The 122427-nt window shown below is 51.5% G+C and overlaps 3 protein-coding genes across 5 annotated transcripts; 2 read left to right on the top strand and 1 right to left on the bottom strand.

Moving 5' to 3' along the window:
- Positions 1-7180: 7180 nt before the first annotated feature.
- On the bottom strand, positions 7181-20538 carry KRT8 (keratin 8). Its single transcript, XM_077838648.1, has 9 exons — positions 20140-20538; positions 16492-16700; positions 15863-15923; positions 15676-15771; positions 14866-15030; positions 12736-12861; positions 11359-11579; positions 9957-10012; positions 7181-9059 (listed from the first exon to the last, which is right to left on the bottom strand). Exons 1-9 carry the CDS (start codon positions 20476-20478, stop codon positions 8869-8871), a joined length of 1464 nt encoding a protein of 487 aa, XP_077694774.1. The 5' UTR covers positions 20479-20538; the 3' UTR covers positions 7181-8868.
- A 39831-nt stretch (positions 20539-60369) lies between these two features.
- Positions 60370-66445, top strand: KRT18 (keratin 18). Its single transcript, XM_077838412.1, has 7 exons — positions 60370-60777; positions 63070-63152; positions 63749-63905; positions 64070-64234; positions 64555-64680; positions 65427-65650; positions 66316-66445. Exons 1-7 carry the CDS (start codon positions 60370-60372, stop codon positions 66443-66445), a joined length of 1293 nt encoding a protein of 430 aa, XP_077694538.1.
- A 20299-nt stretch (positions 66446-86744) lies between these two features.
- EIF4B (eukaryotic translation initiation factor 4B) lies at positions 86745-113225 on the top strand. 3 transcript variants are annotated; one of them, XM_077838829.1, is made up of 16 exons: positions 86745-86797; positions 88283-88364; positions 98419-98562; positions 99361-99569; positions 102106-102222; positions 102425-102479; positions 103066-103206; positions 104386-104508; positions 104979-105158; positions 105338-105575; positions 106284-106393; positions 106952-107168; positions 107551-107615; positions 109398-109497; positions 110567-110639; positions 111035-113225. In XM_077838829.1, the coding sequence occupies exons 2-16, from the start codon at positions 88313-88315 to the stop codon at positions 111113-111115; spliced, it is 1905 nt and encodes a 634-aa protein (XP_077694955.1). In that variant the 5' UTR covers positions 86745-86797; positions 88283-88312; the 3' UTR covers positions 111116-113225. The 3 variants fall into 3 exon arrangements, with proteins under 3 accessions (XP_077694955.1, XP_077694954.1, XP_077694957.1); XM_077838828.1 differs by having other exon boundaries at positions 107548-107615; XM_077838831.1 differs by lacking the exon at positions 88283-88364 and having other exon boundaries at positions 86755-86797; positions 107548-107615.
- Positions 113226-122427: the final 9202 nt, after the last annotated feature.

The raw sequence follows: 122427 nt of genomic DNA, 5'->3' as shown, positions 1-122427 counted from the left end.
ATGGTTTGGTACAATTTCTCTTTTTTCTTTTAATTAAGTAACAAATTTTGGTTCTTTATTTTTGAATAGCAATAATTTTTAGCCTAAACTGAAAACAGCTTTGGGTTTTCAACAAAAAAGGGAACATTTTTGAGAGAATTTTCTTTAAAAAATTAATTTATTTTCTAAATTTCCCATGAAAAATAATTAGCATTTTTCAAACAACTCTATGACAATATAATTTGCATAGTCAATGATATATATAGATATCACTATATCAAATTTTGTACTTAATTTTTATCTGCTGCCTCCCTAAGTGTCCTCTTTCCCAATTTTTTTCTCAGGGGTCACCTTGGTTGATAGAAGATCTGGGGTGGATGTAGCAAGAAGACAGCAGGAGTGAGGATATGGGGAACAGTGCTGAATTGTTTCATTGGTTGACAGTGATAGAAGATAACCAAGTGTCAATCCTGGTTTTGATAATACAATCCTGTTGGCTTCCTTTACCCGCAGATCTTGCAAGGAGCTTCTCTAAAGTGGCTTTGTTCTTATCTTTTGGACAGACACTGGAAGGGAATGTTGAGCATTCTACAGAAGGACACTCCAGTCCCATGTGATGTTCTGCCAGGTCCACTCTTCTCTTATTCAGCATGTGTTTGAAGCCATGAGGAGGGAGAGGGAGGAAGCATGGGGTGCAGAGTCTTGAGAACACTCAGTCATAAGTTTATAGCTCTCCAAACCAGATCACTCAGTCAGGTGTTTTTCCTGGATTCTGGTTTAGACTCTGACATGGATGAAGGCAAGCTGGTTGAGGCTCCACCAAGATAAAGCAGAGGTGATGCTGGCTAGATTGATAGGTTTGAAGGCCATAAGGGGCCATTAAATCATCTAGTCTGACCTCCTGCATTACACAGGCCTTAGAATTTCACCAAGTGATTCCTGAATCAAGTCTTTAAAGTGTAATTGACCCAAAACATGTCATTTAGAAAGACACCCAGGCTTGATTTAAAGACTTCAAATGATGAAGAATCCATCACCTTTCTAGGTTTCTTGTTCCAATGGCTAATTATCCTCCCTATTATATCTTTGCCCTTTGTTTCCAGTTGCTGGATCTTATTATGCTTTTGTCTGCTAAAATAAAGAGCCCTCTGCTATCAGAAATTTTCTCCCTATATGGTGCCTTAAAGACTTACCTGATGGAGAAAGCAATCTGTGTTAGGTTAAGGAGAGTAATCAGAATATATGGTGAAAATAATATCTGTCCCTTCCAGAGAATGTGAATCTCTGCTTCAAAGTTCCCTGTTTCAGAATCAGTTTTTAGTACCACTCCACACTGTCAGATGCCTTTTATACCACTAAGGAAATGCTGCAACAGATACATCCATGTAGTTGCTTTTATTAACACTGTTTTAAAAGCATTTTGTGGCATCTGCAATTGTATTTTAAAAAACTGATTGGGATGAACCAAGATACCACAGCGATTGGCACAGCACAGGAACCTGCATGGAGAAGAATAGCAGAATGAATCAACTCTCTAGGGGCTGATCCAAAGCCCAATGAATTCAACAGAAATAATCCATGGTTTTCTATAAACTTTGGATCAGATCCTAAAGGCATTGTCAGAATTTTCACCAGTATCTTACAATCATGTTTGATCAGCTGGGCTTTGTAGTTTGTGTCACATATAAAAGAAATCTTCTGAACTAACACTGAGTTCATGTTCTTCAGATCTGTTTACCTTTTAAGGAACTAATTCAGTGCTCAGTGGAAAATCTTTCATTGACTTCAAGGGCTTTTGATTAGCCCACAAATGTGCTTAAATAACAGCTAGTCAGGAAATGGGTTTTGTTCCCTTTAAAAATTTCAACAAAAATGAAAAAAATATATATTTCCATCAAAAAATTGGGGGAATGGTCAAAAAAAGTGTTGCCATTTATGGCCAAAATTTTCCAGCATTTTTATGGACATTCCTGCGGTTTAATCAAAACCAGACAATTCCATTTTGAGGGGAAAAAACATTCTTCATTGAAAAACATTGTGAACAAAAATAAGTTCAACCAGCACTAGTTTAAATGCAGTTCTTATCATCAGTCTTCTGGCAGAACCTTTGTAGAATCTAGATACTGGACCACAAAGAACTGCAAAAAAAAAAATAATAATCATATATGTAGTAGCACCTTATCTTTCTTATAGCACCTTATCTCACCTTTATTAAAGGACCCTCTACTTATCTTACTGTAGCTAAAAGACCTTTAGAAATCCAAAGACTTAATTTCATTGTGCAAGATTCTACCTCCCCACTTGCTTAGAACAAGCTTTATTTTTATGGCAGACCAGTAACATACAGTTCGCTTTCTCATTGTTATAATCACGGAGACGGTGGGCAAATCAGTTTTGTGCCAAAGCTGGGGAATTTTCATGGCCATTTTGCTGCAATGCGATGATTCTGTTGATGATATTCAGCTACCTTATCCTGCAGGTAATTTAGTTCCTATTTACTCTGGGTTAATCTTTGTCCTGAGAATGAGGTTAATCTCTTATTAATTCATCTCCCAGGAATGTAGTAGGATATGAATGAATAATGTTGACTGAGGGCTAGTTTATGACTATTACAGTGGTGGAAGGAGTGTTTCAGAGTCATAACCTTGCTCCAATGAAGAGTACTTTGCTACAAACCTTTATGGGACATTGCATACCCCTCGCCTCAGCTGATTGGGTGTTGGATCCCACATGATCTGTTTCTCTTTCCATCTTGCCCACTAGCAGCTCCTGCACTTCACCCCACATCAGGAGCAATGATCCAGGTTAGCCATGCAGTGTACTATCATTTCCTGTATTCTTAATAACCTGGGTGTATTGCTCAGTTATCTGCTTCTATTTGAATAGTGAACCTGATATCCAGTGGAGCCTTAAACAGCTACTGCAAGAACTGTGACACAACAAAGAGCCTTTGGTTTTCAACACACCTTTCTGCCAATTGAAAGAGCGGAGCCCAATCCTCCCCATACCCAGCCTGATTCACAGCAAATCCCCCATAACATATTCATGCCTGTTCTGTCCCCTGTGTTTCTTGCTCTCTGCTTGAAATAATTCTCAGGACTAGATTTAGCTCTGGAGTTCCCACACTCTTTTGTCCATGAGAGGTGGGTTAGAACCAAGGTCTTGCTTAAAGTTGGTTGAAAATTTTTGTTCAGAATATTTTCTGTTAAAACCTGCTTTTTCAACAAAACACAAAGTTCCATAGGTAATGTCCTATTTCAATTAAATTTGGGGGATTTTCTTGAAAAAAAATTTTTTTGTTTGTTTTAGGCCAGGATTTTTTTGGTTTGGGGTTACCAAAAAACATTTGACTTCTAGGTTTTCAGTTTTTCAACAAAGCCCAAGAAACGTTGCAGTGAAAAGTCTCATTTTCATCAAGTTTTAACAGGAAGAAAAATCTTTTCCAACCTGCTACAGTCTCAGTTTGTTATTTAGGCCTGGTCTACACTACGGCGTTAGATCGACATATGCCGCGTTAGGTCAAATTTATAATGTGCGAGTCTACACTACCAAGGCCTTTCCACTGACCTAAAGGGCATCTAAAATCAATGCCTGTACTCCACCTCAGTGAGAGGTGTAGTGCTAGAGTCGGCCTTCCCGGGTCGAATTAGGGGTAATGTAGACACAACGCTGTGTACTTTGACAGGATTGGCCTCCAGGAGGTGTCCCACAGTGCTCCAATGTGACCGCTCTGGACAGCACTTTCAACTCCACTGCACTTCAGCCAGGTGCACAGGAAAAGCTCCAGGAACTTTTGGATTTCATTTCCTGTTTGAGCAGCATGCAAAGCGCACCAGCACAGCTAACCATGCCTGCCCGGGGCTGCAAACGCGCTCCAGAAGACACTGGATCTGATTGCTGGGTGGGGAGAAGAGTCTATACAGGCAGAGCTCCGAACCAGCAGAAGAAACGCTGACATCGATGCCAAAATCGCAGAGGGCATGGGGGACAAAGGCTATACTAGGGAAACACAGCAGTGCCGCATGAAAATAAAGGGGCTCAGGCAAGTGTACCAGAAGACAAGGGAGGTGAACAGTCACTCTGGTTCTGAGCCACAGACATGCTGCTTCTATGAACGGCTGCATGCAATTCTAGGCGGGGACCCCACCAGAACCCCAACACTCTTTGTGGATACCTCCCAGGGGCCCCAGGCAGCCATGGGCAACAATGAGGAGGACATTGTTGAGGAGGAGGAGAATGCACAGCAGGCAAGGGAAGGATCCATTCTCCCCCCCAGCCAGGACCTTTTCCTAACTCTGGAGCCAATCCCCGCTCAGGGCCTATTGCTGTGGGACCATGACGGCGGGGAAGGCACCTCTGGTGAGTGCACCCTTATAATCACACTACAGGGGTTAAATGCAATTGTGTTTAATGCTTAATCTGAGGAAAACAATTGGGGTACGGTGGCTACCAGTCCAGCTACACAAAGGGTGCCCCCCAGAAAAGCCTGTTTATGTGCCAAGAGTTTCCTCACCAAAATCTCTCCCTGGGTGTGGCCTGACACTACCTATCCTTTCTTGAGTGCTTACCATGCCTGCCTGCAAACCGAAATCTGCTGCCCAGTGCTCTGCCATGCATTGTACCTTACTGATAGGCCCTCCTTTTAAAAGACAAAATGTGGTCGTGTACCTCAGGGAACGTATTTACTGTTGTAAAGTGTTTCGTTCATTGCAAGAGTTAACCTGTTTTCAACCATGTATGTTCTGTAAGGCTACCCTGGTGGGGTTTTTTTCCTTGCAGCTGCAACCTTGTCCGCGGGTGCTCCCTCCACACCAGCACAAAGGCTGTCCCAGATTAGAAGGTGAAAAAAGGGGACAAGGGAAAACATGTTCTGCAATTTGATGCGTTCCTCCAAGACTGACAGGGCCCAGCTGAATGCATGGAGGCTTACACTTCTCAACTGTCAGAACAGGTCCCATTTTGGTATTTCGTCACTTCAGGACTGGGGAAAGCAATTTGCAAAGTTCTATGAAAGTGGTCTTACGCATTTGAAAGTTATGCAGCCCCTGCTCCTCATCCCATACCTACATCACGATGCGGTCCCACCTGTCTGTGCTTGTTTCCCAGGCCCAGAAGCGGCGTTCCACCACGTCAACAAGCCCACCTGCCACCGCCTGCGTGTGCAAATTGCTCCATTCCATGGCTTCCTGCATGGCTATTTGCATGGCATCACATTGTTCCACGTGGCGGCTCCTGGCTAGGCTCTGCAAATACCACAGGCTGATGCGGGAAGTGCTTGCGATGCTCACAACAGTGTACAGCTGAGCGGGGTCCATGCTTGTAGTGGTATGGCGTCTGCACAGGTAACCCAAGCTTAGGCATGAAAATGATTGTTTGCTGTTGCTTTTGGAGATGGAGGAAAGAGGCAAGTGCATCATGGGAGGGTGACATGGACCCAAAACCACCCACAGAAATGTTTTTGTCCCATCAGGCATTGGGAGCCTAACCCAGAATTCCAGTCAGCAGCAGGAACTGTGGGATAGCTGCCCACAGTGAATCACTCCGTGAGGCCATGCTAGCCATAGTCCTGAGGACGCACTCCACCGGCGGAATGTGCAGAAGAGAAGAGTGAGGGGGGATTTGATAGCAGCCTTCAACTACCTGAAAGGGGGTTTCAAAGAGGATGGAGCTCGGCTGTTGTCAGTGCTAGCAGATGACAGAACAAGGAGCAATGGTCTCAACTTGCAGTGGGGGAGGTCTAGGTTGGATATTAGGAAACACTATTTCCTTAGGAGGGTGGTGAAGCACTGGAATGGGTTACCTAGGAAGGTGGTGGAATCTCCATCCTTAGAGGGACCGAATGGCTAGGCAGCAGTTCTGCAGAGAAGGACCTAGGGGTGACAGTGGACGAGAAGCTGGATATGAGTCAACAGTGTGCCCTTGTTGCCAAGAAGCCCAATGGCATTTTGGGGTGTATAAGTAGGGGCATTGCCAGCAGATCGAGGGACATGATCGTTCCCCTCTATTTGATATTGGTGAGGCCTCATCTGGAGTACTGTGTCCAGTTTTGGGCCCCACACTACAAGAAGAATGTGGAGAAATTGGAGAGAGTCCAGCGAAGGGCAACAAAAATGATTAGGGGACTGGAACACGAGTTATGAGGAGAGGTTGAGGGAACTGGGATTGTTTAGTCTACGGAAGAGAAGAATGAGGGAGGATTGGATAGCTGCTTTTAACTACCTGAAAGGTGGATCCAAAGAGGATGGATCTAAACTATTCTCAGTGATAGCGGATGATAGGACAAGGAGTAATGGTCTCAAGTTGCAGTGGGGGAGGTTTAGGTTGGATATTAGGAAAAACTTTTTCACTGCGAGGGTGGTGAAACACTTGAATGCGTTACCTAGGGAGGTGGTGGAATCCCCTTCCTTAGAAGTTTTTAAGGTCAGGCTTGACAAAGCTCTGGCTGGGATGATTTAGTTGGGGTTGGTCCTGCTTTGAGCAGGGGGTTGGACTAGATGACCTCCTGAGGTCCCTTCCAACCCTGATATTCTATAGTGGGGACACGCAGCATCAACTTTGTGAAATGGGAGGTTAAGTGTCAACTTAAATAAATTCAACCTAATTTTGTAGTCTAGATATACCTTTAGACTGTCAGCTTTTTGGCTCAAGGGACATCTCTTTATTTTGGGTTTGTACAGGGCCTAGCACAATGGGGAGAGCTGGAAACAGGTTTCCCTTTCATGAGATTTTCAATAGTTCAAAAAACATTTCCCCCATCCTGAATTGGGACAAAAAGTCAAAACCCTTGAAAATTTCAGATGACTGGATTATGAATAATGTTTAGTTCAGGTCAGCTGAAACATTTTGCTTTGATACTTTCCAAATGTTTTGATTGTGACCTTAAAAAAAACTAAAACTAAACTAAACGACTAAAATTTCAAATGGGAAAACCATTTCAAACCCCGCAATCGAAAGGTTTTGACATTCTTAAACATTTTTCAAAACTTTTTCCCATTTGTTTCTAAAAAAAAAGAAAAAAGGGCCATATTGATGCATTCGCCTGGCAAGCTTCAGTTTTGTGCCTCCTTTGGTCTTCCCGCAGTCAGGCAAGAGGAAGACAAGGGCTGATTCCATATCACCGGGAGAACAGAACGCAGACATCTCTCAGCAAAAGTTAGCACGGGACACAAGACAGACACCGCCATTATCAATAACAGCTTTATTGAGAAAATGGAGATGGTACGGCCCTCCATGAGAAAGGACACAACACACAGCTTCAGTCTCTAGCATCTGAACATTGTACTGCAGAAGGAGGAAAGAGAGAGATAATGTTGCTTAATGTCAACACCCCCTCCCCCCCGCACACAAGGCAGTTGAGGGGGTGGAAGAGAAAGGAAGAATCACACATTTCACAGAGTTGGCCTCAGTGCTTTAGTTCCACCATCAGTTGTGCTGAGCAAGCATTGAACGGGGGATGCCCAAGCTGGAGAGGAGCCTTGATTGCTGACCCACTGGGAACAGAACTGGCAACTTCCCCCAACCATTGCCTCCCCCAGATAGCTGCCGGGGGGGGGGGGGGTGGGAGGGAGGGGGGAACCACCCTTTTCCTCCCTCCCAGCCACCCAGAGAGAAGGAGATCTCATGTTATGGCAATGAAGAGAGCCACAAAGCAGTGGACTGACTGTTAAGGTCCTGGCATCATGTGGCCATAAGACGATGGTCCCCAAACTCGGACCCCACCTCCTTACTTGGTTCGCAGCCCCCCAGGAGCTGCATCCAGAAGTGAGCCTGCGGTCAGGGGCTGTGGCCGGGAGTGGGGCCACAGTTGGGGGCCGAGGCCAGAACTGCAGCTGGGGGCAGGGCTGGAATGGAGCTGGGGGCAGAACGGGGCTGGGGAGCACTCCCTCCCCACCCCTTCTCGGGGGGGGGTACACCTCACAGTTTGGGGACCACTGCCATGAGATTGAGGCCTTTTGTAATAATCAAGACCCCATTTTCCAACAACCTCAGAGCCTGGGGATGCTGGGGCCCAGACCAATGAGTAAGGCTGGTATCATGCCGCAGGGACGTTATGATGCCACGTTGTTGGCATTCTGGCCATAACCGCCGACTCTGTGGGTGCTCCAGGGCTGGAGCACCCAAGGGGAAAAATTAGTGGGTGCTGTGCACCCACTGGCAGCCAAGCTTCCCTCACCCCCCCGCCCCACCTCCTCCTCCCTTGAGTGCGCCACGTCCCCGCTCCTCTGCCTACCTCTCAGCGTTTCCTGCCCGGCCGCCGCCAAACAACTGTTTGGCAGCATTAGCACGCTCCAGGACGGGTGGGGAGGAGCGGGAACATGACGTACTCAGGGGAGGAGGCGGGGATTTGGGAAAGGAGTTGGAATATTGGCACGGTGGGGGCGGAGCCTCATGGAAGGGGTGGAGTGGGGGAAGGGGGGCGGGGGTCGCACACCCCCGGAAAAGAGAGGAAGTCTGTGCCCACACAGGGCTCGCACCACGGGGCGCATTTGTGACTCTCTGCATCTAACAGCTCTGGGAGACACCGATTAAAATGCTTGGTCCAGGCCTGAGCCAGTCTTCCAAGTGGAGACTGTGCTGGATGGAGCAGCAAGGGAAAGAGAAAGGAGCAAGGGATGGAAACCTGGCCATCTGGACTCTAATGGGTGGGTTCTCAGCTCCTCCTCCTCATGCGTGAAGGAGAGGGACAGGCAGGGGGAGCATCTGGGGCATCAGACAACTCATCGATTACCACAAGAGAATTTGCAAACGCTGCTGGGTTTGGGGGAGGGGGGGGGATCCTGGGCTCCAGCCCTTGTCCCAGTCTCCCCCAGAGTCCGAGTGGCCCAGCTGATCAGGAAAGGCTCATCTCTTAAGGTACTTTTAAGCTGTGGAGGCTCATCTGGTGGCTGCTCAGTTGGACAGGACGTTGGAGGTCTCGGACACCAGTCTCCCGTCCTTGGTCTCAATTTTCTTGATCACGATGGCCTTTGACCTGGCAAGAGTCGAGCTCTCCAGTGTGGGTGAATTCAGGGAGTAGCCGCTGCTCGAGTATGAGCTGCTGTATCCTCCCCCGTAACCACCGTATGCGCTGCCAAGCCCACCTGGACGGGAGGAGAGAGACAGAGGACCAGTAAGACCACACAGGATGTGCTGGTGACTCCCCAACCAACGGCAATGCTGACCGCATGGATGGCTCAACCCACATCCTGTGGGCCCAAGCACTGCGGACCCTGGAAGGCTACAATGCTTGATCTCTGCTACAAAACCTGGCCCAGATCTCTCCTACAGTTGAGTCAGCTGTGCAGCTCTGTACTTCAGAACCAAGCCGGGGAGGCGAAAGGCTAGATCCTAGGCTAGGTGCTGCCAGGACGGAGTGAAGGCAACCTATGGTCCTGAATCGTTAACTGGATTCCCCCAGGGCAGAGAGAGCATGGGCAGGATGAGTCAGCCTCTCGCAAACACCCCGTTATAAAAGCAGAAAGGGATGTCATTACAGCGCATCTAACCCTGCAATGATTCCTTCCCTCATCTTTAGGTCAGGAGCTCAGCCTTGGAAAAAGAAGCCCCTGGCACTAGAAACCATCCCACTGCTAGGGCTTAGGCATGTTCTGTCTGCCTCTTCCCTTCCCCCGCCCCCACATATCCCCACTGCTGCAGAGCAAGAATCACCCCCCCCCCAACGCATCTGGTTCGGTGCCGGTGAGGCTGAGCGACCATGGGGAAGGTGGACCAGGCCCAGCTCTGCTAGGTGCAGAGTGCCCTCAGCTCCCGCTGAAGTCAGTGAAAATTAGGACCCTCAGTGAGTTGCAAGGGGCCAGTTTCTCCTCCCCAAGCGCCGACCCTGGCTCTGTGGTTCTGCTCTCCCAACATGTGTCAAACTCCTGCCGAGTAGCAGAGCCCACCACCCATGGTGAGGGGGCCGGATTCTGCCCCAGCTCGGAGTGCTGCCCTGCTGCCCCACATTACCAACCCCCACCCCCAAAATGAAATGCATTTACCTGAATAGCCAGTCATCTTGGTCTGAATGCTCATGTTTTGCATCCCGGACTCCAGCCTGCCAAGCAGAAGAGAGGGACACGACTTATCAGTGCCCGGACGGTGTCGAATGGGGATGGGGCACAGAGAAGGACAAATGTAGGGCGGCGTGGAATGGATAAGCCACTGTCAATGTGGCATCAGAACAGCTCATCTGTGCGTCATAGACCCAATACAGCTAAACAGCAGAGATTCTCCTTTAGCTCTATTGATAAGGCCCTGTTACTTCTGAAGCAGAAGGATCCAGGTTCTATCCTGGCTGCCCCTGGGAATGTTTGAGCATCTGCAGCCTGCCAGAAGTTTACAAGAGCGAAGCCCTAAGCAGAGGGTTTGTTACTAATATCATTACCCTTGCTTTGCAGATTATCCACTGACCCAGCTAAGGCCACCCAGTGAGTCGGCACAGGCAGGACTAAAACCCAGGCGTTCCTGGCTCCTGACCATCTAGACAAGGGGGTCTCGAGCAGGGGGCTGCGCTGCAAACAGATGTCAGGGGGTCATGACCAGCCTGCTATTTCCGTATTGCGAAATGCGATGGGGGGAGGGGTATCCCGGTATGGGAAAATGGGTGAGTGCGTGGAAAGGGTTTGATCACTAGGCAACACTGCCCCCGCTGCATCTCAGAATTCACGGCCCTGGCTGCACTGTGCCGACTCGCTGCTGGGAGCCGAGTTACATCCCAGCCTCTCTGCCCCGAGCTCCCTCCCCCGGTCCTCACACAGCTGCCGACAGGGCCTTTGCCTGACACGCTGCAGCAGGGCTGACTCCGCATCCGTGTGCGGACACCATCATCGAGGAGGCACCAATGGATGCGCTAGACAGACGAACATGGGACTGCAGTAGCCCACTTAACGGGCCCGCCCCCCACATAACTAAGCTCCGTCTGCCTGTGACTCAATTACTTGGATTATTTGCGGGAGTCACCCTGAAAAACTGAGGTCTGATGGGAGGCTGTGGTGATGGTGGATGTACAAAGTAAGCCCCTTACAGGGCCAGCAACTGAGGGTGCTCTTTGGAAAGCGGGCACTAACAGGACATCCTGATTAGGGTGACCAGAGAGCAAGTGTGAAAAATTGGGACAGGATGGGGGTAATAGGTGCCCATATAAGACAAAGCCCCGAATATCAGGACTGTCCCTGTAAAATCACGACATCACCCGAATCCTGAAGCACTCAGAAGTCAGCAAGGCTCAGCACACAAGGGGTTCATCTACAGACCTTGCTCCGAGACAGACGTGCACCACATTGGAGCCAAGTTCCAGCCCCCGGGGAGGGTCTATTGCCTTAGTTCTCTCACTGGTCCTCCCTCCAGAGAGAGGGAGAAGCTGTCCAATCATGACACACGATGCCGGCCTCCCACACCCACCTGCTCTCCTCTCCTTCCAGCAACTTCCTGTAGGTGGCGATCTCGATATCCAGCGCCAGCTTGACGTTCATCAGCTCCTGGTACTCCCGCAGTTGGCGGGCCATGTCCTGTTTGGCTCTCTGCAGGGCAGCCTCCAGCTCAGCCAGCTTGGCGTTGGCATCTTTGATGGCCATCTCGCCACGCTCCTCGGCCTCAGTAATGGCTGCTTCCAAGCTGGCACGCTGGGGGGTGTAGGGGGGAGAAGAGGAGGAAAGATGGGGAGCATTAGATGGTTTCTCCCAGAACAGGGGCCTCTCCCAGTATCCTTATCAGAGGAGGAGGGTGAAGCTCCCAGGAGAAATCTGCTGGGGCATTATACATCCAACACACTAAGGGCTGGTCTAAATTTTTGCACCAATGCAAACTCCCAATGTAGATGCACTACACCCAGGCCAAGCAGGGGCTTGCAACTGGGCAGTTTACCCCCATTTCAAACCAGAGTAAGCTACGTGGGTCCATGCCCTGCTTTGCACCCATGGCAGATAGTCTGCACCACCGGATGGAAAATATAGACCAGCCCTGAGCTCTTGCATCCTATTCAGATTTTGCTTTCTCCCATCATACAGGCTTCTCCAAAGGAGACTGGGGAGCAGGGAAGTGAAAATCCCTCAGGAAGAAAGGGAAGCAGACTCCTGTCTACACCATGGCTGCAAGCATGTCACTGTCTCAACACATGCCCCCGATCCTGTTTTTAAGCACTGCCCCATTCTGCAGTGCAGGGTGACCTGTGGGATTGGTGAGGTGCTCAGCTGCTAAAGTCCCGAGAGCTGCAAAAGAAACTAGGGGGAGAGAGAAAGAGAGAGATTGATTGATTACAGCGACAAGAGTCAGTGAGATTAAAGAGAAAGAAAAGCCAGATCATCAGCTGAAGTAAATAGGCAGAGATAGGGTGACCAGATGTCCTGATTTTGGGCTCTTTCTAATATAGGCTCCTATGACCCCCCCACCCCCTGTTCTGATTTTTCACATTTGCTGTCTGGTCAAGACAGAGCTTGACTTCTGTGGTGCTGTATTGATTACACCAGCTGAAAAACTGGTCCAGAGACACAGATATTAACTATGCCTTCAAACCACAGTTGTGCTGCCCACAGGTTGAGGGGCACATGGGAAATTCCCCACCTACACTAGAGAATGGGGCTGTGTTGCCCCATAGCTGCAGTTGTAAACCAAGATCTACGAGGTGGATTGAAAGGGATCTGTAGACTGGCAAGCTAAGAATCGTAAGAGGGAATCCTTTCCCCAGGTCTCCGGGGCAGGTCCCGTGCCCCCAAATAACTGCAAAAGGAGAAACCAAGGGTCTGGTGCAATTCTGGAGAAGTCAGCGGTTGTTTCTCTGACCTGGCCTTTCAGAGAATCAATCTCCGACTGTAGCCGTTGGATCATCCTGCTGAGCTCATTGATCTCGGTCTTGGTGGTACGGAGGTCATCCCCGTGCTTCCCCGCCACCGCCTGGATCTCCTCGTACTGCGTGAGAAGGAGAGAGACAAAGAATTCAAAACAGAGCGCACAGTGTCATCAGCTGTCCCCCTTCCGTGAGTGCAGGATCCAGGCCAGGATTTAGGGAGATCCTGTGTGGGGAGAGATGGCAGCCCAGGCTGGGAGCTAGAGAGACACCCAGGGTTAGTCTGTGTCCAGCAGTCTCAATAAAGGAATCCCCTTATCATTACAGCTGAATCCTGGCTCTTCATCACCAGGGAAGCAGTATAAACCAGGGGTCCTGTCACAATTGTCCCAGCTCTGGAAGGCTCCATTTTTAACAGCTTTAATCAGCATTGCAAATTTGCCTGGAAAATTCACCAGGCCTGGTTCAGAGATTGCAAATGAAGAGACTGGTGGCATTTCACGTCCCCTTCAGTCAAATCCTCCTCCCAGGAGGAAATGGGATTTTGCAAGGCTGGATTAAATTCCATGGGTCAGGAAGGGAAGCCAGAAGGAAATCAGAATGAAAACCACGTAATAGTGCTGCTTAGAAAGCCCTGTGTATATGGCTATGCAAATTGCAGTCAGCTCTGCAGCTAAGGGTGTCATCCCAGCTTCCAGGGGCGGAGGAACCAGTGTGGAATCTCTCTGTGCAAAGACTCAGAGAGTGCACATTGCAAAACCACTGCAGGATTAGAGACAGCTGCTCCGGGGTGGAACAGCACCGGTCCTGCAGGTAGGGCGGATTGGGAGGTGCGAGAGGCTGCTCGGGACAGAACTAACAATGGGGTGCTTCTGGTCTGGATTGGAATGATGCATGAGCTGCATGGGAGCCCAAGGCTGGACTGCCAGGGGAAGGTGGCAAGCACCGACGGCGCGTCAGAAGCACTTGCCATTCCTTGGAAGTGAGGCTTCCACCTGGGACAATCAAAGGGAAGGGAAGTCTGGTCCAATGGGTAGGGCACTGACGAGAGACCTGGATCCAGTTCCTGGCTTGCCATTCAGCCCCTCTGTGCTTCAGTTTCCCATCTATGAAAGAGGGATGATAGCCCTGCCTTGCCTACCAGAGATGTGGTGAGGATAAATGTATTGAAACTTTGGAGGATCTTAGATAGACAAGGAAATTCAGGCCTGGGCTTTCATGTCTATGTGGACTGCATTCTAGCAACTGTCTGTGTAAGTCCCATCTTCTTGCCAGGACAGGTTTGTTCCTTATGCTAGAATATGGCTTGTATCATCCAGTCTGGTTTCAAATGTTCCCAAGTTATGGAGCTTCCCCCAGGAGACGATTCTACAGCCTCAGATTTCAGCGTTAGGTTGTTTGTGCCCCATTTTAGAGAAGGTAGGTCTATGAAGCCAAGGCTGTAGCAGGCTTCCTGTGGGGAAGGGCTACGGCCTAGGGTATGCAGGAAGGACAGACAGTGGTTCCTTGCGGCCTGAGACTCTCAGAACGTGTGACCCAGCTGTGGCAGATACGGTAATCCCCGTAATAGCCTTGAAAAGCTTTATTCAGCTGAGCTTAAGTCTCTTTGGAGTCCATTGTATTAAGTGCAAAGCTGATGTATTATTGGGGGATTGGCTGTAACTTCTTCTGGGAGGAGACATGGGAAAGTGTTCTGAGGGTAGGCAGGGCCCTGGGCAGCCTTGGATAACCCCAGTTAGGAGGGAGAGAGACGGGGTTCTCCGCCCAAAAGAGGGGACGGCTGAGGATCCGGGAGTTTAAGAGCGGGTGTCCTTGCTGGACCACAGAAGGGGAACACAGGTGCAGTTGCCCTGAACTGTGACTCCAGCCACTAGAGGGGGTCAATGAGTCCCACTGCATTTGAGTTACGCATGCATCTGCAATGCCTGCTAAGGAAGGCTTCTCCTGCCTGTACTGCAGGGGATACTTCATGTGCTCAGCTCACCAGCTGGAGGGAAGGAATGGGACAGCTGCCACCTAGCGGACGTTCCCATGGGCAGCGCCACACGCCCTAACCCGCCCGCGTCAGCTCAGAGACCAGGCTGGCTGCATCCCCAGCAGCTCTGTGGGACAGATGGGCAACTCACCTTGATCTTATACATGTTCTCAGCCTCCGCCCGGCTCCTGTTGGCCATCTCCTCGTACTGCGCTCTAACCTCCGCGATGATGCCATCCAGGTCCAGCTTGCGGTTGTTGTCGATGGTCAGGACCACAGAGGTGTCAGAGACCTGGGACTGCAGCTCACGCAGCTCCTGGGTGTGGGTAAGCATAAGGATCATCTGTCAGCATGGAGAACTCGGTGCACTCACCAGCATTCCCAATGCCTTGCAGTTGGCTCCTTTCCCAGACTAGGGTTACCATATTTCAAGTTCCCAAATAGAAGACATTGCTGAAGGGAGGGGAAGCTGGAGGAGGAACGGGAGAGGGGGTACAGCAGCTGCCACTGCTCTCCGGCTGCCCAGCTCTGAAGACAGCGCAGAACTAAGGGTGATCATACCAAATCACGGACATTCGTTCAGATTTCAAAAATCCGCCCGGATGGAGATTGGAGGACCAATGGTAACCCTAGCCCAGACTGACCCAGCCACTGAATCCACTGGGGCTGATGTTGCCAGCAGCTGGCTGAGATCCCCCTCCTTCCACTCACCAACCTCAAAGGGCCAGAGGGCAGCAGCAGATGCCTTGATGGCTTGGCTATCCGGGGAGGGGAGAAGAGGGGTGTCACCATGCACCCTATGTGCAAGCAGTCCCAGCCCTTTAAAAATCCCATGTCTCCTGCAAGAAGACACTTGTCTTTGCAGGAACTCAGTGTTATTCAATGGGATTCCCCCTGCAGGTCAGGAAGGAATTTATAAGGCCAGGGCTACAGCACTGAGCCAAAGGGAGACATCACAGACCTCGTCATACAGCTGCCTCAGGAAGTTGATCTCGTCAGTCAGGCTTTCCAGCCGGGACTCCAGCTCCACCTTATTCATGTAGGCCTCGTCCACATCCTGCAGGAACAGAGCACAGACCCCATTAGAGAGACCCCCAGCCCTCTTTGCCAGCAACGCGCAGCCGAGCCCAGGAGCACTGTGGACTCACCTTCTTCAGCAGGACAAATTCGTTCTCCTTCTCAGTGCGGTGGTTGATTTCATCCTCGTACCTGAGGGAGGGGGAAACTGTCAGGTCTGCAGCAGGGCTGGGAAGTCATTCTCTGATGGATGCTACGAAGGCATAGCTACCATCGTGGGGGCAGATAGACTCATCTAGGGGATGCCAGGAGGCAGGGAGACCCCTAGCCAGACACCCACCAATGACCTTCCAGACCTGGAAGGCGAAACAACAGGATGGGTTTGGGAAACGGTTGGGTGGGACAGGATTGTGCATTGGGGTTTATATGTGAAGTGAGGGACGAAAACCCCTAATGATGCCCATCCCACCCCCTCCCCACCAAGAGCAGCTGAGAACCATCCCCTCCCGGGAGAAGCTCTCTGTGCAGAGAAGCAAGGAGCACACAAGCCGGGCAGGTGTCGATAACCTGGCCAGATCCAGTGAATGCCCTGAAGGAAGCACCATGCTGATAATGAATGTAGCCTTGGAGAGCCTCCTTGTGTTAGAACATTGGGGTTCAATCCAAGACCTCGGTGTGCCTGGGATTTCTACTTCCATTTGAAGGGAATGGGAAGGTGTGTGTCCCCTCCCACCCCTGCTTTGGCCCCAGTTGGACTCACTTATTCTTGAAGTCCTCCACCAGGCCCTGCATGTTACCCAGCTCAGCCTCCAGCTTGAGCTTCTCCTGGCCCAGGCCGTCCAGCTGCCTGCGCAGGTTGTTGATGTAAGCCTCGAACATGCTGTTCATGTTGCTGCGGGTGGTCTTCTGGCCCTGCAGCAGGTTCCACTTGGTCTCCAGCATCTTGTTCTGCTGCTCCAGGAAGCGGACCTAGTGGGAGGTGAGGCAGAGAAGCAGAGCCTTGCTGATTACACCTGCAGAGCTCAGTGGCCATGGGAGGCAGGAATCTCCTGCTGGGAGAGTTACAACCTGTTGGGCATGGATAGCTTCTTCCCACTCATGCTCCTGAAATCACCTACCATCCCTCCCACTAGATCCTGATCGTTCTCTCACCCGTGTGAATCAGGAGTATCTCCATGGAAGTCAGTGGAGTTCCCCATGGAGTTCCCTGGTAGAATCAGGTGTAAGTGAGAAGACAACCAGGCCTACAGAACTCACCAAGCCGGATTCTGCTCCCACCTCCACTCATAAATCTAAAGTAGCTTCACAGCAATCAGAGTTCCCCTTGTGTAAGTGACTCTGTGCCATAGAGACTTATTCTGCCTTTGGACGTGTTCACCGTTTAATTCAATGAGAGATGAGTCTAGGTATCGGAAGGAGTGGTTTTTCCTGTTGAGCCCAACTCTGCTCTCAAAGTAAATCCAGAGTCACTCCATTAGTTTCAGTGGAGTGACTCTGGATTTACACCGGTATAACAGAGAGCGGAATCTGGGCTGCAATAAAGTGCGTCTGATTTATTTACACTAAGGCCCATTTTCCCCACTCTGGGGGTGTAAAGCAGCCTCAGTGTAAATGAGAAACAAGCCAGAGGAAGTAAGTGGAGTCATTGTGCGTTGACACTTATGTAACGGAGGGGAAGGATTTGGCCCTTGGTATTAATTTTCTTGAAAAGTGAAGGTAAACCAGTCTAAAAGGCTGGGATTTGTCTGCATCAAGACTGTTCCCTCAGTGCAAACTCCTAACGGAGACATCACAGGGTTTACACCAATGCCACCTGATCTAGTCAGTTACCGGAGCCCACCCCACCTTGCTTTTATACAGGGCCCGAGGGTCACAACTCCTCCTACCATATGCCACAGCAGAGAAGTCACAATCCCTATGCTGGGGGTGTGAAGAAGCCTTAGTGTAGACAAGAAACAGGCCCAGTCAGAGTAAGTGGATTGACACTGATGTAACTGCCCTTCACCACAAAGGGGGTTTCGCTTGAGCGGGTGTGACAGCTGCCATCTTAACAGACACATGAGGGATTGAACTGAGCTAAAAGGGCAAGCAGCCATGGCTTGAGCTAAATAGTCAAAGCTGCTTAAATGGGGCTGCCACAACACATACCCTCAGGGCACAGGGAGGGGGAGACCTGTAACATATGCCCCCCCACACACACACACCCCCAGTGGGTTACGTAGGTGCTGCAGGATTTAGCCCACAGGCCTACAAATGCCTTTAGCATTTATTTGCAGACTTAGAGCTGCTGAAGTAAGGGTCTCTCGCTGGCAAAGCTCCCCATGATTTAGCACATGGGGTTAGACTTACCAAAGCATTCGGCCCCCACTAAGAACCATGGACGCTGCTGGACCATGTGCAAAAAGCTGTCCAGTTTAGCGTGTGGCCGGGCTAAGGGCATGATGCAGCCCTCTGGCCACACTGGTGGAAACCAGGAGTAATGCCACTGAAGCTGATGGCATAACAATGGTGTCGAATTAGTAAGGGGTAGAAGAATCGGGCGCAGTGGAGTTACTCTGGATTGCCACCAGCGTCAGATGACCAGGTGGTCCACTGTACAGAGGAAGGGATGCCACCTGGCCTGGATGATCTGGGCTAGGGGGTACAAGAGGATTTGTAACAGGCCTTGAGCCAAAGGAGGGGCCAGGACCCTTGGACTCCTGGAGGGCAGGGGCAGGGCGAGGCAGCTGTTCCTACCAATGGCCCAGCCTTAGATAACAAGAGATGTAAACACAGGCCTCTGCTAACCGGCAATAAAACCTGTTTGTTTAAATCCAAACCCGACACAGTTGCCCTAGATGGGTGTGGTGGGAGAGGCTTTCAGGTTAGATTGTTACATTGCCTTTAGTTAAGCATTTCCTACAGCTGGCAGCCAGTGTGTGTTTTAAAAAAAAACACAAGCAAACAAGGACTCCGGTGGCACCTTAAAGGCTAACAGATTTATTTGGGCATAAGCTTTTGTGGGTAAAAAACCCAGATGCCCAAATAAATCTGGGTTTTTTACCCACAAAAGCTTATGCCCAAATAAATCTGTTAGTCTTTAAAGTGCCACCGGACTCCTCGTTGTTTTTGTGGATAGAGACTGTCACGGCTACCCCTCCGATATTTAAAAAAACAAAAAACACACAGCTTTTTAAGCCCAACGCTGGAAAAGGGCAGAAAGAATCCAGCTGCCCTTTTGCCAGGGCACTAGCCTCTGAAGCAAAAGCCCAGGTGAGGGTGGAACAGGAACAGATGCAGGCTGCCCGTGGGGCAAGCAGGGGGGAAGGGAAGTCAACACCTGTCCCCTGCAAGTGGGGACCACTGAGCTGCAGGGCCTTGGAAATACTGAAGGAGAGAAGAAGCCTTGATGCAGCCCCTCTCGGCCTTACCGCATGCAGGAGTTACATCTTTTTCCAGGCTGGTATCACGGGCGCATGAGGATGGGAAAGAGCCACTGCGTTCCCTCTGGCTCATCCCAGCTCCACTAGCTCTGGAGTTTCCCCGGCTGTAGGTATGTTCGGCCCAAGATTTTGGGTGGCTCCATTTTGGGGGCCTGATTTTCAGAGGTGCTGACCCCCCGCTGGTTTCAGCGGGAGCTGCCCGTGACTGGCACCCTCTGAAAACCAGGCACCAAGTTGGGCACCTGGAATCAGCCCCCACTTTTAGCTCGGGAGCCCCATTTTGACCTCAGCCCCCAGCAGCCCCCATTGAGAGCAATGGAGAACCCCCCAGCCACGCCCTGTAGCAGGAGTGCTTTGCAAGGTGGCACATTTTCCTCCCTGCCATGTGTGGGCAACTTCCCCATTAGCTCTAAAGCTGCTCTCCAGTGCCTATGCTTTTGACAGCCGCTCAGGGGCTGTATTGGCAGGCGTCCCAATGGGGAACCTCTGGGCCTCCTCTCCATTCTGCTCCCCCACCTCCGGGCGAGGGGCTTTTTCAACCCACCAGGTGGTGCAGTGACCGGAAATCTTTGTAACTAAGACAAGCAGAGGAAATTTTTCTCCATGTTCTCACGCACCTGTAGGAGGAGCCTTTGGCTCAGGAGTGGCTCAGAGGGATCTGATCTGGCTACAGAGCTGTTCAGATTCCCCTCCGATTGCAGGGATATTGGCCGGCAGATCACTGCTCCCCTTATATGCTACGTGGTGGAGAGACGTTACCCCGAGATGTTTACTGCACGCACCCCCGTACCCTACTCAAGTCACTGTGGGTGGCATGGGGCGTAACTGAGTCTGGAATCTGCTCTCTCTCCTTCCAGCCTACAGGTGTTACAGCAACAGGACAAGTCTGGTTGACTTCTGCCCATCCCCAAGGAACACACCCACTTCTCTCCCTGCCAACCCGGCTCTGCGGATGCCAGCTGCACCCGGACGGTGCCAGGACTCACCTTGTCAATGAAGGAGGCGAATTTGTCGTTGAGGGTCTTGATCTGCTCCTTCTCCTGCTTCCGCACGTGCTGGAGGGTGGGGTCGATCTCCAGGTTGAGGGGTGACAACAGGGTCTGATTGACGCTGACGGCGGCGATGCCACCCCCGGCACTGAGTCCGTAGCCCACCGATGGTCCCCGCAAGCTGCCTCCTCCATACCTGCTCCCACCATAGCTGGAGTAGGTCGAGCTTATCCTGGTGTTGCCCACGGGGCCAGCTGTGTAGGAACGGCTGCTGAAGGAGCGAGCAGGAACAGAGGTGGTGCTCCTGTAGGTATTTTTGGTTATTCTGACAGACATTTTGGAGAGGCTAGTGGAGGAAGACAGGAAACACTGGTTGAGCAAGCTCAGCAGCTGAAGGACAGGCTCTGGAGGCTGAGAGCTGAGTGGGGTGTGTGCAGACTTATATACCTCACCATCAGGGGGCGGGGATCCAATGTCTGGAGCACTGACTGGCTACAGGCCTCGGGAGGGGTGGGGCTACGACAGAGCCAGGCCAACACCTGCTCCCTCCACCCTGCCGCACCTAGTTAACTCTTTCAAAGCCAGAGAGGGGCAATCAAATGCACCGGCCCAGCTCCAAGAAGCATTGAGACCGGCCATTTGGAGAAGCACCTGGCAAAAATACCAGAGGGGGGCGGCAGCCTCATGAACTCACCCAGGATCCACCCAGAGAGAGCAAGAAATGCAACTATCAGGCCAGCTTCTGGTCTAAATTATACTGGGGTGAACCCAGAGCTGGCACTAGGCATAAGCAGATTAAGCAATCGCTTAGCAGCTCCAAGAGGCCCCCTATTGGCTTTTTATTATGTGTTGGGGGGGCAAAAAGAACTATTATTTCTCAGGGCCTCCAATGGGCCAGCACCACCACTGTGTGGCTTTGCTGGAGACATTCCGGGTTTGCACCACCAGAACCTTGTGCATCATTAGGGAAGCCACCAAAGATGCATGAGTTGAGGCTTGTTTTATCAGCGGGTGCCCAGAAAATAAAAGGAAAAGAAAAAAGCCGAGGAGAGATAGACAATAAGCTGTTTTGCAATGGCAGGTACCTGAGGTCCTAGGTCCTTTCTCACATGAGGTTCAGGGCTTCTGTGCAACAGGGAATTGATGCTACGCTGTCCTCACCACTATAACTTCACCAGCAAATGCAGTACCGGGAGCACTAGTGTAGACTATACGCTGTAGTGCGGATGCTGTTGGAAGCATCAGGTCACACAGACATGCTCTGAGGGGGTAAATGTCCCCCAGTGGTTGCAACAGTGGTGACCTGTCACAAGCGGCAAAAATATCCACGCATGGACACAGCATGCATAGCAGACAACACAGGATAGATGTTCACTTCCAGACTTGTGCAAGCTCGTATGCACGGCTGGCCTGGCAGAGGTGCTTTAGGCCAGCCTTGGGGGTTACTGGCAGATTTGCAGGGTCCTGGGCTGGACTAACACGGGGGCTGCAGGTCAGGACGAGAGCTGGTCGGGGGAAAGTTTTCATCAGAATTTATGAGATTTTTTTAAAAATTTCTCGTCGCAAATCCAGGAGAAAAAAAGTCAAAATACTGAGAATTTTTCATGAACCAAAAATCTGGAAAAAAATCATTGAGTTGGGTCAACTGAGCCTGTTCCAAATTCTCAAAGCTTTTCCATTCATCCAGACCACGTTTTTGGCTTGCAGACTTACTTGAGTTAGCTTACACTGCGAAACAACAAGTCATTCCAAATTGGAATTCTTGGTTTGGAAAATGCCAACCTTTGGTCTGACCCAGTATGGCCATTCTTGTGTTCTTATTCTTCCCGGCCTTCCCACACAACCCAGAGCCATTAGCCTGCATGGAGTGTAGCTTAGGATCAAAACTGGCCCATAGCACATGTTATAATCATTGGTCCGCCTGCCCGCCCACCCACCCGCAGAACCTAGCAAGGGATTTTACTAAGCCTGGGGCAGGGCCTCTGCACCTGTGGCTCCCCGCTCGTTAACGGGGATGACTGCACCCAGCAGGTTGGAACATTCTTGGCAGCTGGTGAGCACCAGGATTAGAGCCTAGACAGTGGAAGGATAATGAGGCAGGCTCCTCAGGGCTGAACTTGTCCCTCATTAAAGGAAACGACTGCACCAGGGTAGGAGAGTAAGGGTGAGGCACCCTCAGGCAGGGCTTTTCCCCTTTCCTTTAAGTGGCAGCAATTGAGGCATCTGCTTTTGATGGTCTGCCAGGAAATGATCTTCTCACAAATTACACATGGAAAGTCAATCTGGAGAAAACAGCTGGATTCTACTGGAGGAGACTCATCTGTCTACCTATCCCCATACACATCCATCCATCCGTCCATCCTCAGATACATCTATCCATCCCTCCCCATATACATCTATCTAATCTGTCTATCTACGTCCATGCACATCTATCCATCCATCCACATCCATATCTATCTATCCATTCCCATACAGATCCATCTATGGATCCCCATACAAATCTAATCTAATCTATCTATCCATCCATCCCTGCACACATAGGCGCTGACCCCCTGGGTGCTCCGAGGCTGGAGCACCCACGTGGGGAAATTAGTGGGTGCTCTGCACCCACCGACAACCAAGCTCCTCTCCCCGCCTCCCGCCTCACCTCACCTCGCCTCTGCCTTCTCCCCTGAGCGCGCCAGGTCCCCGCTCCTCTGCCTACCTCCCAGCACTTGCCGCCACAAAACAGCTGTTTTGCAGTATTACAAGCTCTGGGAGGGAGGTGGGGAGGAGCAGCAATGCAACACACTCAGGGGAGGGGGTGAAGAAGAGGTGGGGCTGGGCCAGGGTGGGGATTTGGGGAAAGAGTCAAATAGGGGCAGGGAAGGGGCGGAGTTGGGGCAAGGACTTTGGAGAAGGGGTTGGAATGGGGGCGGGGCAGGGCAGGGCAGGGGTGGGGAGGGTGGAGTCAGGGTGGGGCTGGGGGCAGAGGGGGGTTGAGCACCCACCGGCGCCAGCAGAAGTTGGCGCCTATGCCTGTACACATTTGCCAGAGGATGTTGTGAAGGCCAAGACTATAACAGGGTTCAAAAAAGAACCAGATAAATTCATAGAGGATAGGTCCATGAATGGCTTTTAACCAGGATGGGCAGGGGTGCAAAACAATGCTCTGAAGTTTCCCCAGACACTGTTTGCCAGTAGCTGGGAATGGGTGACAGGGGATGGATCCCTGTTCTGTTCATTCCCTCTGGGGCACCTGGCATTGGCCACTGTCAGAAGAGAGGATACTGGGCTAGATGGACCTTTGGTCTGACCCCGTATGGCCGTTCTTTTGTTCTTCCATCCTCAGATGCATCTATCCATCCATCCCCATATACATTTATCTGTGTACCCATCCATGCCTATCCAACCCCATATTCATCTATCTATCTTTGCCATGTAATAAAGGTCTCCGAAGGGAGATCTTTATGCCTCACACATTACAGGCTCAGTTCTCCCTCCCCTCCTCCCCTGCCCCCCAAAGCCACTGCTACATACAAGCAAAAGACACTGAAGTTCTGTTAGAATGAGGTTGCCTGGCTTTTATCCTCAGCTGGCCCAGCATTACCGGGGACATTTGCACCCCGAAAACAAACTTCAAGGGGCCCCCAAATTATTGTCAGAAAGCCCAAAATATGTACCACGTTATCAGATGTTAAGCAATGGAACAGCCACCAATTGGAGAATCTTCGTCTATTATATAAATGACAAATCACAGCAAAATAACGACCCAGTAGCCAAAGGTTACTTTTTTAAACTCTGCAAATCCCAGATTTTCCAGGGGCCTAACAAGCACCTGGGTTCCTGGAAGATTGATTGTTTTTTAAATAGTGAGATCCAGGGGGCCCCAAAATTACCCATTGGTCCCCAATATACCCCCCCAATAACGGGCCCCTAGAACAAGTCCTGATCCCCAGTCGGGCATGTGGCCACTCCCTGCTCGGCTTTCAGCGCACACAGGGTTAGGGGGAGTCTGCTGTTATCGCTGGAGAAATCCTTGGCTACAAACTAAGGAAGAATCTACGGGTACTGTCATCAAAAGCTTGCGGCGCCATGTCTCAGAGCCCAGCTCAACTGACTCGGGGTTCCAGGGCTCAGGCTGCCCAGCGAAAAACCGCAGCGTAGGCTGGGGCTGGAACCTGGGCTCTGAGACCCTCCCTCCTCGTGGGGTCTCAGATCCTGGGCTCCAGCCTGAGCCCGAACGGCTACCCTGCATATTTTAGCCCCACAGCCTGAGTCCCAGTCAGGTGAGTGGGCCAGCTGTGCTGCGAGTCTTTTACCGCAGTGTAGACACACCCTTTAAGGTCCAAGCCCTGTTTACACTCAGCATGCAAGGGAAGCCTGGCTCCCCAGCAATTGTGCCAGGCATTTCACAGCCATTGTTCAGCAGGGCGGTTGCCACACCCCAGGGCAAGGGGTTGAAATCACGGCTGCCTCCCACCTGTTGGCTGTTTAGAGCTGGCTGTTCATTCGCATGCGAGTCTCAGATCGGGGAGGGGGGTGTCTGTGGGCCTCTACTGATTAGTTTATCCAGGGTCTGCCTTGAACTGGGATTCTCCCTAGTAGCCTCAGTCTATGACAACATAACGCTAACACCATGGATCTGCACATCCATGTCTCCTCCAGCCCCAAAGCACCTCCCCTGCCCCTGAGCTTGAAAAACCAGGGACCTACATGAGCCTTGCTTGTATATTGCAGTGGATTTGGGCGGCCTGGGGGTCGGGGAGGGGACGGACCCTGTAGTAAGTGAGGGATAAAGACCTGTTTTAGGAGATTGTTATTGCAAGGCGGGGACGGAGGAATGGACAGACAGCCTGATAATAGACAGACTGAGAACAACTGGGGTGGGGGTACAGAGTCGGCGTGGGGATTTTCCATTGTTCTCAATGGCAGCTGCTGGGTGCAGGGCACTTTGGAGCACCGGGCCCCTCATGCATAGCCATGTACAGGTCTATCCCTACAGAACCTGCTGTAGGCCACAGGGTAGGAAAGCAGCAGCAGCAGGAGGAGAGTTACACAGCGCTGAGGATTTGGGAAGGGAGAGGCTCCAAGCATTGAAGATCTATAGGAAAGAGGTGCCTTTGCCAGTGGATGGGGGACCCCTCTGTCATGCACTGCAGCACCGGGGGCTGGGGGACCCCACTGTCATGAACTGCAGTGTCAATGGGGGACCCCTCTGTCATGCACTGCTGCGCCAGGGGACCCCTGTGTCATAGAATCATAGGACTGGAAGGGACCTTGAGAGGTCATCTAGTCCAGTCCCCTGCACTCATGCCCTGCAGCGTCGGGGACTGGAGGACCCCTCTGTCATGCCCTGCAGCGCCGGGGACTGGAGGACCCCTCTGTCATGCCCTGCAGCGCCGGGGACTGGAGGACCCCTCTGTCATGCCCTGCAGCGCACGGACAATGGCTCTAAAGAATCCCAGACCCCTCCCTTGCTGAGAAAGCTCTGCAGCCCGAAACCACAGCCCAGCCCAGGAAGAAGCCCTGCGGGCTTCCCTCCTCTCTCTCCCCTTCACATCTCATAAAAGGCAGGGGAAGAGGTTTGCTATGGGGATCCCCTCCCACCCCATCCCCTCCTTTCTTATCAGGAAAGAATTTGCCACTCCGACAATATTTCGCTCCTGCTGAGATACTGCAGAGGGAGTGGGGCCTTGGAGCCTGGCCAGGCACAGTGCACCTAGAACGGGGTGGGACTGGTCCGACAAGTACCCATTCCCTTTTATGGTGCTGTTCGGTTTGTCGGTAAAACAAAGAGCACAGGGGTTTGGAATTACAGACACAAAGGGGACTTATTGTAGGCTAGCTAGGCAGGTGTGTGCAGCCAGAGGAGATTGCAGGGCCCTGCAGAATCTCTTCTGGCCCCTCTCCATGGCTTCTAACGCTGAGCAAACAGCAGCATCAACCATGAGTGGAAGGATATGGCTGGCCTGACACCTCCCACCCTCACAGATCCCAAAGCACTTTATTAATAACCCCTAGCCTCTCTCATCCACAGAGCCCAAAGCCATGGCAGTGGGTATTGTTACCCCTAGATGGGGAAACTGAGGCATGGGGGGAAGGGACTCGCCCATGGAGCCCCCAGCAGAGCCAGGAATAGAACCCAAGTGTCCTAGTTCATGGCCTCGCCACACTATAGCTAACAGCACACGTTACCTACTGCATATTGGAATCACTTTGTCCAGCGTTGAAGTGCGGCCTCCTCTGGGGTTGACCTGTGGCCGCCCTTTAACAGTGCGCAGCAACAGTGTTGAGGGAATGTAATGAACTGCCAGAGCTGGCCAGACTCAGAGGAGCAACATCTCCCCAGCCAAAAGTGCCACGGGGTGGGGGGGCTAATGGGAAAGTGGCACTGCTCAGTTCTCAAGAGGTGGCCAAGTCAGTGCTCGGTCCCTGCTCGGAGGCGCCCTTAGACACACCAGGCTCCCCAGTGAGGAATAGATTGGGATGCCCTAGGGCTCTGGGTTATCGGAAATCTGGACCCAGAAATCAGGCCCGACTAGTTCTTATAACGAAAGAGCCGTGGCTAGAAAAGGTTCTGATCCCGTGAGACGCACTGACTCCCTCCACACAGATCCACCACTTGACCCAAGGAACCCGTTAAGGCAGTGGTCCCCAAACTTTTGAGGGTCGCGCCCTGCTTTCCCCTGTCCACGCCCTGCAGGACCAGGAGTGGGGCCGTGGCTCCGGGGAGGGGAAGCTGGACAGGTGCCAGGGGGCCGAGGCTGGGACCACAGCTGGGGCCGGGAGCGAGGCCAGGGCCGGAGCCGTGGTGGGGGCCGACAGCCAGGCCCCCAGTCGGGTACAGAACCATGCCAAGGCCGGGGACAGGGATGGAGCTGGGGTCACGGCTGGAGGCGGGGCAGGACTGGGTGGTGCTCCCTCCCCGCCCCCCATGGAGGATAGCCCAAGCCTGCCACGCCACCCCGAACATTCCTCCGTGCTGTGCCCCCCTAGAGGCGTGCGCCCCACAGTTTGGGGGCCTCGGCTTTAAGGGTTAATCAATATAACTAGGTCAAAACAACTCCTCCCTAGTCCCTTTTAAAAAGGCGTGCTGCCTTTGGCTGCAGATCTTAGGCCATTCCCCACATGACGGGCCAGCCACCACTGTCACTGGCAACTTCGCCACCAGCAAGGCCAGGATCAAATAGACCACAGAGGCCATGCTCCCCTGGGCGTAGAGAGAATAAGTGATTTGCCTAAAGTCACACAGCAAGTTCATGGCAGAGCCCAGCAATAGAACCCAGGTGTCCTGAAGTCTAGTGCACTGCGCTACCCACTAGGCCATGTTGCCACCCCCATTTCACAGGGGAATCCAGTGTCATAAAAGAGAAAGGATAAAAGGAACTCGCATTTCAGGGCCTTTGAATGGGACTCATGCTATGTTAAAGGGCTTTTCATCTGTCTATCCCCATTCACACCCATCTGTCTGTCTGTCTATCCCCACATATATCTATCCCCATTCATACCCATCCATCCTCACTCATCTTCTGTCTAGCCTTATTTATAATCAACTATCTAGCCCTTCCCACACATCTGCCTCTATCTACCTAATCCAGCTATCTAGGTAACTAAATACTTCTTAGTCTTGGCAGAACTCAAATTTTTGTAAATCTATAAAATTTAGACAGATAATATCTATGTTAATTTTGAAGGTTTTTTTAATGTTTGTCAATTTAATTAAAAAGAAAAGGAGGACTTGTGGCACCTTAGAGACTAACAAATTGATTTGAGCATCAGCTTTCGTGAGCTACAGCTCACTTCATAGGCATGCATGAGTCTCTAAGGTGCCACAACTCCTCCTTTTCTTTTTGCAGATACAGACTAACACGGCTGCTCCTCTGAAACCTGTCAATTTAATTGTTCACGGTTGCACAAAATTAAGCCTCCCTCTCCCCTGCTCCCATTTTTGTCAATTTAAATTTTCACAGTTGCCAGAAATTAGTTGCAGGGAGGCGGTCAGACAACAGAGGCAGGGTTCGACAATAATTATGTAATGGCAGTAGGTGTTAAGATTCGAAATGTCAACGCTTTCTAGCTGTTAAAACCAGCCCGTGCCAAAATAGGCAAAGTAAATAGCCTTAAAGCAAACAACTCATGAGTGCTCAGGTTGATTGCTCTTACTTGCCCAGCTGTGAATTTCAATCATTATCAATGGAACTAGATGTTTACTGACATTTCCCAATAAAAATCTAATCTTTCCAACCTTACATCTATATCTCTGTCTCACCTGCATGGCTAATGCTATTCTTCCTAGGCTGTGACTGGCAGGATGCCACTGTAGATGTATTTGGTGCAGGGAGTGGAGATTTGACAGAAGTGTCTCCAGCCAGTGCTTGCATCCTGTAACTACCAGCACCCTAGTAAAAGAACAAGCCATAAAAGCTCAGGTGAGCGAAGCCACTTCCTTTCCTTATCAGACACATCTGCGGCCCCACCCCGGTTGCTGGGACGACCGCTACTTAGCCCTGTGGGCCACTTCCCTGCAGGTGCGGCCGAGTCTAGGGGTGGCCCAGGGTTTATCTTTGGCTCCATTCAGCTGCTTCAGGGGTCTGGTTCAGTGGGTCTGGGCTCCATTATTCATGCCCTGGAGTTATTTCTAAAGAGAACCCAGAAAGGCGTGTGCCAGCCCCGGGCCCCTTTTTAAAGCCAACGGCAGGTTCTGCAAAGCAGTTAAAATGCTGGCAGCTTTCACTGAAGTCCTTTGGGACAGGCTTATATCTCCCAGCAGGGCCTTGTTTGCAATGGGTGGCAGTGTGCTTTACCACGGGAGGCCTGCAAAACCTGGCACCCTGCAGCCACGGTCCAGGAAGGGGGCTTGTCTTAGCGCAGACATCAATCACTTCAGTGCCGTTGATTGCAGTGGGGTTACACGTGGTCACACCAAGGGCAGAATCTTGCCCATTGACTCATCGCGGTGGGGGGGCTTGATCTTGGAAGACCCTGGCTCAAGCCAGGCAAACACTTAAACACACACTTAACGTTAACCTCTGTAAGACCACCCACCAGATGGTGCCTGGGAAGGGGCAATCTGAGGCTCTAAAGCGTTCAGGCCTGGATGCCTAGAGGTTCGTAAGTGCAGCTTAAGGACTCAGGGCAGCTGGGGCTGGTGCTCGCAAGCCCCGGGGCTGGGGGCTCTGGGGCCCAGTCCGCGCTGCCCGCCCAATGCTCCAGGGCTGGGGTTGGGGGCGCCCGGGAGGGCTGGGGCAGGGGGGCCAGCAGCCACAGTGAGGATGCACTGGGCTCTGGCGGGGGAGGGGGACGGAAGGGGAAAGGGAGGGGCGGGGCCTCGGGCAGAAGGGGAGGGGCCAGAGGCTAGCCTCCCCCAGTGGCCAGTTCACCCACCACCCATGCATGATAACCAGGAGGATGAGCTTGCAGTTAAAGAATAGGGGTAACTTGTGGCACCTTGAGACTAACCAATTTATTTGAGCGTAAGCTTTCGTGAGCTACAGCTCTGTAGCTCACGAAAGCTTATGCTCAAATAAATTGGTTAGTCTCAAGGTGCCACAAGTACCCCTATTCTTTTTGCAAATACAGACTAACACGGCTGTTACTCTGAAACCAGTTAAAGAATGAGACCCTGGAGATTTGCATACTATTCCAGGCTTCCTAGGTGGCCTTGGGCAAGTCAGCTAAGGAACAATAAATTTTTTAAGGCACGGTGGCGCGGAACGCAGAATTCTTTCATGTCTGCAAGGTGCTGTGGTGATATGGGTCATATAAGTGCTTAGGTAGAACATCAACCCTACCACCCTAAATTAAAATGGGGAGCAAGCCATGAGGCTGCTGGCTCAGCAACTCAAAGATCACCCACCCGGGGTCAGACACTCAAAGCCCTAAAATCCAGGGAGTTTGGGTGCAGATTCCAGGTCCCCCTCCTACTCTTCCAATTCAGCATGCCAGGTCCGAGACCTCGGCTGGCAGAAGCCGACAGATAAGCTGCATGAAAGTCATTCCACAAGTCTGACTCTCCACTGCCTTGGATGCACCCCTGCAAATTGATGCCGTTAGTCATGTTTTACGTTTCTCTTGCACAATCAGTGACGGCACAAGGGCCTGATTCTGATCTCACTTGACACTGGTTTTACCCCAGTGGATCTCTGTTAACTTCAGTTGAGTTGCTCCTGATTTGCTCCGGGGATAAACACCAGGAGAATCAGGCTGCCTGTGTCCTGGGGCAAGGTGATGCTGTTCTACAGTGACTTTCCGCACAGGTGTCTGTCTTTGGGATGATTAACAAAGTTTGAGGCTGCGCGGTTTTCTTCTTTATCACGGTTGCATGGGCAGGGCCCAAAATCATGTTCGAAAATGACGTGGCTGGCCCAAACACAGCTCTGTCCTAAGCCTTGCTGAGTCCAGGCCTCTGGCTCCGAGGCATTACGGTAACACACATAATACTTGTTCATTCTACCCCTGCAGCTGCAGGCTGGCCCCCCGGAGCTGGATACCCCGCTGCAAAAGAAAAGCCACAGCAGGGACAGAATGCAAACGATTCCCCCTTAGGAAGGGAGTGAAGCGAGAAAGTGCAGGGGATCTTCATGCCAAGCCATCAAAAGGTCAGGGTGGTTCATTGCATGAAAGGAAGCCAAAGACAAACACATGGAAAGGCTGCAATGTGGCCTTCGTGGGGCGCTGGTGGGAAAGACCGGTCAGATCTTTGGTCCAACAGACAGCATAGGAGATGGACATTAAACTGGGATGGTGCTTGACCTAGGCCAAATGGGCAATGTTATGTTACCCCCATACCGTCCAGCTGGTCTAGGCAATGGGTGTTTGGATGGAGCAGAGGTAACTGAGTAGGTCAGTGTATGATATTATCCTCCAGTCTCTTCTGCGGAGCTTTGTCCTCTTCCAACTCTAAACAGGGAGTGCTAGTCTGGGACTTTGGAGACCCAGGTTCAATCCCCCGCTCTGCTGTTGACCTCCTCTGTGACTTCGGGCAGATGACTTTGAGCCAGAGCCTCAAAAGTCTTGAGGCACCTAACTCCCCCGAGTTCAAGAGTAAGATCTGTGCCTCAGTTCCCCATCTGTGAAATGGGGATAATAGCAATGCCCTGCTTTTCAGGATGGCAAGAGGATAAATACCTTAAACTGCAAGGCATCCGGTTCCTGTGGTCACAGGGGCTGCATGCAGTGAGGTAGATTTAAGGGAACTCTAGATCCTTGGGCTAAACAAAGAGGCTCTTTGCCCTTTGCTGGGCTCTTTGTCAGTTTCCAAAGGAACTTGTGGTGGGTGGCAGATGAGTGACCAATTATTGACTTTCCAGTAAGTCTCAGAGTAGTGTCAGTCTGTATTCGCAAAAAGAAAAGGAGGACTTGGGGCACCTTAGCGACTAACAAATTTATTTGAGCATCAGCTTCCGCGAGCTACAGCTCACTTCATCGGATGCAGTCCATTGAATGCATCCGATGAAGTGAGCTGTAGCTCACGAAAGCTTATGCTCAAATAAATTTGTTAGTCGCTAAGGTGCCCCAAGTCCTCCTTTTCTTTTTCCAGTAAGTGAGAGAGTTCCTATGCCTTTCCAGAAATATTTCACGCTGCTCCCAAAGCAAAGGGAGCAGAGATGGGGGGAGGAGGAAGGGCGAAAGGTGAATTCCACCAGGGATGGTGCTGGCTAGCAGGCCAGCTGCCCTCATCACTCAGGAATGTACAGGGATGTTGAGATTAAGGGGGAATTATTGCCTAGAAAGTTTAACCCTTAGGGAGCCAGGCAGCTGAGGCTAAGTCATGGGAAACAGACATGTATAGGAGTTTGCAGGTGGTGGTGTTGCAAGGATCAAGGTGGGTTTCTAACCCGAGGGGATCCAGGCAGGTCAGGATTCCAGCCATTTCGCTCTCTCTGCTCTCAGAGCAGGATGGTCCGGAGGCTAAGACATTCAGGACACCTGGATTCCATGCCTCATTTTGCCACTGCCCAGATCCTCAAAGTTCTCTAGGCACCTAAACACCTTTGAGTATCTGAGTCCTCCTCTTTTTGTCCAATCATATTATAAATCCTTTGAGATGGGGAGCAGCTCTCACATGGGGCCTGGAGCCTGGTTGGGAACCCTGCAGTGATATTATAACATGAATAATAATAATCTACAGCTCTGTGGTACATCCAGTCACCTTCTCTGGGCACCAGTCTGTGACCTGAGGGAAAACCCACTTCCTCTCTGGGGATCAGAGTTGTGGGGAACCCAAGGGGGCAGGTTTGGGGAGTGAGTTCTGGGCTGGAGTGTTTCCTGGGAGGAGGAGGGTGGAGGCTGAGCTGATTTTGCCCAACACTGCAACAGAAAAGCCACGTTCTTCCTGGTGCCAGCTATGTGGCATATGTTACAGCTTTGCTCTGGATGCTGTCCTGGCTTCCTGGGTGTATCTGGATGGGGAACTGCATTGACTTTGGTGGGATCCAGCCCAGAATCTGGGTCCTGGATCATGCATCTCTACAGATGCTCATGCAAGCTGAACTCAGCCAAGTGCCTTGTGCAAATAGTGCCAGATGCTAGCAGTGGGATACAAGGGTGGATTGGAGCATTTACGGCAATGGGTCCTTTGCACCAAAGTTCATTCCCCTTATGAAATTCCTAAATCCTGAGTCTGATGGCCTTGCCTGAGAGCTTTGTACAAGACCCACAGGTATCGGTCTGCTCGGCAGAGCCAGTGCTAGGCCTAAGCAGACAAAGCAATTGCTTAGGGCCCTGAGCAGCTCAAGGGGGCCCCCTATTCGCTTTTTATTATGCTTTGGGGGCAAAAATATTCCTGCATAGGGCCCCCCCGGGCCAGCACTGCCTTGGTCTGTGGCTCGTGGAGGAGTTTAGCCACGGACTTTGGAAACCAGTGGAAAGGCTGGGTTTGTTCTCAGTTGCTCAATCACCATGAATCTGGGGGTCACCTCAGCAGCTGCTGGCTGATAACGATTCTAATCGGAGCCAGAGAGAAGCTGGCAGAGCTCGTCAGGATAAACTATGCCACAGATGCACAAGGCTCTTTTCTCCCTGTAATATACACTCATTTTTCCCCCAGTTATTTTTCAAAAGGACACAATCACCCCCAGAGCCTTGGGCCAGGCTGGCGGCCAGGTGTAATTCAGAGCAGCCTCGGGGCAGCTCTAAGGACACATCACCACACACAGAGTCTGCCCCAATTTAACTCAAGTTGATTTAAAAGCTAGTGCAAACCACTGCATGGACACTTGGCTACCAATTTAACACAGGCTAGCTTGGTTTAGCTTGCAAGTTGTACCAGCACATGCTAAACCAGTACACACCAGGTTTCAAACCGATTTAAGAGCATCCACACAACAAGCTGCACCCAGTTAACTAAACACACAGCACTGAGGTGAGGAGACCAGGCCTAAATTGCATTCTGCTAACGATCCTAAGTAGAGTCAGGGATTGTGGGATAAGGGCATCCTGGCCTTGCCCCCTGTGGTGGGATGGGGGTGCACGGGCTACACTGACCCTTTGAGCCATGCGGAGGGGAGGTGGGCTCCCATCTGGCTGTTTGCAGCCCTCCTTTGCATCGCCGGCGTGGGACCTTAATGGCTGCAAGCAGGCCCTCAGTTCAGGGTACATGAGCCCACTGCCAAAAAGCCAGGCCCTGCGTGTGTGGCTGCACAGCTGGGATAACAATAATATGGTCACCCTTTTATCAGGGCAATTCCCCTCTCTACTCCTTTGCTCACGCTTCCCCCGCATAAGCCACTTAGGAGCCCCGTTCACAAACCAGGACCCCACTGGGCCAGGTGCTGTACCGAGAGCTCCCTGCCCCAAAGAGCTTGCAGGCCAAGTATCTGTCCTGTCACGCCCCTGCCTTCTCCTCATTTGCCATCCTGTTTTTTTACTGCCTTGTTCCCCCTCCGCCCCCCCTTTGTTGACAGGCTTCCCCCACCAGAGCAGAAAGGGAAACCTGCAGGCATTCAAATCCTAGTCAAATCCTTCAAACCACCCGGGCTCCAAACTTGGCAAAACGAGGTAGCCCAGCCTCAATTTGAATGTGTGAAATTATGTAAATTCACCCAGTGGCTTAGACAAGAGGGGTACGGACAGAAGGAAGGAAAGAAATCCCTTTACCCTTCCTCCGCTGCGCCTATTCTACCTCACACTGAACAGCGTCACCTTTGTAACTCATGTTTATTGGTTTTATCCCCCGATAATGGTCATGGAGCAATAATGATATTACGGCTTAATCACTGCTTCCTCCGGCACTTAGTCACGCTGGGAGAGGTTTGCATTCCCAGCTCGGCCAGGCATGTTTGGAAGAGAGCCCACCGCCCGGACCCACCTGTGGGTGAACAGACTCCTAACCTCCTGGGAGCGCCCTGAGAGGGCAAATACACCAAGGGTGGGAGGCTGGGACAGGAGCAATGGAGAATAAAGGCAGGGGCCAGCTGGTGTCAGGCAGCTGGCCAGAATTCCTGCACGGAGCACGCTCATCCCCCGCTCTGTCTAGTGCACCTGGACAGCCTCTGCTGTCACCCTGCTCTTCTGGGGCGTGGGCTGCATGCATGAAACACCACAGGGCCTGAGGCACTCACACCCAGAGTGGGAGGCCCATTGTTTGTAGAGGGGACAGTGCAATATAATTCCCTCTCCGCCAGCCCTTTCCCACTGGCGAGCTCTCTGCACAGCCCCACCCTGGGCAGGCAGCCAGCAGGGGCTGTCACAGGTCAAAGTCTACCTGGCAGGCGCCTTTCCTTCAGCAGCTTGTTCAGGAATGTGCAATCCAGGAGCCAGGCACTTTGTAGCTACACCCAGAGGAGCCTTTCCTTGGGTTGCCCGAGAGGGGTGACATTTGAAGGGCTAGTGCTAATTACGGACCTGCTTGGGGTACCCCCATGCTATCTTTCATGCTGGAAAGCTCAATGGGCTTTGCAGACATTGAATTCATTCTCACCATCAGAAATGAGCCTCTCGGCGTTTTGGGTGGGGAAAATGAGGCAAGGAGCTGCTCCTTTTCAAGCAGGGTGGACAGAACCCAGGATTCCTGAATCTGACTCCCCAGCATTAACCAGGGGACCACGCTCCCCTCCTGCAGTCAGGTAGAGAACCCAGGTGTTCTGATTCCCAGTGCCCTGCACTAACCAGGTGACCTGGAGTCAGGTAGGGAACCCAGGAGTCCTGAGCCCCAGTCTCCTACCTTCCAGACACAAGATCACAACCTGGGGGCTTTGATTGGCAGCCCCCTCTTCTAACCATGACACCAGCTGAAGCCCTGGGAGTTGTGGATGCCCAGAAAGAAACCCCCAACAGTGGCTCAAATTGGACACCCAAGATCAGTGCCCCATTTCCAAAGATCCGGCCTTGGTGGCTCACCCCTATGATCTCATCAGAAGCTTGCGTCTGAGTGCCAGACACACCCTCTGAAGAGCAGCTTGGATGTTATGGTGACCCTGTGACCAGCCCTCTGGAGGCAGAAGGTAGCCGTGGCCATCAGCACACCATGAGCACCATGTTCAGATTGAGCTGCTATTTGCATTTATTCCAGTCACGGATCCCAAACACTCAGCCTGGGGGCGTGGCAGGGGGGAAGTTGGTTTGCTACCATTGTTCTCTGCAGAAGTTCGGCAGTTTATTAGGCTAGAACCACTCCCTCCCCAGTCCTGTAAAACTAGAGCACTGTGACCAGATGCTGCACTCAAGGGCTCATTTACAGGGTGTGAAGAAACAGTTCCTAGCACCCCCCAGCTCCCTGCTTTGGTGCTCAGCCAGTGGCAGAGATCATGGGGAGCAAAGAGCATATAACACCCCCCCAACACACATCCTTTAGATGTAGGTGTGGTGCTTTTCCAAGCATATTATGCAATTGACAAAAGGACAGGAATTCTGACACAGGGCTGGAGAGCGAGCCAGCCCCGCATTGACCTAGAAGCGGGGGCTTCTGTACCCCACAGACAGGCCTGGCTACCCACTCCGGGCGTTGCGACGCAGCACAGAGTCACATCGCGCTGTGACCCCATGCACGGCATCGAGACGCCATTCACTCTCCAGCCCACCATCATAACAGAGGGGTGGCCAGGCCAAATTTGAATGGGGCAGGTCACAGTTCAGGGCAAGTGCACCTACATTCCCCCTCCGGAGTCCAGCAAGAGCACCCACTGTTAGGGGTCTGGCTCCCAGCCGTCACCTCTCACGGGCGGGGTAGCTCACCTCTTTCTCCCTAGTCAGCTGCCCAGTTCCCAGCTCACCCTGTGTTATTCCCAGCTAACTGGGTGGCCTCAGCAGGCCTGTGTCTGCCCTTTGCCTTCTCTTATACAAAGCAGAATTGCCCACAGGTGTAAGTTACCACTCAGCTGCAAGCACGTTTATTTTTAAAGTGAAAGTGTTGCAGAGATAACATTAAAACAATAGAAGAGCCTACACGCAGGCAGAGCTCACCCCCTATCCCCAGCTCCAGTGAGGGTTCCGGTAGAGTCGGTCCTTCAAACCCCACCAAAGGGTTTTTTTAGGGTGACAAGTTCATAACAACCTTAGGTCAGGATTTGCACCCCCATGCATAGGTCAGTCTTTCCTGTGTACTGCTTGGGCCTTTGAGCTCCGGATTCCAGGAACAGGTGATCAGCAGGCAATGGTTGCCTCCTCAAGGCATAGCTTTAGAAGGCTGGGCTTTTGCCCGGGGGTGGGGATCTGCATTCACCTCCCACTAGATATTCCCTGGGCAAACCACTTGGGAAAAGTCCTTTTTTTGCCTTCCCCATTGTTCAAGATTGTCTTTTGAAGTTCATAACACTTCCCAGGGCTACGTCACCCTTGCATTTACTCCAATGGACTTCAAAGATACTTACACTTAATTCAGTAAGGTTTGTCAAGGATATCGTAGGGATTGTCATAGCTGCCTCACCGTGCCTCAGTTTCCCCTCCCACCCTGGGTCTATTTAGACTGAGACCTTCGGGGCAGGGACTGTCTCTCACTCTGTGTCTGTGCAGCGCCTGGTGTCATGAGGCCCTGGTCTCAGAGCCTCCAGGTGCCACTGGAATACAAGTAATTAATAATAATAAAAGGGCCCAGGAGATGCAGTGGGACAGTTCATTAGGCCTAAACACTCAGCTGTGGATGCTGGGTTCCCAGTTTGGGACACTAGTAACAACCCCCTAGCATCAGTAGATCTCAAAGCACAAATCAGTATCATTAACCCCATTTTACAGAATGGGACACTGAGGCATAGAGAGGGACTTTCAGGTCAGCAACAGAGCCAACACCAGAATCCCGGTCTCCTCAGTCCCAGTCCAGTGCACTACCCACTAGGCCACATAGCCCCTGGTCTCCTGATTGTCAGAGGTGCCCCTTGACTCTGCTGGAGCAGAGTTGCACGGCTCTGGATCATCTCCATCCCATGCCGTGCTTTTAACATGGACCCGCCCGAGGGCAGCAGATGGTCACTCCGTCATCCCATCCCCGTTTCCAAGCAGTTTGCTCCACACAGCGGGATTCGTGGAGCTGGGAGCTGGGCTCTGAACAGCTTGCCTGGCTGGGTGAGACCAGCCCTTTCCAAGCTTCAGCAGATAAGAATTTCCTTTAGCACCGAGGCTCTGGCGAGGGAGTGGCAATCACAATAAGAAGCAGGGGCTGAGAAGATTTCCCAGAAACCCCGGGGAGAAGAGGCGCTGCCAAGCCCAGAGAAACTGTCAACAGACAAAGGAGAGCAACGGTGCAGGCTAAGGAGAGGGAAAGAGACCAGGAAACGTGGTTTGCAAGGAACTGAGCTACCGTCGGCCTTCAGATCCCATGGTTAAAAGGCCACAGAGCGAAAGAAACATGGACACAGACAGATGGACACGCACAGTCCTGCACTTAGAATGGAAGAATCCCATGCACCGCTACAGACTAGGGACTGAATGGCCAGGCAGCAGTTCTGAGAAAAGGACCTAGGGGTTACAGTGGACAAGAAGCTCGATATGAGTCAACAGTGTGCCCTTGTAGCCAAGAAGGCCAATGGCATTTTGGGATGTATACGTAGGGGCATTGCCAGCAGATCGAGAGACGTGATCGTCCCCCTCTATTCGACATTGGTGAGGCCTCATCTGGAGTACTGTGTCCAGTTTTGGGCCCCACACTACAAGAAGGATGTGGATAAATTGGAGAGAGTCCAGCGGAGGGCAACAAAAATGATTAGGGGACTGGAACACATGACTTATGAGGAGAGGCTGAGGGAACTGGGCTTGTTTAGTCTGCAGAAGAGAAGAAGGAGGGGGGGATTTGATAGCTGCTTTTAACTACCTGAAAGGGGGTTCCAAAGAGGATGGATCTAGACTATTCTCAGTGGTAGCTGATGACAGAACAAGGAGTAATGGTCTCAAGTTGCAGTGGGGGAGGTTTAGGTTGGATATTAGGAAAAACTTTTTCACTGGGAGGGTGGTGAAACACTGGAATGCATTACCTAGGGAAGGTGGTCGAATCTCCTTCCTTAGATATTTTTAAGGTCAGGCTTAAATGATGATTTAGTTGGGGATTGGTCCTGCTTTGAGCAGGGGGTTGGACTAGATGACCTCCTGAGGTCCCTTCCAACCCTGATATTCTATGATTCTATGATTCTATGGATGGACAGGCAGACAAAGATGGATAAATCGGTGGATAGCAGGGGTGCTGAAAGCCAGCTAAGGAAACTGTAAAGCAGTGGTCCCCAAACTTTTTACCTCATGCCCCCCCTTGCCCCTCTCCATGCCCCTCCTAACCCCCAGAGCTGTGGTTCTGGGAGGGGGTGACATGGACAGGGGGTAAGGGGGCTGAGGCTGGGGCCACAGCTGGGGGCAGGCATGGGGCCAAAGCCGGGACCCAGGGTGCGGGGCCAGGAGCCAGGGCCAGGAGCAGAGCCTCAGCCACAGGCTGGGGGTGCTGCAGCACCCCCCAAACCCCTAATTCCCATGCCTATGGTGGATAGATAGACAAATAGGACCACTGAGAGAGGGACAGATGGGGCAATGAGAGAAGTATGTATGGGGCTAGACAGACAGACAGACAGGTGCAGTAAGAGAGAGAGAAGTATGCCATGGGGACAGACAGACTGGCACTAACCCACTCACCACATCCCCTCCCTGGGCTCCACCGTGCCACATGGTGATGTGAGCCTGAGCAAGTCTAGCTCTTCCCCGCTCCCCACCCTGGTATAATCCCATGAGCTCAGTCACAGAAAGAACCTGATCCCTGGCAGAGCAGGTGTCCCAGGCTTCCCCGCTGCGTGGGGTGTTTTACCGGGTGTAACTGGCAAGAACCCGTCTGAGCAGAGCTGCAAAAGTAGACCACCATCCTTATCCCCTGCGTCTCTCGCTCTGGCCTTGTGTTTGCTAGGAAAAAAGGGCCGGGCCGGCTAACACATGGTCAACACTTGGCATGGAAGCGTCCTGTGGCTCTGTGCAGTGACTAGCATCTACAGGCTGCTGCCAGTGCCAGGTGTATATGAACAGCTTCTCTGAAAGCACGGAGGCTACTCCCCTGCTTTGTCAGAGGCTTTTGTGGGGCTTGATTGCTTCAGATGAGCCATTAAAGGGACTGGAAGGCACATCTACAAACTAAGCCAAATAAGCCACTTTTGTTTGTCCATTGTGCCTGGCTGGATGTCATCAAAGACTGAGGCTGATAGGGGATATCCCAGCACAATGACCCTGCAGAACAATCTCATCTGCAAGACCTCGAGGGTCCTTTGATCTGGGAAACACATGCAAATAAGCTAACTGAAGCCAGATCCTCACCTGCCCTGTCAGCTTGCTGGATCTCAGAGATGGAAGCTGGGTGTGCAGCGGGAAGGGGCTTGAATACAAGAAAGATACCTGCATAGATGCCATGTCTTTCATCGGAGGAGCTCAGCACACATCCGGTGCTTATTGTCAGCCCTATTTTACGTGCCAGTTCAATCATTTGACCCCGATCGCTAAGGCCAGGGCTACCCTCGCACAGGCGAGCTTGGTATAGTGAGATTGGTACAACAACGCTGGCAAGCCCGCCTAGGGGGGACACAGAAAAAGTATAGCACCGACATAGTTTAGACAAGTTCCTGAGCAAAATAAGCTACCCCGGCCAAAGCACTTTTATGCCAGGATAACAGCATCGATGCAGATATGGATAGGTCATAAAAAGTCACATTACTTTGGACTTCGTTAGCAGCTGTTTTTGTGGCTACACCCCGTGGGCTTTATTCTGCCTTCCCATCCACAATGTAAATCAGGGTCGATGGAGATGTATCCATCAAAAACTGGGGTGAATAAAAGGAGAATCAGCCCCAATATTTCCACATATTATTGACTGCTCCAGCACCAAATCATTTTTAAAAATAAAAACAATCTGCACTTATTGTAGGTCTTACAGTAACAGAGCAGTGCCACTCATTGATTAAAACTTCCACACCCAGCTTCTTTTTATGTGTAGGGCCTACAATAAGTGCAGTAATGTGCTGCAACGGTTGTAATCTCTCATTTGCTCAACTCCCATCTGTTTGTAGAACCTCCACCACTCTGCTTTCTGTCCACTGAAGGCTTTCATCCCTCCTCACCCTTTTCTTTTTATTGCTGTTTAATCAGGAGCGGATCACACAAACACCTTCCTTACCTCCCCATCCACCCAATCCAAGAATCAATATTTATCCATGCAGGCAGAAGTCTAAACCCATTGTCATGAATGGTGACAGCCAACGGCCTGGTAAACTTACCCAGCCTCTCACTTCCTTCTGCCCCACACAGGCTGTGTTTGAACACATTGTATTTACACTGGCCAAGATTTGCTCAGGGACAGAAAAGCTCTTTCAAACGCCTCTGGCCAATGTACAACTTCACGCTTGTGCGGCAGGTATTTTTTAGCTCCTTCAGCTAGCTCTTCTTTAGAATCATAGAGTGGGAAGGGACTTCAAGAGGTCATCTAGTCCATCCCCCTACACTGAGGCAGGATGAAGTCCATCTAGACGAGCCCTGACAGGTGTTCATCTAACCTGTTCTTAAAAACCTACAGTGACGGAGATTCCACAACCTTGCCAGATCACATGTTCCAGTGTTTGACTCTCCTTTCCTACTATCCAACCAAATTAAGCCAATTCCTTCTTGTCCTACCTTATGTGGAGCAGGAGAACAGCTGGCCATCGTCTTCTTGCAACCATCCTTCATGCACATTAAGCAAAATACCGAATCATGGGCCAATATCATATTTCCTATGGGGCCGATCTTACAGTCCTAATTCCCGCTGCAGGCAAGGGGGACTTTGCCCCAGCAAAGACTGCATGGTTTAGACCTCATCACGCTGGACCATGACTGTCACTATAGCCCAGAACAGCTGGGTCTGTGTTTAAGGCATTAGGCAAGAAATCAGAAGATCTGATCACAAGAGCTGCAGTGATTACCAAGTGCATGACTTGACGAAAATGGAGGAGAAGGCTTACGTCCGGAATAGAGCGGGGGTATTCAGACCTGTCTGAGTTAGTGGCCAAAGAAAGATTAGTTTAAGAACATAAGAACGGCCATACTGGGTCACACCAATGGCCTAGTTAGCCCAGTGTCCTGTCTTCCAAGAGTGGCCAGATGCTTCAGAACGAATGAACAGAACAGGGCAAATATCAAGTGATCCATCCCCTGTCATCCACCCCCAGCTTTTGGCAGTCAGAGAACACCCAGAGCATGGGGTTTTCTCCCTGACCATCTTGGCTAACAGCCATTAATGGACCTCTCCTCCATGAATTTATCTCATTCTTTTTTTAACCCAGTTATACTTTTGGGCTTCACAACATCCCCTGGCAATGAGTTCCACAGGTTGACTGTGCGCTGTGTGAAGAAATACTGCTTTCTGTTAGTTTTAAATCTGCTGCCTGTTAATTCCATTAGGCGACCCCTGGTTCTTGCATTATGTGAAGAGGTGAATAACACTTCCCCAGTCCCTTTCTCCACACCATTCATGATTTTATAGATCTCTCTCATATCCCCCCCTTAGTCGTCTCTTTTCTAAGGTGAACAGTCCCAGTCTTTGTAATCTCTCCTCACACAGAAGCTGTTCTAAATCCTTAATCATGTTTGTTGCCCTTCTCTGCACCTTTTCCAGTTCTAATATACCTTATTTGAGATGGGGCAACCAGAACTGCACGCAGTATTCAAAGTGTGGCCGTACCATGGATTTATATAGTGGCATCACGTTATTTTATTGAGGTAGAGAGCAATTATATGAATCTGAAGAAATTTGGACCCTGTTTCTTGGTTCATTTGGAAAAAGTATGCTGTGATAGCTCAGATAATGTCAGACTTCCGCTCCATCTGACCTTATTGCTTTTTCCTGCCCTCTTCCCACCCCTTGGTCTCTCCTTCCCTCTTTTGCCTATTTGGGCATGTCTTCTTTTTTTTTTTACCCCCATCTTAACATGTTATGCTGGTGTAATATTGTTTGATTTTGTTTTGTCCGGTCTTGCAGCTTTGACAAGTTGTAAAGCTGCATAATTGCATAATTTGATTGGCTCTCCTGTGAAATGTGTGGCATTTGGTCACGTATACAAGCTGAAAGTCGCTTACATTTTTGTACTTTGTAGTGTTTCTCTCTTTATGAAAATTAATAAAAAATTAAGAAAAGAAAAAATCTGCATTCTATTGCTGGCTCTGAGCCTGGATAAGTCATTTATAACTATATTTTTCCAAGCACCCAAAGGTCCCACTGACGTGGAGTAGATGTACATGTGCCTCAGTTTCCCCATCTGTAAAATGGAGGTAAAGATCCTGACATCCTTGGTAAAGCTTTGAGATCTACTGATGAAAAGCGCTATATAAAAACTAGGGATTATTGTTATTCATAATGTGCTAAGTAGTATTGTTCCCACATAAAATAGTGCAAATGTGAGTTCACGCGCTTGTGCAAAAATGCATGTGCTCAGACCCAGCTGCACATTAGTGGGCTTTGATGCCCAGCATTGCATTGGTAGGATTTAGCTGGATCTGTTACCTTTTACGTAAATCTCTTATTTAAGACAGATCAAGATCTGCCATGCGGTAGCACAAGGTTTTTGTAATACAGACTCCGTGTGAAGGGATCCACTCGCTGCGAGGTCGCCTCCTCCTGGCTGCTCTGGGGATTAGCTCCTTCCGTGGGTCCAACGCCACTCATGCACATATCCTGCCACCTCTCTCTCTCTCTCTCTCTCTCTCTCTCTCTCTCTGCAATTCAGGGTGCTTTCTTCATGACTCAGCCCTTTAGCCAGGTCACTGTATAGCCCTCCCCTTCTGGGGTAATAAAGTCCCTCCGGACCAGCTGTCCAGTTGGCGTCTCCGTTGCTCCTATGCCACTCACTGGTAGGGAAACCCAGCACCATCCTCTACACTGGGTTCCAGCCAAGGACCCTGTAACAAGCAGCCAAGGTCTACAAAGTCCTACCCCTTGCTGCTGTTTCCCTGGACTTCTTCCTAAGTTTCCTTTCCCCCACAGCTCCTCTGGTATTGACCCTTCTTCCAGGGCTAGAACCCCAGGGCTTATTCTCCCTCTTGGGTTTTTCCATTTTTAATATAGGGGTGCTGAAAGCCAGCCCCCTTACCCCTATCCATCCCACCCCACCCCAGAGCTGAGGCCAGGACCCCAGGTGCACGGGTTCGGCAGGCTGGACCCCGGGCATGCGGGGCCAAAATCCAGGACCAGTGGAGCTGGAGCATTTTTAATATGGGGGTGCTAAAAGCCAGTCCCCTTAAAGAACTGAGGTCGGGACCCCAGGCACACAGGGCCGGTAGCTGGGACCCTGGATGCACGGGGCCGGCAGCCAGGACCCCAGGGACGGCGCTGGCAGCCGGGAGCTCAGGGGTGCTGCAGCACCCCCAGCACCCCTAGCTCCCACACCTATGGCTTTCCATTCCCCGTCTCTCTGCTCCCAGAGAGTGACTGCAGGCTCACTCCCGGCAGCCCTTTGCCTCTTCCTGCCCAGCTGGGCTTCTTGTTCAATCAGGCCCGTTTCTCCTTCCAGGTGCAGCCAGCTACCCAACTGGCCCCTCAGCCAATTAACCCCTTCAGGGCCAGTGTGGGGTACGCACCCCATCACACTCTGAAAACCAGATTTCATTAAGTATGTAGGTTTTTATCGCTGTTAGGGGAAAGGAACCGTGGTAGAAAAGGGTGTCAAAAGCAGCATCCCCCCCTCCCGGATGTTCAGCACATTCCTGATGCGGGGAAGATCAGCTGAGTCCATCCTATGTTGTAACAAAGTGGTTGGGGATTTTTCAGCAGCCCGTGTTTTTCAGTGGAAAATGCCGAGTTGTCAAACTGGAAACCGTTTGTGGGAAAAGGTCACTTTGGATGAATTTCTTGTTTTGAAAAAACCAAGAACAGGAGATGGGGGTGGGGAGTTTCGAATATGGCAACGTTCCGCAATGTTCAAGATTTTGACGTTTTATTCTGATTCCCTCTTCCCTGCAAAGCTGCAGTGTTACAACCTGGTCCTACCAGCAGAAGCTTCTCTGAGGTATCCTACGGACAGTGCCATGTTGATCTAAATTTCCAGGGAAGTGATTAAATAGTCCAGTGATGAAAGCAGTAGATCACTCTACCATGGGCCTCAGCGAATGTCAATCAGCGAAGCTCTATTAACTTTACAGCTGCACTGATTCGCACCAGCCAAGGATGTGGCCCGTAGTAACCAGCACCCTTTGCTACACTCAGTGGATCCCGTTTGCACCAGCAGGATAACTGTATTCAGCACCAGCTTAGGAAGAGCTCTGGTTGCCACTCTTCATTTTCCTAGCCCAGATCCAGTCTGAGACCTGATCCCCATCAAACCCCGCAAGGACCCACCCACGTGCTTCCAGAGAGGTCTGCTTTCAATGGTACTCAAATGATGCTCCATCCTCCTGGCGCATCAGCTCATAGAAAGCTGAGGCTCTCCGAGGGCAACGTGTTTATTTATTGAAACAAAGCGCATGCAAAGCAGGCAGGGAGCGTGAATGGATCAAACTGCACCTTGGACAGAGAATAGGTATCCATCAGCCTCCCCTAGCCCATGTTTAGCTTTGCTCTTACATTCTTGAAGCCAGATTTCAAAGGACGCCAGGGTTCAGAGACGACCCCTACCCACCAATAGCGGGGAGGCCAAGTGAGGGCAGAGGCTTCAGCAGATGTTACTGAGCATGCTCAGTACAAGCCAAGCAGCAAATCTGGCAGGGCGTGTGACCCCCCATGTTCCTCCCAGGCATCACCTCTGCCATGGTTTGTACCACAAACACTGTGCAGGAGGGTGAAAAAACCTTTACTAAGCACCGTCCCTTTAAGCCACTCTAATTCCCTCCGTTTCGTTTCCAACGCAATTTCGTTCAATTTTTTGTCAAAGACCCAGCTTCTGCTAGGAAATTAGGATGACCGGATAGCAAGTGTAAAAAATCGGGACGGAGGTGGGGGGTAATAGGTGCCTATATAAGTAAAAGCCCCCAAAATCGGGACTGTCCCTATAAAATCGGGACATCTGGTCACCCTATAGGAAATCCATTTTTGCTGATTCCTTAGCTTCTCGTGACATGACTCTTTTGTATTGTGGTAGGCATCAGGAGACAGAGAATGCCTGCAGAAGATCTCAAGAGTTTATTACATCAGAAATTCTAAGTAGAGAATTTCATGCAACTTAAAGCATCAAACATGACAAGAAGAAGATGATGGACACATTTAGGACCTGCTTGAAGGATAACATCAACACAACTTCCGCTTCAAGCGAGAACATGGACACCAGTTGGAAAAAGAGGGCAACCTAGAGAAACATTACGTAGAGCGCTAGAGAAAGAAGCAAAAGTCATGAGCATGGCATTCCGAAGCCTGAACAGGCCAGCACAAGCCTGAAATAAATGGTGGAAACTTATGGACACCTGAGGGCGTGGGAGGGACCCTGACCAGATGAGAGCCATGATTTTCAAACACCTGGGGTGGGTGCTATTGCTTCCATGGGCTTTGGATCCAGCTCTGTGTGATTGTCTCCACGAATACTCGGGGGGTGTCTTCACCATAGTCAGCCTGGGTGATCGGCACCCAGGACGGACCACCCAAGTTAACCTAGCCTGGGTGTGAGCAGCCACACTGCAAAGCCCTACCCCCGCGGGTGCTGCGCTCACCCGTCTGTGTCACTGAGACGCTTGGGGGCACATCCCATGAATCTTTGACTTGCAGTAAGCTGAGCTGCTCTACGATTCTTTCCCCGCGAATCGGGGGAGAGCTTGACTCTCCTCCTGGGCGGGCACTCCGTTGGGGGACCGTGGGAAGGCACTGGAGGACCAGCAGCCTTTGAGTGATTTAGCCTGTGTCCTCACTGCGTAGTGGATAGGTTCCCAGCCCAAGTGAAAGGGGAACCCGGGTTCCATTCCAGCCCCCAGCCGGGCCAGTTCGAAAGCACCACTCAAGTCTTTGTGTGTGGACAGGAGGGGGGCCAGAGGCTACCCCTGGGTAAGAACCAAGGTTAACTCTGCAGTGAACTTAGATCCTCAGCCACTTGTAAGCTTCCTTGTTCAAGAAGCTAAGTCCCACCCGAGAGAGGAACTTCGCAAACTGGAAAAGCCGGGGCTGGAATCTTTCTCTGTGCCGCACAAATTCTGACCAGGAAAAACCAGTCTTGGGGCAAGCACCGGATTCCTGCAGAACAAATGCTCTGCCTGACAACAGCCCCCAGCTGCCCCTGGCCTCCCCCACTCATTCCTGCCCCACCTCGCTCTGCAGCACTTTATCCTCTGCACAGAGCTCTCTGCCCTGCTCCTCTTGTACCTCGTGTCCCCGCCGACCCGATCTTGGTGGGGAACCGAAGGCCAAGGGACAGCCTGACAATCAACAGCCTCGCTCCGTGGCTGGCTGGGCTGGCCTGGCTGAAGGTGATCATCAGAGGCCAACCTGCCCTAATGGGTGGAAGTGGAGAGGAAAGGTCAGGCGTGAGCAGGGACCTATGTGGCACCAAGGGCTCAGGAACGCAAGCCCCGGCCAGGCTCTAGAGCCCAGGGCAGGCCATGCCGGCCTCTCGGCCTGCTCAGTAAAGATCTCTCTCCTCCAGCTCTGCCGACCAGCTTCATCGCTTCTTGCTAAGGGAACTCCTCATGAGCCAGCGGCACGCACCAAGGTGCAAGCCGTGCCCAACTTGTTTCCGTGGTGCCATAAGCAAAGCCCAGCTGGCACCCATACGGCCAGTCTACACACGTGCAAGCAGGCTAGTCTCTCCCGAGGCCTCCAGCTGGGGTCACAAAGCTACCAGGGGAGTTTCAGGCCGTGGGAGAGTTTCAAGCCCCTGGTAGGGGCTGGGGGATGTGGTAGGAAGTCAGTTAGGATTAGAGATGGCTCTAAGCTCCTTTGAAACACAGGGGGAGTTGGGGTCCTGCATTTCCTCCTATGGAACTGGGGAATGATTCCTCTCTGCAGCCTTGGAGCAATCTCCAGAGCTCCCCGGCTTGACTCTTCCCCTGATTTCCAGCCCAAGGCGACCTCAGATGGTGCGATGTGGAGGCATGATTGTGGGAGCGGGGGCTCTTCTCTGAAACCAACGCTGCCGTCCCACCCTTTTTCTGGGAACGCGGCAATGCCTCCCGATCGCACTGCACTTCCAGGGGAAAACGCCCTGTCAAAGAGGCCAGAGATAAAGCACAACGATGCCTGTGCCCCTTGGACCTCAGGGACTAAGGGTGGGTTCCCTCGCCTTAACGCAGGAGGCTCCAGCGCCCAGCTGCTGTGGTGGGTGAAGTCCCGGGGGAGTGTCTTCGCTTGATCTAGGTTCTTGGGAACGGAGACATGCCACTGAACAGTTGCTGAACAGCACGCCCCACCCACCCACGTCTGCTGCTGCTTTCCACCGCTGCGGGGCAAGGGAATCCATAAGGCAGGAGGAGAGCCACACAGGGGCAGTATCATTCCTTAGGCATTTTAACCGGCATGCACTCACACCACTGCCGGCAATGAAACAACTGAGACTCTGACCAGCTTTGGCAGCTGAAGGTGCCGTTTACACTACAGCCGCAACCGTCTCGAGGGAGCTGGTTGCAACGGCAGAGACTTTTGAAGCAGTGGAAAACAGATGCAAGCTGGGTGGGGCTGCTTTGAAACCCAGCCCGTCCGGGTTCCTTAAAACGCTGGTGGGTCCCGTCTACATTGCAAGGCGCAACTATGTTTTACCGGTATCATCAGGCAACTGCGTCGTACTGAGGTTCCCCGATGAGGTGGCATGTTTGCCTATCTCAGTGACTTGTTTCTAACATACTAGTCAGATTAGAGGGTCTGTCCACACCGCGCCACAAAAATAAATCAATCCACAACTGTGTCCCAGTCCAGATGTCAGCTGAAGTCTGGGCAAATCCAAACGTGAACGGAGTGGGCAGAATGCTACTGGATGATGGGGCCATGGAGCAGCTGTGGTGGCCTCGGCACCAAAGACCTGGTCACGCAGCCTTCTGCTCTCACCCAGTGAAACTGAAAAGCAGTGCCTTCAAAACTGGTTATTAGAGGCAATCCACCTCCTTCACATGTGGAAGCCATAGGAGCAATAGGCAATTTGACCAAGTGCACCGGGGCCTGGGTTGGGATCCAGGAGACCAAGGCTCTGTCCCCTACTCGGCCACCTGGCTGCGTGACCTCAGGAAGTCATTTCCCCTCTCTGTCCCTCAGTTGTTCCACCCATCCTCTGTGTCCTATCTGTTGGGAGGCAAATTCTGCCAGGCAGATATCGTAAAATGGTCAGGATAGGGTTAACTGGGTTACCCAGCATATTATGGGATGGCGCCATGCTGCACCCCTGCCTTACTTTGTGTTTAAGTCAGCGGGAGTTTCTGCCTCCCCGCCCATCCCCAGCCATGCAGAGGCAACGCATGGCGGGGCATGCAGGGTCATGTGCCCCCCCCAGATTTGCTACTTTGCTTGTACTGAGCATGCTCAGTAACACTGACCTCACGGTGCCCCCCCTCCCCCCACTATCGGCAGGCCCAGGTCAGTTCTGCTGCCATGCACTCTAGTGTGATGCCGTTAAATAAGGGAGACCCGTCCCAGCCCGCAGCCCTGTGAATACACGTGTTTGCATTGCTCAGAACAGTCCCTTTGCCGAAGCAGAAAGTGTCTCTATTTGTACAGCCCCTTGCACCACACAGTCCCAATGGTGACTGGTGGCTTTAGGTGCTACTGTAATACAAGGAACAATGCCAAGTTCATAGGGGGGTCTTATACCGTGCTCATCACCCTAATATCTGAGCTCCTTCCAGCTGTGCTTTAAGCAGAGTGGCGAACATCTGTCTCATGTTTGTGCCCTGGCAGGGTGGGGGGGGCAGGGTGAGTGGAAGCAGTGGAATGTCTTCTTGTGGAACACACACACATTGCTCTGCACTTGTGTTACAGAAGGCAAGTCAAAGGAACCTGCCTTCCACTTGGAGCAGAAGGTGGGGCGATTTGGGAAGGTCCTTACTTCCTGGGGGAGCTCATGCCACAGCCTGGGCTGGCCGCAGAGGAAGCTCTGTCTCCTATTTAGTAAAAAAACAAGGAGTACTTGTGGCACCCCAGAGACTAACAAATTTAGTTAACAAAATTCTCCTATTTACTGCAATTCAAAGTAGGGTCAGGCATTCACAGGGAAAATGCAAATGTCCTCCCATTGCAGTAGCTAAGCTAGATCAGCAAGGCAATGTGGTAAGGTAGCACTGGGTCGAGACTTGGGACATCTGGGGTCTAATCCTACCAGGGGCTCTTGTATGACCATAGACCAGTCACTTCCCCTCCCTGTGCCTCGGTTTCCCCTCCTGCCATTTGTCTGTTTAGCATGTGAGATCTTCAGGGCAAAGTCTGTCTCTCACTCTGTACCTGGGCCCGGCGGGATGGGGCCTTGATCTCAGTCAGGGCGGGTTGTTGTTACTGTCATTCTGACAGTAAACATTTATAAGGCTCATAAACATTCATGATCCGGGGCATGGTCCAAGGCCTGGGGCTAGGAACAGATTTCCCCTTGAGACAACTGACACTTGTTTTGCACCTTCCTCTGGCCACTCTGGGGGAAGGCGACTCCACTGGATTAGCCCCTGTTCTGAAGAGAGTTAGGGAAAAGCAAAAATGGGAGAGTGAGAAAGAACAGCATGATGAAGAAAAGCAATGTCAATCTATCTCTCCATCCCCATACACATCTATCTATATCTCTCTATCATCTGTCTATCCGTGTACCATAGGGTTTTATTCTGCTGCCCATCACCGTAGTACGTGGGTGCCTTAAAATCAATAGCAATAGTCAAGTGGATAGTCTGGCTCTTCTCCCTTTCGGGGGGGTCCAAACTCTGCTTGAAGAAGGGTTTTTTTCATTTATTTATTGGGGGGAAGCTTAGGGGGGGTTTAGGGGCAGAGGAGGGTGTGGTATTGTAAGTGTCATTCTTGGGGAGCGAAAGCTTTTTCGGAGGGTTCAATGCTTCCTATAGATTCTGGCCTTGCCTGATCTCTGGATTTCATTCCGTAGATGGATCCCCTCAACCAGGAATGTTTTGTTCCCAGCTCCCACCCACACAGACCAAAGATCAAAGGAAACTCAACAGAGATGCTTCTGAAGAAGCAGAAGTAGCTAAATCTTGGGCAGGGCAGAAGGAGGCACGCAAGAATGGAGAGCAGAAGGATCGGGGCTGATGCAATGAGCAGGCGCTATGTTCAAAGCATGGGGATGAAGCTGTATCTACAGACCACAGGCCCACACTCCCAGTGTCTATGCTGCAGAAATCCCTTGCTGCCTCTGGCTCGGGCCTTGAATACACCGGAGTAAATCTGTAGTTCCGCTGGGATCGCTCTGGATTTGCACCAGTGTAACGGAGATCGGGGGCCGGACTCTGCTTTGAGTTTTTGGGAGCAAAAGCGGCCAGCAGTGGTGTTTTCACTACACATCCACTGGAGGCTGGGTTTCTGGGAGAGAATAGAGCATCTTGGACCCATGCTATCCCCTGCTCGCTGCTTCTCACTTATTGCAACCTGTTTGGTAGCCTTGGGATGAGCTATTTAGCAGCTGGGTGGTAGCTGTTGAGGGTGGCTGCTCAGAGAGTGAGCTGTAGCTCACGAAAGCTCATGCTCAAATAAATTGGTTAGTCTCTAAGGTGCCACAAGTACTCCTTTTCTTTTTGCTCAGAGAGTGGGATTCATCTCTGGGCAATGTTAGAATGTCATCAAAATCCTTCAGTTACTTGGCATGTCACAACAAGTAAGTGATGAATTCTCACAGCCTACCCTGAGAGGGAGGGGACTGTTATCATGACAACTAGGTGGGAAATGGTTTTCCCATCCCATGTTAGTTTCTGAGATTTTTTTAAATGTTTCCCATCCCCAGTCAGGATGAAAAGTGGAAAATATCCGTAATTTTTGAGAACTGAAGATCAGAAGAAAAAAAATCCAGTTGAAAACAAATGAAATGTTTTCATAACTTTGAAACAATTCATTTGGATTTTGACCCTTTTTTTTATAATTACTATAATTAGCTTAAATTTTGAAGTGAGAAGTCATTTCAGACCGGAAAAGTGGGATTTTTATCATATTTTCACCATTTCAAAAGGGTTATTTCCCCCTAAAACATCTTTTGAGTTGAGAAGTTCACTGAAAAAGACTCATTCCTACAAAAGGAAAAGGAGTACTTGTGGCACCTTAGAGACTAACCAATTTATTTGAGCATGAGCTTTCGTGAGCTACAGCTCACTTCATCAGATACAAAAGGGTTCGGTTTCGATGAACCTGTATATTTCAACGAAAAAACATTTCATTGAAAAATTCCTGACCAGGTCTAATTATCATCCTCTTCGTCAGAGGGAGAAACAGATGCACCGAGAGGTTAAGTAACTTCCCAAGGCCCTGCTGCCTTCAGTTGCAGAGCCAGGAATAGAGCCCAAAAGTCCTGATTCCCACCGGCCTGTCTAACCACTAGACAATACTTTCTTTGGTAAAACTGGGATTCGAACCCAGGAGTGCTGACTTGCCGCTCCACCCCTGAGGCTCTACTCCCACAGCCAGGCATAGAGCCTGACTCTCAGCACCCCACCTTTTCTAGCCACTAGTCCCCAGACCAGGATCCTGATTCATCGCTCTATGGCTGGACCAAATAGGCTTTGCGTGCCCAGGAAATGAGCCAGGATCCGTTCAATCACTTCTATGAAATTGTAGCCATAAACAGGAGCTATCCTTGCACATTCACCGGGCCTCGACTGCAGATTAGACACAGCCCCGCCTGTGTGGCATAGTAAATTTGCATCCACATGCAAAATGCTTGTAGCTATATGTATTTGCACAAGTGCCCCAGAGGCTTTGCCATTTGAAAGCCATGTGGTAACAAGCCCTGGCCCGGAGCCTGCCAACTGAGGGGAGGCTACCATGTTGGACGGCGACCATACCCTGTCATACAGACTTCCACCTCCCCAGCCTTTCTCCGCACAAGCCAGGCAGGATGCAAACAGCCCCACCCTGGGTGGCCCCTGGACTTAGCCAGCACATCTGTCCCAGCTGCAATGCTAGGCAGGGTTAGTTTTCCATCACACCTTGTTCGGAGAGCACCAGAAGCCCACTCGACCCTCCGGCCTCGCTGCATTATGCTCAGCAGCAGCAAACTAGCCTGGGGAGATGAAATATACGTTAAAGTCAACAACTCCTCCCAGAATAAGGAGAATGGGGGGGAGAGGTGTCTCGTTCGGCTCACATGACAGCTGGCTGCCTGGAGCTGTAACCCAAGACGTCCCAGCGCCAGAGAGAGAGTGTGCTGTAAGCACCAGCCCTTATGCAGAAGCAAGCTCCTGCTTTCCATTCTAGAGGGGTCCCGGGTTCAGTCCCAGGTGTTAGCTGGCAGATAATCAGCTGGTTAAAGATTCAGGCTGTTAAAGGGACTGGCGGAGTTCAGGGGGTGGAACAGGAGAAGCACCAGAGAGGTCAGTTTAATACGACTGGCAATGGGAGCAGGTGGCATGGGGGCGAATGGGGTCAGCATAGGCTGTGGGGGGCCTAAAAGTGGGGGGCCACCGGCATGTGAACCATGGCCCTGCCCCTACTCCGCCTGTTCCCCTGAGGCCTCGCCCCTGCTCGCTCCTCTCCGCCAATCCGTCCCCCCCGGTCGCTCGCCCTTAAGGCAGGTAAAAAGTGAATGGGCCACGGCTCCCCGGGCTGTGGCTGCCATCCTGGGTAGGTTTGGAGCTTTTTCTGCTGCCAGAGAGTCTGGCACTGCCCTCAGACAAGCCTGAGGTGACAGCAGGCACCAGCTGGGCCTGAAATTAAGTTAATGAATTAGAGAGAGCAGGAGCCTGCAGGGAGAGGATGGGACGGGGCATGGTGCTCGGGTGCTGTGCTGATGGGCTGTGATAAAAACCTCCAGCCAGAGCACGTGGTTGGATGGACAGATGGTGGGCTGGGTGGGAGAGGGGCTGGTCACATGGTCAAGGCACTGGGCTGGACCTCTGGAGATCTAGGTCCAACTCCCACCTCTGCAACTGCCTCCCTGCATGAGCCTGGGCAAGTCACTGAATCTCTTGAGGTGGAATTTGCAACAAGACCAAAGTGATCGAGGAGCAGAGGTCCCTGTGATTGTGCTCCTAAATCACTTAGGAGCTTTTGAAACCCCCACCATTTCCACTTCAGTCCTGTAACCCGACGATAATTTCTCTTCCTTTCTCCCACCCTTTGTCTGTCTTGACTGTTTTGATCGTAAGCTCTTTGAAGCCAGGACTGTCTCTTCCTGACATGGACCAGGCCCCATTGTGCCAGGCGCTGTACATTTGGTAGGTGTTTTACAGTAGCACTTCGGAGCCCCAGTCATGGCCCATGACCTCGTTGTGCCAGGCACTGTACAAACACAGAACAAAAAGACAGTCCATGCCCCAAAAACCTTTCAATCCCATCCGGGCAGCACCCAGCACGATGGGGCTCCAAACTCAGGCCTTGCCGTGTCAGAAGAGCCAATCCTATTCTCCACGGACTAGGCCGATTCCGTCCCACGATTAGGCTCCTCACCCAGGACACGGCAATTCACAGCTGTGCTGCGTAGTCAGCAGCATGTTTCATGATTGTCTAGAAATGGCTGGAAAATGCATGTTGGGAAGGGGGCAGTTCTGTGCGAAATTTTCAGCGTAACTGGAAAAAAACCAAACCACCCCCCACATCGCTTTTCGGCAGAAAAATTCGGACTTGTCAAAAAGGAACGCCCGAAATTTCAGCGGAAAATGAACATTTTCACCCGAACATTGTTTTTTTTTCTGACAAAATCACTGACAATGTTCCCAGGAAAGCAGCCGCCTTCCACAAAAACTTTCGCTTTGTCGAAAACCCAGTTTTCCATTGAGAAGACGTTTCGATGGAAACTTTTCCATCTGCCTGGCGGCCGTCGGGAGACCCTGCGAGACAGGGGTAGGCAGCGCAGGTTGCGTGGACCAGAGAGGCTGCACAGATCGGCCTGGGAGCTAGAAATCCAAAGGCCACCCAAGGGTCTCTGTGTGCATCCGAGAGCCTCCCTGAAGAACCCCCTTTCTACTCATAACTTCCATGCCCTGTCTCTTCTCCGCCATGCAATGCAAACACTGCAGCCTGCGTCTGACTGTCCATCCCAATGAGAACTGCAGGAGCTGAGTCCTGGGGCTTCCAGGGCGGAGAATTTGCTCTCAGGGCAGATCCCCTCACTGATAAACCTCTGGAATGTGCCATTCCTTCAGGCCGCAATGAGAGAACGCAGAGCTTCAAAGCAGCTCATTCATCAGCCAGCGGCAGGCCAGCCAGTTGGGCAAGGCTGGGAGAGGCTGATGGGTTTCAGGCAGAGTCTCTCAGGCCATGGGGCACTGCTCGGTACAAAGGCAGGCGGGGTTTGCCTGTGTGCAATCAGACGATGCCCGTGCCAGGGACACACAGGTTGCTTCGAATGGCGGGCCTGTCAGAGCACACGGAGCCCTGATCGCCTAAGGACTGTCCTGGGTTGGACCGTAGCACCTGGAGCCCCCAGACCCTATGTGCCAGGCGCTGCACAGCTGTGGAGTGAGACAGTCTCTGCCCCACAGAGCTCACAGTCTCATAGCATAGATAATGGCGGGAGGGGAAGGGACTTACTGAAGGTTCCTCAACACATCAAAGGAAGAGTTAGGGTTACAAGCCAGCTCTTCTGAGTCGCCCGCCAGGGCCCTACTCACCAGTCAACACTACCATGTGAGTGTCCCGCGGCTGCTGCAGCTGGGAAATGCTCCAGTTATCCCTGCAAATCACAGAAATGCAGGGTGGGGTGGGACCTCGAGAAGTATTATCTGTATGGCAGAAGCACCCAGTGACTCCAGCCAACCACCAGCCGTGCCCCCTTGTGCCAGGCCCCCTTTTACAGCTGGCTCCTGGATGGTTGCCTTTAATTCTGAGCACTCCTGAGTGCAACGGCTTGGTGCAGAAGAGAGGGGCTGGACCCCATTCTGCGATGACCTTGCCCGGGAAATTCTGGGCAACTCGGTGCCAGGGGATATGGACAAACTGGAGGGGGCTCAAAGAGATGCAGTGAAGGAAAACTGCTAAGGGAGGATTCACGTCAAAGATCAAGAGCTAAATCTGTCTAGTTTGGCTAAGAGACTGGCCCCTAGGAGACAGAAGAGCAGGCTGCAAATATGTGAGGAGTGTAAACAGAGGATGGGTGTGGGATTAGCGATGTATCCAAGCCTGTTCCATACCTAACGAGTCTTTATTGCTCTGTTTCCCATGACTAGACACCGCACCAAATTGCAAAGCCCCTATAGCCCAGCGGGTCTCAACTTTTCCAGACTACTGCACCCCTTTCAGGAGTCTGATTTGTCTTGCAAGCCCCCAAGTTTCATCTCACTTAAAAACAACTTCTTACAAAATCAGACATAAAACTGCAAAAGTGTCCCAGCCCCACTAGTACTGACAAACGGCGTCCTTTCTCCTTTTTACCATCTAATTAGAAAATAAATCGACTGGAATGTAAATCTCGTACTTACATTTCAGCGTATAGTATATAGAGCAATACAAAAAAGTCGTTGTAATTGTAGGTTTCAGAGTAGAAGCCGTGTTAGTCTGTGTTTGCAAAAAGAAAAGGAGGACTTGTGGCACATTAGAGACTAACAAATTTATTTGAGCATAAGCTTTAGTGGGCTGCAGCTCACTTCATCGGATGGAGTGGAAAATACAGTGGGGAGATTTACATACACAGAGAACATGAAACAATGGGTGTTACCATATACACTGTAAGGAGAGTGAGCACTTAAGGTGAGCTATTACCAGCAAAGGGGTGGGGGGGGGAAGGACCTTTTGTAGTGATAATCAAGGTGGGCCATTTCCAGCAGCTGACAAGAATCTCTGAGGAACAGTGGGGTGTGGAGGGGGGGAAATAAAAATGGAGAAATAGTTTTACTTTGTGTAATGACCCATCCACTCCCAGTCTCTATTCAAACCTAAATTAATTGTATCCAGTTTGCAAATTAATTCCAATTCAGCAGTGTCTCCTTGGAGTCTGTTTTTGAAGTTTTTTTGTTGAAGAATTGCCATTTTTAGGTCTGTAATCAAGTGACCAGAGAGATTGAAGTGTTCTCCAACTGGTTTTTGAATGTTATAATTCTTGGGTTTCAGAGGAGCAGCCGTGTTAGTCTGTATTCACAAAAAGAAAAGGAGGACTTGTGGCACCTTAGAGACTAACCAATTTATTTGAGCATAAACTTTCATGAGCTCACTTCATCGGATGCATTCAGTGGAAAATACAGTGAGGAGATTTATATACACACAGACCATGGAAAAATGGTTGTTTATCATGCACACTGTAAGGAGAGTGATCACTTAAGATGAGTTATTACCAGCAGGAGACGGGGGCGGGGGGAAGAAAACCCTTTGCAGTGATTCTACTTCTTTGTAGTGTAGTAGACCCTTTCCCGCCCCCCCCCCCACACTCTCCTGCTGGTAATAGCTCATCTTAAGTGATCACTCTCCTTACAGTGTGCATGATAAACACCCATTGTTTCATGTTCTCTTTGTATATAAATCTCCCCACTGTATTTTCCACTCCATCCGATGAAGTGAGCTGCAGCTCACGAAAGCTTATGCTCAAATAAATTGGTTCGTCTCTAAGGTGCCACAAGTCCTCCTTTTCTTTTTGTTATAATTCTTGACGTCTGATTTGTGTCCATTTATTCTTTTGCGTAGAGACTGTCCGGTTTTCACCAATGGACATGGCAGAGGGGCATTGCTGGCACATGATGGCATAGATCACATTGGTAGATGCGCAGGTGAACGAGCCTCTGATAGTGTGGCTGATGCGATTCGGCCCTGTGATGGTGTCCCCTGAATAGATATGTGGACACAGTTGGCAACGGGCTTTGTTGCAGGGATAGGTTCCTGGGTTAGTGGTTCTGTGGTGTAGTGAGTGGTTGCTGGTGAGTATTTGCTTCAGGTTGGGATTGTAGTTTGTACTGACTTTGCAGTGCTTTTTGTGTCACCTGTTGTAAAACGAGGCAAATATCTAGAGGAGCTGTTGTACCCCCAGAAGACCACTGCATACCCTCGGGGATACCCTCGTTGAGAACCACTGGGGCACGGGAGGGGCTGGATCCTGGGTTTCGGGTCATCCCATCTACAGGGGCAAAAAATCGGTGACATTCAGAAGTGAGCCTGGGTTTAAATTTCCGAACCCCACCGCTCCGCAAATGGAGCCAGGGGTGGGCCAGCGGGCTTGGTTCAGTCTACGGCAGGTATTTCTGTGGGCAACAAGCAAGCTAGATGATGATGGTGTGGTTTGGAGAATAGGGGGACCGGCTGCGGCGGAGGAAGATGTGACAGGAGAGGAGATGTAAGGCTGCAGAGTGTGTCTGTGTGTTGCACAGGCGGGCCCACACCTCGCCCTAGCCCTGATAAGCCAGGAATGTGGCAGGGCTGAGAAGAGTAAAAGTTCTCCCTCTGCTCTTAGATGGCGATCTTTATTGCTTGATTTAGGCTGGCTGGATTGAAACTGTTGTGTGTGCACAAGTCTCCCGCTTTGCTTGCACCAGGCTACAGCTCTCAGGTCAGGCCCCATTGCCCCCGGCTCCGCCGCATTGGCCTGGTGTCGCAACAGCTGCACCCTTTGAATCCACAAGCTGAATCGCTGGCAGGCTCTGCTCAGCTACCCCTCTGCAAGGGCAGTGGAGTCTAGCAGTTAGAGCATGGGGGTGGTCCCAGGAGGGGAGGGTGGACTCCTGAGTTCTAGCCATGGCTCTGGCAGGGAGTGGGGTCTAGTGGTTAGAGGAGTGGCTGGGAGTCAGGATTCCTGGGTTCTATCTGCAGCTTGGGGGGGCGGGGGCGGGTCTCGTGGTTCAAGCAGGGGAAGTGGCAGTCAAGATTCCTGAATTCTATTCTCAGCTCTGGGAAGGAAGTGGTGTTTAGTGGTTAGAGCAGATTGCAGCTGGGAGTCGGGACTCCCTGGGGTCTATTCCCAGCTGGGAAGAGCAATTCCCTACAGTGGGTGGCTCTTTGAATCTTACTATCCAACTCGCTGCTCTTCCTGCCTGGACATAAGAGCAAGGACTTGGCCCAGGGTCCTCGGCCAGCATTTCCCGCAGCCTGTTGGTTTCCTTGTCTGTGTGAGCTCCTTGCTCCACCCCAGAGGAGGCTGCATTTCAGAGGCACAGTGGGGAGCACTTCCTGAATACACACACAAGCAAATCCTGGTTTGAGTTAAATCCATGTCAATCTGGAGTCACTCCACTGACATCCCAGAGCAGAATTTAACCCACAACCTGTCTCCTGAGAAATGAGCAGAGCTGGGCTTTGCTGTACTGGCTCTGTGCAGAGATTTTAATGGGTTTGCTCAGCTTTCATTCTATCTGTAGCATGCTGGGATTAGCAAGCAAGGAGATCGAAGACAGCACACTTGAAGCAGCGTGCACAAAGCACTGGGATAGCATGCACTGCAGACAGAAATATGGCTCCACTCTGGGATAATGAGTATACAAAGGTTTCAGAGTAACAGCCGTGTTAGTCTGTATTCGCAAAAAGAAAAGGAGGACTTGTGGCACCTTAGAGACTAACCAATTTATTTGAGCATCAGCTTTCGTGAGCTACAGCTCACTTCATCGGATACAAAATCCAGGAAAGTGTGTATAAAAATCAGGGCTTGCATGCCCAGAAATCTGGGTTTGCGTGCATAGAAATTGGGGTTTGTGGATTGTGAAATCCGGACTTGCATGCATGGAGAACCATGTGAAGCATGAACGACGGACTGGATTAGCAAGCGTAGAGAACCCTGTTTGCATGCAACGTTAGCACATATTTGCATGCCGGGTTAGCATGCAGAGAAGACCACATTTGCACACGGGATTAGCATGCAGAGAGAACCATGTTTGCATGCCGAGTTAGCATGCAGAGAGAACCATATTTGCATGCTGGGTTAGCATGCAGACAGGACCGCATTTGCACACCGGGTTAGCAAGCAGAGATCCCAGCTAAGCGAGCATGGAGATACTTGTTAGGGAGTGATTGCAGCCTGCTCTTTGCTGGCGCACCCCATCTACTTTGCCCCTATGCCCCACTCGGCTGGGGGCTGCTATGATCCCCCTGTCTCTGCACCTTCGGAATTTGGTGCAAGGGGACTCCGCTCAGCACCAGATCAGCCCCCCACCCAGGGGGTGCTGGGAAGCTAGAAGGAGGGGGCAAGCACTGTGGCAGCTAGAAGGAGGGGGCAAGCGCCGGATGCACTGATTGCAAAAGGCAAGCGAGGTTACCAAATGGCTCTCAACCCGCCCCGCCCCGGGAACTACGAGGGCAGGCTTCCCGGGCCGAGAGCCAGCGCAGGGAAGAAAGGCAGGTGGCTGCTGTGGCCAGCAATGGGCAACTCCATCCGTGCCACTTTCCCCTTTGCACTGACCAGACGCCTGGCCCCAGAATCACAGGCCCAAATCTCTTGCTCGACACCGCCCCCCCACCGCGCTGGCTTGAAGACAGGCTTCAGCCCAGAGAGAGCTGGGACGGAAAGGCCCCAGCTCCCCCATGGCTCGCCAGATCTCTCCGCTAACTCTGCCCAGAACTCCCCCGTCCAGCCTCCTCAGCCAGGCACAGCTCAGGAACAGGCGTGGGTGGCTCTGGGTGGTATCTGGTTCCATGGAGCAGGGGCTGGGCCCTTGGCAAGGGTTCAGGTGAGCCGGCTGTGCAAACAAAGGCCAGGACCAGGCCTTCGCCTAGCCCCACCTTCCTGGAGCAGAGGGAAGCTGGTAGAGGTGGGGGTGGCTAAGCCCTACCCGGCCCCTCCTCTGCTCCTGGCTATAAATTCCAGCCTGCATCCAGTCCAGCCCTGCACAGACTAAGACCTTACTAACTGCTGCAAACTCTTCTCTTTGTCTGTCCCCACCAGCACCATGAGTTTCTCCAGATCCACCTCCTACTCCAGCAGCCTGAGAAGTCCGAGCATCATGGGCAGGAGGTACGCCCCAAACACCAGCGCTGCCAGCGTCTACGCCGGGGCCGGGGGCTCTGGCTCGAGGATCTCCATGGCCAGGGCCACCAGCCTGGGCTCCAGCTTCCAGGGCAGCAGCTCTGGAGGCAGTTACGGCATCTCCCTGTCGGGCTCCGGGGTGGTGCAGAACGAGAAGGAAACCATGCAGGATCTGAACGATCGCCTGGCCTCCTACCTGGAGAGGGTGCGCAGCCTGGAAACCGACAACCGCAAGCTGGAGCTCCAGATCCGGGAGTTCATGGACAAGAAGGGCCCCAGGTCCCAGGACTGGAGCCGCTACTTCCAGATCATCGAGGACCTGAGGAACCAGGTGAGATGCTCCCTGCTCCTGCCTCCCCCGCCTAGCCTTGGTCACCTGGATCACGCTCAGATCTGCAGCCCCCAAACCCACTGTATCAGGGAGGAGGTGGCACATGCAGGACCCCCCCTGCCCAATTCTAGCACCACCTCTGCCTGGGACCAAGCAGGAACCCAATGAGAGAGGGGACGATCATGCACCTGTCGGCATCCCCATATCTGGGATCAGCCCTCTGTCCCCCCCGCCTCCCCCCCCCCGAGGGGCAGGGCACAGCGTGGGTTTTCTACCCTTGCAGGGGACCGTGCAGCAAAGGAAAGCCTAGGAACAAGGCTGCCCCCCTCTGGGGAGCGTTGCAGGGTTACTGACTTGCACCCATGTCCCAAGTGCAGCCCCATGCATTCACCCACCTGGGCTCCCCCCAAGCCTCCAGGAGGTCCCTCGGCCATCAGCTCGCTGTGGTGCTGCGTCTGGGCATGCCAGGTCCGGCTGGGCTGTAGGCCAAGGTGAGGGGCCCAACCCAGCCCCCTGTGCGGACTCAGCCAGGGTGAGGCCCAGAGAGGGCAGGCACTGTTGCTGCAGCCTGGGGCTCATGCCCCCCCCCCCCCCGAGTTACTCATTAACCTCCCCTGCACAGTGGCCTGACGTTCAGCCAAGGCGCAAAAGCAGGGAGTGGCAGGGCAAAATCCCTGCTTTCCCCTGCTGCTCCAGCTACAGCCCCTTGGGGCAGCAGGGGGTTTAATTCCCCCCCACTCGGGGGGGCGCTGAGGGGGTCTCGGCCCCTCCCTCAAAGCAGATGATTATTCTAGTAGCGGCCCCGTTGCACCAGGCGCTGCACACCCACTGGGGGGAAAGCAGCCCCTGCCCTGGCACGCGCTCCCCTTCTAAATAGGCAGAGGGGAAACTGAGGCACAGAGCAGCAAAGCAACTTGCCCGAGGTCAGTGGTAGAGCAAGGGCCTGACCCCAGGTCTCACGAGTCCTGGTTCAGTGCTCTAGCCACTAGGCCACACTGCCGCTGTTGGGGCTGGTTTACTTTCCTTAATGTTTGTTGCGTGCCTGTTTCCTGAACCAGCCCCCCAGGGCGATCTCAGGGCCATTTGCTTGTTTGCTCCGAGCATCCTGCCTTGACTGAAAATTCTCTCCCCGTGCAGGGTGGGATGGGTCAGGGTAAAACCGGCGCGGTGGGGTGTAGCTGGGGTGGGCGGGGAACAAAGTGGATGTTTGTTCTCTCTCTGGGCTGAGTCACCATTGCAAACGGAACAAAGACACAGTGAGACCGCTTGGAAAGCTGCGGTGGGAACAGGTGTGCAGGGCAACAGGAGAAAGCCCCATCTGGAAGTGGGCAGAGCACTGGACTGGAAATGTGGGCTCTATTCCCAGCTCGCCCACTGGCTGGTTGGGTGACCTTGGGCAAGTCACGTCACTGCCCCATGCCTCGGTTTCCCCATCTCTGAGACGGGGATCTCACAGATTTTCAAAGTGCTCTGCACACCCTGCGCCAGTGCTGGGTTTTCAGCAAGAGCTGAGTACTTGGGGAGCAGGCCTAGAAAACTGGCTGTTATTTAGGGGAGTAGCCGGAGCTGAGCTCACGGCGAAATCCAGCCACCGTGGCCTGCTTTTTGGAGGGGCTGAGCAAACATGGAGGCTTCTGTTGGCACTGTGGGTTGCTCTCAAACCAGTCTCCAGTCGGGCACCCCAAAAGTGGGGTACCCCAAATTTTAGGCCACTTTGGGCCTAACTGTTGCCCAAGGTCACCCAGCGACGGGACTGGGAATGGGAGCCAGGACGCCTGGGTTTTATTCACCGGTAGGATCGCCTGTAGGACCCAGGAGTCCTGGCTCTCCTGTGCTCGTCACCTGTAGTAATTCGGGGGGTTAGTCCCATTTTTAGGGCTCAGATCTCAGGGTGACGGGCCCCCGCGAATAGACCGGGCGGTGTCTCTTTAAGCGCCTTCGTCTCCCGTTGCTGTGGGAACCGCACCTGCCTTGCACCTGTGCTGAGCTAGACAAACAATGCCGTGGGCTGGCAGGAGCCCAGGAGATTCAGGTTCCCGGCGGAGGCTGGCACAGGAGAGCGATTCCTGGATCAGCGGCTGGGTGGGGCATCCTCTGGCTCTTGTGGGGCATCGCCGGGCCGCAGGGGCCACGCCGAGGGAGATGGGACCCTGCTGCCATCCCGGGGGCATGCACACCCCGCTGGGGGAGCTCAGAACTCAGCCCCTTGTCCGTGCCCCCCCTACCCAGCCAGCCCCGGCGCTGCTCTCTCCACCCACTGATCCGCCCGCCATGCATCTTCCCCCTGCCCAGATCTTCGAGAGCGCCGTGGGAAATGCCCGCATCGTCCTGCAGATTGACAACGCCCGCCTGGCCGCCGATGACTTCCGGGTCAAGTGAGCGTCCCACCGAGCAGTCACTTTCCTCTCGCCCTGACCCCCGTTGCCCTGGCCGGGTCGGAGATCCCCTGGTGGGGTGGGAAGCCAGGAGGGAGGGGCACGACCCAGAGGGGAAGCTCCCTCCCCCCAGGGTATATGGGAGGGGTGCAGCAGCTCTGCTGAGCTGGCTGCACCCCGGATGCTGAGGGGACTCTGGCACACGGAGGGTGGAGAGGTCTGGCACTCAGGCTGCTCCCCCCGCCCCCAAGCACACAGACTCATGGTGCAGGAGTCTCAACCCCCAAACATACACCCCCGCCCTACTCACACACGTGGTGGGGGAGCCGTGTCCCTCAAATGCACCCTCTGCAGCACCCCAACAAATGGGGGAGGGGCTGTTCCCTCCCAAATGCACTCCCCCAAATGGTGGAGGGGCTCTGCCCCGCAAATGCACACCCTGCAGCACCCCATACGTGGGGGAGGGGCTCTGCCCCCCCAAATGCCCCCTCCTCACCCCCACAGATGGCAGAGGGGCTCCAGCCCCCCTGCAGAGCTGGAGCTCCGTCCCCAAGCACTGAGCCTCTCCTGCTCCTCCTCCCCCCCACCCGGCGCAGGTTCGAGTCAGAGCTGGCCATCCGCCAGTCGGTGGAGAGCGACATCAACGGGCTGCGGAAGGTCCTCGATGACACCAACATGAGCCGGCTGCAGCTGGAGGGCGAAATTGAGTCCCTCAGGGAGGAGCTGATCTTCATGAAGAAGAACCACCAGGATGTAAGCTGGGGAGGGGGGACTGTGCCCACATGGGGCAGGACTATCCTGCGTGGCTCACCATTGGGGAGTAGGAGGTAGCCCCCAGAAGGGCTCAGGATGGGGTGGGGTGGGGGTTCCTTCTCCCAAAGAGTGGACATCTCATGGGTCTGGGATTGTCCCCGCAGGAGGTGGACAGCTTGCAGGCCCAGATCGCCAGCTCGGGGCTGACAGTGGAAGTGGATGCCGCTCAGCCTCAGGACCTGGGCAAGGTCATGGCGGAGATCCGGGCTCAGTATGACACGCTGGCGCAGAAGAACATGGCGGACCTGGACCAGCAATGGAACCAGATGGTGAGCCGGGGGGAGGGGTTACGGCCTGTCCCCGGGGGGGTCCCCCACTTCTTGCCACTCTCAAGAACTAGGCCACTTAAGTAGACTTCTTTGGGCACGTTCAGGACGAGTTCATGCCGCCAAGACCAGAATCAGGGGCGGTTCTGATCCGGGGCTCTGATTTGGCCCATGATGGAGACAGGGCTGCTGGAGCTCCATCCCCTGGGGTGTCGGGGTCTGGGAGGTGTGGACCAGGCTAGCTCTGGCTGGCAAGGAAGAGACTCCCTCCCACACCCTCAAGTAACTGGCCTGCCCCGTCCCTGCTCCCTGTCCCCCTCCAGATCACCCAGAGCACCGCGGAGATCACCGAGAACACAAAGGAGATCGAGGTGGCCCGCGGCAGTGTCTCCGAGCTGCGCCGCACCTACCAGACGCTGGAGATCGAGCTGGAGTCCCTGCGCAACCTGGTACGCTTCTCCTCCCGGGCCAGAGCTGGGGTCCCCCTGCTCCACTCCCGGCCCCACTGCAGCTGGGCTCCTCCTTCACTCCCCCGTCCCCAGCGCCGCTTTCCCCCTCCCCAGCACCAGGTCGGGTTCTCCCTGTCCCACTCCTCCCGCAGTACCACAGCTGGGCTCTCCCACATCATGTCCAGGGTCTCCTGCACCCTGTTGAGCCTCTCCCCAACCGTGCGCAGGGAGGGGGCTTTCTCCTTGTCCTCCCCCAGAGCCCTGATCCAGCCCCGGCGCTCAGGCTGGCAACCGCATTAGAGGTGGACAGCATCCCAGTGTGCCGGGGATACCCTCCGTGGGCGGCGGGGGAGCTAACGTTGGCCCTGCCAGGGATACCCTCCGTGGGTGGAGGGGGAGCTAACGTTGGCCCTGCCAGGGATACCCTCCGTGGGCAGCGGGGGAGCTAACGTTGGCCCTGCCGGGGATACCCTCCATGGGCAGCGGGGGAGCTAACATTGGCCCTGCTGGGGATACCCTCCGTGGGCAGTGGGGGAGCTAACGTTGGCCCTGCCGGGGATACCCTCCGTGGGCAGCGGGGGAGCTAATGTTGGCCTGTCACCCTCAGCCAGGCCACATCCTGGTTTCTCCTTGTCCAATGCTGCCCCCCAAAGGGGAGGAACTAGTGCCTCTGGGGCCTGGCATCCTCCCCAGAGGTATGGCTGGTGCCCACTGAGGCATGGCACTGACCTCTCCTCCCCTTGCAGAAAGCCAGCCTGGAAGCAAACCTGCGGGACGTGGAGCAGCACTACGTCGTGCAGATGGAGCATCTGAATGGGCAGCTCCTGCGGGCCGAGGCGGAGCTGGCTCAGGTACGCAACGACATCCAGCGCCAGTCTGAGGACTACCAGGCCCTGCTGAACATCAAGGACAAGCTGGAGGCAGAAATCACTACCTACAGGCAGCTGTTGGAGGGCGGAGAGGAGTTCAAGTGAGTGCCTCGGGTCGGGGCGTCGGCTCCTCCCACAGCCCTGCTTCTTTCCAGCTCCAGTAGGGAGGATTAAACCCTGGGGCCCCTGGACTTCGTCGTTGGTTCTGCTAGGGAAACCTGGCTCCAAGATAACCCATCTTGCCCCCCACTCCCTGTTATAGCAATTCCTAGCTGGGTTAGCTGAGGGTCCGGGAAGCTACTGTGATTTGACCCAGGCCAGAGAGGGTCAGTAATGCACCCAATAACCTTCCCAGTGTTTGGCCCCATTTGCTGGGCCACGGGGCCCCTGAGGTTCCCCCAGGGATGGGAAGGGGCAGTCAGGCCCAGATCCCCACCAGGAATGGGCTCTGTCCCTCTGAGGGGCAGTGCGGGACCAACTACACATATGGGGCTGTCCCCCAGAGGAGCCTCATCGCTAGAACCCCACGTTCCCTGGATTCATGGCCCTGGCAGGGAGCCGGTGGCGGGGCAAGTGGGTGCCCATTGAGTGGGGGAAGGGAGGAGCTAATGCTTACCAGGGCATAATGCCACCCCAGGCTACTGATCCCTGATGACCTCCCTCCCAAGGGGTGTGCGGCAGGTCTCCATCTCTGGTTGCATGCAGTGGACCAGGGCCTCTGGGAAAGCCCCTTGAGTGTTCACGCTCCCTCTCTCCCACTCTGCAGCCTGCGCGACGCTCTGGTGGACAGCAGCAGTGTCACGCAGACCACCCACCAGGTCGTCACCACGACCAAGAAGTTGGTGGACGGCAAAGTGGTGTCGGAGACCAGCGAGTCCCAAGTGATCAAGAACTGAGAAGATGCACCCCGTGGTCCCTGCTCCCTTCCCTTAGCATCTGGCGTCGCGGTGCCCTGAGAGGGCCGCAGGCAGCCTGCTTTGCCTCCCTCCGCCCACTTGCTTGGTCAGCGGAGCTCAATAAAATACGCAGTTGGCCTCAGAGCGGGCTGCTTCTCTTGGGCTTCGGGGGGGGGCCTTTGGGGGAGGGGTGGGGGATCCAGGCTGAGCCCTGAGTTCCCTGCTAATGCGGGTGTAAAGTGGCCCCCTGCCCAAGGTGCTCAGAGCGCTTCCCATGCTGCCGCATGGCACCCTGGTCATGTAGGGTCGTAGCCCTATGTCTCCGATATCCAGATGGGAAAACCGAGGCGTGTGGCAGATAAAACGACTTGCCCAAAGTCACAGAGCCAGTCACTGGCAGAGCTGGGATAGATGTCCAGTCCCTGGTCTAACCACTCCCCCAAACTTTCCCTAGCAAGGAGGAGGACCCAGGAGTCCTGAATCCCAGCCACTCCCCATCCCTGTTCTAATCATCAGTCTGCACTCCCCACCCAGAACCCAGGAGTCCTGATTCCCAGCCCCCACCCCCCCGCCCCGCCCACTCTAATCATTAGACAGCACTCCCTCCCAGGGCCAGGGAGAGAACCCAGGAGTCCTGACTCCACCCCTCTTCCCCCAACCATTAGACTGCACTTCCCTCCCAGAGTCAGGAATAGAACCCAGGAGTCCTGATTCCCAGCCTCACCCCGCCCTAACCATTAGACCACATTCCTTCCCAGAGCCAGAGATAGAATCCAGAAGTCCTGACTCCCACTCCCACCGCCCCACCCCCCTAATCACTAGCCTGCATTCCCCTTAGTCAGGAAAAGAACCCAGAAGTCCTGATTCCCAGCAACACCCTCCCCCCACTCTAACCATTAGACCGCATTCCCTCCCATAGTCAGGAATAGGACCTAGGGGGTCCTGATCCCCAATCTCGTGCTTTAACTAGCCTCCCCAATTCTAAGCTCTCACCCTTCCATTTCCCTCCTTCGGGGTTCCCGTCCTGCCTCCCTCCCCCGATCGCACAGACCCCGGCTGTGTCTCTCTGAATGGCCCATTGCCATGGTGGGGCTCGGTCTGCAGTGGGGCTCATGGATTTAATTCCTCTTCCGCTAGTCCTGGGATCATCCCAGGATGCCTTATTCCATGGAGGGGGGCTGCCCATGTCCAGCCCCCTAATGGCGCCGTGGCGCTAAACTCAATAACCCCACTTTCCAGGCCTGTTGCAACTGGAGCGAACAAGTCAGGGCCACAGGCATCCTACACTTCACCCTTAGCACTAGATTGGGGGGCGGAGCTGTTCTGCCCAGTGCAGTAGTCCATGGCTCTCCAAGGCTGGGCTGGCTAGTAAGTGGCCCCAGTAGCCTTCCATAAGGCAGAGCGCTGGTCGTATCCCTTCTGCTCTCTAAAGGCAGCTGGACCTAGAAAGACCCTCAGATTCCTGGCAGGAATCTGAGGGTCTTTCTAGGGCTTTCCCCTGACCTGTCTCCTCCAACTATCAGCCTCTTCCCCCGAAGGGGGTTGAATCGGTCACACCCATTTTGGCTCCTTAGATCCACGGTGGCATGGCCACAGATGAGTCCCTGGGTTGCAGGGCCCCTGGGTGCTATGGGGGCACAGTCACAGGGCAGTGGCAGAATGAAGGACCCCCCAGGCAGGCTGGCGGATGGGCGCCAGCCATGGAAGGAATCCCAAAATTTAGCACTTGGGGATGGAGAAGGGGTGGGGTATTCTTCCAAGCTCTGCCCACAACATAAGCTCTGCCCACAACATAAGCTCCGCCCATTCCTATCGCCTAGCATGAGACGCTGCTCTGATGATGTTCAGTCCTGGCCTCTCCCACCAGGGGGCGCTGTAGGGAGCAGGGCAGGAGCGCTGGCCCTAGAGGCGAGCTCCCAGCTACTCCAGCCCCAGCCTCCCCCAGTGTAAAGTAGGCACAACAAGTGTCAGCTACTCCCTTTCCTGCTCCTAATGAGCAGAGTTGGGCAGACCCCAGCCTCGGGAGCAGGGAGGAGCAGCTGATTACTGAGGACGATTCAGAGGGAAGGGAATTTGGCAGGTGCTGCTCCACTCCCTTCTGCTGGGGCCAAGCAACCCCGCTGCTCTCAGCCACATCCATGTAAACACCAAGGAACCCCGCTGATTTCGGTGCCGTTCCTCCCAATTTGCCCGGCTAAGGGTAACCGGTGGGAGCCGGCGCTCCAGGTAACCTTGGGGTAACCCTTGCAGCAGCTCCCGCCCCTGCAGGTTGGGGCCCAGGCTTCCCACTCGCAGGGAGAGGAGCCGGGTTCGCATCCAGCACCCGTCTGCACTGAAACCAGATCAACTGATTAGAGCAACCAGAACCCCACATCCTTAAACGCCCACTGATTTCAATGGGAGTCAGGCACCTCAGTACCTCTGAGGATCTGGGCCTTTGTCCTCTCTGGGCATGTGCTTCAAACCGGGGGCTTTGGAGTAACAGTGGCTTGGGGGGGTGTGTGTGTGTGCGGGGGTGTGCAGGCTCAGGGGGTGTGGGGGTGTATTTGTGTGTGTTCAGCCTCGGGGGGGGGTGGGGGTGTCCGTGGGTGAGTGTGCAGGCTAAGGGGTGTGCGTGTGTATTTCTGTGCGAGCACAGGCTGGGCTGGGCACTGCCTGTGTGTGTTCAGCCTCGGGGGGGGGGTGCGGGTGTGTACGCACACGCAGGTTTTTGTCGTCCCTTCTTGGGCCGTGAAATTGACGTTCACCAGCATTTACCGATCAAAATCAAATCCTTCCAAGCCACCGTAGGTAGGCGCATTGCTGTGGCCTTCTGATGCTACAGTGGAGGGAGGGCGGGGCAGGTCAGTACTAGACAGCTAGACATGGGGGGCATGGAGGTTGCAGACTCACATGTGGGGGTGGGGGTGCAACCGTTTGTGTTAGGGCACCTTATTTCTCTCCGCTACCCTTGCAGCCTCTTGTGCTGCCGGTCATCGCACGCCGTGCCCAGAGCTGCTCCATCCCAGCCAGATGCCCCATCTCTCATGCCAGCCGGACCTTGCCTGTTCCCCTAGCCCTCCATCACCCTGTTTCCCTCTGGCTCAGCTGGAGCAGCCAAGGTCTCTGGTGGAGCTCAGATAACGCACTGGCCCTGGGATGGCAGCTAGAATAGCTCTGGCTGGGCAGAGCTGATAGATGGGTACAACACCCTCAAAGACAAATATTTGTTTCTGGGGAGAGACGGCCTTTTCCTGTGGGAACTTGTGCTAAGAAGGGGCCCTGTGGGCTAATGATCTTGTGCCAACCAGGGCAAACAGGGAATTCTCACTGATACCGCCCCGCTGTGCTTGGGAACCAGGGTGTTTGCAGAGAGGAGACCTAGGCTTCCCCTCCTGCTAGGCACAGCAGGGCCAAGTCTCATGCTAGTTGGTGCTTCAAAGCCCCAGCTTCTGGAGTCCCGGCGTGCAGAGACATTGGAAACGGGACTCTCGCAGGCTCAAAACACAGATGGACAAGAAAAAGATCACAGGATGATTTTTTTAATGGCATGACTGTTGAGCCAATCATGATTTTGGGGGAGAGTTGACTCATGATTTGGAACCCCTCCAAGTGGGAGGCAGCATCTAGTGGTTAGAGCACAGGGTTGGGCACCAGGACACCAGGGTTCTGGTCCTGGCCCTGGACGAGGAGCAGGCAGGGGCACCTGCCTAGGGGAGAATTCCCTATTTAGCCAAGGAGCGGATGGTAGAGGCAGGAAGCTCTGATAGATCCTTCCGCCTGTGTGGGGTTCAGACCCTGGATCCCCCGCTCTGGGGTCAGAGAGTCCTGGACGAGTCAGTTATCCAGAACTCCCCACCATGCCCCACGGCTGCCTGAGTCATTCTCAAGGACACCCACTTCCCACGCTGCTCTGGCATGAGTCACCAGCAGGGACCCTGCTCCACCACTGAAACGGGGGACTTTGCTCACCCATTCTGTCAGGACAGGGTGAGGGGGGCTGCCTGCCCCGAACGGGGTGCCTAGCTACAGCAGGATATGCAGAGCCCTGGCAGACTCTCCCCAAACGCAGACTGTGAAAGGAGAGGCGCACCCGTGCAAACCCAGAGACCATGCAACTGGCTTGGCAGGGGAGAGCTCAGGAGCGGTGCAGGTGAGTGTGTGTTTGCGTGTGTTTGTGTGTGTGACGGCACAAGGGTGAGTCACTGCTGAGATGACCTTGATCAGTGACTCCGTTGCCTTGGGGAAAACATACAAACAAAAGCCCCTTGTGTTACCACCTTATCTCCAGACACTAAACCCTTTGATGCAGTTAGCCTGGGCCCTTGACATGAGGGTCAGACACCCCACACAGAAATAAGAGGAAGACAAGTGGAGAAATGCATTCACCCCAGCCAGGGAGCCCTGCGCAACCTCCTCTGGGCTTGTCTAGTGCAGACTGTGGGCTGCAAGGACCCCCAGCGTTGGGAGCTTCCCCACAGCAGTGCCCAGGTGGGACTCCAGTGCAGGAGCTTCCCCACAGCAACTCAGTTCTGGTGGCACTGCCCAGAAAGCGAAAGCTGGCACAAGCTCCCACCCCAAACATTCGTTCCCCTGCTAGCACGCGTTCAGGAGAATAATCCGCAGTTAAACTTTAAACAACTTCCTCTCTCATATCCGCAGCTCACTGAGACGCACTCTGGTGGCGTGACCTCCCCCACAGCAATGCGGCTGCGTGGTGGCATGGCCTCTCCGAGTTGCAAGCGTGGCAGGGGCTTTCACAGGCCCCTCTGCGCGTACCCCCCACCACCGTGTTAATGACAGCTCAGCCAGCAAAGCCTGAAGAGATTGAACCGGAGCCCTGGCGGGTGGGAACAAGGCTCACGGATGGATTGAAACTTCCAGGGTGCAGAGGGCCCCCGATTCCCAACAAACTTCAGCTGTTGCCTGGATATCCTAGGGGTCTCAAACTGGGTGCCCCAAAACGAGGCATCCAGAGTTAGGGGTTACTTTGGAAAATTTGGTTGCACGTGACTAGATAGATAGATAGATAGATAGATAGATAGATAGATGTTACTGGGTATTTATCTATCTGTTCAGGGCCCTGTACTCATTTAGCTTTGGTTGAGGTCTGTTGTGCCCATGGGAGGACTGTATATTGGCCGGGGGGTGTCTCTAGTGGCACCGGATTCCAGGGGAACCCTTTGCCCCCTTGCCAGGCCGGTCTGTGTTCCAGGAGGCGAGCAGTGCCCCATCACAGCCAGGCAGGCAGTGTGTTCTTGCTGGAGGGGTGAGCCTTTGCTGCGTGGCTGGAGTGGCCCCATCAGAGGAGTGGGGGGACGGGACGCCCCATACAGGCTCTGTCCGGGCAGAATCTCCTGCAGCCCTGGAATTTCTGCTCCAGACGGGAATGGGGCTGTCAGGCATTCTAGGGATTGTCAGAGCAGGCCGCAGCCCCTCCCCAAGGCTGGAAAGTCCCACTCTTAATGAGCATGATACCAACACAATGCCAGGCTCTGGGAGCAATTACAGGAACTAGCTCTAATCTCTCTTCTTGATGGCCTCCCACTGCTGCTCATTTCACCTGCCAGCCCTGCATGCTGAGAACAGCCTCTAGGCAGGGTAGAGCTCCTAATAACCTTGCCTGCAGGCAGGAGAATCCCCTAGGATTATCATCCTGCTCAGCCTGTAGTGATAACCTACAGCAGAGGGAGATCCTGCCTAGAGGGGTTGGGGGTGCATCAGTGTCAGCCTTTTGCCCCAGTGGAGAAGTACGAGATGGTGCTTTGCACCAGGACAGCTCACCCCATTGTGAAGTGCACCCAGACAGCCCCGTTGTGTCATGTCTCTACACCAATGTAATGGTTTTGCACCCGTGCAGTTGCGAATTTCACTGGTCTAGACCATCCCAGGGAAAGATGAGGAACCTGGGAGGAGATTAAGGTAGCAAGGGGAGCTGGGCATTCACACCTCCTCGGTGCCTTTGATCACTGCACCCCTAGGCTTCTAGGGGCTGAGCCTTCCTCCCACGGTCTGGTCACACAACACCCACCATCCCTTCTCTCTCCTTCAAAATCTATCCCGCTTGGACACCTCTATGTGCGATCCAGCCACACTGAGAGCCACGCTGGGGTAGTCTGGCCCCCCATAATCCTTCAACAGGGTCCCACGCCCAGTGCGGACACACCAGCATGGCAGAGATCAAAACGAGCCACGCCCACGAGAAGGGCCCTGGGCTCCAGGCTTGGGGGCTGTGATGAGCTGGAGTCCAGGCTCATCACAGCCCCCGAGCCTGGAGCCCAGGGCCCTTCCTCCCTCCTGGCCCGGCACAGAGGGAAGCCTGGGGCTTTCCAGGCCGCAGCTGGGAACACTCCACATCGCCGGCTACCTTGGTGTGCTGTTCCAGCCTGGCAGAGAAACCAGAGGGGCCTTCCTCCAGCCCCGGGGTGCAGCTACACGACAGAATTGCCTCTCCCCTCCTCATTGTCTTTCCACTGCCCTGTCACGCGCTAAGGAGAATCCAGGGCACCTGGCACAAGTGGACTGGGAGAGGCTCCAAATCCTCCATTTATCCCCACATCACCAGCAGCAGGGCAAGTGTCTGTGTCCACACCTTTTCCCTGACCCCCACATTCCCCTCCACACTGACTGGTGACTGCAGAAGGATCACCCGACCCGAGGCCATGATGCTACAGTGAAGAAGCTAGCTTCTATCCTCCCACAGGCCTCCCTAGCCAGAGCCTGCATGTTGTTCTCATAGGGAAGCGTCTGGGTATTTTGATTCCTCTGGAATTTCAGGGCTGGGCTGGGGTCAGTTGTTTTTGGTCCTTTCTCCTCATTGTTTCAACAGCTCACATTCAGCCAAGCAGGAATGTCTACCCAGCTGCCAGGAATGACAGGACTCCCAGCGGGTGTGGGGTCCACGCGTGTTTATTGTGCAAATGTCTCTGCCGGCCCACTGGGGTCCCTGGGCTCCAGCCCCTGGAGAGGCAGAGTTCAAGTTAAGCTCTCCCCGCTGCATGGCTCCGTGTTGTGCACTAATCAAGCAGAGGAGGCAGCTGCAGCGTGGAGTGAGTGCCAGGGACAGAGCTAGCATCCCAACAAAGCTAGCTTTGCAGAGAAACAAATTTAATAGTTTTATTAAGATAATGTTGAAGTAAAAAGGAAACGGTACAGAGTTTAAGCATAGAAGTTTCTGGTTATCAGGGAATAAGGTACAGATTATCAAGGGGTGTGAAATTAGGTTTAGGAACGGGTGGCGTAAGGAATACATAATCTGCAATCTCCCCGATTGGGGGTAAAAGTTTAACCGGTCAAAGTACAGACATTGAGATATGGGGGTATGTTGTCTATAATACACCCATATTAGGTTTCGCTTCTCTGCACCCAACCCAGGAAGCGTTCCCCGCTCCTGCAGCAAACACTCTGGGCTCTGTCTCACCTCCGCTGGGGTCTGTCCCCAGGCAGAGGATGGTAAAACCAGCATGCACAGGCCAGCATGCAAGAACAACCCTACCATAACAAATCGGCATGTGCAGCCAAGCACTCACAAGCAATCCTACAATAACAAACCCGTGTGTACTGCCCGGTCCTCACAAGCAACCCTACAATAACAAACCAGGCTGCACAGCCCAGAACTCAGGAGTGACTATATCAAAACAAATCATTGAATGCACACATTTCCCTTGTGGAGCTGCAGGCAGGATCTCAGCTTGCCACACAAGCTTTGCACTGATGGGGGGGGGGGGGATCTTACAGTAGAATTTGGTCCTAGAAGAACCCAGTCCAGCTAACCCAGTGGTTCTCAAACTTGTGTACAGGTGACCTCTTTCACATAGCAAGTCGCTGAGTGCAACCCCCCTTATAAATTAAAAACATTTTTAAATATATTTAACACCATTATAAATGCTGGAGGCAAAGCGGGGTTTGGGGTGGAGGCTGGCAGCTCGTGACCCCCCATGTAATAACCTCACGACCCCCTGAGGTTTCCCAACCCCCAATTTAAGAACCCCTGGGCTAACCCCTTTCATCCACATTCTGTGTGAAATGGGCAAGCAGGGACGGGAAGTTAGGAAACTGACCAAAAGTGGCTCATTGCTTCCTTTTGGGTCAGGCGAGGCATGCTCTGCCCCACAGTCTGCTGACATATCCATGTCAGGCAATCTAGGGATGAGCCCAGCACTCGATCTGTTCACACTCCAATTCACACTCTGGACTCTGCTTTGGCATGAATCCATGTCCACGTGGGAGCTGGGATCACTCAGCATCCCTGGAAAACACGGTGCCATGCAAAGGTGATGGCGTCGCGCAGCTCACGCTTCAGGGGGCAGACTCCGCACCAGGGCAGGGGCAGAGGGGATGCATCTTGCCTTCCTCCTATCCAGGGGCTGTGGAGGCTGGTGCAGCACCCCAGCTCAGGCTGGTGCAGCCCTGAGCACCACAGTGGCCCCTTGTGGGCGCTCAGAATGGCTGGGGCACACATCTGCACCGGCCCAAACTCCTCGGGGCCCCTTCCCACCAGGGCCGCTGCAGAGGCAGTCCGCAGCTCTATTCACCAGCTCTGGGCATGGTGTAGGGGATCTCTGTGCCACTCCCCAGGGGAGCATTATACCCGCCCTAAGGCCCCTTTTTGCAGCCATAGTACCAGGCTGAACCTGGCTGCAGGTCCTGGGGGCATTAAAGTCAATGGGAGTTTCTTACATCCCACAAGGTAGGACTATAGGCCCCTGGCTGGAAAAGGGTGGAGTCCATGCGTGGGTATGCAGGTATTTGGGGAGAGGTTCCTAGCCTGGTCCATGCTGGCCCTGTAGCTGTGGATGCTAGAAATACCCTGTCTGGTCTGGGTGAAAGGAGATACCAGGGGGTGAGTCACCCGGGAGCAGGGGCCAGCAGGAGGCCTATGCAGCACTGAAAACTCACTCAGGCTTTGTGCTATGACTCTGCACCAGGCTGCATTTCAACTGGGGGGGGTTAACAGGGAAGCCCTCTTTCCTGTTACTGAGGTTGCAGCGCCATCATGTGGCCGTTCTGTTTTACTCCTTGAGAACACCCAAAAATTTTGTTTGCTGCGTTGGTGCAGCCATGCTGGCCCCAGGCTATGAGAGAGACAAGGTGGGTGAGGTCATCGCGTTATTTGGAGCAGCTTCTGTTGGAGAAAGAGACAAGAGGAGCTCTGTGGAGCTCGGAAGCATGTCTCTTTCCCAACAGAAGTCGGTCCAATAAAAGATATGACCTCACCCACCTTGTCTCTCCCCACTCCATTGATAAAACTGGGTTTATAGCCCGCTCTGTTTATTTGCCATCTTGCTGAGCTCTGCTTTGATTGGTCAGGGCCTATGAGCAACCCTCCAGTAACAATCCAGTGTGGGGAGCCCCAGCCTTCAGGGAGGGGGCGAGGGCGCCTCTGATAACAAACCAGCATGTGCAAATTAGCCTTCATAAGCAACCCTGCACAAACAAAGGAGTTCGCACAGTCACTCCAGCACTCAGGAGCAACCCTGCGATAACAAACTAGTGTGTTTAACCCAGCACTCAGGAGAAACCCCACAATACTAGCCTACATAGCCCCACACTCAGGAGTGACCCTACAATAATAAACCAGTATGCATAGTCCCTCACTCAGGAACAACCCTACAATAACAAACTGGTGTGCACCTCCCTGCAACTCACATGTTGAAAACCCTGCCAGTGCCATCTCACAGAAATCCCAGAGCCCTTTGGCAGAGTAGTAGCCACATGAATAATGTTAAGGACCATTTCACACCAGCCAGGGAAACTGTGTTACCACCCTTCTAGCAAGAACCAGCTCACTAGGGACTTGCTAGGCCATTGTAAAGGCATCAGCTATGTCTCTGGGTAAGCGATGGAGCTGGTGAGTCCACAGCAGCTTCACACGATGGATCGGGGCAGCAGATTAAAGGAAGGAGCCATTAGCCCTCCTGTAGGTCCATGGATTCTCTTGACTCTGCACTAAAGGGTTTGGATCTGCCCTGTGGTTCTCCCTTCCACAACCTTGCCTCATCTCATGTGCAGAGTACACAGCAGAGCCCTCCAGTGTGGACAGGGGAGGAGAGATCCGCAAATGTTAAACAGGAGGGGAGAATGGGGAACACGAAGACAAACATTCCAAGCAATAGAATCAAATTCCTTCCAGACAAGGCGGCAGGTCAGTGACTGAGAGTTGATGAATCATGGGTTTGTAGCAGCTGGTTTGTAAAAGATATTAGTATATCATACACATATATACACCTGATGTGATCAGTAAGAAAGAAAGAAAGAAAGATATGTATCAATAGATAGATATGTATCAATAAAGAAAGATATTATGGAGAGAGAGCTATGTATGCAGATAGATCAAATTCAGAGTAGCTGTCAGCTTTACAGATTCATGCCCAACTTTGATCTGAATCTTCTGAACTCCATATGCCAATAGCATTCTCTAGCAGTGGCTGGGCAGGACATATATGCTGTCATCCGCTACTGGCTGGAACACAGAGGAGGTAACGGACCTATTACTGCTCACCATTAGAGGATGTCTGTGTTAGCTCAAGTGGCTGAGGTCTGTGGTCTTGGAGCTAAAGGAGCAGGGCCCTAGACTAGGGTCATCAGCTCTGGGGTTCTGGGGTTTGGTTGCAAGAAGCTCCAGGTGTGATTCTCCTTGTACACACCTAAAGTCGGTATGAAATCATCACAGATCAGAACCACCGCGGTTGACACCCCCTACACAGGGGGTGAATGGTGACACATGGTGAAACGGGGGTGAATGGTGACACAAAGGTGTGAGAATCAGGGCCCCATAGCCAAAGCAGTGATGTAAGCCCTGCTCTACACTAGGACTTTAGGTCGAATTTAGCAGCGTTAAATCGATGTAAACCTGCACCCTTCCACACGATGAAGCCCTTCATTTCAACTGAAAGGGCTCTTAAAATCGATTTCCTTACTCCACCCTGACAAGTGGATTAGTGCTTAAATTGGTCTTGCCAGGTCAAATTTGGGGTACTGTGGACACAATTTGACGGTATTGGCCTCCGGGAGCTATCCCAGAGTGCTCCATTGTGACCGCTCTGGACAGCACTCTCAACTCAGATGCACTGGCCAAGTAGACAGGAAAAGAACCGCGAACTTTTGAATCTCATTTCCTGTTTGGCCAGCGTGGCAAGCTGCAGGTGACCATGCAGAGCTCATCAGCAGAGGTGACCATGATGGAGTCCCAGAACGCAAAAGAGCTCCAGCATGGACCGAACGGGAGGTACGGGATCTGATCGCTGTATGGGGAGAGGAATCCGTGCTATCAGAACTGCATTCCAGTTTTCGAAATGCCAAAACCTTTGTCAAAATTTCCCAGGGCATGAAGGACAGAGGCCATAACAGGGACCCGAAGCAGTGCCGCGTGAAACTTAAGGAGCTGAGGCAAGCCTACCAGAAAACCAGAGAGGCAAACAGCCGCTCCGGGTCAGAGCCCCAAACATGCCGCTTCTATGATGAGCTGCATGCCATTTTAGGGGGTTCAGCCACCACTACCCCAGCCGTGTTGTTTGACTCCTTTAATGGAGATGGAGGCAACACGGAAGCAGGTTTTGGGGACGAAGAAGAAGATGATGATGATGAGGTTGTAGCTAGCTCACAGCAAGCAAGCGGAGAAACCGGTTTTCCTGATAGCCAGGAACTGTTTCTCACCCTGGACCTGGAGCCAGTACCCCCCAAACCCACCCAAGGCTGCCTCCTGGACCCAGCAGGCGGAGAAGGGACCTCCAGTGAGTGTACCTTTTAAAATACTATACATGGTTTAAAAGCAAGCATGTGAAAGGATTAATTTGCCCTGGCATTCGCGGCTCTCCTGGATGTACTCCCAAAGCCTTTGCAAAAGGTTTCTGGGGAGGGCAGCCTTATTGCGTCCTCCATGGTAGGACACTTTACCACTCCAGGCCAGTAACACGTACTTGGGAATCATTGTACAACAAAGCATTGCAGTGTATGTTTGCTGGCGTTCAAACAACATCCGTTCTTTATCTCTCTGTGTTATCCTCAGGAGAGTGATATCATTCATGGTCACCTGGTTGAAATAGGGTGCTTTTCTTCAGGGGACACTCAGAGGTGCCCGTTCCTGCTGGGCTGTTTGCCTGTGGCTGAACAGAAATGTTCCCCGCTGTTAGCCACGGGGAGGGGGAAGGGTTCAGGGGGTAGCCACGCGGTGGGGGGAGGCAAAATGTGACCTTGTAACGAAAGCACATGTGCTATGTATGTAATGTTAACAGCAAGGTTTACCCTGAAAGAGTGTAGCCACTGTTTTATAAAATGTGTCTTTTTAAATACCGCTGTCCCTTTTTTTTTCTCCACCAGCTGCATGTGTTTCAATGATCACAGGATCTTCTCCTTCCCAGAGGCTAGTGAAGATTAGAAAGAAAAAAAAACGCACTCGTGATGAAATGTTCTCTGAGCTCATGCTGTCCTCCCACACTGACAGAGCACAGACGAATGCGTGGAGGCAAATAACGTCAGAGTGCAGGAAAGCACAAAATGACCGGGAGGAGAGGTGGCAGGCTGAAGAGAGTAAGTGGTGGGCTGAAGAGAGTAAGTGGCGGGCTGAAGACAGGGCTGAAGCTCAAATGTGGCGACAGCGTGATGAGAGGAGGCAGGATTCAATGCTGAGGCTGCTGGAGGATCAAACCAGTATGCTCCAGTGTATGGTTGAGCTGCAGCAAAGGCAGCTGGAGCACAAACTGCCACTACAGCCCCTGTGTAACTAACCGCCCTCCTCCCCAAGTTCCATAGCCTCCCCACCCAGACGCCCAAGAACGCGGTGGGGGGGGCCTCCGGCCAACCAGCCACTCCACCAGAGAGGATTGCCCAAAAAACAGAAGCCTGGCATTCAATAAATTTTAAAGTTGTAAACTTTTAAAGTGCTGTGTGGCATTTTCCTTCCCTCCTCCACCACCCCTCCTGGGCTACCTTGGTAGTCATCCCCCTATTTGTGTGATGAATGAATAAAGAATGCATAAATGTGAAGCAACAATGACTTTATTGCCTCTGCAAGCGGTGATCAACGGGAGGAGGGGAGGGTGGTTAGCTTACAGGGAAGTAGAGTGAACCAAGGGGCGGGGGGTTTCATCAAGGAGAAACAAACAGAACTTTCACACCGTAGCCTGGCCAGTCATGAAACTGGTTTTCAAAGCTTCTCTGATGCGTACCGCGCCCTCCTGTGCTCTTCTAACCGCCCTGGTGTCTGGCTGTGCGTAACCAGCAGCCAGGTGATTTGCCTCAACGTCCCACCCCGCCATAAACGTCTCCCCCTTACTCTCACAGATATTGTGGAGCGCACAGCAAGCAGTAATAACGGTGGGAATATTGGTTTCGCTGAGGTCTAAGCGAGTCAGTAAACTGCGCCAGCGCACCTTTAAACGTCCAAATGCACATTCTACCACCATTCTGCACTTGCTCAGCCGGTAGTTGAACAGCTTCTGACTACTGTCCAGGCTGCCTGTGTACAGCTTCATGAGCCATGGCATTAAGGGGTGGGCTGGGTCCCCAAGGATAACTATAGGCATTTCAACATCCCCAACAGTTATTTTCTGGTCTGGGAATAAAGTCCCTTCCTGCAGCTTTTGAAACAGACCAGAGTTCCTGAAGATGCAAGCGTCATGTACCTTTCCCGGCCATCCCACGCTGATGTTGGTGAAACGTCCCTTGTGATCCACCAGAGCTTGCAGCACTATTGAAAAGTACCCCTTGCGGTTTATGTACTCGACTGCTTGGTGCTCTGGTGCCAAGATAGGGATATGGGTTCCGTCTATGGCCCCACCACAGTTAGGGAATCCCATTGCAGCAAAGCCATCCACTATGACCTGCACATTTCCCAGGGTCACTACCCTTGATATCAGCAGATCTTTGATTGCGTGGGCTATTTGCATCCCAGCAGCCCCCACAGTAGATTTGCCCACTCCAAATTGATTCCCAACTGACCGGTAGCTGTCTGGCGTTGCAAACTTCCACAGGGCTATCGCCACTCACTTCTCAACTGTGAGGGCTGATCTCATCTTGGTATTCAAGCACTTCAGGGCAGGGGAAAGCAAGTCACAAAGTTCCATGAAAGTGCCCTTACGCATGCAACAGTTTCGCAGCCACTGGGAATCGTCCCAGACCTGCAACACTATGCGGTCCCGCTAGTCTGTGCTTGTTTCCCGAGCCCAGAATCGGCATTCCATAGCATGAACCTGCCCCATTAGCACCATGATGCATGCATTGGCAGGGCCCATGCTTTCAGAGAAATCTGTGTCCATGTCCTGATCACTCACGTGACCGCGCTGACGTCGCCTCCTCGCCCGGTATCGCTCTGCCAGGTTCTGGTGCTGCATATACTGCTGGATAATGCATGTGGTGTTTAATGTGCTCCTAATTGCCAAAGTGAGCAGAGCGGCCTCCATGCTTGCCTTGGTATGGCGTCCGCACAGAAAAAAGGCGCGGAACGATTGTCTGCCGTTGCTCTGACGGAGGGAGGGGCGACTGACGACATGGCTTACAGGGTTGGCTTACAGGGAATTAAAATCAACAAAGGGGGTGGCTTTACATCAATGAGTATTTCAGGCAGGACTTCACAGAGGGTTCCAATTAGAAATGGTGCACCTAAGTAATTGTTCTTATTGGAACAAGCAGGTTGGTCTGGCCTCTGATTGATACATGGCTAGATTTACCTCGCTGCACCTTCTCTGAGAGTGACTGCAGTGTGACCTAGAGGAATGAGTTCCCTAGACGGGGGAGGGGGGGAAGCAAATGAGTACAAAACAAATCTGGTCTATTTCTTGTTTTGATCCACTCCATCTATATTTTACATCTTTGGCTGGCAGCAGACGGTGCAGAAGGACTGCAAGCCATGCACATCTCATGGCTGCTCGGCAGAAGATGGTACAATAGGACTGCTAGCCATCCTCATCTCTTGCCTGCCTGGCAGAAGATGGTACAATAGGACTGCTAGCAATCCGTATCGCCTGGCTGCTCACCATAAGAAGGTTCAATAGGACTGATTGCAGGACTAAAGAGAATGACCTGGTCAAGTCACTTCTAATGTAGTCCCTGTACCCATGTCTGCCCAGGCGCTCCTGACCAATGTGGCCAGGAGCACCTCGGACATGATAATGACGGCTACCAGTCCTATTGTACCATCTGCTGCCACAAGGCAATGGGTTGCTGCTACTGTGTAGCAATGCAGTACCACGTCTGCCAGCACCCAGGAAACATACGGTGACGGTTACCTGAGCGGGCTCCATGCTTGCCGTGGTATGGCGTCTGCACAGGTAACTGAAGAAAAAAGGCGCGAAATGATTGTCTGCTGCTGCTTTCACGGAGGGAGGGAGGGAACGGGGGCCTGATGATATGTACCAGAACCACCCGCGACAATGTTTTAGCCCCATCAGGATCTCAACCCAGAATTCCAATGGGCAGCGGAGACTGCGGGAACTGTGGGATAGCTACCCACAGTGCAGCACTCCGGAAGTCGACGCTTGCCTCGGTACCGTGGAAGCACTCCGCCGAGTGAATGCACTTAATGCACTTAGAGCATTTTTTGTGGGGGGACACACACTCAAATATATAAAACTGATTTCCAAAAAAACGACTTCTATAAATTCGACCTAATTTCGTAGTGTAGACATAACCTAAGAGACACATCCCATGCAAAGGACTCAGGAAGTTGCAGTGGGGCTGGGATCAGACTCTATTACCAGGGTTTTTCAGCTGTAAAGGTTGTTTGTATTCAAGTGGCACTTTATTCTGTGAGTAGCCCAGGGCCTAGCAGAGGCATTGTTGCCCAAGAGATCCCTGCAATGGGTCTGCAACTGGCTCACAAAGCTGCCCCTGATTCCAATAGGCCATGGTTGTGCTGCCTGTCCACAGCAAGGAGCAGTCCTGTATATGCCTCCCTTGCAGCCATTGGAGGTGGGAAGAGACATGCAACCACCTACTCCCTGCTGAAAAGCACCTGGGGGTGCAGTCATTATGTCTAGCTCAGGTGCTTCCCTGCCCCCATTACTCACCTGAGCACCTCACTCTTTAATGGATTCATCCTCCCATCCTTTCCATGCAGCAAGGCCATGCTGTTTCCCTGTTCCCCCACTCTAGCTCCAGGTGGCTGCTTTATCCATCATTTCCCATATCCATAGGAAGGAGCATCGATGATCTTGTCTGAGTTGTGGAGCGTTCAGGGTGTGATTGAGCTGTGCAAGCTTCCTCTGGTGACACTTTGCTCCATTGAGTAGGGCATCCTTGGGCATGGTGCCCCCCTCTGCTGCTGATCCTGCTCTGGATGTACGTCTTGCAGAGGCAGTATGGGAGATTCTTCCAGAATGCACTGAGACAAACCCAGTCAGGCAGCATGATCAGAGCTTCTTGTTATTATTCATCTTCTAACAGCAGGGTATCATGGTGCCAGGTGCTTTACGAACACAGTGAGAGACAGCTCCTGCCCTGAAGAGTTTGCCCTCTAGACAACACAAACAATTATTTGGGAGGGAAACTGAGGCATGAAGCAGGGAAGTGACTTACTCAAGGCCATGGAACAGAGTCAGGAATAGAACCCAGGTCTCCTGACACCCACTTCAGTACCCTAACCATTGTCTTAATAACACTGCAGCTCGGCAGTGTGCTTAGGCAGTGTGACCTAGTGGATAATGGACTGGACTGGGATTTAAGAGACCTGAACCCTGCCACCTGGCCTGCTGGGTGACCTTGGGCAAGTCACTTCCCTGCTCCATGCCTCAGTTTCCCTATATATACAATAGGGTAATGATACTGACTTCCTTTGTAAAGCATTTTGAGACCTACTGATGACCAGCACTCAGTCAGACCTAGGAATTTGTTATTTAATGAATATTTTCTGTCAGATCTCACTGGGATGGGTCTTGTTTTGTAAATGCCTTTTCTGGGCAATTTCCCCCCTTCCTCACCCCCAGCTTTTGACCCTGCCTGAAGTGAAATACAGTGAAGTACCCTGGTTAATGCAGCCACAATGGGCAATCATCTGCGTAGTGAATAATATTCTTACTTTCCCTACTGACGATGGGGGTTGGGACACAAAGCAACATTCCTTTATTAATAGTTTACATGTACCTAACTCCTTTCATCTGAGGATTTCAAAGCACCTTACGTGTGTGAATTAAACCAGTGTATTTATTATAATCATTAGTTATTATGATGATTATTAACTTCCCTCTCAGGTAGGCCAGCATTATTAACCCCGGCATTTTACAGGGCTGTGCAGTGAGTTGACCACGGGCACACAAGGAGTTACTAACAGGATTAGGAAGAGAACCAAGGAGCCCTATGTCCCAGTCCCCTACTTTGACCAATATGCCACATTGTCACTATTGTATCACAATCTTTCCTGGAGCCAGACTGGATAAAACTACAGTCCAGGAATGGATTACAGTCTTTTAAAGTGATGGCCCCTTTAAGAGAGACAGAGAGAACTTTGAGCATACCAAGTTCTGAGTCGGTTGGGCAGAGAAGTGGAGGAACAAGCTGCAACATGGGGATTTCTCTTAGCAAGACTCAAAAGGCTTCCATAAATCGGGGACCCGACCAGAAACTGGGGACCAGAGAACCAACGATCCTGTGGTTTTCCCATCACCTTCGCAAAGGTATGGGGATTTAGGTATAGGGGCTAATTTGAACAAGGGGCATGATTCGGGGTGGTTGCTTCACTTGTGGACTCCTGGGTTCTAACCCCAGCCCTGGCAACTACCTTGCTGTGCGGACTCAAGCAAGTCACTATGCTGCTCTGTGACTCAGTTTCCCCATCTACAATACTCACCTATGCCACAGGAGTGTGTGGAGGAATCATCAGCTCATGTTTCCAGCAGCATTAATAATGCAGAGAGTTGGTTTGAGAGAGAGAAATGGGAATTTAGAGATTATTTTTGTTTCCTTTTTTCAAACAATAAATTGGAGGATTTTGTGGGGTGAAAGAAAGGTGTTGCACTGGCAGTCTGGGGACCTTAGGCCTGTCTAAGGAGTTGGGACCAATCATCTCTGGGAGTGAAAGGGCCTTCAGTCTCTCTGTTAGCCGGGATTATGAGCCTACCACAGATCATAGGCTAAGCAGAGGTGTCCCGGGTCAGTACTAGGGTACTGCAGTAAGTGGTACTAAGGACGCACTAAGGGGTGCTCTTTCTTCCAAGTCTGCAGGGATACCCCAGTATTGCCCTTGTGGGTGTGGCGCTGCAGGGAGTGGTGTGGCTCTCCCCTCAAGTCAGTACAGACTCCAGCATGCTGAAGGGAGGAAGGAATTATGCTGCAGCAGTAGCCGTATTTCAGATGAGCTGCAAAAACCAAGATGTTGACCATTTGGGCTCCCTTCAAACCCTATGGCAGGGTGCCAATAGCTGGGGTGAACCCCTTTCATCACTGTAGTAGGCATCTGCCCTGCAGCTGTGCTACTGTAGCATTTCTAGTGTAGATATATCCTCAAAATGTGTATCGGCATAGCTACCTAGGTCCGGGGCATGAAAAAACCAGACACTTGAGCTATGTAGCTATGCTGTCATGACCCCCAGTGTAGACGCAGCTATATTGATGGAAGAGGGCTTCCATGGATGTAACTTCGTGGTGTTCCTACAGTGACAGAAAAAACCCTTCTGTTGGACAGGCTGCGGCAACACCGTGGGGCTATGCCGGCACCAACTCCATAGCCTAGTTGTCTCTTATCCTGATGTAAGTGTGGCTTTCTTTGGTTTAGCTTAAATCCTATCCCAAGTGACATAAGTTAAACCGAAAAGGCCATTCATACCAGAATAAGAGTGTCCACATAGGAGGAGGTGGTGCCAGAGCGGTATGATAACACCGGGATAAGGGGTAAAACTTTCCTGTGTAGACAAAAGCCCGCGGGGCTGCGGGTTGGTTACACAGCACTGGTGTACAGCTGGAAATAAACCTGTTCCTTGCTGCTCATGGTCAGCCCGGACCACACTGCCTCCATAAACTGCCATGACCCCAGAGGTGGCTGCCTTGCAGTGTCAGGGAGATGTTGATTATCATCCTGCTGTGGTCTTTCGAGTGGGCCCAACACCCTGAACAAAGTGCCCCTCACAGACATGCTCTCGCCTCCGCCAGCTGCCCCTCACACCCCACTAACCGCCCCGAGACATTCCCAACCCCACCAACTGTCCCTCTGAACTACCCCAACCCCACCAACTGTCCCCTGAGACATTTCCAACCCCACTAATTGCCCCTGAACTATCCCAACCCCACCAACTGCCCCCTGAGACATTCCCAACCCCACTAACTGCCCCCTGAGACATTCCCAACCCCACCAACTGTCCCTCTGAACTACCCCAACCCCACCAACTGTCCCCTGAGACATTTCCAACCCCACTAATTGCCCCTGAACTATCCCAACCCCACCAACTGCCCCCTGAGACATTCCCAACCCCACTAACCGCCCCGAGACATTCCCAACCCCACCAACTGTCCCTCTGAACTACCCCAACCCCACCAACTGTCCCCTGAGACATTTCCAACCCCACTAATTGCCCCTGAACTATCCCAACCCCACCAACTGCCCCCTGAGACATTCCCAACCCCACTAACCGCCCCGAGACATTCCCAACCCCACCAACTGTCCCTCTGAACTACCCCAACCCCACCAACTGTCCCCTGAGACATTTCCAACCCCACTAATTGCCCCTGAACTATCCCAACCCCACCAACTGCCCCCTGAGACATTCCCAACCCCACTAACTGCCCCCTGAGACATTCCCAACCTCACCAACTGCCCCTCTGAACTACCCCAACCCCACCAACTGTCCCTCTGAACTACCCCAACACCACCAACTGCCCTGAGACATTCCCAACCCCACTAATTGCCCCCTGAACTATCCCAAACCCACCAACTGCCCCCTGAGACATTCCCAACCCCACTAACTGCCCCCTGAGACATTCCCAACCTCACCAACTGCCCCTCTGAACTGCCCCAACCCCACCAACTGCCCCCCAAAACATTCCCAGCCCCCTCACGGCCTCCCACAGCCAACCAGAGACATCCCCAACGGGAGGGAGGGACCCCCCGCGGGAGCTGCCCTGGGGGTCTGCGGCTGGCCCTGACAGCCCCACAACTGTGGCAATTCCAGCTCCACATCTGGCGTCAGAAAATCGAGAGCGTGCGGCGATGCTAAACGAAGAATCCCTTTCTCCCTCCCACCCTCGTTATTTTCGTGCCTTCGCCCGCCCGCTGCGCTACTCTTGGATTTTATCTGCATCGCCCGGAACCGCAGAATCAACCGCGCTCCCTCCCCCTTCCCTCTGGAGCCCCGCCCCTTCGGGAGGAGGGCTTTTGCCTCGCTATAGTCACGTGACGGCGCCATCCGGGTCCTTTGCCTTCTCTCCCTCTGCCCAACATGGCGGCTTCAGGTGAGTGGTGCTCGGCGGCCTCCGGGCCCTTGAGACCTGAGCCAGGCCCGGGTCCCTTCTCCGGGCCGAGGACTCTACCCGCTTCCTCACCCCGGCCCGACCCTCGCCCTCCCCGGCCCGAGCGAGGCGAATCGTGTCTGTCTTCTCCTCCACGCAGGGATCGCCCGCGCGCGCGCACCTCCCCTCCCCTCAGGCCTCGCCGGCGTGCGCGCGCACCGTCCCCTTCCCCAGGCAGCCGGGGCGCGCGCGCCGCGGCTCGGAACGTTCCATCCTCGAACGTTCCGAGTCGCGGCGCGCGCCATCCTACCGTGAGGGGGGGCAGCTGGGGGAGGGGCGGCTCGCGCCGCCGGTGATTGACGGGGGAGCGGGGGAGCCAGATGGAACCTTCGGTCGCGTGATTGCGCAAGCGCAGGGATTGGCTGGCTGGGGGGCGGGAGCGGACACGGAGAGAGAGGAAGAAGGAGACTGGGCGGCACCCACGTGGGTGCGCTGGTGACCGGGGGGGGGCGTGGTGGAACAGCCGCTGGCTGCGGGCGGTGCCCAGCCCGGGTGCGTGCGCGGGCCCATCTCTCCTGGGAGAGGGCGGGGTGCAGGGCCCTGTCCGCGTGCATCCGCTGCCTCGCCCCCCCCCCCCCCCACCTCCGACAGACCAGGAGTTTCCCCAGCACCACGTGGGGCGCCCCCTAGTTCCCACAGTGCTGCATCATCTCCCCCAGAACGGGGGGGGCAGGGTGCCCCGATTCTTCCCCCCACGCCAAAGCTAAGGGGTGTGGCCTGACCGCTCCACATAGAACCCCGTAGGGGGGTCTGCGGCCTGCCCCCAGGGCTGGGTATCACTCCTGCCAGCCCGCCCCCCTGCCCTGAGGGGGGTGTGAAGCTCCCGACGCACCCCAGGACCAGAGGGTGCAGTGTTCCCACGTGGTCTCTCTCTCAGGGGAGGAAGGGACAGCCCAGCCTGCACACTCACCACTGATCAGATCATCGCTAGTTTGCGTCTTTTATCTCTGTCCTCGGGAGCTGGGTAGGCCCCTCTTCTGCGAGGTTGAGGCCCCCCCCCACTCCAACACATCTTTGCCCCATGCCATTTTGCCTGGGCCTGCTACAACACCCTTCCTCTTGCTCTGTAGAGTTCTCCCTCCCACAAGTAGGATCTGCTGCTGTCCCAGCCCTCTTGCCTACCCTGTATCCTGGGTGGCAGGGATGCAGTGCCCCTTCTACTGAAGGAAATGGGGTTTGTGCCCTGCTCTGTACAGCCCCTCTGTCCCTTCCAGGACTTGCTGTCTGCCTTGTATTTCTAATATGGTGTATAGGGCCAGGATGGAATCCAGGAGGGGTGGGAAATGGTACTGCAGCAGTTTCCTTCCCTTCAGAATAAAAAGTGAAAGATTTGGCTGTCCTAAACGGAAAGGAAAGGACTTTCTCTGCTGTTGAGATTCATTTACTTCTCTGGATGATGTTGAACTTGAATTTCTATTACTGTCTTAGTCTGAAGAGTGACTTTTATATGCCTTTGAAATGCACCAGACTGCACCATTATCTGCAGGTATTATCCAAAATAAGCCGGAAGGTACGTACCCTTGAATCTCCTAGCAGGGCTCTTCTTCTTTCTAACCCCCTGAACCCAAGACCCCATGCTGAAGAGTTTAATCACACACCCCTTATTGCAAGTTATCCCTTTGGAACATTCCTTCAACATTTGCTGTTAATTTAGAAAAGCTCTGTGGAGTTAAGGTCTGTTTGTTTTGGGGTGGGGGAAGCTCCATTATTTAAATATAGTCTTACCATGTCTGGAGCAATGGGTCTCCCATTAATTTATGTGAAAGAGTGGCTTTGCTCTGAACTCTTCCTGGCACCCAGCCAGTATTGCTCGATTAAGAACTGAGGGGTCTGTAGCTATTGAGTCAGGTTAACTTTGTTTTAGGGTTATACTGAGGTTCTGCAGTTAACTAGGCTGACTTCTGTCTCTTATCTCACTGGTTACACTTCTGATTACAGTAACCACAAAAGCCCTAGCTGTATGAGAGTCTACTGGTACTAATTCAGTCGGCTGTGTCCCATTCTGTTCCCTAGAGAAAAGGCAGCAGAATTTGTGTGTTTTGTTTTTTTTTTTTTCCATAAGATGGTAAGTGCAGTGTTTGACATCTGCACTTACCATCTTAGGAAATGTCAAGGCATCAGTATAACTGTTCAAACAGCTTTCTTCACTTAACTCACTTTTGCTCTAGAATGAGTAATATTTCATCTTTCTGAGTTAAGTACAAAACCAACTCCTTCCCACCCCCAATGAACAGCAATAACATGGCTCTCGATGTATGACTGAAATGTCAGGGGGCATGGATCAGGACAGTTAAGCAAAACTGCAGCACTCTGAATTTGCAGATGCCATTTGGAGTTTCACCAGCAGAACTGTAAGGTCCCATATTTCATAGCAAGCCATTTGAGGCAGAAATACCTGCCTGCCTTTTCCCTAGGTGTTTGCACAAACATGTCTGTAGCTGACTAGAACCTGAGCCCATGATGTGCTTATGCATTTGTGCAGCCCAAAAAGCAAAATATTGCTTTGAGCTTAGGGATAAGGGAAAATGATGAAACACACAAAATCGCTTAAGTCACTCATTTAGAGCAACATTAAATATAATACTTACAATATACTGCTTCTGCCTTGCATTTTTATTTTCACAATTCCCTGGGGTAACATTTTTAATGGGGTAAGTTAAATAAATAAATCACTAGCATGTTCAACATTGTATCAAAGGGTAAGCAAATAGGCTTTGTGCCTAGGCTGATCAGATTTCCCAACAGTTTTACAAAGCTGCATTAATAAAACATAGATCTCTGTACAAGTGCCTGTACATCTCTTAATAATGGTAATGTTTCAATAAGCTAAGTTTGAGTGGAGCAGTAGCGTATGCTTTTTGTTTGTATATAGCAGCTGGGAATTGGAATCGGAATTTACCAACAAGAAAAGGAGGACTTGTGGCACCTTAGAGACTAACCAGTTTATTTGAGCATAAGCTTTCGTGAGCTACAGCTCACTTCATCGGATGCATAAAGTGGAAAATACAGTGAGGAGATTTATATACACACAGACCATAAAAAAATACACATTGTAAGGAGAGTGATCACTTAAGATGAGCTATTACCAGCAGGAGAGTGGGATGGGGGGAGAGAAAACCTATTGAAGTGATAATCAAGGTGGGCCATTTCCAGGAGTTAACAAGAACGTCTGAGGAACAGTTGTGGAGGGGGAATAAACAAGGGGAAATAGTTTTACTTAATATAATGACTCAACCACTCCCGGTCTCTATTAAAGACTAAGTTAATTGTATCCAATTTGCAAATTAATTCCAATTCAGCAGTCTCTCGTTGGAGTCTGTTTTCAAAGTTTTTTTTTTTTTTGAAGGATAGTCACTTTGAGATCAGAAATCGAGTGACCAGAGAGATTGAAGTGTTCTCCGACTGGTAATAGCTCATCTTAAGTGATCATTCTCCTTACAATGTGTATTTTTTCATGGTCTGTGTGTATATAAATCTCCTCACTGTATTTTCCACTCCATGCATCCGATGAAGTGAGCTGTAGCTCACGAAAGCTCATGCTCAAATAAATTGGTTAGTCTCTAAGGTGCCACAAGTCCTCCTTTTCTTTTTGCGAATACAGACTAACATGGCTGCTACTCTGAAACCAAATTTACCAACAGTAGATGTTAAGAAAACTCTTGAAGGGCTTGGTGCTCCCAGGTATAACTGGTGCCTAGTTTGGAGATAGCTTCTGCTCATATCAGGGAGGAAGCTGATACTGGCCTTATTGGAAATCCACAACTGGCAAGAAAGGGCTTCTTTTGTCCAGGGGGCTTTCCCTGTATTGTTCTTCCTGAGCCATGTGAGGTTTTGATGGGTTCGGTGATGCATAAGTAGCACTGCATTCAGCAACAGGAGTTGCTTCATACTGTTCGCTCCTGCCTGTGACTTGTCAGCCATTTGATGCAAATTGAGTAAACAGCCAGCCTGCAGGTTTTATGAATGCAGCGGCTGTTCTCCTTAGCAGTGCCTTTGCTGTCATTTAGCAACCAATCATTGACACCCAAGTAGACGTCCTTGTGGGTGGGAACCTACATGAAGCACCTTCAGCTACTTTCTTTCTGAGCAACACTTGCCTACAGCAGGAGGGCACTTACGCCTCATTTTCTGCAGTATGTTGCTGCTGCTGAGCTGCCAGTTCTTTTATCCTTGGCTGATGTCATAATTCCGTGAGTTTACCCCCGCAAATTGAACTTTAACCATCCTAGAAGACTAACCCAGTTTTAATTCTCGGTCCTTGTAGACTCCAGTACTTTAACAATTGATAGTTCTTAAAGATTAGCTAGATTCCCCTATCATCCCCATTTGCAAGAGCTCTTGCAACCCCTGCTTTCCATGCTTAGCAATAGCATTCCCAGTGTATACAATAAAAACATCAGACTAGAGCATTTTGCAGGAACCGGGGGAGGCACTTCGGAGTCTTTTCAATTTTTTCTGCTGCATCAAGAGGGTCACCTTAAACGTCATGGGCCCTTTACCCTGGGGGTTTTCTGGAAAACTCCAAAGCTGCACAGGTAGCAGCATGTGGGTTTTGTGTGACCACCTTTAAAATAACTACGTTTTGTAAACTGAGCGGCTGATACAGTGGCTATGAGTTTCTAAAGCTCACCCCAGGGTAGACATTTCTCATTTAGATCTAATTATCTATAGTGCTGTTTTAGTCGCTGATGAGGCCATGTTCTGCATAGTGTATGGAAGTCTGGTCGCTGAATTAGGTGTGTGACAGGAATTGAGAAGGTAGAGCAGAAGGCAACCTGAAAGAAAAGAGATGTTTGCAGTGAAGTAGGGGGATGCTGGTGATATCACTTGAGTGATGGGGGAGGGAAGAAGCAATAAACCTGTGCCTCTGTACTCAAATAATTCCAGTAAATTATACGGACTCTCCTTTAATCACTTACTTCTGACAGATTTTGGGTATAGGGCATTATTCCTGAAACTGCTGCTCTAGGTAGAGTGCAAAGTGTGCTGGCCCTGTGGGCAAATATTAATCATTGCTGCTTTGTAAGAGGCCTAGCTTCAAGTCCTGTTCTCTTACTTTCATAGTCAGCATGGGCTCTGTGTAGATGCCTCTGACTCCTCTGGGTGACTCTAGGGTACATCTACACTGGAAATGCTACAGCAGTGAGGCTGCAATGCTGTAAAGCAGACCCTTAAATACAGCAGTGGAAAAACCCTATCCATTGCAGTAGTAAATCCTCCTCTCCGAGAGGAAGAATTCCTCCATCAACCTAGCGGTATCTACACTGCGACTGAGGCTGGCTTAATTACATTGCACAAGGAACGAAACTTTTCACAGCCATGAGCAGTGTAGTTAAGCCAACCTAAATTTGTCGTGTAGACCAGCCCTGAGTGCTGTTGAGGGGCTCTGGAAAAGGCAGTATGGTTTAGTGGATAGCGCACTGGACTGGGATTTTGGGCCCGAGTTTCGTTGCTGGCTGTGGCCTTGGGTAAGTAGCTTCCTCTCGCTCTGCCTCAGTTTCCTCACCTGTAAAATTTGGATAACGATACTGACTTCCTTTGTAAAGTGCTTTGAAATCTACTGATAAGAAAGCACGGGGTAAGATCTCTGCTAGGACAATAGTAACTGCAGGGCAGGCATCATGGGTGATGGAATAAAATAGGAACTAGCAAAATGGGATAGGAGACTCTACCATATATGTTTATTGCCCTGGCACCTCGAAATTCCTCCTGGCCATAGGAACTGAGTGTCTTAACTGGAGCTCACTGTTACTCCTTGGAACTCAACCTGCAAGGCTGGAGGATTTTTAAGGCTCCAAGCTGTTACTTTCCATTCCCATCTTGCTTGAGGTCAAACCTGCCTGTGCTTCAGGGTTTTTTCCCCTCCTCCTCTCAGCCTAGCCATGAAGTCACAATGCTGAATCTGTGATTTCACAGTTGCTTCCATGGCAACAAAATGAGGTGGCTTAATAAAAAAAGGACCATGTGGCTTTGCTACAAGATTTAGACTCCAGGGTGGGCTGTGGGGGAGGAAAGTGAGAAGGACGAGCAGTTCAAGCAAATGCCATGTATCTTTGTTCAGGATCTGTCCAGTTACCATGCAGGCAGCAGAGGAAAGTAAGTAAACTTAATTGAAGTTGCTGCTTCTGAACCAATTTATTTCATATACTGAGCTGCCCGGTAGGGCATGGGAAGTGCCCTGTAGTCAAACTTACTTCCAGAGATTATATGCTGCTGTAAGCAATGTAGTCTTTTAATGTTGGGGGCAACCATGAGCAAGCCCCTGCTTGAGGAAGGGAAGAAACGTTGGGTGGTGCTGGACTCCCTCGGTATGCTGGTAGCGAAAGCTGGGCAGGTTGCAGAGAAATAGATTTCTTGGGAGCCGCTGGAGGAGAAATAGTCATGCAAAGGCCCCTTCCCAATAGAAAATATCAAGCAGTCTCCAACGCGGGGCAGAACAGAGGCTGGAGGAGGTAGGGAGGTGGGAGCAGAAAGAAGGGGAAGGAATAGAAACACAGCAAGTACCCCTAAAGGTGTCCTTTGTGTAATGCTAAATGCAATAGTCTGCCCTTGATTTTCTGCAGAAGTCCCATTGATATCCCTGGGACCAGATGGCTCTAGCTTAGTGGGCTCATTTCCCCTCTCACCAATTTTATACCATTCTGGCTTCAATGGCGTTCCTTCCTATCATTTGTGTGGAGGAATAATCTGGCCCAGCTAATGAAAATACTTTGATGTGAGCCTGCCTGTGAAGACGGGCAGAGTGGAATCCTCGGGGCCCAGGCTCCACAAGGCATGCAGAGGGGGCAGTAAAGGCTGAAGATCAAAGCCAGAACATCCTCAAGGAGCTAGTGGAAGCCAAAAGAGAGAGCAGACCTGCATCCCACAGTCCCAATACGTGTTCTGTATCATTCCATATTGCTAAGCTTATTAATGCTGAACACGTCCTCTGCCTAGTGTGTAGGTTTAAACCAACCTGTGATACGGAAACTCCATTTTAAAGACACTGAACACTGGTGATGGGTAAGCTTGCTCATATGACTTCTTTACCACCCCCATGAAAACCATTGGTGATTTGGAAAGCTTTGCATTAGTGTAGGAAGTGCTACAAGTAATACCTGCTCTGACCAACCTAAGGGGAATTCTAAAGAGCCTCCTAGGATGTGGCTAACCTTATCAAACAGTATTTCACTGGGTGATTCATTGACTGGGTGAATGAGAGAAGCCTGATGGTCTGGGCCCTGGAGTGCCCTGTTATGTGGCAGTAATCTTTGGAACCTGCCCATGTTCCGAGTCTGCATTCTTGTGCACAGTTGGCAGCATGGTGGATGGGAGACTGTGAAATTGGTTGCTGCCAGGTTATTGGCCTGTAGGAGCTAAAATATTGATATCTCTCTACTTATGATGATAGCATTTCACTGCAGACTGGCAGGCTTTCCAAGCTTGTCTTTTTTTGTTTGTTTGTTTTCCTCAGGTGGTTAAAGAGAAGCAGCTGATAAGTCTCATTTGGAGGCCTGTGGTTACGTTGCTCTTGACAGCCCATAGCAGAAAGTCTTCCAGGTTGTTTGCTGAAGCTTAAAATAAAGGGAAGGTTTCCAGGAACGTCAAAGTAGGTTCGGAGCAAACAACAAAACTGCTGAGCAAAAAGAGTTGGCCTGTTCTGTGCCCCTCCCTGGGCGCTGATAGACGACATGGCTTAACATTTCTGTGGCAGTTCTGGGCAGTGACTTTTCTGTAGATATTAGAATCATAAAATCACAGAGTTGGAAGGGACCTCTGGAGGCCATCTAGTCCAACCCCCTGCCCAGAGCAGGACCAATCCCAACTAAATCATCCCAGCCAGGGCTTTGTCAAGCCTGACCTTAAAAACTTCTAAGGAAGGGGATTCCACCACCTCCCTAGGTAACGCGTTCCAGTGTTTCACCACCCTCCTAGTGAAAAAGTTTTTCCTAATATCCAACCTAAACCTCCCCCACTGCAACTTGAGACCATTACTCCTTGTCCTGTCATCTGCTATCACTGAGAATAGTCTAGATCCATCCTCTTTGGATTCACCTTTCAGGTAGTTAAAAGCAGCTATCAAATCCCCCCTCATTTCTTCTCTTCCGTAGACTAAACAGTCCCAGTTCCCTCAGCCTCTCCTCATAAGTCATGTGTTCCAGTCCCCTAATCATTTTTGTTGCCCTTCGCTGGACTCGCTCCAATTTCTCCACGTCCTTCTTGTAGTGTGGGGCCCAAAACTGGACACAGTACTCCAGATGAGGCCTCACAAATGTCGTATAGAGGGGAACGATCACGTCCCTCGATCTGCTGGCAGTGCCCCTACTTATACATCCCAAAATGCCATTGGCCTTCTTCGCTACAAGGGCACACTGTTGACTCATATCCAGCTTCTCGTCCACTGTCACCCGTAGGTCCTTCTCTGCAGAACTGCTGCCTAGCCATTCAGTCCCTAGTCTGTAGCGGTGCATTGGATTCTTCCGTCCTAAGTGCAGGACTCTGCACTTGTCCTTGTTGAACCTCATCAGATTTCTTTTGGCCCAATCCTCGAATTTGTCTAGGTCCCTCTATATCCTATCCCTACCCTCCAGCGTATCTACCACTCCTCCCAGTTTAGTGTCATCCGCAAACTTGCTGAGGGTGCAATCCACACCATCCTCCAGATCATTAATGAAGATATTGAACAAAACCGGCCCAAGGACCGACCCTTGGGGCACTCCGCTAGATACCGGCTGCCAACTAGACATGGAGCTATTGATCACTACCCATTGAGCCCCACAATCTAGCCAACTTTCTACCCACCTTGTAGTGCATCATTCCAGCCCATACCACTTTAACTTGCTGACAAGAATACTGTGGGAGACCATGTCAAAAGCTTTGCTAAAGTCGAGGAATAACACGTCCACTGCTTTCCCTTCATCCACAGAACTAGGTATCTCATCATAGAAGGCAATTAGATTAGTCAGGCATTATTCTTGGATGCCCAGAGAGTTTATGTTCTGTAAGGCACAGTGTCCCAAGTGTTGCAGCAGAGGGCTAAAATAGCAGGGGTGAGACTTCTTGATATGCTACAATCTGGATTGAGACCAAAGGGGAATATGGGGATACAAAGTAAATCGGGTGTGCTGAAAGGTGGGGAATAGGGTTGGGTGACAGGGAAGGTATTATCGGATATTCAATGTACAGCCAGAGTCGATGTTACTCTTAGTGCCGGGGGCTATACAGCTACATGCTTGTAGCCAATTTGCAATCATAATACTGATCCTTATCCACCTGAAGAAGAAACATTTTATGTGCTGTTAGCAGTTCCCTGCTTGTACTGAAGAGAATGGTAGACAAGGGCTGGTTTACTGTCAGTTGCGGAACATATTTGAAAGCTAGTAAGATCTATTTTTCATAAAATGCATTTATTGAAAGGTACTAATTGTGACAATACAGAGATCAGTTCTTCATTCCCCTGCCAGAAAGTTGGTAAGAGATCTGTATGAAATGCTGCAAAGCTTCTACTGTAGTTTACTGTAGCAACCACTAAAGATAAGGGCATAAATTTATCAGTGGCTTTGGATGCTCAATTTGAGATATTTTGGAAGGGCCTGACTCTCAGAAGTGTCGAGCCATCTGTCCACTGAAAATTGAGCACCTGTAAAATGTCTCATTCGTTTCTGAAAACTCAAGCCAAGTTTACTAGAATTCCATCAGCTTTCCTGTTTTAAAATGTCCAGTTTCCATTAACTCTCTTCTGTGCTTGTTTTTGGCCTTATGGTGGCATTTTCAAAGTTTAAGGAAATTGCTTCCTAGTTTTGAATTATAGGAAGATGAAAGTCTTTTGTTTTGGTGTTTTGCCACCACAGAAAACCATATTGAGTTGTCTTGTACATACATAATTCACATGCTGCAGTTGAAAAGCTGCATCTTTCAAGGTGGGTTATTTTGTGAGTGTGTGTTTAGGGGACCAGTAAGGAATTATGCTCTTGCTTTGCACATGCATAGCACAAATATCCACTAAATGTGTGATGCTGTGCTGGTTACAGAATAACACAAACGTGATCTCAGTGTTACCACGGGGTGGGTTTGTGCTGTCATTTCATTATGCATGTGCAAGTACCTGGTTAGTGTGTTAGTCTTTTTTGTTAATCTAAACAAAATAGAAGTTGCCCAGGTGTACAATTAAAGTTTTAAAACACAAGAAGTGTAGCTGTCAGGCTTTCGGAATAGCTAATCTCCCTTGTTGCATGTATAGAATACCAGACTTATTGCATATTTGAGTGCACTTAAACCTGTCTAAGGAACTTTTCTTGCCATCGTCACTATAGTATCTGAGCATCTCAGTCTTAACTGCATTTCTCCTCACAACCCCTGTGCGAGGCAGAGCATTGCTGTTATCCTGTTTTACAGATGGCCTGAATCTCTGTGCTTCGGGTCCCATGTTGGCACTGCAAGCTATGCCACTGTAGCACAGACATGTTCTACATCAACGGAGAGGGTTTTTCTGTCGATGTACTATTGCCTCTTGGAAAAATTGTTTAGCAAGGTCAATGGAAGAATTCTCCAGTTGACCTAGCCATATTTACACTGACATTTTTCACAGCCCTGAGTGATGTAGCTAGGTTGATCTAATTTTTAAGTGTAGATCAGACCTCAGTAACTTGTCACGTGAAGCCTGTAGCAGATCAGGGAATTGGTTAGTGCTGACCACTGGACCATCCTTCCTCTGTAAAATAGACCATGAAAGGGTTCAAATGGGATACAGTCCAGTCGCTCTCATAGTTCAGGTGACCTGCATGCTTCTGTCACAGTAGCGTTTCAGCCACCTTGTTGGCAATAGTATATTCTTCACTTAGAAGCCAGGAACTTCCAGCACAAGTAGAATGAGTGGGGCTGTAGGCTTTTCATGGGAGGGTCCCAGAGGCTTTCGAATAATTGTCCATTGTAAGTAGAGGTGGTGGGTGCTTTGCCCAATGGGCCATGATCCTTGTGGGGCAGCTGTGGGTGGCGCTGTAATTCAGGTAGCTAAGGGATGCTCTGCGACAAAGGAATGGAAATAGAGAGGTCCATCTGAACTAACAAGGGCTAGGAAAAAAGTGGGGAAGGTTCAAAGTGAGATTTTTAATTTAAATCCAGTCCATCAGAAGGGCCCTGAAGAAAACAGCAAAACAAGTCTGCCCCATTCCCACTGACTATAGGCCTGAATCCTTAGGCCACAAGCCACAGCCAGAGATTCTAAGTGCTAGTGAGAATTCCTCTGGTGTGGGTTCATAGAGATGCCAATTAAAATAGCAGGAGTCAAATGCACAACAAAAGTTATGGTGGAGACCCATGAATAAAAAGTCTTTCAACTCCATAGACTACCCTGGCAGTCTGATGCTATATAACAAATGGATGGCTTTTGTTCTCCCAGTCTGTGGGAATGGTGGGGTGTGGTTTTGTGCTGGTGAGATTTGGCCTAGAGGTGATATGTATCGTCCTGAGCACGTAGGGTACTTGCCTCCATAGGCATTGTGATGGGCAGTAACTCCTCCATTCCCTGTCGACTTTAATGGAATTAATTGTGCCCAGATGTTACTCATGTCTGTCCCCTTTAACAGCTAAGAAGAAGAACAAGAAGGGGAAAACCCTTACTCTGACGGACTTTCTGGCAGAGGATGGTGGCAGCGGTGGTGGCGGTGGAACCACCTTTATTCCAAAACCAGTCAGCTGGGCCGATGAGACAGACGACCTGGAAGGAGATGGTACGTTCGTTCCCAAGTTTCCATACTATTAGCATTCTGTCTCTAGGTACTGTCCCTGAATAGCTTGTGTGTCAGTGAAACCTACTGATGTTAAGACATCTTGAAGCTAAAAGATTACAGGAAAAGTGCCTTTATTTTTTTTAGCTTGTTCATGATGCACTTGAAAGCACTTTGGTCAATTTCACGGTCATGTTCTGTATATAGTTTCCCTGCATTTGTGAGAGTCTTATACATCAACGGGGAAAGAACGAACATTTTCAGTACTTGTAACACCTAACTCCTTTGAGAGACCAACTGAGTTCTCTGCTTTATCTGAGGCTTGGTCTGGGGTTCGCAGCAGAGATGTCCTGATTCAGGGATTCCGTCCAAGTTGCTCATTCCCTGACTCTGCCCCTTAGTGGCTGTACTCGGAGCTCACTGAAAACTTTTCTGTCTGCTGTATTTGACCATTTTGTCTCCATTATATCACCGGCTTGGTCTCTTGGGTTTTTTTTGTTCGTCCAATTTTGTTCATTCCCTGGATCTCATGTTTTTGTGCGGCGCTTGTGCTATGATCTGTTGGGGGGGGGGATGTGCCCTAAAGTACAGGGCACAGCTGAATCTAATTGTGGGATTGTTTATAATATTGCTGAACATTTTTCTTGACCATCTTTAATGCCTTTATTTTACAGCTGAAGGGGCTGCAAGTAAATTCAAACATTAATCTCAATGAGGAGGGGATCTGAGAGGCATCAACTTCTGTAAAGGCTAGGGGACTTGCTCAGTGTGTCTTGACCATGTGCAAAATTTCTCTTCTAGTTTCCACCACTTGGCATAGTAATGATGATGATATGTACCGAGCCGCACCAATTGACCGGTCCATCCTGCCCACTGCACCTCGGGCTGCTCGGGAACCCAATATAGACAGAAGCCGTCTCCCAAAGTCGCCCCCGTACACTGCCTTTCTGGGAAACTTGCCCTATGATGTGTCAGAAGAGTCCATCAAGGACTTCTTCAGAGGACTCAACGTGAGTATCTGTTATGCATAATTTTAAGTTTGTTGTGACACATATAGCAGGGAATGTGAAATATTTCTTGATGTGCCATTGGGTGTTGAACTGAACGTTGCCCATGTGGTGATGAGCTCCGCTGCTCACAGCAGATTATGATCAAAATGACATTGCTTGCATTTCTTGTCCATTTCAACTTGCATCTAGAACTCATTTGTTCTGCCTACTGAGGCAGCATCCCCTCCTTCTTGGAAGTAATAGCTTGCCTATAACAGTACAACAGGGGATCCATCACAGTGTCCTAGCCATTGTAATAGACTTCATAGCACTTGCTGCATATAGCAGCCTAGGGCTGTGCCAAAGACAGAGAATACTTAGCATGCAGTGAAGAAGCCATTTCTCATCTCATATGCTCTTAAGTTCCACATATCTGAAAAATGGGAAGAATAAGTGAGAGATGAGGTCTAGTAAGTTGCTAAGAGTGGATGGAGGCTTAATCTGTGGCAAAGCTGGGAGTAGAACCCAGGAGTTCCAGGCCCAGTTCTGCCTCTGTCTTCCTGGGCAGTCTTTGCTGAGCTCCAGTGTCACCATCTAGAGAGGCCGCGCTGGCTTTTGGTGGATGGCAATGGTGAATGTCCCTCTGAGAGGTGACTGATGTACTGTATTGGGCTTTGTCTACTCTACCACTTTTGTCGGTGAAACGTGCCGGTTGACATAAGTTTAATTGGCAAAAGTGATGATGTGGACAGCTCTGTGTCAGGAGAGGCTCTCCTGCCAACATAGCCAGTGCCGCTTGTTGGGGGTGGGTTGTTTATGCCAGCAGGAGAGCTCTCTCCTGCCGGCAAAGAGTGTCTACACGGAAGACCATACAGCGGGACAGCTATAGTGGTACAGGTGTGCCTCTGTAAGGTCCGTAGTATAGACATAGCCTTACGTAACCAGTTGGTGAACTCATTGGTATCTTCAGAGTGAGGGACTGCCTTGTTAATTTCCTGCCAACCAGTCTCCATGGCATTCTGTTGCTTATAATCATCCAATACTTGCCCCATCCTCTACTTACACTGTAGGTGCATTAGGAAGTGACTAGGTACTTTTGGAGGTGGTGGTCCGTGCTTCCGAAAGACAACACTGAGCTGCCCTGGCTGGCTAGCTGATGTTTTGCTTCTAGCAGCAAAAACCTCTTGTTCAGGTGGAGTCAAACTGAGCAAATTTGATAAGGAAATATTAATTGGGGGGGTAGGGGGGTGCGCGTAATAAATATGGGATGTCAGTTTAATGACCATCACTAGAATTTTCCCTTCCTCACTTGCTGAGCTGCAGCTTTGCCCATATCATTCACTCTTAACCACTGTCCAGCTGCTTCTGTAATTCTTTATCAAGCCAATAGCTTGTCACATGTGGCTTATCTGAACACAATTTGAGCTCCTTGTTTGAGTATAACCTCCAGAAACCACTGTGGTGATATGCTGTGGCTTTGAGCTGTGTGCTGCCCTTCTCTAAGCAGGAAGCGCAACTGGGAGCAAGTGTGCTTATGAAGTGGTTAATCAAGTGGAAATCATTAATGTGATAGAATTTTTAGTTTAGCCTTTGAAGTGACATTTAATACTTTAAGCAAACTATACTGTAAGAGTGATATTAGTTTTAAGTTCTGCATCCCAAACCTAATCGTAAGCATTGTGTTAGCTGCCCTTCCTGGCAGTGGGGTGTTGTCTGTAGTTGTGCAGCTGGGAATAAAACTGCTGTTCCTGTTTTCCATAATCTAGCTTGAAGGGTCTTTCCATTGAAGCAGGTCAGAAATTGGCCTTACATGAGGAGTTTATCGAGTAATATTAAGTAAGCTGTGGAAATGGGTGGGGTTCATAGGGCGCTTTCATTGCAGGGTGGGGAGAGTGCATATATCATGTGCAAAGATCCTTTTGCAAACTGTGTAAGTGTGAAGCGTTCTGACCTGTACTGCCAGTTCCAGTTCCAGTCCAGTCCTGACCAGTGCCCTCTAACAGCTCCTCTTTGACCTATGCGAAACGGGGAGGAAGGGGCAGCAGTTGGCTCTGCTGTTGGTAGTTGTCAGCAGAGGTTAAAGAGTGAGAGACTCACAGACCTTGTTTTTACCAGGAATATACGAAGGAAGCTTGCTCTGCCAGTGCCTGTGTTTTCCCTGTTCTGTGGATAAAGACCTTCAGTCTCCAGGGCTGAAAGTCGATCACTGTTTACCAGTGCCAAATTCTTCATTCCAAACTACTATCTGGGTTCTCAGACAATAGCACTTTAAACAGGAACCAGGTCCATGGGTTTCTGATATACTAATCCTCTTATTTGCCTGCAAGCGAACTATGCTGTCTGGCTTGCTTAATTCAAATAAATCTTATTTGAGTCACATGACTTTGGGAAACTCAACATCTCCTGTTTGGAGACCACATGCCTTCTCCAATGGATTTGATCTGCCAGATGAATGCGTAGTTAAACCCAGTCCTATTGAGTCTTCCTCTGCATTGCTTATCAAGGGATCCTGACCCTTCTAATGAGAATCTTCCTTTCTGTTCCCAATTGACTGCAGATAAGTGCTGTGCGTTTGCCCCGGGAACCTACTAACCCAGAAAGGTTGAAAGGTTTTGGTTATGCCGAGTTTGAAGACCTGGACTCCTTGCTCCGGGCTCTGAGCCTAAATGAAGAGGTGAGTTGAAACCTGCAAAGAAATAGGGTCAAAGCAATTCCCAAAACTCTTGCTTCCAGACCCCAGGTGGCTTCACGGGGTGTTCTGGGGCCCAGTTAACAGACACTGTGCCTCAGTGTTCTAAGATCTCCCTAGAACAAACTGTCTAGAATCCCCACATCCTCAGGCTGAAAGGCTAATGAATTTGGTGTTGTGTGTTCAGTCTCTAGGGAACAGAAGGATACGAGTGGATGTTGCTGATCAAGCTCAGGATAAAGGTGAGAACTGCCTGAAATAGATAGCAATTTTCTTCTCTGATCAGATAAACTGAATGCTGACAAATTAGGTACCACACTGCAAGGCAACTGTCCTCATGACTGAATCTGCCTTAGCACTGGAGCTCCTGAAGAGCTGGTGACTGGCTGGCAGCCTTCTCTCCCTCTGACCTAAATAGTTCAAAGGCAGCGTATAAGTCCTCCTTGTCTATGCGTTCTGTTCTCACTTGCTGCAGGGCCAAGGTTTCTGCACATCTGCATGCCTTGCCAAAGGGGTAGCTGGAATGTTCAGTGGCTGTTGGGTACCCATCAGCAACACTAGGGCAGCCCTCTGCCCCACCGCCCATGTACTGTCCTTGAATCTGGCTAGGCCCGTCATCCTTCTAAAGCATCAGTCAGAGGTTCTTGTTTCCATTGATGTATTAACTGCAAGACAACATGCCGAACTGCAGAGATGCTGTATCCGTCTCAGTACATTTCAAATCCATGGATTTCCCCTTCAGTGCTCAGCCCTTGGGCATTTGCACCAGCCCTTAAAGACTTGACCTTCCAAGCCTGACTCTGCTGTCTGGTTCCCTCCCTCCTGCAGACAGGGACGATCGTTCCTTCGGCAGAGATCGTGATCGCAACCGGGACTCGGAGAGATTCGAGACTGACTGGAGGGCTCGTCCTGCTACTGATAGCTTTGATGATTACCCTCCACGCAGGAGCGAGGATAGCTTTGGAGACCGTGAGTTGGCTGAGAGCCCTCCCTCTATGCCCATCATAGTATCTAGTCATTAAACATTACCTGTGAAATGTTAGTTCCACTCCTCCTCTTGGGTTTCTTCTGGGATCTACTGGGGTGGATCTGCAGATCCCCAAATTTGAGGAGCCAGATCCTGCGTATCCCTCATACTCCAGCAATATCCTTCCTTTTTGGATGGTGTCTCCTGGGAAACGACATCACCGTGGTATCCTAGCATGCTTATTTTCAGCTCTGCACATGGCGACCAGTTGAGTTACTGGGTGGAGAGTCTGTAGCCTCAGGTATTTGACTGGGACCAGGAGATCTGAGGTCTGCTCCCCGCTCTCTGCAACAGGTTCGTGTTATGACCTCAGGCAAGTTCATCTTGGTGCCTCGGTTTCCCATCTGCAGAACGAGTAATAATGCTTTGCTGCCATACAGGGGTGTTGAGGGTAACGTACGTGACGTTTCAGTACCGTAGTGACAAGTGCCATCAACAGTCTGATGAAATATGTAATTCAACAAGTGATCAAAGGTGGGAGGAATTAACTGAATCATGTAGAGTCTTTGCCAACTGAACTCCTTGGGACAGTGTGTCAATTTAGTGCGTCTGCACTACAAAATTAAGTCAACATACAGCCACCGCAGTAGTTCAGTTTGATTTTTAGTGTCTGCACTATGCTCCTTCCGTCAGCAGTGCACGTTCTCACCAGGCGCACTTTCACTGATTTAACTGACGTTGTGGGGCACTGACAGCTGGAGCCCTGCCCCTCTGAGGCTGACAGCTGGAGCCCTGCTGCACCTTCTCCACATCCCCTTACCAGGAGGCGACCACAGCTCAAGCTCTCCTCTCCCCAACCCTCTCAATTCCTCATCAGCTGTCAGCCCTGGGCTTGGACTCCGGCTGTCAGCCCCGTGAGGCAACAGATGATGTAAGCCTCACATTATCTACATGGACACCTCACTGACCCAACTGCATTGGCTTAAGCGTTACACCACTCGCAGACGTGGAATTAAATTGGTGTGGTGGGCGACTTACATCGGCAGGAGCCTGATTATGTCAATGTAAACTGCCTTTCATCAACCTAACTCTGTAGTGTAGACTAAGCCACAGTGTTTTGGGAATAGTGCATAGTCACCCAATACTGCCTGCCTTGTACTGTAACCTTTCTTTCTCTTTAGGGTATCGGGACCGCGATCGTTACAACGATTCGGACCGGTATCGCGATGGCCCTCGCAGGGATATGGATCGCTTTGGGGGCAGAGATCGTTATGATGACCGTAGTAGAGACTACGATAGAGGAGGTAGTATGGCTTCAGAGGCTTTCGTATGATCTGATGGATCAGGGTATCAAACTGCACGTCAATTGGAGTCTTTCTGTCCAGAGCTTGCACTAACCATTGACAAACCACTTCAATTGTGCAGCCCCCAGGTCTATTGTTGTTCCCCATTCTAGAAGTGGGGGATGGAAGGCAGACCACTCATTGTATGCCTTTGAGTTGCAGTCCACTTACTCCTGTGTGTGGCAGATGGTGTGTATAGACCTGCCCTGGTACTTACATTTCATAGTGCCTCCTGATTGAGCAGATCAAGCTGCAGCCAACCCAACCTCTCTGGAACAGGTCACCGTTGCCCCTTTCTTGCCTTCCTGTATAAGGAATGTTGCCTAAACCCAGAGGGGCCTCCCTCTCCTGCACTTAGTCAGCCATCCTCTGGTGTAATGCTCCATTGCTCAGGAGTAACCTGTGCTGCTTTCCCTCTCCTCCTCCTGTAGGCTACGATTCCAGGGTGGGCAGTGGCCGGAGAGCCTTTGGCACTGGGTACCGTCGGGACGATGACTTCAGAGGGGGAGGTGACCGTTACGAAGATCGATATGAAAGGAGGGACGACAGGGTGGACAGGTGGAGCTCCCGGGATGACTACGCCCGGGATGACATTCGTCGCGATGATAGAGGTAAAGGCTCTGCTCGTTCTCAGGGGGTGGGCTCAACAGCTAGAAGGAAGCTGAGCTTGGAGGGTTGGTAGCCAGTGCAACCAGTGCTCCTCCTCTCCTCCCTGCGTGTTCCTGGGGTCCTGTTCTGAGAGATCACATGACGTTTGCCCTCAAGTTGCTGTCCACTTCATCCAATGTAGGTCCCACTCAGAGGCCAAAACTGAACCTGAAACCGCGCAGCGCCCCGAAGGAGGAAGACTCCTCGGTGGCCCCTGCCACTCAGTCCAGCCGCGCAGCCTCGATCTTCGGGGGTGCCAAGCCTGTGGACACGGCCGCAAGGGAGCGTGAAGTGGAAGAGCGGCTACAGAAGGAGCAGGAGAAGCTGCAGCGTCAACTGGAGGATGATAAACCAAGGCTAGAAAGGCGGCCCCGAGAGAGGTAGGTGGCGGGAGGGGGCTGGAACGCCCTTGGGAGCAGCTCTCTACATGAGCTGCCTGACTGCAAGTGGTGGTTCTGTGGTGTGCACGCTGGTGTCCCCGCTCCCCACATCCTTCTTCTAAATTGTGCATACAAGGGTGCTGAGGCTTAGCACGCCTGCAAAGCTGTGCACCCCTCTCATGAAGGGTGCTGGAGATGTGACCGCTACCCTCTGTAATATTGCACTGTCTGATTGTTTGCATCCTTTGGAATAATGTTGTCAAAGGCTGAACGTTCGTTAGAATTCCAGGCAGCTCCGTAAACCTAAAAGAAGTGGCTGGCCTTAGTATGGGCTCCTGGTAGGTCCTATTCACCAGGGCAGCTGTACATTCCTGACTTACATTGTCAGAAGACGCTGGGCTTGATTCTCTCCTGGATGATTTCTGAAGAGAGGCAGCCTTGTCCAGTGGGTAGGGCCTGGGCCTGGGAGTTGAGATGCGAGTTCTCGTGTCACCTTGGGCAAATCTTTTAATCTCTGTGCTTCATGTTGCCCATCTGTCAAAGCAGCAGGGTAGTGGTGATAGCCCTCCTTTGCTGTCCCTTTTGAGATCAGCAGATGGGAAGCACCAAGCACTTGTACTGCTTTGCCCACTCTCTCCTCCAGCCCCGCACCCAGTTCTTACTGGATATTACGGTTTGATCAGACTTTCTTCCCCCTTTCTATTATAGGCACCCCAGCTGGCGTAGTGAAGAGAACCAGGAGCGATCACGGACAGGGAGCGAGTCCTCACAGACTGGGAGCACAGGCCCGTCCGTGGGAACTGGCCCAACAGGAAGAAGTAAGTCGGGGACGAGATCAGTCGGCCTGGACCAAGCCTGCCATTGTCCACTCTTGTTTCCCAAGTTGGCTGCTTAGCCCTGCTTCTGTTGAAAGCCCCGTCACGTGTGTAGGCTGCGTGTGGGGAAGGATCTCTAGTACGACTCAGTGGATGGTTGCATGGGACCAAGAACGTCAGTGATGCTCAAACGCTTGTTCACCAGACTCCTTTGGTGCAGCCTCCACCATCAACGTACCCTCATCCTGTCCCACAACAGAACAGGTGCTATGTGAGGCCTAGCTTCCTGGCTGCTGTAGCGATCAGGTTTTAGTGGTCACTTGCTACATGAGAGCCACTCGTCAGGTTACTGGTGGGCAATGTTAGGTCAAACCTGCTGGCCTCAGGCAGGCAAGAGCCCTAAAGTGATAGTTAAGGGGCCATCAAGGTCGATGGCCCAGGCTACTCAGATTGGAATAATTGGGGACCTGTCCAGACCTCCTCCCTTGGGCTAGATACATTTTGGGGGAAGTCTTGCCTTCCCACGTCCCTTGTGTTCACTGCCATCTCCTGTCCTTACAGCCACCCGAAGGAGGGAGAGTGAGAAGTCCTTGGAAAATGAAACCTTCAGCAAAGAGGATGATGCTCCATCTCCAACCTCCAAGACCCCCAAGGAAGAGAAGCTCCCTCTGAAAGTGATGCCAGCACCACCGCCGAAGGAGAACGCTTGGGTTAAACGCAGCAGCAACCCCCCTGCCCGCTCCCTGAGCTCTGACACGGAGCAGCACTCTCCCACAAGGTGAGCGTCTGTACCGAGCACCTGCTCAGGGTCTGATCTGTCATCCCTAGATACATGAAAGGAGCTTCGGTTACAGAAGGAAGGCTAAAACTCTAGTGGAGATGAGCGGCTGCTCTGTTCTCCACTGAAACAATGGTGAATGCAGCATGCACCTTGTAGAGCTTAGCTTCAGGCAGTGGCCTCAGGTTTGAGTCTGGTTTGGGGGCTTCTGGTTGGTTCTTGTATGACCCACATGTGGCTGCTGAAATCTTAGACCCAAGGCTGAGCTTCATCAAGAAGCAAATAGCTCTCAAAGTCAGCAGTATCCCAAGCACCTGTCAGAGGATGCAGCGTCCCTGATGTTCACATGTTTTCGTTTTGTTTTTTTTTTTCTTCCTAGCAGCAGCCAGGCAGCACCAGCCCAGCTGTCGGAGGATAGAGCACCACCTAAGAGTGCTTCCAGGAAAGGTACGGTCAGGGTTTGTTTCCACTTGTAGGGCAAGAAGGGTCGAGAATCACTCTGCCTTGTGCAGGTGGACTAATCCTGCTGCTCCCTGGTTTGATGCCCTGAGTTACATGGCATTAGCACTGTGGAGTTAAGGGGTGGTTCCAGGTTTGGGAATTGTTGTTGTTCGTATGGCTTATTAATCTCAGCAGGCCCAAGGGGTAAACAACTCTATTCAAGTTCTGGTGACCTTAAGTTGTTCCTCTGCTGGACAGTAGAGGGCAGCAGTCTCCTCTCTGTATTGATGGGAGCAGAAATGGACAGTTCCTTCAGACTAAATTCAAACACTCATCTTTGTCCGCATAGATGTCTGACCAGCCGCAAAGGGAAAACTACCTCCCTCCCGGATAGACTGCCATGGAGCTGCAAGTGTAACCCCTCATAAGTCTGCATTTCTGTTGGAGTTTCTGTGATTGGGGAAACCTCACTTCCCGTGCAGTTGTCACTGCAAAGCCTCCTTCCTCAATGCTGGCTTAACTGGTTTTGGGGGTGGATTAACCTGAAGAGTGCTGAATTAACAACCCAGAAGAAGGGAGATTCAAGTCCTCTGCCTGCCATAGAGACAGTAATAGTGCCGTTGGCCATGGTCTGTTGAGGAGACTTGTTGGAAAACGGCACGTTTTGGAGCAAGCATAAGGAGGCCTTAGTCTGAAGGAGCATGTGGGAGATGGTTCAGGAAGCATCTCCCAAGTAATGTAATTGACCTCAGATCCTCTTGGGTAGGGCCCTACCAAATTCACAGCCACGGAAAACATGTCCCAGACCGTGAAATCTGGTCTTGTATGCTTTTACCCTGTACTCTACAGATTTTGTGGGAGAGACCAATGTTTCTCAAATTATGGTCCAGACCCTAAAGGGAGATGTAGGGGGGAGTCACAAGGTTATTTTAGGAGGGTCATGGTATTGCCACCCTTCTGTGCTGCCTTCAGAGCTGGGCAGCCAGAGAGTGGCCGTTGTTGGCCAGGCGCTCTGCTCTGAAGGCAGCACCACCAGCAGCCGTGCAGAAGGAAGGGTGGCAATCCCATACCACACCATCCTTCCTTCTGCGCTGCTGCTGCTGGCGGCGGCTCTGCCTTCAGAGCTGGGCTCCCAGCCATCAGCATCATGAAATTTGCGATTTTTAAAATCCTGTGACACTGAAATCGACTAAAATGGACCATGAATTTGATATTGCCAGTTGATATCGGGGAAGGGGTACTCAAAGCTGCCTTTGGGATCCCTAAGTTCTAGAAAGAGGATTTCATAAAAGGGAGAAGCAAGTCATGGATGAACCCACAACATGGAGACTGCTTAAGTAACAGAGAGTCACAGAAGACAGGCTAAACAAAAGGGGAAGCAGGAAGGCAAGGAAAAACTAGAAGAGTGAAATGCCAAAGGGGCCAGTTGAGCTGAATAGGTATCCCTCAGAACATGGACATCCAGCCCTTGTGGAGCCAATAGGGAGGAGCCCGTAACAGGCAAGCTGGAACTTAGGAAGGCCCAGATGGATTTTGGGCCTTGACTGTACGCTGTTTGGGGTAGTGTTTGTGCCATGTGTATCACAGGCTGTCTAAGGGCTTACTGAAAATGCACGACAGAACTTTTGAGTGTGCAGGAGTAGGGTCCACCTGATATCTCGTGCACGGCAGGCTAGTACGCCCTAGCTTGCTGTACTAGAACTGTTCAGATACACAGGCCTTAAGTGGTTGGTTGAGATTTTGCTATGTTAGTGAGAGGGAACGTTTCATCAGCCCTTTTTTCTTCAGGAGATGAGAACAAACCAGATGAGGGGAAGGAGAGTGTTCCAAAAGCTCGAGGTGGCCCAGGAGACGGAGGCAGCAGAGATCATTGGCAAGATTCAGATAGGTGCGTCTGTCTGTCTTGGGATGTCTCATCTTCCCCTTCTCCTCCCACCAGGCCTATTTCAACGACCGTTTCAGATTTGAGAAACATTCCAGTGTCATGCATCAGCCCCTTCTGACCTAACCAGCAACAGGTGTGGAGTGTCTGACCTTCTGCAGCGATGGGGCAGGTCTTAAATAGCCGCAGACTTCTATGTACTGAGCTGTTACTGCCTCGTTGGTAATGCTGATGCTTCCATGCTAGGAGCCGGCTTTGCCTGGTTCAGTATCCACTGCCAACCGAAGCACAAAGCACTCGTTGGTGTAATGGTCTCATGACTCCTCATTCTCCAGTTGGGTATCAGAACAACTAGGCATGAGGCAGGGATGGTCTGTTACAATAGACTGTGACAGGTATTTTAAAAACAATGCACCACCTGAGCTGACCTCGGTTTTAGTTCTCACTAACTTCAGGATGCTCATTTTGGGCCTTTACTAAGATCCAGGCCTTCAGGTCTCCCCCTGCATTCCCTAGACACCTTGCCAAGGTCTCCCCCATTGCCCTGCCCCTAATGATGCTGCTACCACCAAGGCCAGTTACCCCTCTCTTCTTATTTAAGTCCCTAGGTTTTTGCTAGAGCTTTTATGCAGGTGGCTTTTATGTGTAAGGTCTGACGTCAGAGAGCTGAGCAGGTTACTAGCCATGCCCTTGGGGACGAGCCAGGACTCCCTCCTTCGTCCACCTACCGAGCTCCTAAATCTAGCAGTAGTCAGTAAAATAGCTACATAGCCTCCCTCGCCACCAGAAGTAGGCATGTGCAGACTTAATTAAAGGATCTATAAAGCCAGTGTCCCTCCTTAACTGGAGGATGCATGTTGTGTCCAGTCAGCGCTGGTCTGAGAACCAGGCTGTGTAAAACACCAACGGCTAGCCTGCACGTTCGATGTGAAATTGGCCATTTTCTCTTCTCCTTGATTAGCACCCCTTTCAAATCCAGTGGGCACAGCTGTAGCCTGGTAGCAGCACACTGACTCCATTGGCAGCTCCTCCAGCTGAATGAATTTTTGTTCAACTGAAACTCTGACTCTTGCAGGAAAGAAAGCAAGAACGATCATGACTCGCAATCTGCATCTGAGCCAAAGAAACCCGAAGAGAATACAGCCTCTGTAAGCATTTAATCTACTAGCTGCTGCTTGAAGCACAGCGGCGTGTGGGGAGAGGAGGGCTGGACTGAGACTTCAGAAACCTCAGTTCAATTCCGAGCTGTTCTGTGGACTTCCTGAGTGCCATCTACTTCTCCTGTTCTCTGTTTCCCCCTATACTTCTCATCTGGGAAGATAAAATTCATTGTTTGGGAAGTACTCAGATACTATGGTGAGGGGTGTGGGGAAAAAATACCTTGATTAAAAACCACAGTGAAAACCCTTTGGTAGGTAGTGGGAGCTGCGTGTGATTCTCCTATGAAATGCTGTATCCAGGCTCTTGAACTCTCGATCACAGAAGCTGCAGAGTCACTGACCCGGTGTTTCATTCCCCGATTAACCTGCTGTATTTCTTGCAGAAGTTCAGCTATGTTAGCAAGTACGCTGCTCTGTCAGTGGATGGTGAAGATGAAGTGGAGGAAGACAATTACACTGATTAAAGTCTCCAGACCCTGTGCTGTCTCCTAGCCGATCACCACCCAGGAACATAGGAAAAGCAAACCAAACCAGATGAGACAGAAATAAAATGTAAAACTCAACATCTCCTGGAGACCTTTCTTAAACTTTTTTTAAAAACAAAAGGAAACCATTTCTCTTGCATGCTGCTGCAGCCTTTAAAGTATTGAACTAACTGGAGAATCTCTGCAAAGTGTAGCGAGAGAGAGAAGTGCACGTTTTAAAAGGAAAAGGGCGACTCAGCATGGTTTCCAGTGTGACTTGAGCATAGGCCCCGTCACTTAGAGTGGACGTTTAACATGTTAGCCAGCCAGGTGTCTTGGAGAAGCTGGAGCAGATTGGGCAGTAGGACAGTTAATTAAGGAAGAACTGGCTTTTCTCCCTCATCTTGCTAGCCTAAATGGATGAATTCTGCGATGTTACCTTAATAAATGATCACTTTGAAGGTTAGGGTATCTAGTCCATGAGGTTATTCTAGCTTTCTTCCTTAAGCGGCCAGCTCTTCCTTTCCAAAATCCAGTGCAATACAAAGCATTACCCATTGCACTAGGGAAGGAGAAAACGGTCTTGCTGTCCCAACGGTGGAGAATGGGATGAGACTTTGAGGTAGAGAGGGGGTGTTGAACTGTGCCAGTCTCTAAAATGCGCTTCGAATCTGGACTCTCATCTCTGAAAGTGACGCACCAGGTCAGGCCAATTGATCCAGGAAAGAGCAGGCAGGCTGTCCAGTGAACAGCCCCCTGGGGAGTGGAGAGCCTCAGACAGCAGTCAGTTGGGAAAGTGCTAAGCATGCTAACAAGGTAGTGAAAGTCCTCCCTTTTGGAGGCACAAACGCTCAACTCCCCTCCTCCGAGCCCTGCTGGGATGGACAAACCTTTCAGGATCTGACATCTTCCCATGGGTTGGTATCTGTCTCTTGGAATCTCTTCTCCTTAGCCACCTTCTACCCACTTCTTTAATCACCTGGTGTCACCCCCTTCGCGCACATTTTAAATAGCACCCCCCCTCCTTGAGTGAGAGCTCCCTCTTCCGGCTGGACATTTACAGCTATCGAGATGCACAGGAGGGCAGACTAGATGTCCTCAAGGCTGTCTCTGGGTGCAGGGAGCAGGCTGCACGTCTGTGCCTCTAGAACATGTTCCTGTCCCCTCTGCATCTGCTTGTCCAACTCACTCCCTCCACTTGGACAAGCAGGCAGACAGCATTGGTGGCATAGGCCCTTGTACAGGGAATACCTGCCTCAGTCTTCCACTGAGGAGAGATTCTCCAGTCCCTAAATATTCACTGGCCTAAAACTGGCAAGGTATTAAAAGTAAAATTCTAAATTTTTAGCTGTTTTAATTCACCCTCACTAGGTTTCCTAAGCTGACAGCAGAGTTGTGGTAATCTCATGGCATAGTCAAGCCAGCATGAGGGTTTCACTGCCTTCTAAAGAATAGGGTTCTCAGAAAGAACCCGTTAATGGTGTAGCATATCTGGATTGCAAGACTACAGGCAATACTCATTTGATAGACAAGGTGTGCACCCATTCAGCAATTGTCGCCTTTTTACATTAGCTGCGGGGAGGAGAATTGCAGAAATGTTCATGGCTTAGGACTGTCTCTCTCTCCTGGGCAAACTCAGCAGAGCACAGCTCTCTACCAGGTGCTGGATTTGATGCATTGTAAAGCTGCAGTTGGTTGGTTATTTCAGTGACTTTTTAGCTAGTTTAAAAAAAACTTAAACCTGATGTGTCAGCACATACCATGGGGAGCTACTGCCAGGACATCAGAGCTGAATTTCAAACATTGTATTGCCTAGGTCTTGATAACGCAGGGGCCGTATTTGACGTGACTGTCACTAAATTGCATCTGAAAAAAGCCTTCTCTCTCCCCACCCCCTCCTCTGCTGTCGGGACAGGGTCACACTGATTGAGTTGCGTTTTACACATTCTGAAGACATGTAAAATTTGTATAAAAATATCTTCTATGAAAATGATTTGTAATCTGTAGTGGACTTCCTGGGAGATGTCTTTTATTATGTAAAATCCCCCCCCTTTTTTTTTTTTTGGTTTTTTTTGTTTCCTCCAAATAAATAAAGCTAATCTTTAAAATACCCGCTAAGGCCCAAATCATTTGCAAGTCTCACTCCCACCATTGGCAGTCAGAGGCTGTGGTCTGAACTCTACTTGGTACCACGCCAGCTTTCCAAAGCCGACTGGACAGTCCTGGAACATTCCCTATGGAAACATCCACACTAGCTTCTGTTGCAAACTAAGGAAGACTTCCTCATGGCAAGGAGAGCAGAAATCTTCCCTGGCTTGGTGTAAGAAGGGTGGTTTTTTTCCTGCATTACAATCTTCCTCTTAATCTAATTGTTCCCGCCTTGGCGCTGGCTGCTTTGGTCATCCTGCACTGATGTATGGTAGCCACAAGAGGGAGGTGTTTGCCAGTCTTTGCTCAATTTCCTTACGGAGCGCTTGGCCTTTTCTGGGAGATTGTCCTGCGTGCATCTGAGGGAAGCTGGAACTGTCAGCAGCGAAGGCCCTTGCAGGCCAGGTTTTGTCCTCAGTGCCACCTCATTGCCTGCGGTGGGTGTGTGGGCATAGTCTAGTCTGGACTCAATAATTTGGATTTTGCTCAAGAAGGCATGGAATCCGGTTCGTGTTCTTGTTGTGTTGGTTCTGCAAGGCAGACTGGCCATTGTAATCTAAAGCCAACCAGTAGTTCAGGCTGGATACACATGGACCAGATGCCACTTTTACATAGTCATTCTCCAGAGCAGACCCTCCCAAGCTTCAGCTATTTGTGCTTCACTCTCTCAGGCCTGGCCTCTGTATCCTGGAACCACTGCCCAGTGCTAATGGAGACAGTTCTTGATCCCTTTTATCCCCAGTGAGCTGGAGCTACAGCAGACAGTTCAATTGCTTGAGGGCCCAGCATTTGGTGGGTGTTCCTCTGGGCATGTTGCTGGTGTAGTGCACGCAAGGGACTATTGCAGCAAATGCGCTCTTGAGGTCCAAGAACGCTCCAGGACCCACTTCGCTAGGGATAGGGCTTCACACGCAGCTCCCTACCCTGGTGGATGGTGTTTGGTTCCCATGTCTTAAGATTTCATTGGCATTTGGTCCTTTTTTTCCCCCCTTCCCTTCCTTAGCCAACTGTTTGGGAGATCAGCAGCTGCAAACCCCTTGGGCCAAATCCCCAGCTGAATTGGGGGTGGGCACTGTAGGGTGAAAGTCTATCCAGGTGCTGCCTCCTAGTTTACCTGCATATGTGCTTCCAAAGGAAGGCAGAGTGACTGGTCTCAATCCCTTTTGCCTTCTCCCCGTCTGTTCTGCACCATTCCCGACCCCAAAGCGACGGCTTTCACTTCTCGTATCTGCTGGCTACAGCAAACTACTTCCTCCTGGGCTGTAAAGTCTCTAGCTCAAAGCAGCCTGCTCATTGCCACTCGGAGTTGCGGCAAGCTCAGCACCTTTTTGACATCTGCCTACCTTTTAATTAGGTGCTTCAATAAACCTTACATTACGGTGGCACCTGACCAGCCCCACCTGGCACTTTCCCCACACAGTTGCCTGGATTTGTCTAAAGTCCAAATTCTCCCGAGCCAATGGCTCGGTGGGCTGACACGGTTAAGACGCATCCGTTTCAGAGCCAAGGGTACGCAGAGGAGCCATGTGGCCAGAACCATGTCCGATAACCAAGGAAGGTCTCTAAATCAACTTAAATAGTGCAGCCATCCCTCAGTGTTTAAAAATTGATCTACAGCTGGCTTAGAGCAGTTCAGCTGAAATCAATCCCCCGAATTGCCCTGAACTCATACAAGCCAGATTTAAATAGTCAATGCCTGACTGAATTGCAGACCAGCCTTAAGTCTACCTAGAAAATTAGGTCAACACAACTACATTCGTCATGGGCATGAAAAATCCACAGCCCTGGGCAACAAAGTTCAACAGAGCTAAGTTTCCATGTAGACAGCGCTAGGTCCCTCGACCTAGCTACTGCCTCTTGAGGAAATGGATTGCTGACGGAAGAAGCCCTCGGCTGCATTACTGCAGCATTTCTAGTGTAGACAAGCCCTAACAATTTACCCAGGTTTGTAACAGGGCCGTGCAATTCACTGAGGAACTGACTTCAGCTGAACTGCTGAACATGAGGGTTTAATGGACTGAGAAGCAACCTCCAGCTGGGTTTTGCATTTGTCTAGATAAAGTGGTTTAATTACCGCATCTGAGCAAATGAGCGCAGTCCTCCCGGCTCGACATTCGCTCTTCATGCTTCTAGATTCCCCCGTGATCTCGTCCTGGCAGGCGCTCTACGTGCAGGTGCTGGAACTAAGGTGAGTGATGCGTGTGTTAGCTGGGAAAAGGGGTTCGCCAGGGGTTAGGCCGCTCACCTGGGACTCCGCCTCCAGTTCAGTTTGCTGCTCTCCCCCACACTGCTGGCGTGACCTTGGGCAAGCCACTTAGGGCCTGTTCTTCAAAGGTGGTTAGGCTCCGAACTTCCATTGACAATGGGAGGATCGGGGCCTGAGGGCCAGTCTTTCAGTGGTATTTGGGTACATGCTGGGCTGTTCAAAAGCACCCCTGGAAGTCACTGAGAGTTAGGGGCTTTGGGCAATCTGCTAGGTGCCCAAATCTCTCTTAAAATCTGGTTCCTAAGGTGTTTCCTGAGGTAGCCAGACTTGTGAGTCCCCTAAGTAGCACCTGCCCTTAGTGCCAAGATTTCTTGTCTGTGCCTGCTGAAGATCAGCTCCCTCACTCCCCAAGCCTCTGATAATGCAAGCTCTGCCTTCCAGGCCTCTGCAGGCCTTGCTCTCGCTCTACAGGTTAGCCATAGGCATGCACCCACCAGGGAGTCCTCCCAGCATCCCTCTGGAGTGCCCAGGCCCTGTGCCCTGCTACTCCCCGGGAATACGAGCTTCAACTCCAGATCCCCACGCTCTGCTTAGTGCACGGCACTTGGAAGTGTATGTGGTGAAAGGAAGAATTAAGGTTGTCATCGCAGAATGGAGGTTCCAAAGATAGTAAGTGCAAATATTGGAAACAAATGGTTACATAGCAAAGAAAATCACACGCCTGCTGAAGCCTAAACTTAACTCACCAGCCATTTCTCCCATCTACAGGCTAGCTTACCTCAAGTCCTTTCAGGATGGCTGAAATCCCCCTTAGATAAGATGGAACGCCCTGTCCGCTTGGCTTCACAGTCTGAAGGATCCTAGGGTGTGTCTCTGCACCACCATCCATAGTGTGCCTGGCCTTTGATCTTCACCTGAAAATAGGGTCTATCCCCCTACAGGAACAGTGTACCTCTTCCCATTAATTTCCTTCTGAAGTCTCTGCAAGGGTGCATAGATGAACCCACGGGGCTCTGCCTTCCCTTGCCTTTGAGCACCAGGGGCTGCGAATCGGCAGCGAAGCCCGGCACTTGCACAACCCCAAGCTTCTTGCAGGTCGTTGGAGGTCCTTAGGCTGGGAACAGGATGTTTGCTCCCTGCGCTGCCTCCCGTACAGTTTGTGCAGGAAGCTGGAACTGGCAACGCTAGGACTTTTTGGCTTCCTAACTGCACTGAGCTGAGAACATGCTTGGCCTTGTCTACGTTTTTTTTTATTATTTTTAATCACCTTGGGGCCTGATTTCATTCCGTATCTTGCAGGAGAAACCAGCACGATCTCGGCCTTCGCATGCACAATCAGAGCTCTGTGTCCGATCCCTGGGCTTGGACGGCTTTTGTGTTACTCTGGCCAAGTTTAATTCCACACCGCCACCCGCCCCCAGGTGACAGTCAGGCTTGGGGCAGGAGCAGCGCTCTTGGCATTGCGGATCTGCTCCCTGGGAAAGGTATTGGTGCAGCAGCTGGCAAATGTGTGCCATCCCGGCACCCCCCTTTCCCTGCGGGAAGGGATCTGAAGTTGGTGGAGACCTAGTAGAGCTGGCTTGGAAGGGGGGAGGGGAAATCAGTGTGAGAATGCCCCAAATCTGGGCTGATTGCGATCAGCTGGGTGGGCTGACTTGGGTGTCCTCAAGATGTGGGTTTATCTAGTTCCTTTTCAGAGCGTATTTCTCTGGGGTTTCTAGTTGTTAGAGAGAACATGGCGTAGGGGCACTTAAGCTAATAGGGCCAGACATGCAACTGGTTTAAATTTGCAAAGCTACATTGACCGTTTTACGCACCAGCTGAGAGTCTGGCCCAGTGTGGAATTGATTGAAAACTCTCTAAAGGGGCATGGCAAATAAGTGAGCCTGTTTGAAGCCAACAGTACTTTTTAAGAGGAGTCTGGTGCACTGTTTGGCTAAGCAGGGTTCTATGTGGGTTGCACAGCTCAGAAATACACCCCTTCGCTGAAGAATTATGCTGCAAAAGTTAAGCTTTTGTTGTTTGATTAAAACATAAGAACGGCCATACTGGGTCAGACCAAAGGTCTGTCTAGTCGAGTATCCTGTCTTTGAGAGTGGGCAATGCCAGGTACCCCAGAGGGAATGAACAGAACAGGGAATCAAGTGATCCATCGCCAGTTGCCCATTTCCCAGCTTCTGGCAAACAGAGACTAGGGACACCATCCCTGCCCATCCTGGCTAATAGCCATTGATGGAGCTATCCTCCATGAACTTATCTAGTTCTTTTTTGAATGCTGTTATAGTCTTGTCCTTTACAACGTCCTCTGGCAATGAGTTCCACAGATTGGCTGTGTATTGTGTGAAAAAAATACGTCCTTTTTTTGTTTTAAACCTGCTGCCTATTAATTTCATTTGGTGACCCCCTAGTTCTTGTGTTATGAGGAGGAGTAAATAACACTTCCTTATTCACGTTCTCCACACCAGTCATGATTTTATAGACCTCTCTCATATCCCCCCTTAGTCATCTTTTTTCCAAAGACGACTCTTTTCTTTTGAAAAGTCCTAGTCTTATTAATTGCTTCTCATATGGAAACTGTTCCCTACCCCTAATAATTTGTTGCACTTTTCTGAACCTTTTCCAATTCCAGTATTTTTTTTTTTTTTTTAAGATGGGGCAACCATATCTGCATGCAGTGTTCAAGATGTGGACATACCATGGATTTTTATAGAGGCAATATGATATTTTTTTGTCGTCTTATCTATCCCTTTCTTAATGATTCACAACATTGTTTGGTTTTTTGGCTGCTGCTGCACATTGAGTGGATGTTTTCAGAGAACTATCCACAGTGACTCCACGATCTCTTTCGTGAGTGGTAACAGCTAATTTAGACCCCATCATTTCATATGTATAGTTGGGATTATGTTTTCCAATGTGCATTACTTTGCTTTTATTAACATTGGATTTCATCAGCCATTTTATTCCCAGTAACCCAGTTTTGTGAGATCCTTTTGTAGCTCTTTGCAGTGTGCTTGGGACTTGACTTAGATTCTAGCTATTGCGGTTGTAAACATAACCTTGAAAATGTGAACAGGGTGTATGCTGACGCCGTGATGTCTGCTTGAGTTTGCACACAGCCTGAAACAATAGCACTGGACTGCCCGATTCAGGTAGTTGAACCGTTAACTCTGAAACCTAATGATGACTAATTGCCAATGTTATTCCTTTTAGCAGAAATACCCAGGAAATGTGATTATCCCACAGTCCCAGGTTGCTCCCCCATGTGTTTATAGCCCCAGTTGGCCCTTATCCAGTAGCCAAATGCTCTAACTCCCCACCCATCCATCCTCTGGCAACTCTGATCTGAAATCTGTGGCACATTAGAAACTGAACATGGAAATAGCAAAATGATTCAAACGGGCTGTTCAACCCATTGCCATATTTAATTCATTAAAAGCCTCCCTTGTGGATTTTAAAGGAAGCCACTACAAATTTTGCCCCATTTACAGTCCCAGGATACCAGTAAATTGAGTGGTTTCAGAGTAACAGCCGTGTTAGTCTGTACTGTGGAAAGTATGCATCCAATGAAGTGAGCTGTAGCTCACGAAAGCTTATGCTCAAATAAATTGGTTAGTCTCTAAGGTGCCACAAATACTCCTTTTCTTTTTTAGTAAATTGAGTGATCCAGCTGCTACGGAGCACGAGGGGCCTTGAATATAAGATGGGCCCCACTTAGGTGTCCTGCCAGCCCTCAGACCCATCTGGTGAGCCAATAGCAGGGACCAATAAACCATTCTCGAGAGCTTCATCAGCCAGCTGCCCAGTGCTGTTCATGGGGAAGTAAAAGGTTAAAATTCTCCCAGGATTTGGAGGTCCAAGAAATGGACTAACTGAGCCAGTATGGCAGGTGGGTTACTGTCCATTTAATCACTGTTCTTTCCAGGTCAGTTTCCTGTTTGCTCAGCTTAGGGTGACCAGATGTCCCGATTATTTGGGGCTTTTTCTTATATAGGCACCTATTACCCCGTCCCCATTTTTCACACTTGCTATCTGGTCACCCTAGCTCATCTGGCACATTGCTGGGTTGTTATGCCCTCGTCCGAGAGCTGTGGGAGAATTTCTGTCCCTGTCTGTTCTGGAGAGGCCGTGAGGGGGGCAGATGCTTTCAGAGGGAATGGAACAGAGGCCCAGATGAAGGAATGCTGCTGCGACCGCTCCTTCCACCTCCGAAGAAGTGTGAAGTAACAGGCAGGGGCCGGTGCTACAGGAGCAAGGGGGATTGACTGGAGAGAGACAAGTGATGGCAAATCCTCAGAGGGTCTGTAAGGAATGGGGGAGTCTTTGGAGTGGATGGGAGGAGAGGAAAGCAGGCAGCTCTCTCCTGCGCTTGTGGGAGATATATGAAGCGATAAGGGTGCTTTGTTATTACATGTATTACAGTAGCACTGAGAGGTCCCTGAGTGTGCTTGGAGCTGTACAGCCATACGCCTGAGGGCTTGTCTACAGACCAAGCCTGCTGCAGGCTAACTGAGGGTGCATGCAAACAGAGCACAGCAGCCTAGGGCAGGGTACAGTCACTCCCCAGCTTGCTGTGGTTCATCATTCATCCGGATGACCCCTTAGAGACAAGTCAGTAAACGAGACACCACAAAGGGTGGGAGGGGAAACTGAGGCACTGAGCTGGGAGTAGAACCACCCCTTGCTACACGTACTGGCTGTTTATCACTTGCTGAATAGAGCAGCCAGAACTACCTGGTATCGATTGCTCTGTCCTGCAACGCCACTAGGTGGCCGTGCAAATCCATCTTTGCACAAGTGCTTGTGATACTCGCCTGTCCTGCAAGCACCACCTTCTCTCACAACAAGAAGTGAACGGAAGGAGTTCATGAATAGCAGAATGGGGATGCTGTGCTTTGGAGTTGCAAACATTCCTTTTCCGATGGCTCCTCATTGAAGGCCGGAAGGGAAATTTGAACTACCTCCGGGAAAAAAATCCTTCAGTGGTTGAGTTGGTGCAAACTGTTTCCCCCTCCCTCTCATTGATTCGATTCCTTTCTCAGCCACCTTGTTGGGAAATCCTGTATAATTCCCCTTTCACCAGGGGGAAACTGGGGCACTAAACCTGTCACATGGCCCACTCTACTCCCAGCTGGGAGTCGCCCTGCTGTAACCACTAGACAAACTGGGCCTGTTTCAGTTTGGTGCTGAGCCTCCCACAACTAACGTGAGACCAAGTGTTTTCAGTACCACGTAGGAAGCAAGTTAAGGTGACCCAGGGTTCTTTCCCCAGTGGAATTATTCACGTGCCTCCCGAGGGCCCGCAGCAGGGCTCTGTGCCCCTGAGAGCTCCAGCCTCCTGTTCGAGGTGGGCTTTGTCTTCCTATATTAGGAGCCGCCGTCTGGTAGGAACCAAGCCTCTCTGGTGCTAGTAAGACGGCCTCTGGGTGCCTCATGGGTCTGGATAGCTGTAGTGTGGGTGGGCCATGGAGAGGGCATTGCAGGGAGAGTCAGATGAGCCGGCTTCTGTTCCTGGCTTTGCTGCTGACCTGCTTGGTGACCCTGGGCTTCCCCACCGTCAGCCTGCATGCTCCAGGGCTGGGACTGTCTCTCACTCGGTGTCTGTGCAGGGCCCCACGGGGCCCCGATCTCTATTGGCACCTCAGGACCTGAATGATGATGATGCTTTACCCAGGCCAGGGGTGGGATTTGCAGACACAGCATTGCCCGTGCTCTAGGCTCCAAGCTCTCAGTGGTCTCTGTGCAACGGCTGGGGTCCTGGAACGGCGTTGGGCAGTGGGGTGGGAAGAAGGGGTGCCATTGAGGGAATGGGGAACAGTGCTGCCTCCCTGCTTTGCAAACATGCATCTACCCTCTCCCAGTTGTCCGGGAGGGGTTGGGCACTGCGGATCTGCGGCAGGCCCAGCTTGGCTCTTCTATGAGCATCCAACTGAGATCAGGGCCCTCTTGGGCCAGGCGCTGCACAGACGCAGAGCGAGGGCCAGGCCCTGCCTCTGGAAGAGCCTACAAGCTAAATAGCACCAGCAAAGGGAGCATCCTCCTGCTGGCCGTGTTCGTCTCACCGTTACCTTAGATCCTCCTGCATGTTGTCTCTTGTCCTATCCCCGGTTTGTAAGCTCCTCTAAGCTGCCTTGTTCGTACAGCCCCTGGCACAATGGTAATTGGAATAATAACTAATGAGCTGATTAACACAGCCTCAGCTGTGCGCAAGGTGTTTTGTTGCTCTGTGCCTCAGTTTACCCTCCTAGCCCGTCTCTATTTAGATGGCGAGCTCTCTGGGGTAGGACCCATCTATTTGTTCTGTGTTTGTTCAGTGCCTAGCACAATGTGGGGCTGGCCCATTGCTCAAGTTCAAAGGTGCCACGGCAGTGCAAATAATATTTATTAGCCCTGTTTTATCACTGGGAAACAGAGGTCAAATAACATATCTGAGGAGCCTGGGAATTGAACCTAGGTAGCCTGAGTCACGCAGCCAGTGTCTTAACCACAGGGCTACCTCCCCACCCCCGGTTTCCTTTGGCTGGTTGCTGCTCCCTTTACATTCGAATGCAAACATGCCTGTGATTAGCAATTCCGAGGCTCCCCCAGCCCCTCCCAGATGCTGAAAGCCCTCCTTTGTTCTGCTGAGACTCACATCTGGGTACACATTTGGGCCACATTTCTGCAAGCACAGGATGCGGCCATGGAGATGCTCTCTTGGGACTGTCTGTGTCGGCAGCCGTTGGCCTGGCTTTTACAGGGGGCCTGCAAAGGAAGAAAATGGGCTTTATGCCCCCTCTTTTTACTGCTGCTTTATTAGGTGTATTAGGGTAGCACCTAGGAGCCCTGCCCAAGATCCAGGCTCCACTGTGCTAGGCTCTGTACAAACACATGGGCCTCCTCTTCATCAGGAGAAAGGGGGGCGGGGAAAGAATCCTAGTACAGGCAAGGCAAGTAGCAGCTTTGATTAGAACCACGTGAC

The sequence above is a fragment of the Eretmochelys imbricata genome, chromosome 20, assembly GCF_965152235.1.
Source record: "Eretmochelys imbricata isolate rEreImb1 chromosome 20, rEreImb1.hap1, whole genome shotgun sequence".
In the NCBI taxonomy this organism is placed as follows: Eukaryota; Metazoa; Chordata; order Testudines; family Cheloniidae; genus Eretmochelys; species Eretmochelys imbricata.
The sequence above is the reverse complement of the archived record's forward strand: the minus strand, read 5'-3'. Positions and strand labels throughout refer to the sequence as shown.

Bases quoted from the DNA above. Each gene is read 5' to 3' on its own strand.
- KRT8 (XM_077838648.1), bottom strand. From the start codon at position 20,478: ATGTCTGTCAGAATAACCAAAAATACCTACAGGAGCACCACCTCTGTT. The intron at 16,701-20,139 runs GTGAGTCCTGGC...ACCTCCCACTAG, and splicing joins TCGCCTCCTTCATTGACAAG to GTCCGCTTCCTGGAGCAGCA. The intron at 11,580-12,735 runs GTCAGAGAAACA...TACACCCCCCAG, and splicing joins TTGATTCTCTGAAAGGCCAG to CGTGCCAGCTTGGAAGCAGC.
- KRT18 (XM_077838412.1), top strand. From the start codon at position 60,370: ATGAGTTTCTCCAGATCCACCTCCTACTCCAGCAGCCTGAGAAGTCCG. The intron at 60,778-63,069 runs GTGAGATGCTCC...CCCCCTGCCCAG, and splicing joins TCGAGGACCTGAGGAACCAG to ATCTTCGAGAGCGCCGTGGG. The intron at 65,651-66,315 runs GTGAGTGCCTCG...CCCACTCTGCAG, and splicing joins GAGGGCGGAGAGGAGTTCAA to CCTGCGCGACGCTCTGGTGG.
- EIF4B (XM_077838828.1), top strand. From the start codon at position 88,313: ATGCACCAGACTGCACCATTATCTGCAGGTATTATCCAAAATAAGCCG. The intron at 98,563-99,360 runs GTACGTTCGTTC...TTTCTCTTCTAG, and splicing joins AGACGACCTGGAAGGAGATG to TTTCCACCACTTGGCATAGT. The intron at 107,169-107,547 runs GTGAGCGTCTGT...TTTTCTTCCTAG, and splicing joins GAGCAGCACTCTCCCACAAG to CAGCAGCCAGGCAGCACCAG.